Genomic DNA, 144,179 nt, shown 5'->3' with positions numbered 1-144,179 from the left:
ATCAGGAGGGTAGAGCAACTGAAGGGAAGCACTGACAGGTGGAAGTACCAAAGCTGAAGCAATCTCCATAGGATGCTTCCTGGTGACGAGCTGATCTGAGGAGAGGAGAGGGATAGGCATGATAGTCATATAGGAATCAAAACCAAGTAGCATAGCTGGACATGGGACACTGTTTTGCAAACCTTAAAGTGATATGTAAATGTGAGTCACTTACTCATTTAAGCTTAAATATAGCAGGCTCTCTTTGAGAGGGGAAAAAGGGCATCTTTTAATATGTACCTGTTTTCCTTAGATTTCCAAGTAGTTATCCTTTGAGTTTCAAAGTGGCTTGAATGAGTCTGGCAATGAAGACAACTTTGGTCAGATCTCTTTAGGTATGAACTATGTTCAGTAGGCAAAGGAATTAAGTAAATTTCTTTTTCAACAAAATCTCATGAAGTCTCTTCTAGAAGACTCTGGGACCTGATTCTCAGCTTTAAGTGGCAGTCTCTGTCTTTTTCTTAGAAACAAAGATGGATGATTAGAAGAGGAACTTACATGTCACATTTTCTAGGCATTGTGGCTAATAACTTCTGAAAGTCCCCTTTTCCCATTAGGACACCAAAGCACATTTTGGTGTTCTGTTATTCCCCTTCTCTGAGGCAAAAGGAAATGGATCTGTTATTTCCTATTTGTTTTGGGTCACCCAGTAAATTTCTCTCCTTTGCAGGAGAAGCAGAGATAGCTACCTTCATATACTCTGACCAGAGTGGAATGTCATAAGTCAACTTCAGCAGAAAGAGTTTTCATTATAAGTGTTTAAGATTTGGTAGATGGAATGGCATTTTTAATTAAATTTTATTTTTTTCAATCAATAAAAATCTACCTTCTCTCCAACCCCTAACCCACTGCAAAAGAAAGAAAAATAAAACCCCTGTTACAAATGTGTATAATCAAACAAAACAAATTTCCCATATTGGCCATGTGAAAAAAAATCCCAATCTGCACTCTGAGTTCATCACCTATCAGGAGGTGGTTAGCATGGTTCAATATGAGTCCTCTGGACTTATGGTTGGTCATTGTGCTGATATTGTTTGTCTTTATAATATTTTTCTTATTATATAAATAATTCTCCTGGCACTGCATACTTTACTCTGTATCAGTACATAAAAGTCTTCCCAGGTTTCTCTGAAACTGTCCTCTGTATCATTTCCTACAAAATAATGGTATTCCATCACATTCATATACCAAAGTTTATTTAGTTATATCTTTATTGAGGTCCCCCCCTCAATTTCTAATTATTTACCACTAAAAAGAGTGCTATAAACATTTTTATACGCATGGATCCCTTTCCTCTTTCTTTGATCTCTTAGATTTGGTAGTGGTACCACTGGGTCAAAGACTATAACAATGTTTATAGCTTTGGGGGCATAGTTCCAAATTGCTTTCCAGAATGACTATATCACTTCATAACTTCATCAGTCATGCATTAATGTATCTTTTCCCCCACAATATCTCTAATATATAATTTTTTTCATCAGCATTGCCAATCTGATGGGTGTGAGATAGAATATGAGTTAAATTTTCATTTTTCTAATTAATAGTGATTTAAAGCATTTTGGGGGTAATGCTTATTGATCACTTAGATTTTTTCCTCTGAGAACTGCATATTCATATCTTCTGAACATTTATCATGGTGGGGGGAGAAGGACAGGGAATGGTAGAGTTGCATCTTCATTTGAAAGAGTTAGCCAGAAGTTTCTAGTCACAAGCTCCATGATGGTTGTGTGGCTCCTGATATTAGCCAGCCTCAAGATCTTCAGCCACACCTCTAGAAGTCCAATTAGTGGTATAGCCCAGACTTGACCAAAATAGTAAAGTTATCAAAACTTTTCTTGAGTGGTCCCAGTTTTCTTCAATGTTCTTCTCAACCTGACATTTGGTGTTCTGACATCCTCTTCCCACCTCATTCAGGTTCTTGTGCCCTCTTCTTCCCTTCACTTACTTAGTGCTATCATCTTCCCTCTCTTCACTCATCCTTTTTTGAAATATATGAAAAAAATATTTGAAATAATCACTCTAATTATAACAGTTCTTTATCTTCTTTCAAAGGATTTGAGTTTTATTGAATTCAAAGCTTGGAGCTTTAAGAAAAAAAAACAACTCTAATAGTAGTGAGCTGGTACAGGAGGAATTTTAGCCACAGGAAGATTTTCCCTCCAATTACAGTTGATTCCTCCTATGCACAATGCCACCCCTAACATCCTAGCAAAGTAGTGTCTAGCAAAGTAGTCTAAAGAAAACCGTTGATAGATAACATATTTGTTCATTCATTCATTTATTCAGCAAACACATATTGAGCCCCTGTGGTGGGTACTGAAGAAATTACAAGATTGAATTAAGACCTTGCCCTTGTCCTAATGAATTAAGATACTGTGGAATAGCACAAACTAATCCGCAAAGTAAACCAAATAGTACCCCTCCTTCCTTCCTTCTTTCCCTTTTAGAAGATGAATTTAAGTTGACTCTTTGAAGACAATTCAGTTGAATATCTTTTATAACCAAGGTGAATCTTCTAACGTTCATGAAAAATCATGTTGACCAATAAAACCAAATTGAGTTAAATTAATGCCAAGTAAGGACAGTTGGACTGATTTTTCTTTCATTTAAATTCATTTTTGATTGGTTTGGATTCACCCCAGCATTATTTCGTTCATCTGGACTCAGCCTAGAATGGTCACAGAGATAGCACCAAGCCTAAAATTATTTCTACTGTCCCCTCAATGTTTCTAAACAGATGAGTGATGGACTCAAAGGAAAACTCACTCAGTTGATGAAAAAATAGGTTCTGGACTTGACTTAGTAGGAGACATTTCATACCAAAGTAGAAGGTATTTCAAATCCAAAAGGGGTCTCAAAACTGAGGATAGAGATGAGGGTGACAGCAAGAAAACAACAGAGGAATGTACTCACTATGAGAAAATCTGATGTCAGTATAAGTACTGAGTCTAAGAAAGAGCTGTATGTACTGTTTGCTCCTGGAGAGAAGATGAAGTCAAGAAGTCAGCAAGCATTTATTAAGTACCTACTATGCTCCAAAATACTGTTCTAAGTACTGGGTATAAAAGAAATGGAAAAACAAACAGTCCCTTCCCTCAAGGAGCTTATGTTTTAATGGGGGAGATATCATGCACAAGCTATGTAAAAATAAGATATATACAAGATGAATTGGAGATAATACCAAAAAAAGACTTGTTGCAGAAGATCAAATTTTAGCAGAGACTTGAAGGAAGCCAAGAAGCGAAGAGGAGGGAGACAGTTCCAGGTACGGGACACAGTCAGCAAAAATGTAGATGGGAGTTGGAGTGTCTTGCACAAGGTATAGCAAGCAGGCCAGTGTCACTGGATCATAAGAATATATGGGCAGGTCAGGTGCACAGAAAATGGGAAGGTAGGGATAATTATAACAGCTGATGTTTACATAGCTTTTTAAGGTTAGTAAAGAACTTTGTATATGCCATCTCATCTTATTCTTGTAACAACCCTGTGAAGTGGCAGTTATTATTACTAAGAAAACTGAGACTCACGAGATGTAAACTAACTTGTCCAATATCCTATATTTAGTGAGTCTCACTGGGAGGGACATTGAATCCAGGTCTCACCATACTTCAAGTCAGTAATCTCTTGCTCTTGTGCCCATATTGTCATGTCTTTCATGTCCTGCCTAGAGCAAACCTTAGCTAGGATGAACCTCATACTCCTTGTGTGACTGATACTGTCCAGTCCTCAGGCCTGTTCACCACTTCCACCCCCACTACTCCCCCCCATCTCACCTATACAGATATTTCCCAAGGAAAGGCCCCTTGCACTATAGCCAGAAGCTAGGTGGTGTGTGTGTGTGTGTGTGTGTGTGTGTGTGTGTGTGTGTGTGTGTTTCTATCAGTTAGGAATTTCAGAAAGCCTCTTCCCAGGCAGGAAACCCATAGCTGTTTATTGCTGCTTTGATAACACAGACATTACAAGGCTCTTCCCAACCGGAGGTACTGCGGGTGAACCCTCAGTAGGGGGCTTACTGGAAGTAGGTATCTAAGCTGGAGCATCTGGGGTTCTGGATCACCAGGTTTACTAGGCAGGGCATAAATTTTTTAATATCCACAGGTCAATTCAGAGAGGAAAATAGTAGCTACCACTTATATCTGGTGTAAATTCTTCCCGCTTGTGTTCCCGATGACTTTTGACTAGGGGCATACCAGGATGGAAGAACACGTAACGTGACTACACAGTCCTGGCCCAAAGCAAACTTGTGACTTGTAACATCCTCTACCATCACTGTCTGCAGAATACTGGATCATCCCATGACAAACAGGAAAGAATGGCAGTCTCAATGAACAACAACATTCCTATAGTTTTGCTGCAGTTCATTCTCATTAAAATTGGGAAAAGGAAGTTTTTTGCAGATAATTGAGGGGAAGTTCCTTTTTGCTCCCTGAAGTGGGTAGGAAAGAGATCACTGGATCCAGAATTGGAAGGAATTTGAAATATCAGCTAGTCCCAACTCATATTTTAAAGTCACGGAAAGACCCTAAAGCCCCTTAAGACATATAGGGGCTATTGCAATACACAAATACAAAGTATAAGAACCAGGATTCAAATCCTCAGCCTCCAAATCTAGAACTCTTTCTTCTACATCATGGTCTACCCTAATCTACCTATTGCCCTTTTGTCCTCTTTTTCCATTTAGTTTTAGAAGATAGACTGAAATAATAATGCCCTATGTTTACATAGAATCATTCACTAAGATGCTTAGGAAATTCTAATTCTAATTCAGCCTTAATTCTAAATTCTAATTCAGCCTTAAGGAACTAAAAAGGAAAGCCTTTTCCTTATCTACCCACAGAAGCAGACATTGGGTATTAATTGCCTCCTTTGTGCTTTTAGACATATGCTCAGCAATTCAGACTCACTTCTGATCTCACAACATATCAGATAAGCTAAAATGGTAGACTGTCTATGTGGCAGCCATAAGAGCTAAGTGAAGGGGAGGTAGGCCTCACCTGTAGGGTAGCTTTGCCTCCTAACACAGACAAGGAAAATATATTTAAAGCTGGATAGGACCTCAGCAATTATCTAATATAATCCTCTTGTTCTATAGAAGAAACAGATCCAGAGTTATGAGGTGACTTGTTCAAAATAACATAAATACCAAGAAGCAGAGGTAAGATTTAAAATCAGATTCTGTGATTGCAAGATGGAATATGATTTTCGGTTCAATTGTGTTTGGTTCTTCATGGTTCCATGTGGGGGTTTCTTGGAGTGGTTTGTCATTTCCTTTGCCAGTTCATTTTATAGATAAGGAAATAAAGTAAACAAGGTTAAGTGACTTACCCAAGGTCACACAGCTATTAAGTGTCTGAGGCTGCATTTGAAATCAGTAAGATGAGTTTTCCTGACTCCAAACTCCATCTACTGTGTCACCTAGATGCCCCTATGATTCCAAATTAATTGTTATTTCTCTGGTCTAAACCATGCTAGTAAATCTTTTCAGGCACTCTCATCACTAGTGGATGAGTTCTATCCTCTGCATTTCTGACCATCTAATTATACCTAGGCTTCCTAGTATTGAGCATTGAGGCCTGCAAATCCAAGCATAAGCAGCTTTCCAGAGGACTGCTGCTTTGAACAGCTTTCAAGATTCTGATTACATAGTATAGTGAATTCTCTATTTATTCAATAACAAATAAGAGCAAAACATTCATAGAAAATCAAAATACAGCATTCACAATGTTACAACTTATCACAGGAAATCAAAATACAGTATTCACTATGTCACAACTCAACAACTTATCACTAAAATGGCCACATAGTTTTCACCAAAGTGGTCATGTAGTTTTAAACAAAGTACATTTGTGGGGCGGCCAGGTAGCACAGCGAGTAAGAGCACCAGCCCCAGTGTCGGGATGACCTGGGGATCGAATCCGGGCTCAGACACTTAGCACCCATCCAGAAACACCTGGCCATGTAGCCTTGAGCAAGTTACTTAACCCCAATTGCTTTAAAAAAAACACCAAAGTTCATTTGTTTAGTCAATCACAAAATCCTTAATTTGATTACAAAGTACAGAAGTCAAAGTTCTCCTAGGTCACAGTAAATCATAATCTTCTCAGTAAGTACACAGTATCCAAGTAAAGTCTTTTTTCAGCTTGACTCGAGGCTGGCTCTCAGCTTCCATGGTTCCTCTTCCATGGTCCCAGCTCCAACTGTCACTTGTGTTCAAAGGCAAGCAGCCCCCAGTTCCTTGTCCAGTTTTTCATCCAGTTCCCATTCCATATTGTAGTTCACAGTGTCCAGTCTACCTCAAGTCCTTCACAATTCCTGTTTCTGGGAAGACAAAGCTTGACAGAGCCACAATAATATTCATATACATTGCTGGCACCATCATCAATTCACTAGCTGCCTGTGAAATCAACACAGACCCACCAACAAGGTCTGAGAACTCAACACACATCATTAACATAGAAATCAACACAGACCCACAAACATCATCCAAGAGGTCAGCAAAAATCATCAACATAGAAATCAACACAGACCCCAGACAAGACCCAAGAGGTCAGCACAAATCATCAGTAGAATCCCAGGACCTCCAAAACACTCCTCCAGTACTTCTGTAAGCATACAACTAAAAAATCCTCTTTCAGGGCTTCCAAATCAGGTCCCAGGGCTTCTGTCCAAAGTATCACAAACAAACATCAACAAAGACAGAGCAGATAAACAGAATGTCAATATACCACAAGTTTTCTCCTTCTTGTTTCTGCCACCACAAGAGTCCTCTTCTCAGTTCTTCTGTCTCTAGCCTGGGCCTCTCCTTATATATAGTCTTTAGCTCCTCCACTTCCTGTTTCAGGAGTTCATGAGTTCTAGGGTTCACAAGTTGTGAGGTTCACATGTTCTGTTTCTTAACAGACTTGACAGAAAGCTCAAAAGAAACTTGAAGTGAAAAAAGGTGTTAATTCAATAGCTGAAACACGGTGTGAACTACTTCTGTGCTTGCCATTGCAAGGCCATACAGTCCAATCACAAGAGATATTCACTAGCTTCATTTTATTTTATTTGGTCATTGTCAGGCTTTGAATGTTAAGCATTTGACTATGACAATAATGAAACCAACAGAAATTGCTGTTCTCTATAGATGCAGAAAAAGTTTTTGACAAAATACAACACCTTTTCCTATTAAAAAAACACTAGAAAGCATAGGAATAAAGGAGTTTTCTTTAAAATAAGTAATATCTGAGACCATCAGCAAGCATTATTCTGTAATGGGGAAAACTAGAAGCATTCCAAATAAAACCAAGGGTAAAGCAAGCATGCCCATTATCACCACTATTATTCAATATTTTACTAAAATGCTAACTACAGGAATAAGAGAAGAAAATGAAATTGAAAGAATTAGAATGGGCAATCAGGAAACAAAACTATCATTCTTTATGGATGATATGACTGTATACTTAGAAAATTCTATAGCATCCACCAAAAAACTAGCTGAAATAATTAACAACTTCAGCAAACATGCAGGATTTAAAATAAGCCCACATAAAACATCACCATTTCTATATATTACCAACAAAGTCTAACAGTAAGAGATGGAAATAGAAATTCCACTTAAAACAATGGTGTATAATGTAAAATAATTTGGAGCTTACTTGGCAAGACAAACCCAAGAGCAACATAAATACAATAATAAAACACTTTTCACCCAAATAAAATCAGAACTAAACAATTGGGAAAATATTGATAGCTCATGGGTAGGCCGAGCAGATGTAACAAAAATTACAATCCTACCTATTAATTTACTTATTCAGTACCACACTGATTAAACTTCCAGAAAATTACTTTATAGAGCTAAAAAAAATTAAAATTTCATCTTGAAGAACAAAAGGTCCAGAATATCAAGGGAATTAATGAAAAGAAATGCAAGGGAAGGTGGCCTAGCCATATGTAGCACCAACAGAATATTCAGAGTACTGATGGTGACTGTGAACATGTCAACATAGTGCTCAATTGCAAAATGTAGCCTACTCTCCATATATAAGACAGAAGCAAAACATTTATTTAAACACCAGAAAAACAAATACCAACAACAGGAAACCAAATCCATCATAGCCACATAGAAGTTGATACACCACAACATAGCAAAGACTCACACCATGCTTTATCCATCTCACAAACAACATTTACTCACAAGTCTGTCTGCCTGGGTGAATACTATCCTCCCTCTGTCTCTAACTGCTCTGACTCTCAGTTTCCTGTGGGCTCTGCTCCACCCTTCAGCAAACTCCTTTCACCACAAGCTCCATGTGATTACATTCAGCCTATTAGGGGGCAGGGAAGATCTTCAAAGTGGGAAAGTCTTTAAATTCCCTTAAAGTTATTAAGGGGCAGGGAAGATCTTCAAATTCCCATTAATGTTACATCGTACCAGATCTAAAACTGTATTACAAAGCACCAATAATCAAAACTACTTGGTACTAGATAAGAAATAGAGTAGTAGATTAGTGGAATGGATTAGGTATACAATACATAGTAGTAACTGACCATAATAATCTAATATTTAATAAAGTCAAAGACTCAAGCTTTTGTGACAAGAATTCACTATGAACAAAAACTGCTGGGAAAACTAGAAAAAAAGTCTGGCAGAAACTAAGTAAATATCAACATCTCACACTATATACCAAATTGAGGTCAAAATGGATACAAGATTTAAACATGAAGGGTGATACCATGGACAAATAGTTAACCTCCCAGATCTATGAATAAGAGAAGAATTTATGACCAAAAAATGTTGAGAGCATCAAGAGATGTAAAATGGATAATTTTGATTATATAAAATTTGAAAGGTTTTGTACAAACAAAATCAATGCAGCCAAATTAGAAGGAAAGCAGAAAGCTGGAGGAAATTTTTACAGCACGTATCTTTCATAAAGACTCCCTTTCTCAAATATATAGAGAACTGAGTCAAATTTATAAAAATACATGTCATTTCCCAATTGATAAATGGTCACAGGATATGAACAGGCAGTTTTCATACAAAGAAATTAAAAACCGTCTACATTCATATGAAAAAAATACTCTAAATCTCTATTGATTAAAGAAATGCAAATTAAAATTAATCTGAGGCACCACCTCACACCTATCAGATTGGCTCATGTGACAGAAAGGGATAATGATAAATGTTGGAGGGAACTGAGAAAATTGGAATACTTGGTTATTAGCTGTGGCTCTTCATTCTCAAAGAGAATCAAAATGATATCACTATTTTAGAGTCAAGTTACAATGTGTCCAACTATGGTTGATCAGATCAATACAAGCTTGGAATCCTCTACCACAGATTGGGCATGTGAACATTTGAGATGGATTCTCTAAATTTGTGCATCTTGCATTTCTTTCGAGCTATTTCAATTCTGCTTTGCTCATAGACCACAGCACCTTCTCTGATGAGGGAACTCCATTCTGGGTGGTCCTGTGCTTGTGTCTCCCATGTCATGCAATCAACTTCAAAGTTCTTAAAAGAGACATCTTTGATGTCTACCAATCCACCTAACCCTCACCTATGGGATACTAATGCACTGTTGGTGGAGTTGTGAAATGATCCAACTATTCTGCAGAGCAATTTGGAATTATACCCAAATTATACCAAAAAAAAATGCAGACCCTTTGACCTAGAAATATTACTTCTAAGTCTGTATCACAAAGAAATTTTTTAAAAGGGGAGAAAAGGGGAAATGGATCAATTTGTACAAAATATCTTTAACAGCTCTTTTTTTTTGCGAACATAGAATTGAAAATTGAGGAGATTTTCATCAATCACACAATAGCTAAACAAATTGTGGTATATGATTGTGATGGAATACTACTGTGATATTAAAAATGATGAGGAGAATATTTTCATAAAAACCTGGAAAGACTTATATGAGCTGATGCAAAGTGAAGTGCACTCAAGCAGAACATTGTACATAGTAATAGCAATACTGTATGATGATCAACCATGAATGACTTAACTATTCTCAGAAATAAAATTATCCAAGACAATTCCAAATGATTCATGATGAAAAATGCTATCCACTTCCAAAGAAAGAATTGATGGAGTCTCAATGAAGATCAAATCACACTATTTTTTCTTTAATTTTCAGTGGGTTTTTTTGTTCTGTTTTCTTTCACAACATTACTAATATGGAAATATGTTTTGTATGACTGCACATGTATAACCCATATCAAATTACTTACCATCTCAGGGAGGGAGGGGAGATAATTTGGAACTCAAAAGTTTTTAAAATGAGTGTTAAAAATTGTTTTTACTTGCAATTGGGGGGGGATGAAATATTACTAAAAACAAAAGAATTTAAAAATTTTTAGAGGACATATTCTTGCTGAAACCATGCTGCAATCATTTCATTTTCTAGATGTTCACTAACTTTTCCTTTATGTTCTAGAATTTTGCTAGGAATTGAAGACCATGCTATTTTTGTGTAATTTCATTCTCTTCCATAATTTCCCAATTACTATCAAGGTTACCACCATCTTCCCAGTCACCTATAATGTTATCCTGATATGAAGAAGGAAAAATGAATAATTCACCTGAATTAATACATTACATAAAACTACAAACCTCCAGTGAGGCTTTAGTGATTCCATGTGGTTGCTCTTTTCATGACTATAGGCTGATTGTTTTTTTTGTAATTCCACAGGGTGTATTTCATTTGACCCAGTGACAACTGTCACTTGACCAGAATGACCTCTTCATCATGCTGCAATCTAAACCATAGACCACAAAGAACAAAATGTCATTGGAACATATTTTCTAATTAACCTTTATCTTCTTTGCCTTTGCATTAAACAGAAAATAAATCTTTTTCCAGCACCCAGACCCTAAGTGCTGATGCAATGCAGAAAACTGGCAAGGGCCTGCTACACATGACTCTGACAACTATAGTTTCTTGCTATGTGATTCCAAGAGCATAAAAAAATACTCTTTGAAAAAATAACTCAGTTAAGAAATTGAGGTAATCTGTGATAATTTCACATAATGTACCTTTAAGTTGTAAAGAAAGAGGGAGTGATAAAATTTCCTAAATAAATCTTCCAAGTCAGATACTCCAGAGAGTAGCTACAAAAGAACACTAGAGATACCTAGAAATCCACTGAAGACAAAACCCAAGAAAGGACCCAACAATAAAATCCATGGTCTCTAATATAAATACATATGTTGTACCCATCCCCCCACCTTAAGCTTGGGTTCCCAGAAAGCTATCCTAGATTCTAAGTACTTTGTGGATGAAAATATTCTCCAGCCCACAGTTCATAGTCCTCAGCTGATGTATTCTCTTTTATTGATTAGTCAGAGGTGATAAAGTTCAAAGAAAAGCATTTAATTAAATACTTAGTAAGTATTTAGCAAGAAAAGTAGTAACAAAATGCCATATCTACTATAAACCTGGAATTTATTGTCTCACAAGGCAAACATTCTTAGTGTAAAGGAAAACTAGAAGATCACAAGTAGGGTATATCACAACAGGAGCACAGGTGAGCAAGGTATATACATGGACTGCTGTGCACATTTTGGGCAGTTCAATCTAATATAGAGTTGGTTGCCTTACCAATGCCACCATACACCCTTGCTTTCTGCTCCAGTTTTCCCTCAACTATAAAGCTATATTGAAGTTCATCTAATATTCTGTCTACTAGTATTGCTGTAGTTCTCCCCAGAAAAAGGTTTCAGATATGAGCCATTTCTCTTTAGCAAGGCTTTAGCAGAAAGTAACAAATGTGAAGGCTAACATCACATTTGTCTTTTGAGTTTCTCTATCCTTTGACTCATATATAGTCAGAAACCTATTCCAGTTCCCAGTTTTTCTAAACCCTTGAAAGTGGCCAATATTGGCCAGCCGGAGGGACCCCAGATCAGCAGCAGCTATGGCCATTTCCAGATTTATCAATACATAGATGCGAAGGACAAAGAGAGAGGTCAGTGCAGTCTGGACATAGGGACCCAGTAAGTGGGAGTGCTTGGCTTTTACCCCTGGGGTGAGAAGCCGCTGAGACACCAGGCACAGCCAGTGCCCGTGGCAGCTTCATCTCCTGGCCTGCAGAGTGTAGGGGGACCAAGCAACCAGTCTGAGGGGTAATCGCTCTTGCTTTAACCTGCTGGGATCTGGATTGCAGTCTAAGGTGGAGGTTCTGGGGCTTGTGTCCAGCTTGCCTGAGGGTGTGGAGACCTCAGAGAGGGGAGCTATCTAATACCTCCGGCAGCTGAGAAAACCCCAGTGCTCGGGATGAAATCTCCCCTACTGGTGGCAGAGTCCTACTGTGGCAAAAAGCCCAGGGGTCAAGTGACTGAGGGGCAACATGACCAGGCAAAGGAAACAAAGCAGACAGAAGATTCCAACATTAGACTCCTATTTTGGGGACAAAAAGGAGCAAAGCATGGAACAGGAGGAACACAATGAAGTCAGAACTCCTGCACCAAAAGCTTCAAAGGAAAATATAAGCTGGTTACAGGCTGTAGAGGAACTTAAGAAGCAGATAAGAGAAGTGGAGGAAAAATTGGGAAGAAAAATGAGAACAATGCAAGAAAATTATGAAATGAGAGTCAACAGCCTGACTGAGGAAAATAATACCTTAAAAAATAGACTGACTCAAATGGCAAAAGAGGCTCAAAAAGGCAATGAGGAGAAGAATGCCTTAAAAAGCTGAATTTGCCAGATGGAAAAAGGATCTCAAAAGCTCAATTAGGAGAATCATTGCTTCAGAATTAGATTGGAGCAAATGGAAGCTTATGACTTTATGAGAAATCAAGATGCTGTTAAACAGATCCAAACAAATGAAAGAATAGAAGGCAATGTGAGATATCTCATGGGAAAAACCATTGACCTGGAAAATAGATCCAAGAGAGATGATTTAAAAATTATTGGACTACCTGAAAGCCATGATCAAAGTAAGAACCTAGAAATCATCCTCCAGGAAGTTCTCAAGGAAAACTGCCCTGATGTTTTAGAACCAGAGGGCAAAATAGAAGTTGAAAGAATCCACTGATCACCTCCTGAAAAAGATCCCAAAAAGAAAACTCCTAGGAATATTATAGCCAGGTTCCAGAATTCCCAGATTAAGGAGAGAATGTTGCAAGCAGCCAGGAAGAAACAATTTGAATATTGTGGAAACGCAATCAGGATAACCAGGATCTGGAAGCTTCTGTACTGAGGGATCAAAGGACTTGGAATATGATATTCTGGAGGTCAAAGGAGCTGGTATTAAAACCAAGAGTCACCTACCCAGCAAAACTGAGTATCATGTTTCAGGGGAAAATATGGTCATTCAGTGGAATTGAGGACTTTCAAGCATTGTTGCTGAAAAAACCAGAGTTGAATAGAAAATTTGACATTCAGTAACAATAAGCAAGAGAAGCATGAGAAGGTAAACAGGGAAAAGAAATCATAAGGAACTTATCAAAGTTGAACTATTATCATTCCTACATGGAAAAACAATAATTGTAACTTATGAAACTTTTCTCAGTAGTTGAAGGGAATAGAAATATATATGAGAGTATATGGGCATATGAATACATATGTGAATGTGTGTATATATGTTTACAGGTATACATATGTAGAGTGCACAGGACCAATTTAACAGGAAGGGATGATACTTAAAAGGTGAAATTAAGAGGCGAGAGAGGAATATAATGAGAGGAGATGGGGAGAGACAGAATGGGGTAAACTATCTCATACAGAAGAGGCAAGGGAAAATGGTTACGATGGAGGGGAAGAATAGGAAGGCAAAATGGAATGGGTCAACCTTATTCCCATTGAATTTGGCTTGAGGAGGGAATTAAATACACACTAAATAGGATATCTCCCCCTCCAGGAGAGTAGGGGGGGAAGGGGATGAGAGGGGGGATGATGGAAGGGAGGGCAGGCTGGGGAGGAGGGAAGTTGGAAGCACCCACTTTTGAAAAGGGACGGGATCAAAGTAGAGAATAGAACAAGTGGGAGGTAGGATAGGAGGGAGGGAAATATAGTCAGTCTTTTACAATCTATCTACTATGTTATTGTTTTGCATTAGCCACATATGTACAACCTATACTGAATTGCTTATCTTCCCAGTAAGGGTGGATGACAAGGGAGGAAGGGAATGAATCTGGAATTCAAAGTTTTAAATTCAAATACTCAAATATATATACCATTATTAATACTATTTTACATGTAACTAGGAAATAAGATATACAGGCACTGGGGCATGGAGATCCACTGGAAAAGTCTAAAGGGGTATGGGAGAAAATAGGGGGGAGAGCAGATTGGAGGAGGGTATATCCTGTGGGACTGCTATTTTGGGGCAGTGGGTAGGGGAAAAACAGGGAGAAAATTTGTAACTCAAAATCTGGTGGAAATGAATGATGTAAATCAGAAGTTAATAAAGCATTTGAAAAAAAATAGTGGCCAATATTTTCAAGGTTCTATTTTCTCAGCTATAAAATTGAAATTAGTGAAGAAACAGCTTTAACCTCATCATAAACTGAGGTTAGTTAGTAAAAGTAAGGGTACAATAAGGATGCTTTTGTTTGTTTTTTGAAATTCAGGGGAAAGATTATTAAAGAAGTCATCAGATTGTTATTGGGGACAAACAGGATGTTTATAACAGATACTGGAGAGGAGGGTTGCTTACTTCTGATTTTAAGATTGAACTGAAAAGGACAGAACAAAAAGGATTGTTAGGGAGTTGATATGCAAGATTAGCAGGAATACAAGAGACCCTGTCCTTATTGAATTCAGACAGGCCGAGATGAACTATGTTGTTGTTGTTCAGTCATTTTTTCATTCATGTTTGACTATTCATGACCCCATTTGGGGTTTTCTTGGCAAAGATATTGGAATGCTTTACCATTTCTTTTTTTATTTTTTATTTATTTTTTTCATTTTTGAAATGCTTTATTAACTTCTGATTTACATCATTCATTTCTGCCAGATTTTGAGTTACAAAATTTCTCCCCTTTTTTCTCCTATCCACCAACTCAAAATAGCAGTCCCACAGGATATCCCCTCCTCCAATCTGCTCTCTTCCATATTTTCTCCCATACCCCTTTTGACTTTTCCAGTAGGGCATGGTGGATCTCTATGCCCCAGTGCCTGTATACCTTATTTCCCAATTATATGTATGTAATACTAATTGAATTTAAAGATCCCCCTGTATTGGCTTGGTTTTTGGTTTGATTGTGTTAAACCAAGATCTTGTGAATCCCACTTGTGGGATGGACTTGTTGACGTGAAAAGAGAGGGTTGAACTGGGAGGAGCTGGTGATGTAAATTTAGAGAGACACAAGAAAAGAGAGAGGCAGAAGAACTTTTTTGGAAGCAGCACCTTGGAGGCAGAGAGAGACTGAGAGGATTGCTGAGGACCACTTTGAATTGCCCAGGACTTTTGAGAGCTGCCACCCAGAGCTGCCAAGGACTGAGGAGACATGGCTGTTATGCTGGTACTTTGTCTGTCTGTTTTGATGTTGTTTTGCCAGATTTGTCCACTGGTGAAAGACATTCCTATTGTTGCAGGGGTCTTGAAACCTTGCTGTTGGTTCAGAGCTCCAGAGACTGTTCTGCAGACAGAGAGTGAATTCTGTCCACTGGTGAAGGACAGTGCAGAGGTCTTGGAACCTTGCTGTTGGTTCAGAAGCCCTGAAGAAGGATTTTCTTGTTGTATGTTTACAGAAATCCTGGAAGAGGGTTTTGCTAATGTTTTCAGGGGTCCTAGGACTGTTCTGCAGACAGAGAATGAATAAAGAGACTGGCAATGTATCTTGTGGCCTTGCTAAGCTTTGTCTCCCCAAGAACAAAAATTGCTGAGAACTTGCCTCCCTTCAAGGTGAAGAAAAGTCCTCCATTTGGGTATTAAATGCTGTGCTTAAGCTTGTTGTAACTCTGGGGTAGATTCAATTGTGATCCAAGGGTGGGGAACTTATGACCTTTTTGTGCTCTGTGATTGAACAAATGAGTGTACTTTACTTATGATTGGAAACTAATCCATTTGAAAAGAGGGGCTTTGTGATGGACTAAATGAATGTACAGCCTAGTGGTGGAGTAGTATTTAGAAGAGGGACTTTGTGATTGATTAAATGAATGTAATGTCCAAGGGTGGGGTAGTACTTGATTAAATCACACCTGGTAAATGTTGTATTTTGAATTATGCTAAATTTTGATTCTCTCTGTTCTTAATTTGTCACTGAATAAAATGGAGGGCACCTATGCTGGTATTTTGAACCTTGGGAAGTTGCCTTTGCTTGGCATTACAATGTAAAATAGTATTAATAATAATAATATATATATATATATGCAGTTCAGTATAGGTTGTACATGTGTAGCTAATGCAAATCAATGACATAGTAGATATACTGTAAAAGACTGAATATATTTCCCTCCCTCCTACCCCACTTACCACTTGTTATATTCTCTACTTTGATCCCATCCCTTTTCAAAAGTGGATGACTCCAACTTGCCTCCCCCCCAGCCTGACCTCCCTTCCATCATCCCCTCTCTGATCCCCTTCCCCCCTACTCTCCTAGGGTGAGATACCCTATTTAGTGTGTATTTCATTCCCTCCCCAAGCCAAATTCAATGAGAATAAGGTTCATAATTTTCTTGCATCATTCTCATTTCTCTTCCCAATTTTTCCTCCACTTCTCTTATCTGCTTCTTAAGGTCCTCTATGGCCTGTAACCAGCTCATATTTTCCTTTGGAGCTTTTGGTGCAGGAGTTCTGACTTCACTGTCTTCCTCCTCTTCCATGCTTTGCTCCTTTTTGTCCCCAAAATAGGAGTCTAATGTTGGAATCTTCTGTCTGCTTTATTTCCTTTGCCTGGTCATGTTGCCCCTCAGTCACTTCACCCCTGGGCTTTTTGCCACAGTAGGACTCCCACTTACTGGGTCCCAAAGTCCAGACTCTACTGACCTCTCACTTTGTCCTTCGAATCTATGTGTTGATAATTCTGGCAAGGGCCACAGCTGCTGCTGATCTGGAGTCCCTCTGGCCGGTGGGTGGTCAGGCCCGCCCTGGGGCTAAAACCACTGCTCACAGGCCCTGGGCTTGGCTCCCAGAGCTCTGTGCTGGCTGATTCCTGCTGGCCTGCTAGGCTGTCCTCAGTGGGAGGTTAGCTTCTCTGTGTCATTTTGTAGGTTCTGCAGCTCCAAGTTTGTTTGGAGTCCCCTTTTTACATTGATTGGGGAAGGAGGAAGCCAGAGCAGCTCAGAGGTAGTGCTTCTACTCAGCAATCTTGACTCTGCCCCATGGTTTGCCATTTCCTTCTTCAACTCATTTTATGGATGAGGAAACTGAGGTCAAAAGAGTTAAGTGACTTGCTCAGAGTCACACAACTAGAGTCAGAGGTCAAATTTTGTACTCAAGAAGAGGAGCCTTCCTGATTCCAGACCTGGCACTTGATTCCCTGCACCTCTTGAACTATATATACCAGGGAACTCAAAGAACAGACAGATGTCATCTTTGAAAGATTTTCATACACCTAGTATATTACTGAATAGCACTGAAGATAAAAAAGACAATACAGCAGTCCTTAATCTCAAGGACATGACAGTGTAACAAGGAACACAAGATGTATACAATTATGTATGAATGAGGTATATATAAGATAAAAGAAAAGGTATTAGCTTTAAAGGGAATTAGGAAAGGTTAATTGAGACTTGAAGTAAACCAGGAGGAAGATATGAGGATGGAGAGTATTTAAGACATGGTGGGCAGCAAGTAAAACTGCCAGAGTTAGAAAATGGAATATACTATGTAAATAATAGTAAGAAGGCCAATGTTAACAGATCAAAGAGTACACACATGGTCAGATTAGGAAAATCACTTTGGCAACTGATTGGAGAATGGAATTGAGAGACTTAATATGGGGGGGAACAACCATAAGACAATATTCTAGGTATGAAGTGATGAGAGCCTGAACCAGGATGGTGACAATCTCAGAGAAGAGGAAATATGTGAGAGGTGTTACAAAGGTAGAAACTATAGGAATTGACAAGTGATTTCATATATGAATGATAGGGGAAAGAGAGTAAGGAATAGAGGAAGACACCTAGGTTGAAAGCCTGGGTGACTGGGAAGATTTCCTTCCACAGTAATTGGGAAGATAGAATAGGGGAGGGATTTGCAAGAAAGATAATGAGTTCAGAAAGGAACACATAAGCAAGTTAAGTGTTTGGAACTATCATATTAAATTTTACAATATATATGTTATAAATTTTAAATATAATATATATATATATATATAATACACTGTAAGAAACTCAGTCTCACATTCAACTAAAGAACTTGGGGAGGTGGGGCAGAGTCAAGATGGTGGAGTAAAAACAGGAACTCCACTGGGCTCCAGATCCAACCACCTCTAATACCTGTAAAATATGATTCTAAACAAATTTTAGAATTATAGAACCCACAAAGTGACAGAGGCAAAAAAAAATCTTCCACTGAAGGCAGCCTGGCAGGACAACAGGAAGGGTCTATCACACCAATCTGGGAGCCAAACACAGCACTGCAGGAGCTGTGTGATTCTGACCCCGGGGCAGCCATGACCAGCAGCCCAGACTGGCAAAGGCAGACTTCAGGAGAGTGAATCACAAGTAGCTGTGGCAGTTCCCAGACTTCTAAACCCATAAATGTCAAAGAAAAAATAAGAGGTCAGTGAGGAATGCTATTGGAACCAGGAGACAGAAGAGCATGGTCAGGCCCCTGCCCCCAGGGTGAGAAGTGGTGGAGGCAAGGAGGCTGTAGCTGCTGCCACCTGCCTGCCCCCAGAGCTCCTGGACTGAAGATCTTAGGGGGACAAAGTAACCATTCAGAGGGCAATTGCTCTTGCTTTGACATGCTTGGATATGGCTCGATGCCTTGGGCAGTGGTCCTGGGGTGAGAAACGCCAGTGTACCAAAGCTTGTGGTGGCTGTAGAGACAGCGCCCTCCTCAGACCTCTGACAACATTTGTGAAAATCCCAGCAATTTGGGACACAGTTCTTCACTCTGGAAGCAGAGTTCTACCATGGCAAAGACCTGAAAAGTCAAGTAATTGATTGGCAAGATGAGCAAGCAGAGGAAGCATAGTTAGACCATAGAATCCTTTTTTGGGGATAGAAAGGATCAAAACATGGAAACAGAAGTCAATGAAGTCAAAACTCCTGCATCAAAAGCTTCCAAGAAAAATATGAATTGGTCACAGGTCGTGGAAGAGCTCAAGAAGGATTTTGAAAATCAAGTAAGAGAAGTGGAGGAAAAATTGGAAAGAGAAATGAGAATGATGCAAGAAAATCATGAAAAGCAAGTCAACAGCCTGCTAAAGGACACCCAAAAAATAATGAAGAAAATAACACCTTAAAAAATAGACTACTCAAATGGCAAAAGAGATCCAAAAACTCAATGAGGAGAATGCCTTAAAAAGCCAAACTGCCCAGATGGAAAAGGAATTTCAAAAACTCACTGAAGAGAATAATTCCTTCAAAATTAGATTGGAGCAAATGGAAGCTAATGACTTTATTAGAAATCGAGATCTTGTGAAACAGATCCAAACAAATGAAAATAAAAGAAGGCAATGTGAAATATCTCATTGGAAAAACCACTGACCTGGAGAATAGATCCAGGAGAGATCATTTAAAAATTGTTGTACTATCTGAAAGCCATGATAAAAAAAAGAGACTAGAAATCATCCTTCAAGAAATTCTCAAGGAAAATTGCCCCGATATTCTAGAACCAGAAGGCAAAATAGAAATTGAAAGAATTCACCAATTGTCTCTGAAAAAGAACCCAAAAAGAATACTCCTAGGAATGTCATAGCCAAATTCCAGAGTTCCCAGGTCAAGGAGAAAATATTAAAAGCTGCCAGGAAGAAACAATTTGAGTATTGTGGAAACACAATCAGGATAACATAAGATTTAGCAACTTCTACACTAAGGAATCAAAGGGCTTGGAATACGATATTCTGGAGGTCAGAGTAGCTAGGATTGAAACCAAGAATCACCTACCCAGCAAAACTGATTATAATTCTTCAGGGGAAAATATGTTCATTCAATGAAATAGAGGATTTCAAGTATTCTTGATGAAAAAAAACAGAGCTGACCAGAAAATTTGACTTTCAATATATAAGAAGCAAGAGAAGCATGAGAAGGTAAACAGGAAAAAGAAATCATAAGGAACTTGTTAAAGTTGAACTATTTACATTCCTACATGGAAAAACAATAATTGTAACTCATGAGACTTTTCTCACTATGAGGATAGTGGAAGGGAATATATATGTGTGTGTGTATATATATACATATATATATGTAGGTATACATATATATGTTTATATAGGAGGATGTATTGTGTATAGATACATATGTGTGTACATATATACATAGACAGAGGGCACAGAATCAGTTCAATAGTAAGGGATGATATTTAAAAAATAAAATTAACAGGTGAGAGAGCAATTTAATGAGAGGAGATATGGAAAGATAGAATAGGGTAAATTATCTCATATAAAAGAAGCAAGAGAAAACTTACAATGAAGGGGAAGAACATCAAGGTGATAGTGAATGGTTCAACCTTAATCTCATTGAATTTAGCTTAAGGAGAGAATAACATGCACACTCATTTATGTATCTTACCCTTCAGGAAATAGGAAGGAAGAAAATAAGAGAGGGATGATAGAAGGGAGGGCAGATTGGGGGAGAGGGTAGTTAGAAGCATACACTTTTGAAAAGGGTCAGGGTCCAAGTAGAAAACAGAATAAGTGGGGGGTGGGATAGGATGAAGGGAAATATAATCTTTCACAATATATCTAGTATGGAAACTTTTTGGGTACATATGTACAACCTATATTGAGTTGCTTATCTTCCCAGTTGGGTGGGCGAGGAGGGAAGAAGGGAAAGAATCTGGAAATCAAAGTTGTATAAACAAATGTTTTAAAAAATTGTTTTTTCATGCAGCTGGGGAACAAGATAAGGCACTGGGGTATAGAAATCCATCTTGCCCTACTAGGAAGTTAGAGAGGGAATGGGGGAAGATATAAGAGAGAACAGACTGGGGGAAGGGGTATTCAGTAGGCTCACTATATCAGGGTGGGGGTAGGGGAAAGACAGAGAGAAAATTTGTAACTCAAAATCTTGTGGAAATGAATGTTAGAAACTAAAAATAAACCAAAAAAAGATAAAATTAACAGTTGAGTGGTGGATAGACTGGACTCCTCCCTTTCAAAGCCAAAAGAATGAGAGTCATTTCTCTTTTTTATAAGAGAAAAGTTACCTACTGGACACCTGCAAGAGTTTCTTCCACAAACAGTACTAAGCCTGAAAAAGCCCAAGAGTTAGAGTTTCTGGGTAATTAATAATCAAGTTGTTAATTAAGTTAGCAAATTAATTGATGGTCAGTGGTGTCTCTGAGAGACAAGAGAAAAGATCATGTAGATCACCAAATACTTAAATATTTTTGGAAAAGATATCTATCCCTGACAGGAAGAGATAAATCCTGATTGGTAAACAATCAATGCAGGTGTGTGTATGTGTGTGTGTGTGTGAATGTTTACATATTAATGAGGAAGTGAGCCAAAAGTCTTCCTTCCCTCCCTCTGAGGACTTAACTTGATCTGAGACAAAAGAATATATCTTTACCCAAGAGAGGTCTCACCAGGTCAAGGGCATTGAGCCTAATACTTTTTAGGGCTAGAATTTACCTAGATTAGCTCCTCTTTACACTTTAATCAAAATAGTCTCTCCTATTTGGGTGCTACATGTTGCATGAAGAAGATGAAGGCTGCTGCCTCCATGTCCAGCAGAGGTTTGTTTACCTTCTTGGATGGCTTCCTGGATCAAGCTTCCCATCAAATATGCAAGATCCACAGCCACTTGTTCACCAACTGATAAATCTCCTAGAAGACAGCAGGTCTGGGAAACCCCAAACCTGTAAACCTTGAGGCAGTTACCCTCAAAGAAGAGTATTCTTTAGATCTTGATCCCCTTTCCTCGACTGTGAGGGATGATGAACCTAGCTTGCTTTTCATCTAGACCAAGTTGGGGAGTGGGTTAGGGAAGTGGGTGGTGTAATGGTAAGGGAATTTTGAGATACTACATGGCCTTTAATGGGTCTTACTTGCCACCCCACAAGAGAAGTTTACTTAGGAGAGGCTTGTTTTTCAGGAAGGTCCACACCTTGTTACTTTGTAATCAGGCAGTAGGTCACAAAGTTGTGATGTTCTCTAACCTAGGCATGTGATGGTCAGCCAGCTAGAAGCCCTGTCTGTTGGCCTGTTGAATTGTGTTATTTTTCTCTGTCTATATATTTTTTTGTCTTCTTGTAACTTCTGTTTGTATTTTCTCTGAAATTCAGAGTGCTGACTTTTCCCCCTGAACTAGGTAAATGATATATGTTTGATTAAAGTAAGATTGCTAACCCTAAAAAAGATATTTGTATAGTTGGGTTTTTTTTTTTTGCTTTTTTGGAGGGCATTTGGGGTTAAGTGACTTGCCCAAGGTCACATGGCTAGTTTTTGTGTTAAGTGTCTGAGGTCAGATTTGAACTCAGGTCCTCCTGATTCCAAGGTGATCTATTCATTGCACCACCTAGCCATCCCAGATTTTGTATAGTTGAAGGAAAAAAATATAGACACACACACATACACATATGTATGTATAAGTGGGTGTATATATGTATGTATATGTATGTACATTTATACATAGACAGAAGGCACAGGGTGAGTTGATGGTGAAGGGATGATATAAAAAAATAAAATTTAAAAGGTAAGAAAAGAATATTTTGGGAGGAGGGAGGAGAGATAGTATGAGATGGATTATCTCAAATAAAGGAGGCAGGAGAAGGCTGTTACAATGGAGGGGAAGAGCAGGAAGGTGAAAGGGAATGAGTCAACCTTACCCACATTGGATTTGGCTTAAGGAAGGAATAACATACACACTCAATTGGGTATCTTACCCCACAGGAAAGTTGGAGAGAGGGGGTAAGATGGGAAATGATAGAAGGGAGGGAAAATTGGGGGAGAGGATAGTTAGAAGCAAGCACTTTTGAAAAGGAACAGGGTCAAAGGAGAAAATCAAATAAATGGGGGGCAGGATAGGATGGAGGGAAATACGGTTAATCTTTCACAATATGACTACTATGGAAATATTTTTAATTACTACAGACATATAACCTATGTTGAATTGCTTGTCTTCTCAGTGGGGTGGGTGAGGAGGAAAGAAGGGAGAGAATCTGGAACTCAGAGTTTTAAAAACAAATGTTAAAAAAATGTTTTTACATGCAACAAAGAAAAAAGATATACAGGCAATGGGGTATAGGAATCCATCTTACCCTACAATAAAGTAAGGGGGGAGTATTTGTGGGGGATATAAGAAAGGCCAGATTGGGGGTAGTGATATTCAGTATGCTTGCCCTCTTGAGTGGGGGTTAGGGGGCAGATGGGAAGAAAATTTATAACTCAAAATCTTTGGGAAAGGAATGTTGAAAACTAAAAATAAATTAAAAAATAAAGAGAGAGAAAATGGAGCTCATAGTGGTACCTATCTTCCAGAATTGCTATGAGGATACACAAGATAATAAAAAAAGCACTTTGTGAATCTTAACAAAAAAAGAATATAAAAAGCCCATATAAATCACTAACATTTCTATATATTGCCAACAAAGTCTAGCAGCAAGAGATAAATTCCATTTAAAATAATGGTAAGTGAATAACATAAAATACTAGGGAGTCTGTCTGCTAAGACAAATCCAGAAACTAAACAAACACAATAACAAAACACTTTTCACAAAAATAAAGACAAATCTAAACAACTGAGAAATATTCATTGCTCATGGGTAAGTTAAACCAATATAATAAAAATTACAATTCTACCTAAATTAATTTACTTATTCAGTGTCATCCCAGTCAAATTACCAAAGAATTATCTAATAGAGCTAAAAAAAATAACAAAATTCATCTGGAAGAAAAAAAGGTCAAGAATATCAACAGAATCTATCAATGAAAAAAAATTTGATTAAAGGTAGCCTCACAGTACCAGATTTCAAATTGCATTACAAAGTGATAATCCATCAAAATAATCTGGTACTGGTTAAGAAATAGTGTGGTGGGGGTGGCTAGGTGGTGCAGTGAATAGAGCACCGCCCTGGAGTCAGGAGAACCTAAGCTCAAATTCTACCTCAGACACTTAACACTTACTAGCCATGTGACCTTGGGCTAGTCACTTAACCCCAATTGCCCTGTCCTCCCCCCTCCAAAAAGAAAAAAAAAGAAATAGAGTGGTGAATCAGTGAAAAAGATTAAGTACTCAATATATTGTAGTACATGACCATAGTAAATTTAGTATTTGATAAATGCAGATATCCAAGCTTTGGGGACAAGAATTCACTATTTGACAAAAATTGCTGAAGAAACTGGAAAACAGTTTGGCAGAAACTATGTTTCTGCCAAATATATCTACATTCATACTGTCCACCAATATTAGATCAAAATGGGTACACAATTTAGACATAAAAAATGATACCATAAGCAAATTAGGTGAGCATGGAATATTATACCTGTCAGATCTATGGATAAAGGAAGAATTTATGACTAAACAAGAGATAGAGAGCTTTATTAGATATAAAATGGATAATTTTATTATGTTAAATTAAAAGGTTTTGCACAAACAAAACCAAGGCAGCCAAGATTAGAAGGAAAGCAGAAAACTGGAGGAAATCTTTTATAGCAAGTTTTTCTGATACATGTCCCATTTCTCAAGTTCATAGAGAACTGAGTCAAATTTATAAGAATATGAGATTCTCCAACTGATAAATGGTCAAAGGAAATTAAAGAGCAGTTTTCAGAAGAAGAAAGGAAAGCTACCTATAGTCATATGAAAAAAGATGTTTTAAATGACTCATTATAGAAGTGCAAATTAAAACAACTTTGAGGTGCCACTTCACACCTATCAGATTGTTTAATATGACAGAAAAGAAAAATGACAAATGTTAGAGGGATGTGGGAAAAAAATGGGACATTAATGCACCCTAAATGCACATTTGGTACAGGCCCTTCCTAGAGCTTAACTACCAAGCATTCAAAATCTACTTTGGAGAGTGCAACTCTGATGAGCTGGCCTCATTGTTCGAATGGCAAATGTAGAAATTTGCCTAAAAGACCATTTTATGGAGAACTCTGTAGTGTTAATGGAGTAAGATTTTCCCTATCCATTAATAGACCTATGTGACTACATGTGTGCCTTTTTCCCTTGGAATATGGACCGTGTTCCCAGGTCTAAAGGTACATAGGTATTTCAATCATGGCTGTCTTGCTGCTTTGAATTCTGGTCCAGTTCCCAGCTGTAACACATCCTAAGTCACATAGAACCCATCCAGTGAAAACTATATATATTTAGGGAGATTTATATTGCCTTGGGGGGGGGGGGAACTTGCCTAAGGAAAAGTTGCTTAAGGGGAAGTTTGCTTATGGGGAGGCTTGCTTGCAGGAATACTTTCACACCTTTTGGCACTGAGTCAATTAGGCACTGAGTGATGTGGGTTGTGATGCCTTCTGGCTCTGAGCCTATTAGTGGAAAACTAAATGTAGCGGGAGGTTGGTATTTTACTTTGGGGATCACTCACGAGAAGAATATTTCTTTGTGATTTGGTCAAACAAGACTCTGGTTAGTCATTGTTAAGAAACTCCCCACCCCCAGTTTTGTGAACCCAGATGTTGATGCTCTCGGTTCTGGTGATTGTGTATCTATTACTCTTTTTTGGACAGTTGGATCCCTGTCTGTTGGATTCTTTCTTGGATACTCACTTTTCTCTACTTATATATGTTTCTCATTGTTTAATTAAAGTAAGATTGTTAACCCCTTTAAATGTGTCTTTCCTCTAAAAAAGCAGATCAAAGAACCTGTGCTAGCAGCCCACCTTGTGTGCTACTGGGGTTGCTAATACAAACTCATACAAGGGAAGCACACATACAGAAGAAGCAATAATACAAGGACACTCTCAAGGTCTCTCTAAAGAACTTTGAATTGATTGTGAGACATGGGAGACATTGGCACAGGACTGCCCAGCATGGTGTGCTGGCAAAGAAGGCACTGTCCTCTTTGAGCAAAGCAGAATTGCAGTAGCTCAAAGGAAGCATGAAATTCACAAATTCAGAGACATCTACACTCCAAATGTTCACATGGGATATTTGTGCCTGACATGTGGCAGAGCTTTCCAACTCATATTGTTCTGATCAGCTACAATTGGACACACAAGACCTTGACCCCAACAGTCATATTATTTTGGTCCTCTTAGAGGACAACAACCAAAAAAGTACTTAGGTACTTAAGGTACTAGTAATTAGGTACTTAAGTAAATATGCAATTAGGTAATTAAGCACTTCCACACTTACACCCTTAGGTACTTTGCTACTTAGGCAATTAGGTACTTAGTAATCAGGTACATAAGTACTAGGGCACTGAATGATCACTTGTATTGTGTATGGCAGTTGACATTTTTTTCAGTGATGGGTTGGAAGAGATGGCTGCTGAGATCTTTTGCAACACTGAAAATTCTATGAAACTTTCAAAAGCTAGTAATTTTTTTTACTTGCCTTAGTCATAATCTCATCTTTTTTAACTATGGGTCTAACTAAAAGATCTTGCCTGATCCTTCTCTTTTTTCTCTTTATACTCTCATTTGGTGACCCCCCATCAGTCTCTAAGGCTTTAATTATTATCTCTATGCAGATGATTTATGGGTCTAGGTATCTCTCCTGAGTTCCAATCACATATTAGCAACTAGTACTACTGGATACTTCCAACTGGATGTCCCAAGGCATTTCATATACAAAACACAACTTTTTCTTTCAAATCCACCCTCCTCTAAACTTCTCTGTTCCTTTCAATGTTACTCAATTTGTTCACAACAAAAAGTTTCACAACCTTGGTGCTATTAATAATAGAAGCTAATATTTATACTGCACTTACTATATTCCAGGCACTATACTAAGCAGTTTACAATGATTTCATTTGAGCCTCACAACTCTGGGAAGTAGGTGGTATTATATTATCCCCATTTTATAGATGAGAATACTGAGTAGTTAAGTGACTTTTCCAGGGTCACACAGCTAGTATTTGAGGTTAGATTTGAATTTAGGTTTTCCTGACTCCAGGTCCAGCACTCTATCCACTGTGCCACCCTGCTGCCATTGTTGACTCTTCATTCTCACCCCACATCTCACTTGTCAAATTGTGTCATTCATATGTCCATATTTCTCATATATTCCCTTTCCATTGACAAAGCCACTGAATTATTACAAAAATCTTTTATTGAACTCCATGCCTCAAATTCAAATCCATCCTCTGAGATAGTGGCACCAAAGTGATTTTTATCAAGTGCATATCTGACTATATCACCCTTTGTCCTTAATAAACTTTAGGAGTTCCCTAACTGCTATGATGCGGTGTGGCATTTAAAGCTTTTTGTAATCTCACCCTTTCTGCCTTTTCAGTTTCTTTTCACATTACTCTCTTCTAAACACACTGCAGTCCAGAAAACTGGCCTTCTTGCTCTTCCTCTTTGTGCCTTGACATTGGCTGTCCTCCATGTCTAGAATTTTCTCTCCTCACCTCTGCCTCTTGGTGTTCCTGGCTTCTTTCAGAACTCAGCTCAAGTGCCACCTTCTGGAGACCTTTCTTGGTCTCCTCAGGTACTAGTGCCTTTTCCAGCCAAAGTTACCTCTTATGACTACTTTCTATTTAGAACTTATATTTGGTGTTGCTTCCTCCAAAAGTCACTGGAAGAAAGGAAACAACCACTTATTAAGTATCAGAAACTGTCCTAAGTCTTATACAAAAATATTATCTCACTTGATACAACAACCTTGAGAGGTAGGTGCTATTATTTTACAACTGAGGAAATGGAGGCAGAGGTTAAATTACTTCCCCAGGATCAATCAGTATCAGTTTATATATTACTAAATTGATACTTAGTTAAAATCAAGAAAAGGAAGTGATGAGCTCAGAGCTTGAATGGCTCAATAAAGAATATCTGGCCAAAATAACCTGGACTTTTTTTTTTTTAGCAGGGTGATTAAACTAGTGAATTGGAACACAATTTTCCTATGTTTTAGCATAGGATTTGTTCAACTTTATCATGCTATTATTGTCAAAAAATTATAGCGATATGGACTAGATGAGTGAAATTAGGTGGGTTCAGAATGGAAATGATCTGAACCTAATGATAAGCAATTATTAATGGTTGATTATCAATAAAGAAAATTTCTGGTAGTGTCCCAGGGATATGTTCTTGGTTCATTATTTTAACCAATAGCTCTAAAAAAAAAAAATACTCTAAATCACATTGATTAAAGAAATGCAATCAAAACAATTCTGAGGCACCATATCACACTTATCAGATTGGCTAACAAGACAAAACAGGAAAATGATAAATACTGGAGATGTGGGGAAAATTGGAACCCTAATGCATTTTTGGTGGAGTTGTGAACTGATCCAACCATTTGGAGAACAATTTGGAACCATGCCCAAAGGGCTATAAAATTGTGCATACCCTTTAATCCAGTAACACCACTAGTGGGTCTGTAACCCAAAGAGATCATAAAAAAGGGACAAGGACCCACATATACAAAAATATTTACAGAAGCTCTTTTTGTGCTGGCAAAGAACTGAAAATCGAGGGGATAACCCATCACTTAGGGAATGGATAAACAAGTTATGGTATATGAATATAATGGAATACTATTGTGCTATAAGAAATGATGAGCAGATTTCAGAAAAACCTGGGCTTATATGAACTGATGCTGAGTAAAGTGAGCAGAACCAGGAGAACCTTACACACAGTAACAGCAACACTGTGATGACCCACTTTCATAGACTTAGCTCTTCTGAGCAACACAGTGATCTAAGACAATTTCAAAAGGCTCATGATGAAAAATGCTATTCACATCCAGAGAAAGAAATATGGAGTCTGAATGCAGATTGACACATAGTATTTTTTTTTCTCATAGGTTTTCCCTTTTGTTCTGACTCTCCTTTCACAACGAGACTAATGCAGAAGTTTGTTTAATGATTATACATGTATAGCCTATATAAGATTGTATGCTGTCTTAGGAAGGAGAGGAAGAAAAGGGAAAAATTATCAAATTATTATAAAAGTGAATGTTGAAAATGAAAAATAACTATTTTTAAAAGTTCTGGGTTATTGAATAATTTAATATTCAATCTGATGTGACAGCCAGGGAAATATAGTTGAAAGGTAAAAAGAGAAAAATATGGGTTTAAGAAAAAAACTTCCTTATGATTAGAATGCTCTAAAGGAGGAATGAGGTGCCTCTCCTATAAGTAGTATGTTTCTCCCCTACCTTAATTTTAGAATTTTAGAAATTTTATTTTAGAAAATAATTTTTCTATTTTAGAAATCTTCAAAGAAAACTACTTGGTAAAAAATATTGTACAGGGAAAGTCTTTTTTCAGTTGTTATAGTCAATGACCTGAGATCCCTTCCATATCAAAGATTCCATGATACAGTTAAAACTTCATTTGGCAATTCTTTGATACTTCAATAGAAACAAGACTACATGAGTACATACATGCAAATTGCAATCTGTGCATTCCTATATTGTGATTATTCCTCATAACTTCATATACCTTCTACTTAAGAGAACTGATAAAATGAGCAGGAGTCTTTTTGGTTCTCTTAATATGTAAAATGCACAGATGATCTATAGTCCTTCATTTTTATTACATGACTGGTCTACCTCCTTTCTCAGTTACACATGCTGTTGATGTCATCTATTCTAATTCCTTTGTATTGTGTCATAATTGGTGTATGCTAGAGCCTATTTATATCTAATTTGTCCTTTCCATTACCCTTTTGTTTTTAGTCAATTTTCAGTCATGTCTGACTCTTCATGATCCCATTTAGGGTTTTCTTGGCAAAGATAATGTATTGGTTTGCCATTTCCTTCTCCGGCTCATTTTACAGATAAGGAAACTGAAGCAAACAGGATTAAGTGACTTGTACAGGATTACAGAGCTAGTGTCTGAAGCCAAATTTGAACTCAGGAAGATGAGACTTCCTGACTCCAAGTCAGGTACTTTATCCACTATGACGTGGAGCTGCTCTCTACTACTTACCCCCTTGTGTCACCTGAAATATTATAAGAATCAAACAATGATTTGATAACTTCTTGTTGGCTCTATTGTAGAGAGGGACTAAATGTCCCTTCTAACTTTGTGATTCCAAGAGATCATGGAGTTTTATGACTTTTTACCATATTATAACATTGGGAATCAACTTCTGAAAATGTCTGGCAATGATTATATTTCCTCAGTTTTTCTTCACATTGAGCACCAATTCCAGACTGCTCATCTCATAAAAATACATCAACAATTTTACCTTCTGGGTTTTCTTATTTTCCTATTATCTCTCCATGAGCAAATATTTAAATGGAGATCCAAGTAGATAGAATTACTCTTTCCGCAAAGTCCTTACTCTTCTGGCAAAGGAGTGACAGGTGTTTCCTTAACTCCAGTGTATACTCCCTTCTCACCTCTGATGCTACCACTATCCTGAAGCAGGCCCTCATCACCTCACACTGGATTATTGCAGTAACTTTAGTTAATCTCTTTGCCTCAAATCCCTTGCTACTCCAGTCCCTCTGCTCAGCTACCAAATTAATTTGCCTAAAGCAGAGATATGACCATGTGAAAATAATAATAAAAAAAACATTAAACACCTGCTCCCTTCCCACCTTTCCAGTCTCCTTATACCATCATGCCCATACTTTGAAGTCCAGTGACACTGACCTCCTTTGCTGTTCCTTAAACATGATACTCCAGCTCCAGACATTTAGTCTCCTATCCCTGGAAGGCTCTCCCTCGTCATCTCCACCTCCCCTGGATTCCTTCAAGTTCCTGCTAATATCCCATCTTCTACAAGGCTTTCCAGATGTCCTTTACTGTTAGCGGCTTCCTTCTGCTGATCACCTCACATTTATCTTGATTATTCATATAATTGTTTTTGTTTCCTCCACTCTTAGATTGTGAGCTCTAAGAGCAATTTTTTGTTTTGTTTTAAATCCCAAGCACTTGGAAAAGTGCTTGAAATATAGTTTAATAAATGCTTGTTGACTTGATTACTAGCAATAATTCTTCCAATGAAATTCTATCATGACCAAAGACATGTAATTATCTGGAGTTTGTCATACTCAAATTCCTCTGACCCTTTAAATTCAAGTCACAGAACCACAGAATGTCAGTCAAAAGGGATGACTAAAACCATGTTGGTCAGCCCATACCTGAAAAAAAAATGTACAACACAACTGATAAATGGTCAGTCATACAGTATTTGAAGATCTTTAATGAAGGGAAGCTCCTGTTTTCCTGGTGTAGTTCATTCCACTTCTGAAAAGTTTTAATTTGGGGGAAAGTTTTTCTTACTTAGGTCTAAAAAACTTGTCCTTCCCAAATTCTACCCATTACTTCTAGTCCTATCCTCTGGGATTCAAAAAGAATAAGTACTATCCTTCCACTTTATAGCTCTTCACACACCTGGAGACAGCTGGCATCTCCATCCTAAAATTTTCTTCTGGTTAAATATTTCCATTCCTTCATGGCAGAAACTCAAGGCATTTTACAATTCTGGTTTCCCTCCCCTAGAGCCAAGAACTGAACATAGTACTCCAGATGTAATTTGAGCAAGGGAGAAAATTTAAACAAACACTTGAGTGCTTATTAATGTGAAAAGGTAAACGAGACTGATACAAAGAAAAATGAGACATGAACATCATCATTGTCTCCAGAAACTCAATTTCATGCATGATCTAGTCAGTTCTGAAATTTATGCTTACTCAGTACTTCCTGCCAACACCCATGAGATAGGGTGGAGGGTAGACATCGGAGAATTCTTTCCAGATCCTCTATTTAAGGAGAGGACCTAAGACATACACCTAATAATTTTCCATCTGGCTGCAGGACTTCATCATGCCCACTAACCAGATACCAGTTCCCCTTTTATTCTTCCCACAATCTTTTCAGCTTTGTTGTCTTCCATTAGAGGTTATGAGCTCCGTAAAGGCTACGAATCTTAGCACACAGAAGTACATAGAAGGCACTAATATATGTTTGACTGAGATAATCCATAACCTTAAGGAGAACACACACACACACATAGAGGGGAGGGAAGAGGAAGGATGGAGAAAGAGAGAGAGAGAGAGAGAGAGAGAGAGAGAGAGAGAGAGAGAGAGAGAGAGAGAGAATGAACAGGAGAAGAGGGGTCCAAGAATTCCCAAAAGGAAGAAATTACTTCTGATTGGGAGAGGTTGGAAAGGATTTTAGTTGATGTAGACTAGAATCAAGTATCCCAGGTACAGGTAATAGAATGAGCACAAGATTTATGTTTATGTAAGAATTATCATTCCCACCTCTGTAAAACCATATGGCTTACCAAATTTTCTATGAATCATTTTAACACCCTTCCTTTTTCAACCCCTAAAGAGCTGTCCTGTGAAATATCCTACTCTATAGACTACTGGCATAATAAACATTCTAACCCTTTTCATTCAGTACCCTTAGCATCTATATAGTTCTTTTTAAATTGTACCTGTTTGATGGAAATTAAAGACCTAGAGAGAATTACCCTGATCTCCCTTTTCATCAAGTAGACATTTAAATCATTTTCTCAGCACGCTTGAGAATTCAGGTAAATCAGTTTCAATTACCTTTTCATGTAGCACTAACTTTATCTCTAATAAGAAAAGTACCTACTAAGAATACTGCTGTTTCCTTTCCAGCGAACTGTAGCGTCTTACTTAAGACAAATGAACTGTTTTCCAAGATAAAGAATTTTCTCTATCTTTTTTATCTATCCCAGTGATCAAAATTAAAAATCAAATTTTCCACATATTCAAATGAATGTAGAAATTCAAAACAGGATTTCCTTTAGCTCCTGTCCTCAAGACACTTACAACCTAGTTGAATAGGGCATTAAATGTTAAAGTAATAGCAAATAACAGAAGACCGAATGAGACTGTTTGAGAGGATCAGATTCACCAGAGAAGGCAGGACTCTTGAGCAGGGTAGCAAGGGAAAAGAGGGATAGTAACAGCTCACGTTGAGTTAAAATAACTTTCATAAATAAACACATCAAATGTGCGAGTTGATGTTTTGTTCTTGGCAACATTAGAAAAACCAAACCAAGGGAGAAGGATAATTATTGGATTAAAAAAAAAATTGTTAATGCTCCTGTAGTGGAGAACATTAAGAACAAAAAGGATCATTATGTTCCTTTTTGAGAATTCTCCACTATGTTATCCACAATATCTTTTGTGAATACTTTGTTCAAATTTAATTTTCTTTGCTTCTTACCCTTTTCCCCCATAAATTCCTTACTTGAAATTTAAACTTTCTGAAATCTCAGTGTTTTCTAAATAACCCATTTAATTTTTTTCTGCATGCCCATAAGACATCAACAGCTCATATTTTCAAAATGGGGAATTCTTCTAGTTGTGAATTCATTATGTGATTGGATCGATGTTTGAATTTAATCCCTTATTCTTTTAGTTACTATGATAAGAAATATTACCAATCATTCACTTCTAAATGAAGGCCACAATAATTGTTTAAAATATAGTGTATTTGTGACAGACAGAAAAAAAAAAAACACTGAAGAAGCATTTCATTTCCATAAGTATTACAAAAAGCAAAATTAATTTTATAAAACTATTTACATCTCTATTGAATGACAAGGGAAAATATCATAAAATGGAGTAATTTTAGAACTTGACATATTTTACCCATATCTTCTATGACTAAAAGAACACACACAAATTATTTTTAAAACAGTGAAATTCTGTTCAAAAGTTATATTTAAAAATTATCAAGTCATACTAATTTAAGCTTAATAGATCATAGTATCATGAAATTCATAAAATTTAGAATAGGATGGTATATCTAGTATAACTCCATTTTAAAAATGAGAAAAGTGAGGCCCACAGAGGGGAGGTGACTTGTCTTAGAATGATCACATATAGGTAGTGAGAGTCAGGATTTACACTGAATTCTTCTGATGCCAAACGAGGGTTGTTTCTACCACACCAATATTTGAAAACCTCTTACAAAATACAAATACATCTCAGCAAGCAAAAATTAACTCATTACAGTCTGTGTATTTTGCAGAAGATTTAAGAACTGATTATAAAATACAATTTTAAAACTGATCTTACCTTTATTAAAATATAGAGGTAGTAGTAAATCTACATTCAAAATTCTGACAACAGAATAGAAGTAAGAACTTTAAGCACGGGCACTTTTCATCCTGAATGGCAAGGGGATAGCCAGGGTGGCCTGAAACCAACAAATACTGCATAACAGTGTTCTGTGGCTTCTTCACATATGCACAATGTGGGCATGACTATCAGGCAAGTCTTTCCATTTGGGGCCAGAACACAAATAATAATCATATCAGGATGTAGCATTATCTTCAAATATGAAAACCTAAATAAATATATTGATACATCTTTTACACATACACAACTAGAAAGAACATGTAAATTAAGACAGTATTAAAAATTTGGCTACCAAAAATCGAGTAACAAAATGATAATTGTCAACAAATTCTTACATGAGCCTACTATATCACATCAATTACTATTTTAATAGTAACTCAAATATCTATAGCGTTCTAAGTTTTACAAAGCATTTTCCTCACAACAACCTTGTGAGGTAGGTGATATACAACATCGTTCAGATGAGGAAACTTGTCCATTGTCAGACTGCTAATAAAGGCTGGAGCCAGAAATGGGTCTTCTCCCTCAAAACCACATTCATTTTTTTTTTAATGGAATAGGGATAAAGGAGTTTTCTCTTATTGTGTGGCTTCCTAGAAAATAGTTTCAGATTTATTTCTCCTCAGGAAAATAATCAAATCATTTGACTTAAAATTCAAGTCCTATAGGAATTATGTACTTATTGCAAAAATTTAAAACACATTTTGTTCATTCAAACTTAAATTATTTGAAATAGATGGCATTTCAATGTGATCAATATGAAAAAATTAGAGCAAGGAGACGGTCCACAGTACTCCAAATTATGCAGCTGAAAAGTGAAAATTTCAGTTAGCAATCTAGATATTCTGCTTATGTACTATCATATATTTGGAAACTTCCTCAGTCAGGATGATCAAATTCCAAGTTTTTCATTCACATTTTTTTATATCATAAGTCTGTATGTGATGAAAATTGACTTAATTACTATTGATTTAGCTGAATTTACTCATCAGAAATAAATTGACCTAACTAAATGCACCCTGAAATAGAATATATACTAATAGACAAATTTCTATGCAACAGATTGAATTGCGTACTTGGAAACATTTTGCATCACTAGGAATAATAAATGTCAGAGACATCCTTTCCTCCCCATATGCTATATTTCATCACATAGATAATATTTATTTGATGACTTTCAATATTTGATTTGAAATTAAACATATGTAATATTACCTAAAGCTAAATATTTTCAATGAAATATATGGTTAATATACATCAGGAAGTTTCTAAGAGTCTGCATTTAATTAACAAAATAATGAAATAGCTAAACTGGTTACTTTGGCCATTTTTACCAACTAATTAGCAAAAGGGAAATGAGAAGCCTTTTGCATGGAATTAAGCATAAAAAATATGCTTTTTTATATTTAGAGCAGCAAAATCACTCATTAATTAAAATGATGTAAACAGCAAAAGAAAAAGAACGGCTAATAAAATTATTTGGTATGTTTCTTAAATAAGAAACAACGGACAAAGAAATGCAAGAATATCATTGATACAAGGATACGATTTGATTTAATGAAGGGCTGGAACTGACATTCTTACTCACTCGACTTTTTTTAGTCATCAATTAGTTAATTTACTATTGCAAAATAAGTGTCATGAAGTTGCCTCCAAAAATCCTCCTACACTTAATCATAAATAATATCTGTTGACATAGAAATAAGAAAAAAATTATCTTATGCTTTTGGAGTATGTTCATCTATAAAAAATACTTCTTACAACACCTTAGAAAGGAAAGGATTACCATTTTATAAAGCTCTGAAAGCATAGCCAGTCATAACACCTATTTCTCTGCATGTAATTGCTCATGAGTTATTTCAGGCTCACAAAATTTTAAGTAGCACAGACATAAGAGACAAGGAAAGTTTTTATTTTGCTGACTTCCACACAAACCCTTTTGCTGAAAAGCATAAAATGCATGCACAGTGGCTGCATTTTGTAAAGAATAACTAAGCAATAATTCAGCTGTAAACAATAATGATACAAACAAAAGCTTAAAGGATATTTTATGAGAACATTTTACTAAAACTAAAAACAAAAAAACATGGGCCCCTTGACTGTAATAAGGAAAAATTCAAGTTAATATCAGTGCATGTTAAGAGCAACTAATTTTCCAAACATCTTGATACATAAGCAAATGAACTTATAAAATAACAATTATTTTATTAGGCTTTTCCAGTCTGTAAGAAAAATGTGTCCATATAGTAAAAAAGCAGGATGATCGAGATTTTCATTCTATTCACACTGCTACTTTTTATCATTGCAGATGAACATAATTTAAGCAATAACGCATTTTAAAATTTTGCCTATGGTACACCAACTGGATAACCAATTATTAGGTAAAACATAAATATAATTTTTTTTTGGAGGTTGATATGATTCTAACTTAACTAGCTGTGGTGGGGGTGGTAGTATTTGTATGTGTGTGTGTGTCTGTATTTCTGTGTCTTAAAAACATTTCCAAAGACAGTACAAATTTGTTCTACATTTCACAGTAAAGGAAGTTTAAAATAAGTTTGGCATCAGAACACTGGAGATCTGCCTCTATCAGAGTTAAAAGCAAGTTTATGCTCCTTATGTATGCCATACTTGAGTCTTCAAAGCTGTTACTTAAAATAAGTTTACTCACTCTAGTTTCTGAGAAGCTTACTGTACTACACATTATTCACTGTAATTGTTTACATGATTCATCATGATTTAATTAGTGTCTCTTGCCTTAGTCACTGATACTATAAATCCAGTAACAAAAGCCCAGAGTCAACAAATCTAAACCTAGAATTGTGATCCTAAAAGACTATTATAAATGATAAGAAATAAAAGTAAAACACTTATTATTGCAAGCTATATCTTGTTTTATGGTTGATGGGCTAAATTACTAAGTTGCCAAAATGGAATTTCTTAATTTGATTCAGTGAGCCACAGACCCCATTAAAGCTGAAAACTCAGAGAATCCAGGAGAGCAATATTAATCTTTTACTTTGTAGCCAGGTCAAGATTTTCCAATAGAACTGAAAAGAAAAAAAAACAACAACATTTTTTCTAAATGATGATCATTCCCTTAGTCTTGCTTGATGGAATAAATATCCCAATTGCTTCAAGGAACAAGAATTTCTTGACGTGAGACAACTGCAAAGAGCATTGGCAATAGTAGTGAGAACCTCCATACAAAGGATTCAGTTTTAAGCAGGACAAATACTGGCTGGCTATGGATTTCTGTCACCAACAGTCTACTGTGTAAACCATACATATCAACACTACCATCTCGAATCCAAATGAAGATAACTAAAATACGACTGAATTATGTAAAAGTCAAATAAAAATCTTTTTTTTTTCACTAAATATTAAGTTAAAAATCAGACTAGTAGGCAAAAGGCACATGCTTAAAAGTTTAGTAGAAACATTTGAGTGCTTTATGTTACCTCAAATATACTCTTGACCCATTAAGTGTAAAAGAATAAACATACAATTCAAAATGATTGCTCAGATAATTGTGAAGTAACAGAAAACTTAAATGATCTACTATTTATGGCACATAAGTTCTAGTTAGCATAGCTGAAATCTTTATTAAACTGAACATTTTTTTAAAATGCTTTCCTACAATTTGGTTAGGTCACAATTTTAGTTCAGGCTTAATTTTCATTATACTTTATACATTCTTTTGTACAGGGTATGAAAATTGGACTGATTTGATTAAAAATTAGAGACACAGTTAAAATGTTCTGCATATGTAAGTAATTAAATCAGCTAATAATGCAATAATGAAAAGACTAGATAAATAGACCTTCTTCCCTAAAAAGGTTTCTTGTTTTTTTATACATTTCATGATCTAGGTACTACTTTCTTAGACTGCTGTGAAGAAACACAATAAACAACGAGAACAAAAGTCACATAGCTGTAAAAACTAGCTTTGTTAGCTACAATTAGTATACAGTCACTAGTTGGGGAAAAAATGAAATAACAAAAAAGAGTAGAATATTATATACTGCAAATTAATATCCAGGAATATATTCCCTGATCCATTTAAATTACATAAAAAATAAGATGTACACTTCCATTAATCTTTGTAGTTTATCCAAAACAGACATTAAGTTCATGGGGAATGCAAAGTATAACATAACTCAGTATATCTGTTCACTTTACAGTAAATTCAAGAGTAAACGTGTAAAATTACATATGCTTATCCAAGACCAACCACAAATAGGCTGAAGTCACAAACTGTAATTTATCCAATGTTCAATCAATAAGGCTTTATTTACACTTCTTAATAAATTCAGGAAACAGTTTGGTGAAATGTGCAGCTGCCTCTCAAGAGACAGGATAGCACATTCCACTTACTGGAGACAGCATTTGCTTAAACTTTAATACTAACCAACAAGCAGCCAATTACGGTTCCATATATCCAAGTTTTCACATACAATTTCCTTCCAGACTCTGTCATGAGCATACTAGCAGTCAGACCACCTAAGAATAGTAAAGATGGCAAAGTTTTCTTGAGGCTTAGTTTGGAATTAATACATTTCCCTGGAAACTTGTTTCTTCTTTGGGAATCTGGTGAATCATAGAATTCTATCAGCAACCTATGGATACATAAAATAGGAATGGAAAGTTATTTTTTTCTGGGTAATTTCTTTTTTTAGTAATTACATTCAGTATTATAGAATTAAAGTGTAAAGCACATATCTGTTAACATATAATGTTATCTTTTAACATATAATTAGGAAGCTTAATGTCATTTTCAAGGAACATAAATTTTTTGAGGTCTACAAAATTTAGGTTAATTCAATCTATATTTAATTAACATCATTTTGTTTAAAAAATCTTCATTAGAAAAGATGAACCTCTGGGAAGGAGAGGGGCAGGGACATGGGGAAAATCTAGGCAATATAAAAATATTTGAAAAATCTAATTAAAATAGAAAAATGGATAAGGAAGAAGGATATGGGAGAAACTCAACAATCTAGCATTCAATATACCAAGTACATAAGAAGGAATCTCTATTTGGCAAGAACTGCTGGGAAAACATAAAAGCAATTTGGCAGAAATTAGGTTTATATAAAGATCTTATATCATGAAACAAAATATACTCAAAATGGATACCTAACCACAATATAAAAGGTCATACATAAGGTACCCTTCATAGCAAGAGCCAAGGAAAGAATTTTTAAAATAAAAGAGGATCTAGATAATCACAAAAGTTAAAGTAGATTTTTCCATTAGGTGAAATTTAAAAAGCTTTTACCCTAATCAATGCAGCTGTGGGTCACAATTCCATATGGGGTCGCAACCCACAGTTTAATAAGTGTTGAAGAGGGTGCAAGGGGAAAACGTTTAAGAAGCCTTCAGCTGGTATAAAAATAGAAGCTACTGATTGGGAAATAAGTCTTAGCTTTAAGTAAATATCTCGAATAAAGGTCTAATAGCCAAATCATGTAGGAATTAAATTCAAATAAGGACCAAAAACCATTCCTTAATGGCTACAAACTCAAAATATATTAAAAAAGGAAACATTTCTTTAAAAAATTAATAATTGTTAACTAGAGAGGAAGCAAATTAGAAATGTAAAAGAGAAAAGGTACTGACTCTAGAATCAGGGGACCGGTGATCAAATCCTGTCTCTGGTGCCTATGTGATGTCACAACTCCTCTAGGTCTCAGTTTTCTCATTTGTAAAATGAGTGTTAGGATTAGATAGTTTCTGATGTTCTAGCTCTAAATGTATGCTCCACTGCAGCAAATCACTAATAATAAAATGTCCAAAGACGAAAAGTCAATATTGGACATGCTGCTCAAAAACATTTTTGCCTCTTTGCTGAATGGAAATCCACAAAATTGTTTTGATTTGCATTTTTATTATTAGTGATTTGCTGCAGTGGAGCATACATTTAGAGCTAGAACGTCAGAAACTATCTAAATCCACTGTTCAGGCAATATTGATCCAATAATGATGGAAAGAAAATGAGAATTTTGCTAAATAAGTGACTAGAATGTCCATAACCTTTGACCAAGAGACCTCCAAGGAGGTAAAAAAATAAAAAGAAGTTCCTAAATTTATGGTAGAATTTTTGATGATAGTAAAGAACTGTTCCAGGAAAGCAGAAACTGTTTCATTTCTGTCCTTGTATCCCTGGGAACCTCTCCTGTTCCAGGAACACAGGGCTTCATATTGCTTTAAGGATCAAGTATAAATTCTGTTTAGCATTTTAAAAAAATCATCACGATCTAACTCCAACCAAACTTTCTAAGCTTATAACAGTGCCTGCCTCTCTGCCGACCTGTATATTGCAAACTGGTCTACTTGTTATTCATTGTATATAACATCCCATTTCCTACCTCATGCCTGAAATGAAGTTCCTACCTCTAAGAATCTCTAGCTTTGAAACAATAAAAGGAACAGTTTGAGATAAAGCTAGGAAGATTTAAATGAAATGATGCGAAGTAAAATTAACAAAACCATGAAATCAATTTATATAGGAACAACCACAATGTAAAGAAAAGCAACTCTGAAAATATTATGGAATCAGATCAATGAAATGACCAACAAAAACTTCAAATGATCAATGAAGAAAAGCATACTACAAACATTTTGAAAGAGGGGTAATGAAAAGAGGGGTATAAAAAAGGCCATGTGTTTTTGGACATGCCAAATGTGTGGAATTATTTTGTTTAACTGCTTATTTATTACAACGATTAAGCTTTTTCAGTTTGTTTTTAAGATGGAGTAGGACTTTGCAGGGGTAATAGGAATAGTGCTAACAAAAAAAAATCAGAAAAAGGAAAAACATCTTTTAAAATGCACAGAAGAGAATAGAAAAAAAAATTTCAGAAGGAACTACAGACAAGTAGGTCAGCTTCAATAGCAGCATACTGAATGTATGATATACTTTTTTAAAGTACATATACTTTTAAAAAAGTAAGTTATACCTAATAGAAATTCAATTACATATATAATTCACATTTTTTCTTCTGTTTCGTATATGGAAATGGAAAAATGTTCTCAATGATGTGGGAGAGTGTTTGTTAAATTCAGAAGAAAAAAACTTTTAAAGAGAATCTCTAGATTCTTTGAAAGGTCAGCAAGTACCATTTCTTACTATAAGAGCCTTTTCCTGATTCTCTCTTGCTTCCCTTCCCCCACAAAAATCACTTTGTATATATGTAATATCCCTCAATAGGTTGTAAATTCCCCTTATATGGGAATTCTCGTTTTTGTCTCTATATACCAAATACCTGAAATGTATATGACAAGAAATACTTGTTGAATAAATGAGTCCATTATTTCCAGAGACAGTACTAATTTTAGGACTTTACCTCAAATCAAAATAAATTCTGACTATTTACAGCTTTTATGTTAAGATAGTGGTTTCAAAATATAAATTACCTGAGTAGCAGCCTAGCAAAAATTATATTTAGACTAATATTTTATTTCATATCCTACAGTAAACTTGAAATAAATACATAAACTGAATTAAAGGAAATACCATATTTTTAAAATTATGAGAAAAAAAAACAAAAAAATTGTAAGAGAAGCAGAATCAGATACTTTACACAGCTAAGGTAAGGAGATGAATTCTTAACCAAACTAGGGATAGAGAAAATAATAAAAGATAAAATAGATCATTTTAACTTTATGAAAATGACTACTTTTACATGAATAAGACTAACAACTAGGATAAGGAAACTGTCAATTATTTAGATAACTAAGAAACATAAGCATGAAAGCCTTTACCCACTAGATGATTGATAAAAATTGAACAAGTAGTTCTCAAAACTATTAACAAATATACGCAATCACTAATAAACTCCAAATCACCAATAAGAGAAATTAAAATCAACGAACTAAATTTTCACTTCACATCTAGAAAAGTGGCAAAAATGACAAAAGATAATTAATATTGAAAGGGAAAGACAAGCACAATGATAAACGGTAAGTTGATCCATTCTAGGCGGTTGTTGTTTGTTCAGTAATTTTCAGTCATATCCAACTCTTTGTGACCCCATTTGGGGTTTTCTTCACAAAGATACTAGAGTAGTTTGCCATTTCCTTCTCTAGCTCATTTTATAGATGAGGAAAACTAAGGAAAATGGTTAAGTGACTTGTCCAGGGTTACACAGGGTCACATTTGAACTCAGATCTTCCTGACTCCAGGCCCAGCACTCTATCCACTGTTCCACCTAGCTGCCCCAACAGGCTAAATGGCAATTTGCAATTATGCTAGGAAAGGTATTATTTTTCAATAAGTATTCATTTTCATAGCAAGGCATTCGACTTGTAGACCCCTTTTCAACCTATTGGTCCTTCAAAGTTTTAAACACAATTATCACAAACAAATATGGACTCAAAAGGCCATCTAGATGAATATTCACTCTTCAGACAATGGGTATTCTTCATTTTTTCCCCATGTGTATAATTAGAGTAACCTTTTTTAAAAAAAGTCAACTTTTCAGTAATTATGATTGCATGTAGGAGTCTTTGCAGTACTCTGGGGATTGATATAATCACCACAATGTCATCCACAATCAGGATCACCAAGGAGGACTTCATCATTAATAAGAAATAACTCTCCTCTTGAAATTGGGTTTTTTATGAGACTTCTATGAGAATATGAGGATCACTGGGAGGCATATAGCTCCCTATTTTATGACATGCCTGATATTAATGGTCTCAAAACAAGGTTCTCTCTGCTGTTATATCATTAGCAGAATTAATTTTTTCTAATGGTAGATACTTTATTGAAAGAGATCTATAAGGCTGCATTTTACTCTTTTAAAATAAATGTTTTTTTTTTAATAGTCAGCAATAGGCACAGTGGTATCTTGTGTTTTCTGTATCTTTAAATCAATTGTGTAATTGAAAAGAAAAGTGTCTTACCACTGTCTTAGCATTTTTATTCCTTTAAAGGAGCCTTCCTATTCCCTTCCAATTTCATCAGAGTTGATCTCAATGCATGTGCATGCTGTTTTTTTTTTTTTTTACAAATTATGTATAGATGGAAAAATACAAACATGGCCCACAGTTATTGAGGTTTTCTTGGTAACATGGACCATCATTTTTTTTTAACTTTGGCATCCTACTCTTCTTCAGTTACCTTAAGAACTAATTCCTGTATTAACTCCAAAAGGACCTGTATATTCTGCAAATTAACTCTAATCTAGATTTCTGCCCCCCCCCCCATATTTGATCTTAACAGTGCCATTTCTACCTCCTCTTATAAACATATCCCAGTGGGCTCCACTGACATCAGTGATGAAGAGTTTGTTACATAAATTATTTGTAGGTGGAATCCTAGGAATGTGGTGAAATAAGGGATAACCTAGTACTGAATTCCTCCTTTACCAGAACAAGGACAAGAGAATGACAAGAGAATTCCTTCAGAAATAATGTGACATCATCTCCCTGGACACTTGCTCCTGGTACTTCTCCCCATCACATAGATACACTGTGTATATGAAAGTCCAAAGTAAACCTCTGATTTATCAGGGGCCCAGTTTTAGGCTCTGACTTTTGGAGTTAATCCATTAACAACATTTGTATGTACCTTCATACCAAGAGGTAGGAAAGCCAGAAAATCGTAACATCCCTGAGAATTTAGAGGGAGGAATGGTTGGAGCTAGACAGGAATGTGTAGCTAAGGAGAGAGGGCCAGGGAGGGGCGGGGGAGACAGTTACATTGTTTTCTTGTTAGTATTATGAAAGGATTTTCTCCCTGCCCCCCTGTAGGCTCCATGAAATCAATTAAGATCTGAAGTATGAAAGTGCTCTCTAAAATTGTTGGATCAGTTCACAATTCTACCTAGAATAGAATGAATTAGCATTCCAATTTTCCCACATCTTCTCCAACATTTATCTTTTTCCTTTTTTGTCATATTAGCTAATGTAATAGGTGTGAGATGGTACCTCAAAGTTCTTTAATTTGCATTTCTTGAATCAGTAGTGATTTAGAGCATTTTTTCATATGATTATAGACAGCTTTAATTTTTTCAACTGAAAACTGCCTGTTCATATCCTTTGACCATTTATTAATTGGGAAATGACTTGCATTCTTATAAATTTGACTCAATTCTCGATATGTTTTAGAAATGAGGCCTTTATCAGAGACACTGGCTATAAAATTGTTTCCCAGCTTTCTGCTGCCCTTCTAATAATCTTGGTTGCACTGGCTTTGTTTATATAAAAACTTTTTAATTTAATGTAATCAAAATTATCCATTTTGCATTTCCTAATGTTCTCTATCTCATGTTTGGTCATAAATTCTTCCCTTCTCCATGTATCTCACAGGTAGGTATGACCCTTTATGTCTAAATTGGGTACCCATTTTGACCTTATCTAGGTATAAGGTGGAAGATGCTGATCTATGCCTAGTTTCTGCCATACTATTTTCCAGTCTTCCTAGCAGGTTTTGTCAATAAGTAAGTTCTTATCTCAGAAGCTAGAATCTTTAGATTTATCAAAGAGTAAATTACTATAGTCATTGATTACTATGTCTCATGTATCTGACTTATTCCACTGATCCATTACTTTATTTTTTAGCCAGTACCAAGCAGTTTTGATGATTGTTTCTTTATAATACAGTTTTAGATCTGGTATGGCTAGGTCACCTCCCTATGCACTTTTTCATTAATTCCCTTGATATCGTGGACCTTTTATTCTTCCAGATGAATTTCATTATTTTTTCTCATCCTATAAAGGAATTTTTTTGGTAGTTTGATTGGTATGGCATTGGATAAGCAAATTAACTTAGGCAAAATTGTCGTTTTTCTTATATTAGCTTGGCCTACACATGAGCAATTGATATTTTTCCAATTATTTAGATCTGACTTTATTTGTATGAAAAGTGTTTTGTAACTGTCTTTATATAGTTCCTCAGTTTGTCTTGACAGCTAGACTCTCAAATATTTTATATTGTCAACAGTTACTTTAAATGGGATTCCTCTATCTGTTGCAAGTTTGTTAGTGATATATAGAAAAGCTAATGCTTTGTGTGGGCTTATTTTATATCTTTGCTAAAGTTGTTTATTATTTCAAGTAGTTTTACTTGATTCTACAGGATATTCTAAATATATCATTTGCAAAGAGTGATAGCTTTGTTTCTTCACTGCTTATTCTAATTCCTTCAATTTCATTTTCTTCTCTTATTGCTAAAGCTAATGTTTCTAGTACAATATTGAATAACAGTGATGATAACTGACATCCATATGATTTCTGCTAATTTTGTTATTGATGTGGTCAATTATGCTGATAGTTTACCTAACCAGCCCTATATTCCTGGTATAAATTCTACCTGACCATAGTATATTATCCTCATGGTAAGTTGGTGTAATCTCTTTGCTAGTATTTTATTTAAAAGTTTTACATCAATAGTCATTATGGGAATTGGTCTATAAATTTTTTCTCTGCTTTAGCTCTTCCCAGTTTAGGTATCAGCTCCGTATCTGGATCATAAAAAGAATTTGGTAGGTCTCCTTTGTCTATTTTTTCAAATAGTTTATATGGTATTGGAATTAAGTGTTCTTTAAATGTTTGGTAGAATTCACTTGTAAGTCCATCTGGCCCTGGAAATTTTTTCTTAGGAAATTTATTGATGGCTTGTTCAATTTCTTTTTCTGAAAAGGGGTTAAGTATTTTGTTTCTTCTTTTGTTAATCTGGGCAATTTATATTTCTATAAATAGTCATCCATTTCACTTAGATTATCAGATTTATTGGCATACAGGTAAGCAAAATAGCTCCTAATTATTGTTTTAATTTACTCTTCATTGGTGATGAATTCACCCTTTTCATTTTTGACATTGGTAATTTGGTTTTCTTCTTTAAAACTAAATTAACCAAACCTTTATCTACTATATTGGGTGTTTTTTTTCCCCATAAAACAAGTACTTAGTTTACTAGTTCAATAATTTTCTTAATTTCACCTTCTCTGATAAAGGCATGCCATGCTGGACTGTCCTGTACCAGTGTCTTCCACGTCACACAATCAATTTCAAAGTTCCTAAGAGAAATACTTTGATGATCACCTGATTTACCTAACTCTCACCTGTGGGATACTAATGCACTGTTGCTGGAGTTGTGAATTGATCCAACAATTCTTCAGAAAAAATTTAGTATTATGCCCAAAGGGTTATAAAACTGTGCATACCCTTTGATCCAGCAATACAACTTCTAGGTCTGTATTCTAAAGTGACCATAAAAATGGGAAAAGGTGTACAGAAATATTTATCACAGCTCTTTTTGTGCTGGCAAAGAATTGGAAATTGAGGGAATGCTTATCAATCAGAGAACGGTTGAACAAGTTGTGGCATATGAATGTAATGGAATATTATTATTCCATAAGAAAGGATGAGCAGGCAGATTTCAGAAAAACCTGGATTTACATGAACTGATGCTGAGTGAAGTGAGCAGAACCAGAAGAACAAAGTACATAGTACCAACAACATTGTGCAGTGACCAACTTTGATAGACTTGGCTCTTCTCAGCAATGCAACAATCTAAGACAATTCCAAAAGACTCATGATGGAAAATGCTATCCACATCCAAAGAAAGAATTGTGGAATCTGAATGCAGATAGAAGTATACTATTTTCTGTTTTATTTTTTGTTATTTTTTGGGGGGGAGGTTTGTTGGGTTTTTTTCTCATGGTTTTTCCCTTTTCTGATTCTTCTTTTACAACATGACTAAAGTGGAAATATGTTAATATGATTGCACATGTACAAAATAGATCAAATTGCATGCCATCTTGGGAAGGATGGAGGGAAAGAAGGGGGAAAATTTGGAACTCAAATTCTTATAAAAGTGAATATTCTAAACTAAAAGTAAATAAATGAATTTAAGAAATTTTTTTTTTTTAAAAGAGAGAAACAGAATCAGTATCAGTATCGCTGAAGGAATACCATGGACCATAGGTGTCAAACACTTCTTAGAGAACAAGGTTAAAATGTCATTGGGAAATGTCATAAAAAATAAATAAAAACACAATACCACATTTTAAAAAAAGGCCTGGGGTACAAGGCCAGGGACTGAAGATAGCTAGTGGCTATGGCATGGAGAAGGAATGGACCCAGAAATGAGGAACTGGTTACACCTTTCTAATGTAGTATAGCAATAAACCAGCAGTAGGAAGGATTTAGCGAAAGAGTGTAAAAGATGTGCAACCTTAAAGTTCTTGTTTCTCCTTAGGAGTGTTTCCAAGGATCCCTCTTTCCCCAACCCCATTGTGGGCTGGGACCTGTGAATCCAACCTGCCTCCACTAGGGTCTGTCCAGACACAAGGAAGTTTGTTGTTGAGAAAGAAATATAAAATAACAAGGTTGTTGAAGTGGACAATGGTCCCAGCTACAGTAACCTTTTAGTCTCCCTTTGAGAAAGATCCACTTTGTCACCCTTGCCCTTTGAGGTCTACAAATCTCATCCAATCCTAAAAGAAGAAAGCAGGTAGCAAAGTCAAAATAGCACTGGGCACAGAATAAGGGAGGGAAGTGACTGCAAATCTATCACAAGGGGGAAAAAAGAGTGACTAGATAAAGACAAGATTAAAAACTAACAAGGTGGGGCAGGCGGCTAGGTGGCGCAATGAATAGACCACTGACCCTGGAGTCAGGAGGACCTGAGTTCAAATCCAGCCTCAGACCGACTTACTAGCTGTGTGACCTTGGGCAAGTCACTTAACCCCAATTGCCCTGCCCCACCCCCATAAAAACAACAAAACACTAACAAAGGAAGGAAAACAAGTCATTACAATGATCACTTTTCAGCAAAGGAAATCATCAAAACCCTTAAGGAGGAAAATATTACAATAAATTATGCCAGGCTAAAAGAAATGAAAATGAAAAAAAATCTCTATGAACCTCCAGAATAGTTCAGAAAAAAAATGAATGAGATAGCAAAGAAATTCCACCTCTCAAAGAAGAAATCTCCAAGTCGTAGTCAACAAGCTTTCTTAAGCACCTACTACATACAAAAAAAAAGAATTTAGAACAAAAGACAGATTCAGTCTCTCTAAGAGTAGATTGTTGCAGGGGGAAAAAGACAGAATGGGAAGTGCAGATTGCTGATTGTAGAAAGAAAATTAAGAGAACAAAAAGCAAAAAAATTGAGTAAGATTGAGCACTCAGCCAAACGGAGCTTTAAATGCTGAACCCAGGTCTTACTGACTTCCAGTCGCTAAGTCAGTTGCTTTGCTGTAGGAATGATTTTAAATAGATGCTCAATACATGTAAATAATTAGAAAATTACTGAAGGATTCTAGGATTTCTAGAAAACATGGGGGAGAGGGAGGAAACATCTGCATATCATATTTGAAAATATTAGACAGAAAACTATGCAGAAAGACTGGAAATAGAAAGCAAAACTGATAACTAACTTAAATGACAACTTAATGGTAACTTAAAAGATACCAAATAGAGATACAAAAATCATAAACATTTTTAAACAGTTTTAAGGAATAAGTTAAAATAAGAGAAATTTAATTGAAAATAAAATGTAAAAAAGTAGTAATATATCAATATATTCACAGATTTATAAAAATATTAATAAAACACTTTACTGACAAAAAGAAAACAATTAGCTGGAGAAATATTAAGTGTTCATAATTTGGTCATATGAATATAATAAATATAACAATATTATCTAGTTTACAGATTTAAGGTTGAACCAATCAAATATCTAAAAGGACAGAGCTTTACAGAACTAGACAGGATAATATCACAATTCATCTGAATGATGCTTCTATTACTTTCCTACCACAATAAAGTGAAGCTAAGAATATTTTCCTATATGTTGACTATTTGTTTCTGCCTTCAACTTCATCGAGGAATATGCCCATAGTTGAAATCAATGGGTCAAAATGATGTGGTCTAGTCAAATTTTTGCTATCAGTTCAAAACAAACATATACACCAGTACCAATAACAGTAGATTAGTATTCCTGTATTCCCATCACCTCTCAAAAATTTTCCTTTGTTTTTTTAACAACACATTCAAAAGAACATTAAAGCTGCTTGATAGGAACTATTATTTTTGTCACTGTACTCCAAAGCTTTTTCAGTGTGCTTGGCAACAGGTAAGTGTGCAGAATAAATGTGCTCTTGACAAAAATCTTTAATAATTTGTAGGGTGGGAGATAAAAGCTTAAGGTTTCTTATGTTTTGCATTTATCTTCTAATCATAAATTTGAAACATGGTAATTTATGTTATGTGATTCTTCTTCTGAAAACTATTTGTTCATATCTTGACCACCAGTCTGTTAGTAGATTAGCCTCAATATCATTTATTCATGTCAATCAAAATGAGATGAACATGAGGAATTCAGCAAAACACAGTTTTGCATGAAATGATGCAGAATGGAATAAAAAAGGCAAAATATACACTTATGACAATAATTTAAATGGAAAAAAATAATTAAAAGGATGTAGTAATTAAGTGGGAAAAAATACTTGTAGCAGGGAACGAATACTGAAATATACCACTCTCATCACACAGGAGAGTACTTATTAGAACATAATGTTGTTAGTCATGATTCACTATTAAACATGTTTTTGCTTAATTGTTTCTTTGTCATGAAAGTAGGTTTATGGATTTTTTTGGAAGTCAGAGATTATTCACCAAAATGACTAGTATGTAATGAAAAGGTAGCCATAAAATTATTTTTTTTAACCTTTCTAAGTCTTTCCCACCTTTTGACTGCTGCTCCCCTTACAATTTTCTCCTTAAAAGCCCTTGGAATGACTTTGCTTAGTTGGATTTCTCATCAACCTTTCTTTAAATTTTTTTTTCCCCCTCTCTACTGCTTCATGCTGTTTTATAAAGGCAATATTTATTGTTTCATAATCTTCCACCATCCTTCTTCATAAGATTTCACAAAGAAATTTTTATTCTAAACTAATGTTGCCCTTAGCAAACTCTCTTTTTAAATTAAATATTTGTGGAATACAGATCATTTTGCTTTATCTGTAATGGTAAATTATTTACATGAATTAAGCATCTATTTAAAATCATTCCTACAGCAAAGCAACTGACATAGCGACTGGAAGTCAGTAAGACCTGGGTTCAAGTCTTTCCTCAACATATCTTGACTATATGAACAAGTCACTTAAAGTTAGGAGTATAAAATGTAGATGGATCTCCACGGTTAACAGGACTTTATTCACTGGAAAGTTTTCTATACTTAATGACATCATAGATTCAGGAAAAAAAATTGTTTGTGATCTGTGTCAATAACTGTTTAAAACAGGCTAGAATGCAGTAGTTTTAAATGCATGCCTTTTTTCATTTTTGCTTTCTCTTCTAGTTTTGTATTCATTTTGACCTTTGTTCTATTTATGCCAGTAGGCTGAATATATAAAAATAGCTGATTAAAGATTTACACATATTAATAATAACTCATTTTTTTCTCAGATAAAATGTACTTTCTTTTTAATGTTATTTTGTTATCACCATATATCTAGCACCTTCCAATTATTTTCTAAAAGAAAATAATCAAAATGTATAAGCATGAGACTTTAGGGCAGTCTACAATGCATTAAGGCTCTTCCATTGATTTTTGCTGACCTGTATTTTCCAACATTTTTCACCTTCTTCATCTATCTTCAATTTACTTTGAAGTTACTGAATAACAAAATATAAAACCATTTAATCTGATGGGTTTCATGGAGTTCTTTGCAGAATGTCTCTACTTCATATACTGAAATATAAATTAGCATTTAATTATCTCTTGCAGGTCCTACTTACAAATACATATGAGAATTGTAAGATGATCTGACCAAGTGTTCCATTAAATTGTTTCTTGTTTCTCTGGAAACAAGATAACACTAACTCCACCAATTATTTTGTTTCCCACTCTCCAAGAAGAGCTTTTAGGCCATCCTCAAATTTAGCTGTAGCTTTCTTCTCCTTTCTGAATTCATTTACATGAGAATATTAAGATTAGAAGAATTTAATTCTATAATATTCAATTGTTGAAACTGAACAAAAACCTCACTTTTAGAATAAAAACAATTATGTTAATATTAATAGATGGTCTAAAAGTTAATTAATTCATGATACACTCTCTGCTTTTCTAATCTTCTGTCATCATCCATGGAAACAAAAGGGGCCACATAGGACTGAAGGCATTTTTGTATTTTCTCTGTTTTTTCTGTTGTCATGGTAAAAGAAATTTTTTCAATGTATGTGCATAGAATAAAAATAAAACAAAATGAAAAAAATCTACCAGGTCAATTTTTATAATTCTTTTGGTGACATAAAAATGAAGACATTTAACTAACTCAAAGAATGAAATCTAATAGAAATCATTTGCACAAAAATTTTCTTCAGATGTCAAAGATGAAGACATTCAGTCACATGCAGAACAGTGTTAAGCATACATGTTACTTACTTATCTTTTATTTCAAAGCGTTCGTGAAGCCATCTTCTCATAGACAACTGTTCTTCTGGGACATCTTTTTTGTCTATACGATCAATGTGAATGTGAACTTTTGGACATTCTTTGCAGAGAAATTCTAAAAAAGAAAAAAAGAAATGATATCTATTTCCATTTTAATAAAATGAATGGAAAATTCATGCTTTTTGTTTCATACTGATACAGAATAGTGGAAATCTGGTTATCCTACTTCTGCCATAACTTCAGAAGACATTATAACTAAACTGATGATAGATTATATTTTTCACTTAAAAACAGGAAAATATAAAATTCCTAAAATGATAGTAAGATACTGAGAGAGTCAGTTTTCACAATGGTGCAGCAAGAAAGACCTTGAAAAATGCAGACAGTTGAAAAAACTTGGAATCTAGGCTCTAAGGGAAAAGGAAGTTAGAATTCAGTAGGACCAATCCTTCTCTTCAGATACATTCTCTACCTATTACTTTATAATACCACTCAAACAAAACTGAGATACCCGTTTTGAAATCTCTTCAACAGTTTAGCTGTTTTTCTAGAAACTATTTAATCTACTACTCTAAAATTTCCAAGGAAGATGAAGTATTGCAATCTAATATACCTCATAATTATTATTTAATAACTACAATACCTAACCTAGCACTTCTTAAGACAGCAGGTAATTAGATAGGCATATTTCCCAGGATAGTAGAGAAATTTGAAGTTATAGAACCATCATCTGGCTGTGTTGCTAAAGAAAGAGGACAGAAGAGTTGTATATGGGAATACCAGAATAGAAAGGGAAGCTGAGAAATGGGAAAATTCTCAAGAAAAAAAAAGTGACTTCTGAATTTTATTTAATTATTGTAATTTGTTAAGGGTGGTTTATTTCAAAGAGAACATAATGATGGAGTCCCTTGATGGATGTGTGTTTGAAGAGAAGGTACATCATAGGGATTATAGGACAGTCCATTAACAAGTGTTTATTAAGCATTTACAAAATACTAAGCACTGTACTAAATGCTACAAATTGAAAGGCAAAAATATGAAGTATGTCATCAAGAAGCTTACAGTATAAATGAGAGATAAACTTGGAGGGAAAGGACTTGTGGGGGAAGGGAGAGAAAAAGTAGAAAAAGCCTCTTCCAGAAAGTAGGGTTTGAGCGCATTCTTAAAGAATCAGTGGGCAAAGATGAGGAGGCAGGGCATTTCAGGAATGGGGAGGGCAGGCAGTAAAAAGGGCATGGAGTTGGGAACTAGAATTGGAGAGAGTAACATATTTTAGGAAAATCACTTTGGCAAACTGAGTGTGGAGACTGGTGTGGGTTAAGACTTGAGCAAGAGAGATTAACCAGACAAAACAGAAGCTTGCACCTGGGGGGCAGCTTAGAACAGAGATAGGGACATATGCAAGCTTTGTTGTAAAGATAAAAATGGTAAGACTTGGCAACAGATTGGATATCTATGGTTCGAGTATGAGTAAAGTCAAGGATGACAACAGGATGAGAATAGTTATACTAATGTTAGGAAGAGGGGGTGGAGCCAAGATGATTAAGTAAAAGCAGGAAATTGTCTAAGCTCCCACTCCAACCATCTCCAATATCTATAAATATGACTAAACAAATTTTAGAGCTACACAGCCCACAAAGTGACAGAGAAACAAATCTCCTGCTGAAGGCACCCTAGAAGGCTGATAAGAAGGGTCTATCACACCAAGCTGGGAGCTGCTCACAATCTCACGTGAGCCACACCAGGCCAGAGCAGCCCCTACCAGCAGCACAGACCAGCCAAAGCAGACTTCAGGAGAGTGAATCACCAGCAGCTGTGGTGGTTTCCAGACTTCTCAATCCATAAATGCCAAAGAGAAAGTAAAAGGTCAGTGGGGAAATCTGTTGGAACTGGGTGACAGAAGAGCAGGGTCAGGGCCCTGCCCCCAGGGCAAGAACTGGTGGAGGAAAAGAGGCTGCAGCTGCTGCCACCTGGCTGTTTCCAGAGCTCCTGGCCTGCAGATCTTAGGGAGACCATGCAACCATTCAGAGGGTAATTGCTCTTGCTTTGACCTACTTGGATATGGATCACAATCTTGGGTGGTGGTCCTGGAGTAAGAAATGCCAGTGTGCTAGAGTTTGTGGTGGCTGTAGAGAGGGCACCTTCTCAGACCTCTGACAACATTTGCGAAAACCCCAGCAATCTGGGACAGAACTTTCCACTCTGGAAGCAGAGTTCTACCATGGCAAAGAGCTCAAAAGTCAAGTAATTACCTGGCAAGATGAGCAAGGAGAAGGACAATCAGATCATAGAATCCTTTTTGGGGCACAAAAAGGATAAAATATGGAAACAGAAGTCAACGAAGTCAAACTCCTGCATCAAAAGCTTCCAAGAAAAATATGAACTGGTCATAGGCTATGAAGGAGCTCAAGAAGGATTTTGAAAATCAAGTAAGAGAAGTGGAGGAAAAATTGGAAAGAGAAACAAGAATTAAAGTTAACAGCCTGTTAAAGACACCCAAAAAATACTGAAGAATATAACACATTAAAAAACAGACTAACTTAAATGGCAAAAGAGGCCCAAAAATCCAATGATCATTTAAGAATTATTGGACTACCTGAAAGCCATGATCAAAAAAAGAGTCTAGAAATCATTCTTCAAGAAATTCTCAAGGAAAACTGCCCTGATATTCTAGAACCAGAAGGAAAAATAGAAATTGAAGGAATTCTCCAATCGCCTCTTGAAAAAGATCCCAAAAAGAAAACTCCTAGGAATATCATAGCTAAATTCCAGAGCTCCCAGGTCAAGGAGAAAATATTAAAAGCCGCCAGGAAGAAACAATGTGAGTATTGTGGAAACACAATCAGGATAACACAAGATTTAGCAGCTTCTACACTAAGGGATCAAAGGGCTTGGAATATGATATTCCAAAGGTCAAAGCAGCCAGGATTAAAACCAAGAATCATCTACCCAGCAAAACTGAGTATAATGCTTCAGGGGAAAATATGTTCATTCAATGAAATAGAGGACTTTCAAGCTTTCTTGATGAAAAAACCAGAGCTGAACAGAAAATTTGAATTTCAAATATAAGAAGCAAGAGAAGCAAGAGAAGGTAAACAAGGAAAATAAATCATAAGGAACTTATTAAAGTTGAACTATTTACATTCCTACATGGAAAAACAATAACTGTAACTCATGAGACTTTTCTCACTATGAGGATAATGGGAGGGAATATATATGCATATATATGTACACATACATATATATGTTTATATAGGAGGGTATATGTGTGTATAGAAACATGTGTGTATATGTATACATAGACAGAGGGCACAGGATCAGCTGAATAGGAAGGGATGGTATCTAAAAAATAAAATGAAGAGGTGAGAGAGGAATATAATGAGAGAAGGAAAAAGGGAAAGATAGAATAGGGTAAATTATCTCATATAAAAGAGGCAAGAGCAAACTGTTACAATAGAGAGGAAGAGCAGGAAGATGAAAGAGAATTGGTCAACCTTACTCTCATTGAATATGGCTTAAGGAGGGAATAACATACACACTCTCTTGGGTATCTTACCCTACAGGGAAATAGGGGGGAAGGGGATAAGAGAGGGGATGATAGGAGGGAGGGCAGATTGGGGGAGAGGGTAGTTAGAAGCTCATACTTTTGAAACGCTTTGCATAACTACACATGTACAACCTATATTGAATTGCTTATCTTCCCTGTGGGGGTGGGTGAGAAGGGAAGGGAAAGAATCTGGAAATCAAAGTTTTAAAAACAAATGTTGAAAATAATTGTTTTTTTCATGCAACTTGGAAATACTATAAATAGGCACTGAGGTATAGAAACTCATCTTGCCCTACTAGAAAGTTAGAGGGTCCATGGGGGAGGATATAAGAGAGAGAGCTGACTGGGGGGAGGGGTATTCAGTAGTCTCACTATCTTGGGGTAGAGGGTAGGGGAAAGATGGGGAGAAAATTTATAACTCAAAATCTTGTGGAAATAAATGTTGAAAACTAAAAATAAATTTTAAAAAGTAAAAAAAAAACAATGTTAGGAAGACAGGAATTGGGGGAAAATATAAGTTCTGTTTTGTGCATATTAAATTTAAGATATCTATGGGACATGCAGTTTGAGATGTTCACTGATAGCTGATGATGTGAAATAAGTGCACAGAAGAGCTGTAAGGGGATGGATGAATAAATCTGGCAATCACCTGCACAGAGATAATAACTGAATCCATAGGAATTTATGAGAAATCACCAAATGAGATAATGTAGAAAGAGAAGACGTTGTTTGTTCCTTGTTTTATTATTCCCTATACTTGGTATCTAATACCCACGACTTTTAATTACCTAGATATACTGCAATTAACACCTTAAGTAGTATCCTGCCCATATAACTGACAACTACAGCCTTAACACTTTTTAAGCAGTGTGATATAAACACACATACTAAAAATGATGTACCTTTTTAAATAAGCCTATGGATGACATCCCTGGAAAACAAGCTTAATTTCTAAGATATGTAACATCAATTCATATATATAGAAATAAGAACCATTCTGTAATTGACAAATGACAAAAGGAGAGGAATTGGCAGGCTTTTAAAAGCATTTTTAATCTTTTTTCTCCCAATTTAAAAGCATTTGTTTCCCTTCCAAAACTCAATCCCTCCAACAAAAGAGGTGTGTGAGGGTAAACAGAAAAGCAAAAAACCTTTAACGAATAAGTGTGAAATAAGCAAAACACATTCCCACATTGGTCATGTCCAAAAATATCTTATTCTACATCTGGAAACCATTACTTTTCTGACAGAAGGCAAGTAGCATGCTTCATTTTTGTTACTCTGTAATCATGGCTTGTCAATCACAGTTATTAATTCTTTCAAAGTTGTTCATTTTTACACAATCATTATTGTACAAATTGTTCTCTTGCTTCTGCTAACTTCACTCTGCATTAGTTCATGATGATCAAAATCATCCCAGGTTTCTCAGACACCAACCTTTTTTTTTTATTAAGTATTTTTTAATTAATTTGTTTGTTTACTTTTAGTTTACAAGATTCAATTCTACAATTTCTTGAGTTTCACATTCTGTCCCCCTCCTTCCCCTCCCCTTCCCATGGCAGCATACAGTCAAGTATAGGATGTGTAAATACTTTCACATTATACATTAGTCAGGTTATAAAGAAGGATTGTATCAGATGGAATGAAAAATGGTAAAGAGGAAAAAAAAACAAACAAATAAGAAAAGGCAAAAGATCAGGTAGTTTGCTTCAATCTGGATACAAACTCCATTCTTTCTAGTTCTTTCTCTGGATGTAGACATATCTCTCCATCATGAGTCTTTTGGGATTGACTTATATCACTGCATTGCTGAGAAGAGTCCAGTCTATCAAAGTTGGTCATCACACATACGTTGTGTCTGTAATTGTGTACTAATTTCTCCTGGTTCTACTCTTCTCACTCAGCATCAGTTTGTATAAGCCTCTCCAAATAAATATGAAGTCTATCTGCTCCTCATTTCTTATAGCACAATAGTATTCCATAACATGCATATACCACAACTTGTTCAGCCATTCCCCAATCGATGAGCACCCCCTTAATTTCCAATTTTTTGCTACCACTATAAATAATTTTGTACATATGGGTCTATCTTCCACTTCTATGATCTCTTTGGGATATAACCCTAGAAGTGGTATTGCTGAGTCAAAGGGTAAGAAATTGTTTATAGCCCTTTGGGCATAATTCCAGATTGCTCTCCAGAAAGGTTCACACTCCACCAGCAATGCATTAGTGTTCCAATTTGCCCACATCCTCTCCAGCATTTGACACCAACCTTTTATAATTCCTTACAATACAATATTATTCCATTACATTAATTTACCATAATTCATTTTATTGTTCTATTTGTTGGTCAACCCCTTAGTTTCTCCTTCTTTGTCATTAGAAAAAGAGGTACTGATGTCTTTGAGGTATAGGTCAAAGAGTGGGGAACCTATGTCCTCGAGGCTACATATAGCCCCCTACGTCCTCAAGTTGGCCCTTAGATTGAATCGAAACTGCCAGAATCCCTTTAATAAAAGGATTTGGCTGTAAAACTTGAACTCAGTGAAAAGGTCGCATCCAAGGACTTACAAGGCCTACATGTGACTTCAAGACTACAGGTTCTCCACCCCTGGTCTACATAGTTTATAGCAACATTTCAGGCACAGTTCCAAGTTTCTTAATGGGATGACAGGACAAATTCATAGCTCCTGAAGCAATCCATCAATGTGCCAAACAGGCAATTTTAAAAGAAATACTAGTTATCTTCAGTCAAATGAAATAAATACTCTATATCACTAATTAGATAAAGGAAGGTTAAAATAACTCTGAGGTTCCACCACCCATTACACTGGCAAAATTAACACAAAAGGAAAATAATAATGTTAAAGTGACGAGGCGGAATAGGCAGCTGTAGTTATAGCGAATAGTTATAGATTGCTTTCAGTCATTCTGAAAACAATTTGAAAACTAGAATTGCCAAAAATGGCATTAAATTGTGCATACCTTTGACCCAGTGATACCACTACTAGGTATATAACCCAAAGAGATTTTTTTAAAAAAGGGAAAAAGACCCATATGTACAAAAATATTTTTATCAACTATTTTTTGTAGCAGTAAAGAAGTGAAAATTAAGGAATAACAGAATAAAGTATAGTAAATGAATGTGATAGAGTATTATTGTGTTGTAAGAAATCTCCAAATGAATAGTTTCAGAGAAAACCCAGGAAGACTTATATGAACTAATGAAGAGTGAAGTGAGCCTCATCAATTGGAAAAATGTTTAAACCAGTTATGGTATATGAATGTGACAGAATACTATTTTATTTTAAGAAATGTTGCAGGGCTTTGTTAACTAAGTTCAGGGATGTTCATCACCAAGTTGGTCAGAAGGAGATGAAAGTTTTAGTAAAAGAAACTCTCAAAGACTATATAACTATATCTATTCAACTAAATATAGACAGATGTAGATATACACACATGTATACATGTCTATATGTACATACGTATACATATATGAACCCATGTGTGTTGTGAATGCATGTGTGCACATAGATGTCTGTATGTGTTTAGTATATATTATAAGCAATGTGGCATGTTTCTGTTGTCTTTATAATGGCCAGATATTGAGTCCTCAAAATCTTACAGTGTTAATTATAAATTCACATTTGTTTTTAATTCTTCAAGCATGAAAAGTTTTGTTAAATGATTTTCTCCTCACAACCCTGTTATGTTTAAAAAAAAGATTGTTGTTGCTATCATTTTCCACAATGATTCAAATATCCAGATACTGAATTTGTATTTGGGGCCATTGTTCACCCAACCTAAGAAAACCCCGCTACTAAAATGTATTCTTCTAGAGATCAAGGACTGTCTTCATTTTCTACTTTTATCCTAGTGCTTAGAAAAATTCTTCACACAGATCTGATGTTTAATATATATTTTCCAACAGATTGCAAGTAAAAAAAAAAAAAAGGAAAGTTGCTGAGTCATCAACAAATTCAATTGGGGGAAAAAAATATCATCTGGTGGTAAGGCAAGAGTATTAGAAAATCAATGGTCTCCACTGGCAATTTTCTCAATAATGACCCAACCAATGTCACTTGATGCCTTTTTGACTGTTTAACATACCCTTTTTGCTACTCAGTCAATATATTATTTTCTTGTAATTCATTGTTTTTATTAATACAAGGTATAAAATTTTGTATGAATCTGTAATTATTAAATTTTATATTTGAAAAAAAAAAGAAATGATGCAGGGGACAATTTCAGAGAAACCTAGAAAGACTTGAATAAAATGATGCAGAGTGAAGCAGAAACAGGAAAACATTTTATGCAATAAAACATTATTGTGAAGACAACTATTAAAGACTTTAGAACTCTGATCATCCTAATGACTGACAATTACAGAAGACTTATGCTGAACATACTTTCTTGACAGAGAAGAGATGGACTCAGGGGTGGGAATGGAAAGTACATGGTCAACTGAGGAATCTGTTTAGTTGACTATAAATGTTTGTAACAAAAGTTTTGCTTTTTCTTTCTCAACTAGGTAAGGGTAGAAAGGGAAAGGAAGAGTATTTAAGGTAATTTTAAAGTTTAAATTTTGATTGAAAAATACTAGGTTGTTTTTTTTTAATTATAAAGATATACAAAAGTCTTAAAATCTTATGACCTCTGATTAAGTAAGGCAAGAAGCAACCATAATTCCAAGGAATCTGTGATGAAGTTTTCTACCCACTTCTTAACAAAGATGTAATGGGCTCAAGATACAGAATAAGACATATATTTTTGGATATGTGTAATGTGAAGATTTGTTTCATTTGACTATGTTTATTTGTTAAAAGGATCTTGCTTTTCCTTCGTTTTTCAATGGAGGAGAGTTATGTATGGGGGTCTAAGGGTGGGAAGGGGGGAAGGAAACTCATTTAACACATCATACCATATTGTAATAAAGGGTAACTTAACTGATGAATTCTAAATATGCCTGATTAATGCAAGTTGTATAGAGGTCATATAATAATTTTAATTTTACTTACTATTTAATAGTTTACTAATTCTTGTGTTTTCAATGTTTTTCATTCTTGTACTAGCAAAATGTATACAACAAATTCTAAAAGAAAAAGTATTGTATCTATGATGCTTATTTGTATTATATATTTTTTTAAATCACAACTTCCCTTTCCTTTTCCATCAATCTAAAGGCATTGAGGAGACAATGGGGAAAATTTGGAAAATATTCCCAATGATAAAAAATTAAGATGGAAATTGGAGAAATAAATAGGATCACAATTTTAGAGGATCATATAAACACTCTCATTTTACAGATGAGCCTCAGAAAATTTATGTGATCGACTGATCACATAGCCAAGTAACTGTCACAGCAAGGATCTCCTGAAACAATATATCTAAGGATACTAATATGGTTCTCCTGAAATTAAGTAGTAGCATTGGTTGTTTGGTAGTTAACTTTCACTGCCACATGCTAGATTAACAATAAAAAATAAGAGAAATACATTTGTTTTATTTCAGTTCAATACATATTTATTAAATACCTGTCTTTGAAAGGGGCTTGTATTCAAGATGGAATGATTATTGATTACAAAGGCTAGAAATGGAAGACAGGGAAAGAACTCAAGTCCCAAGCACAAGGTGATTATGTTAATTGGCTTAAATTTAGTATCATAATCCTACACATATGTCCAGGCTGTCATGCAAGTAGGGAGAATGGTGTGGCATCTCCTCTATCATCACTAAGTACTCAGGTAAGGAGGAAAATCCATCACTGATGAGAGAACACTGATTTCACATATGATATTAGTGCATATGAAAGAGGAGCAAGTGCCACCTCTGTAAACCACTATTGTTTCAAAGAGGCTTCCAAATCCCAGAAGGGAGACAAGAATGGGATCTCACCCACCTAAGTTTTCTAGTAATGAAAATAGTCCAAAAGTCAAGAAGAAACTGGAGTAGGAGCAATAACGAGTCCCAGCAAGATATCTGGACCACCAAGTAACTGTTTACTAGATACCCTAGGCAATAGATTGATGCTATCCACCATAGTTATCTCTTCTCTTTAAAGCAATACTTACATAAAATATACCTATTTTGACCTAGAGATCTCGTTGTTATATTTATGTCAACACTTTGTAGTAGCAAAGAGCTGGAAAACAAAAGTACCCATTATTTGGATAATAGCAAAAACAAGCTGTGATATGAATGGAATGATTTCTCTTTAGCTCCCTACAATGGTAATGAGGATTTGAAGATCTTCCCTGGTCCTTTTAATGGCAAGCAAATAAGTACTTAGTTCCTTGTTTCAAGTTGAGCCTCCTGCTTGATTCTATCAGGCCTTTGCTGGTAAGTAGAACTTGTGAATCCCACAGTGGGAGGAATTTGCTGTTGTAACAGAAAGGGGTGGAACAAGGAGGAGCTAATAACTATATATAAGGAGAAACCCAAGCTGAGAGCCAGAACTGCTGGAAGCAAGCAGTGTGGAGGCTGAGGAGCTACTGTGAGTAAGAGAGGGAGATTCTTGCTTGAGAGCATCTGTTTTGTTTTGAAGGCCTGGCAGAGGGAAGGTTTGGGAAGGCTTGGGAATGTGGGTGTTGGCTTCATGGGCTATGTGTACCAACTTTGTAGTTACTGTAATGAATTTGACTTTCTGGTTTGGGGACTCAGTTTTCTGATATTTGGATAAATGCTTTGGTTCTGTCCTCCATGTGGAGAGCATGTTACATTTTGTAATTCACAACTATACCAGTATATTCATAGGCACCATGGGCACCTATGAATATCGCATTGGTGTTAATGCTCCCATTTGTTCACAATCATCATTATGCAGAATAAACTATATACTATGTATATGTATATGTGTGTATACATGCACACATACATACATACATCACCCTAATCTCTCTGCTAATGTTCCAGTCTAACAACCATCTTTTGGATATTTCAAACTGAATATTCTACAGCCATCTTAAGATTAATAGACATGGTCACTGTAGAAAATGTTTTTGCTTAATTTGCTTAATTACTTTATCACAAGGAAGGATTCCCAAAAAATGTATTAACAAAATCTGGGGCTTTTAATTTTTAATGGGCATACAAAATTAACCATTCTGATGTTTTAGTTCACCAGGCATCTTCACCAACTGGAGTATAAATGAAAGCTAAAAAAGGCAATGGGTAAACAAAATACTTGTCAATTTTTTCTCTACTAGTCTACTCAGCCTGGAAATCTAGCACTGTACTTATTGGTATAGATTTCACTATTCCCAAGGCAATTATTTTCCTACATAAAGATTACAAAGCACTTCACAATGAAGAGTGTTTTAAAGCAAGAAAATATAAAGGTTGATAATGAATAGCTTCAGGCTATTATTTCTTTAATCAACTGCAGGAAATAAAGTTAGGAAAATTTACTAGTTAGGTTTAATACTAAAAATATACCTTACGATTTTACCATTTGAAAATAGATTACAAATATTACAAATATTTTATTTCACTGAATAAACAGGCTTAGGATTTCTGGTATCTTTTTTTTAAGTTATCTACTCAACAAACTCAAAAAGTCTCTTTCTAGATTGAAATTTTGCTGACTAGAATTCTATCTAGCTTTTCTTTATATAATTATATTACATTATATATAATTGTATATAACATATCATATATGTTATATACAATTATATATACATTATATAATGCACAATTAATCATTATAGAAACAAGATAATGGAAATATCAAATTTAGGCTGCTCTAATTGAGAAATTTCTCAACTTAGTCTCCTACTTAACACTTGAATCTAACTCATATGAAAGACAAATGGAATAGTTATTTATTCTAAATCATTCTCATTACATTAAAATTATATGGTCAGTCAAACACTTAATTCTTTGGTTTGCCCCCACAAACAGCTGTTCAAAGATAAAGGGAAATACTTTCCCAAAAGATGCCCAAATCACTGACATTAAAACTGTGTTTTGAGGTAGCTAGATGGCACAGTGAATAGAGCAGAGGCCCTGGGTTCAGGAGGACCTGAGTTCAAATTTAGCCTCAGACACGTGACACTTATTAGCTGTGTAACCTTGGGTAAGTCATTTAACCCCAACTGCCTTGCCTTCCCCCCTCCAAAAAACAAACAAACAAGCAAAAACCCATGTGCAAATATCAAGGAATACAATAGGTTTACTCTCCCTTTATTATTATTATTTTATTAATAATTATTATAACATATTATTATATTATCTCTATATTTAAGAAACACCACCTTCTCCTGAGATTGAGAGCAAGAAGCAACTATAAGCAGCAAATATGGCAAGGTATGCTTTTTCATTACTTTAATCATTCCTTTCCCTGACAAACAGATACCATAATCCACTAACAAATTATTTCTCCTCACATGCTTCCTTTTGTCCTGTCCACAGCTGCCTTTGTTGCCTAGGGAATAACGCCTATTCTTCATGGTTGAGCATTCAAGGTTTTCCACAATCTGGGGGATTCACAGAGGTTCATAGATGAATCTCACTTTTGCTCCCTAACCTTAACTCGCATTATTTCCCTATATGAAACCTACACCCTAGCCAGAGGGCTTTTGTTTGTGTCAAGAACTAATGCCCATTCTTAACTCCAAACATTAATGCCATTTCCCAACTAGAATGCCTTCCCCTCTCCTCTAATTAATTCCTTTACTTTAAGTCTTACCTCCTTCTATGAAAACATTACAGATTACCAGAGCTCCCAGCAATAAGTACTTTCAGTGGCACTCCTTTATTACCTATGTATTGTATCAACCACTCTCATTTCCTTAATGAGACTTCAACAGAAGATGGCAGAATAAAAGCAAGGACTTACTTGAGCTCTCCCCCAAGCCCCTCCAAATACCTGTAAAAAATTACTCTAAACAAGTTCTAGAGCTACAGAACCCACAAAATGACAGACTGAAGCACATCTCCAGCCCAAGTTAGCCTGGAAGGTAGACAGGAAGGGTCTATCTCACCAGGCTAGGAGCTAAGCACAGTGCAACATGGGCCCTGCCAGGGCAGACAAGGCCTAAGAAGGCCTCAGGGGACTGATACTGGCATCTTTGGCAGTTTCCAGACTTCTCAACCCACAAACAACATGGAAGGTCAGTGGAGTAACTTTGCAGAACCTGGGTGAAAAAGGAACACAGTCCAGCCCCAGGCCAGAGGGGAAAAAGGAGGTGGCAGTGGCGGCAGCAGCAGCAGCAGCAATAGCTGGGGATCAAGCAGGTGATACAAAACCCTGAAGACTGGGAAAGAATAGCATGCCCACCCTCAACTTCCAGCCCCCCCAGGAAGCAGAGTCCTACCTTAACAAAGAGTTATAAAGTCAAGAATATGTTTGGGAAGATGAGCAAATGGAAAAAACTCAGACTATAGAATCTTACTTTGGTGACAAAGGAGATCAAAACATACACTCAGAAGACATCAAAGTCAAAAGCCTCCATAAAAAATATGAATTGGTCACAGGCCACAGATGAGCTCAAAAAGGACTTTGAAAAGCAAGTAAGAGTAGAGGGAAAATTGGGTGGAGAAATGAGAGTAATGCAAGAACATCATGAAAAACAAGTTAACAGCTTGCTAAAAGAGACCCTAAAAATTACTGAAGAAAATAACATGTTGAAAAATAGACTAATCCAAATGGCAAAAGAGGTCCAAAAAGTCAATGAGGAAAGAATGCCTTAAAAAGCAAAATTGACCAAATGGAAAAGGAAGTCCAAACACTGAAGAATATAATTCCTTCAAAATTAGAATGGGGCAAATGGAAGCTAATGACTTTATGAGAAATTAAGAAATTATAAAACAGAACCAAAAGAATGAAAAAATATATCTCACTGGAAAAAACCACTGACCTGGAAAATAGACCCGGGAGAGATAATTTTAAAATTATTAGGCTACCTAAAAGCCATGATCAAAAAAGGAACTTAGACATCATCTTTCAAAAAATTATCAAGGAGAGGCAGCTAGGTAGCGCAGTGAATAGAGCACTGGCCCAAGAGTCAGGAGGATCTAAGTTCAAATCCAGCCTTAGACACTTAATACTTCCTAGTCGTGTGACCTTGGGCAAGTCATTTAACCCCCTTTTCCCCTCCAAAAAGCAAAAAAAAAAAAGGAAGGAAGGAAGGAAGGAAGGAAGGAAGACTATCCTGATATTCTAGAACCAGAAGAAAAAAGAAAAATTGAAAGAATCCACTGATCACCTCTTGAAAGAAATGCCAAAAAGAAAACTCCTAGGAATGTTGTAGCCAAATTCCAGAGTTTCCAGGTCAGGAAGAAAATATTGCAAACAGCCAGAAAGAAGCAATTCAGGTATTGTGGAAATACAATCAGGTTAACACAAGACCTAGTAGCTTCTACATTAAGAGAACAAAGGGCTTAGAATATGATAATATGATATTCTGGAGATCAGAGGAGCTAGGATTAAAACCAAGAATCACCTACCTAGCAAAACTGAATATAATACTTCAGGGGAAAAAATGGAAATTCAATGAAATAGTTAACTTTCAAGTATTCTTGATGAAAAGAACAGAGCTGAATAGAAAATCTGACTTTCAAATACAAGAATCACAAAAAGCATGGAAAGGTAAATAGAAATCATAAGGGACTTATTAAAATTAAACTAGTTATATTCCTACATGGAAAGATGATATTTGTAACTCATGAGACCTTTTTCAGTGTTAAGGCAGTTGGAGAAGATAGATTAGATAGATAGATAGATGATAGATAGATAGATAGATAGATAGATAGATAGATAGATAGATAGATAGATAGATAGATAGATAGATAGATAGAGATAGATAGTTTGATAGATAGACAGACAGACAGCAAGCATAGGGTGAGTTGAATATGAAGGGATGATAGCTAAAAAATAAAATGAAGGGATGATATCTTAAAAAATAAAAAATAAAATGAGATAAGAATATATTGAAAGAAAAAGATAGAATGGGGTAAATTATCTCACATAAAAGAGATAAGAAAATGGTTTCACAACAGAGAAGATGGGAGAGGTGAGAGGGAAAGAGTGAGCCTTACTCTCATTGGATTTGGTTTAATGAGGGAATAATATACTCTCTCAACTGGGTACTTTACCCTACAGGAAAGTAAAGTGGAAGGGAATGGGGGGGTGGGGATGATAGAAGGGAGGGTAGATTGGGGGAGGCGGTAGTCAGAAGTAAACGCTTTTGAAAAGGAACAGGATCAAAGGAGAAAACAGAATAAGTGGGGTGGGGGATATGGAATAGGATGGAGGGAAATATAACTGGTCTTTTACAATATGACCATTATGGAAGTGTTTTGCATAACTACACATGTAAAACCTATATTGAATTGCTTGTTGTCTCAATGAGGGTGGGTAGAGAGGGATGAAGGAAGAGAATTTGGAACTCAAAGTTTTAAAAACAAATGTTTAAAAAAATGGATTTTTACATGCACTGGGAAAAAAATATAGGCAATAGAATATAAAAATCTATCTTGTCCTACAAGAAAGTAAGGGGGAGGGGATAAGGAGAACAGGGGGGAATGATAGAAGGAAGGGCAGACGGAGTAAGGGGTAAACAGAATGCATGCCATCTTGGGTTGGTGGAAGGGGAATGATGGAGAGAAAATTTGGAACTCAAAATCTTGTGGAAATGAATGTTGAAAACTAAAAATTAATTAACTAATTTTTTAAAACTTGGGGAAAAAAGTAACAGTTAGACTTCCACCCCATGACTGCATGGGTCACTTAACCTCTTTCTATCACTGGAATCTAGCAGAGTGTTCTACATAGAGATGACTTGAGATAGTGATTATTGCTACTGTTTTTACTTTAAGTATCTCTTTATATGATAGGATTATTAAAATTAAAATCTAAAACTAGTTCTACTAGCCAATTGCTAGTTGAAATTAGTAGAGAAAAATGATTAAAATAAAAAGAACAGAGTTTAGGAATGAAACTTTTATATTTAAAGAACAAAGTCAAGAGGCAGAATCAAATAAAAACAAATAACAGAAAAATAGCTCTTTGCTATGCCTGATGGTAGTCCATGGTAAATATCAGTAAAAATATAATTCAAGGATTCCATATTAATAATAATTGTTTAAAATCATATTGCACACTAAGTTTTCCAAAAATGCTTTCACTTTATCATGGGAACATTTAAAGGGTATTCTAAAATTTAATCTCTGCCCCATAAATGACTAATTTACTCTAAGATATGTATTAACATAGTAAAAATACTGCTATCAATTTCGGTTTGATATTTAAAATGAATTTTTGAATTATTTGGCAAAACTTATACATCCATCCAAGTTTCCATTAAAAAATAAAATAAAATTGGAAAAGTGAGAATATCAGACTCACCAGCCATAGAAGGTGCTTCTTTTCTCTTTCCCATTTGATCCACAGTACCTTCATATGCTACTGTAACATCATAAATTGCATCTAAGTAATTCTTCATACAGTCAAAAGCAACATATGTTGCCTTTATTCTTGGTGTCAAGACATGTTTTAACACTGCAAGGCCTAAGGAAGGAAAAACAGAATTCCACAGAAGTGAAAGGACAAAGAATTAACAAAACTATTCTATTTGCTCCCTATTATGAAACAAGTTGATCTGGTATCTATAATAATTTACAAATGAAACTAGTAAGAGCTTTATGTAGATGGTTCTTTTTAATTGCCAGAAATAGCCTATGATATATACTGTCTTAAATTTCTACCAACTTTGGACCAATTTCCTCATTTGCAAAATGGTAACACCCTACCAACCCCTCAAGCTTTTTTTCTTTTTAAAATCCCTATCTTGATCTTAAATACTTTCTTCCCAAATTTTTGTCCACAGTGTAATTTTATATCCTGAGTATAATTTTGGGGGAGTTAATTGCCAGAGCCTACAAAAAGAGCTTAACTTGAGTTCTCCAAAAAAGTGATGGGCTTTAAGACCAAAGCTTTGGTGGTGGTAGGAGGATAGGGGGAGATGAAGTAGGTAGGTAGAAAGAAGGGAGGTGGGGGCGGCCAGGTAGCACAGCGAGTAAGAGCACCGGCTCCAGTGTCAGAACGATCTGGAGATCGAATCCCGGGCTTAGACACTTAGCACCCACCCAGAAACACCTGGCCGTGTAACCTTGAGCAAGTTACTTAACCCCAATTGCTTAGGGGCGGCCAGGTGGCTCAGCGAGTAAGAGCACCGGCTCCAGTGTTGGGACGACCTGGAGATAGAATCCCGGGCTCAGGTACACTCAGCACCACACCTAGAAATAACTGGTGTAACCTTGAGCAAGTTACTTAACCCTGATTGCTTAATAAAAAAAAAAAAAAGAAAGAAGGGAGCTGAAGTATCAATACTTGTTGTGATAACATGTGGAAAGAATACTAGATTCTAATCTTGATTCCACTACTTACTACCTATAGAACCTTCAGCAAGTTCTACAAATAAGGAACTGACTAGTCCACCTTTAAGATTCCTTCCAGTTATAAATAATATCTTCATATGAACCAACTCTTTGGTAGTAATCTATCTTCAGCAATTGTGCTTCCAGGAAGGTTCTCTAATCTGAGCTGAGAAGGCTAGCAAAATTTTTCTGCATTCTCGGTTTCCAATACTTGGAGCCACTAATCTCTTAATGGGTTGGATTAGAGAACTTCTCAGTGCCTTTCCAGGTCTAACAATGTGATTATGACTCTTTCAAATGGTTCCTCTGATAATTTCATGTTTAAGTGGTACAAAAGACTTTATCTATTCTATTTGTCCCTAAATCAGAATAGACCATAGTTTACATCCCAATTCACTGTCCAATTCATCCATCTTCTTACCATTTGTACTACAGTCTGAGGCTGAAGAATTTCATATACTAAGCTCGGAACTCCTGCCCTAGGGCTGAGTTGTCTTGATTGATAAGTAAGTCTATAATTCAAATTACTCACTATATATTTAGACAACTACCGGCCATGTTTCAAGGAATATAAAATGCAAAAGTATATATAAATACATATACAAGTATATGTGTGTGTATACTCACAATTTAAAATGAATCTTAAATATGAAAAAAGTTTGAAAACCTAATTCTTTATAAATGAACTTTACATTTCCCTTGTATTATAAATATGGTTAGATCACTTACCTGCTTCTCCACCTACTAACTCTACAAATGTACTGGGGTAGAATGTATTTTAAGTTAACTTACATAGAAACTTCCTTAATATACAATTAAAATGGAATGAGTGTCCTTGACAAGTCAAGAAGTACTTTTTAAAGTTCTTCCCACGTACCAAGCACTATAAAGAAATACAAAGAAAGGCAAAGAGTCTCTGCCACATTTTAATGGGAAACAAAACATATAAACAATAGTGTGTGTGGGTGTGGGTGCACAAGCTCACACCCAATAAATTGGAAGTAGGCTCCAAGGAACCCAGGCACTAGTATTGAGGGGAACTGGAAAGAGCTTCTTGAAGAAAGTGAGATTTTAACTGAAGGAAACCAGTAGGCGAAGATAAGGAGAGCACTACAGTAAGAAGAGTGAGTTGTGTTAGGAGACCAGTGTGACTAGATTACAAAGTACATAGAAGGAAATAAGGTGTTAAGAAGACTATGAAGATAATGGGGGGCCACTAGAGTTTACTGAACAGGAAGAATCATGGGATAAAATGGGAATATTAACTAGTAAATAGTCTCTAGACTACTCAAGGTAGGAAGATAAACAAGTCCAGGAGATGAAGACCTGACACAGAGTGGCAGCAGTATGAGAAAAGAAGGGGCATGTAAGAGAGACATTGCAAAAGTGGGGATTTGGCAAAAGATTGGACATGAGGGGTGAGAGAAGATCAAAGATAACTAGGTTGTGAGCATAGGTGACTGGATAGTGGTACTTTCAACAGTAATAAGGAAGTTAGGAAGAGGAAAAGGTTTTGGGGAAAACAGAGTAAGTTCAGTTTTGGACATGTTGAAGTTTAAGATGTCAAAATAGGTAGTTGGAAGTGAGCAATAAGAGTAAGGTTGGACAAGTAATTCTGCATAGAGATGATATCTGAAACCATGGCTACTAATGAGATCTCTACATACAATAGAACAGAGAAGGACAGAGCTTTGGGGAACCTCATGGTTAACAACCATTATGGATGTGGATATGAAAATACAGCAAAGGAGGTTGAGAAGAAATAGTCAGATAGGTAAAAAGGGAAACATGAGAACAGTGCCAGAAAAACCTGGAAGAAGGTATAGTATCAAGGAGAAGAGGCCATGTCAACCACATCAAAGGCTAGAGAGGTCAACAAGGAAGACTGAGAAAATTTTGGTCATCAGATCTGGCACTTAGGGCCTCTTCCTCATGATCAGTCATGGGGAAGACTCCCCTCTTCACCTGGGGAAGAGAATAAATTCCTTTTCCTATCCTAAGAGATCTCCATGTTCTTGATTAAATTTTGGATGAGATTTTTCATCATAGAGATGGGGGCTTGTCCTGGATTTTCCCACTTGGAAGCAGCTTCCTCCCCATTTTGAGAGACAGGAGCCCAGTGGAGATTTCTTCAGTGGTCTCCAGACTAGGTGGGGATTGACTGCTCTATATGGAGCAGAATCCTGAAGGGAGATGTATTCTTTAGATGGGAACAGGAATGGAAAGCAGAAGAAGGGGAGGTTTGGCAATGGACCCCCAGGCCAAGAAGAAAGCAGTGCAGTCCTAAAATCATACCGCATGACTCGAGAGGGGTGGAGTCAAGATGGCAGAGCAGAAACAAGACTTCCAAGGGGCTCCCACTTCCACCTTCTCCAATTCATGTAAAAAGTGACTCTGAACAAACTTTGGAGCTACAGAACCCACAAAATGATACGGAGAAGCTAACCTCCTGCTAAAGACAGCCTGGCAGGCCAGCAGGAAGGGGCCAGCACAGCGTTTTGGGAGCCAATCCCAGCCCTGTGCAAGCCTAGATTTTAGCCTCAGGGCAACCACAACCAGGCACCACCTGGAGGGACTTCAGATCACCAGCAGCTGTGGCTGTTTCTAGAATTATCAATCCAGAGATGCTAAAGACAAAGTGAGAGGTCAGGGCAGTATGGACTTTGTGAACTGGGAATTCAGGAATGTGGTCAGGCCTTTACACCCTGGAGAGAGAAGTGGCTGCTACGTGGCTGCTTCAGAGCTCCTGGTCTGCAGATTGTAGGAGGACCAAGCATCCAGTCTGAGAGGTAATTGCTCTTGCTTTAACCTGCTTGGATCTGTATTGCAGTCTAGGTTGGAGATCCTGGGGTGCATGACCAGTTTTCCAGAGAGTGTGGAGGCTTCAGAGAAAGCACCCAACTAATAGTTCCAGAAGTTGAGAAAATCCTAGCAATTTGGGACAAAACACCCCGCTCTGGTAGCAGAGTTCTACTGTGGCAAAAAGCTCAAAAGTCAAGTAATTGAGTGGGAACATGAGCAAATGAGGGGAGCAAGGCAAGCACAGTGGTCCAACCCTGGATTCCTTTTTTTGGGGACAAAAAAGATCAGGGCATAAAACAGGAGGAAGACAGCAAAGTCAGAACTCCTGCACCAGAAGCTTCCAAGAAAAGAATAACCTGCTTACAAAGGCCATAGAGGAGCTTAAGAAGGATTTTGAAAACCAAATAAAAGAAGTAGAGTAAAAATTGGGAAGAGAAATGAGAATGATGCAAGAAAATTATGAAATGAGAGTCAACAACCTGACTGAAGAAAATAAGACCTTAAAAAATAGAGAAAATATTACAAGCAGCCAGGAAGAAACAATTTTAATATTGTGGAAACACAATGAGGATAACATAGGATCTGGCAGCTTCTACACTGAGGGATTGGAGAACTTGATCAAATATGATATTCTGGAGGTCAAAGGAGCTGAGATTAAAACCAAGAATCACCTACCCAGAAAAACTGAGTAAATGAAAGTGAGGGTAGTAGAAGGCACAATCTACTAAAGAAGGGATGGAATAGGATACTATATTCATGTATAAGCATTTGCCTTGAAAAAGAGAGCCATGCTTTACATGAAACAGGGGTAAAGTAGGAGTCAGTGTGAAAAGGCAACTGAGTGAAGTGAGATGAAAAGAAGGGAAAAAGAGGAACCTCTTAGAAAATGGCTTCTCTTACATTTTTTCCCAGTGGAATATGAAGCAATATTCTCAGATGTGAGGGCAAGAGAAAGAAAGCCATAAGATGTCTAGGGAGGGATATAAAGGTGCTATAAAAGGAGTCTGATAGCTAATTGATTAGGGAAGTATAAAAGCATTACCTTGATGCAGTGAGGGCACAGCTGAGAGTATATAACAAATTTTTAGTGGACCTAATCAGCAAAGTTTTGTGATTTTCTCTAGCACTCAATGCCAATAGAAGTAAAGGTAAAGAAGGATGGAAGTAATCCAAAGTTGCAGTTTGGTAAGATAAGATCAAGGATAATAGAACAACGGAATACATAGTGGGGAGTTGAACATATGGCAGGATGGAACCAAAATGTGAAGGGCTCTAAACATCAAGCTAAGGACTTTAAAGATTCTTCAAAATTATGACATAATTAGAGCTATGGTTTAAGATTATTTTAGCAGCTATGGAAAACATGGGTTAGGAAAAGAAGACATTGGAAGAATGTTGAAAAACTAGGAAGTTACTGTCACAAAACTGATCTTTAGCTAATCTTATTTAAAAGAAGGTAAATAAGATTATTAAAATACAAAATGAACACGGTAAAATCTTAACAGAAGATAAAAAGAACTAATAGAATTTACTATAGATAATCATGTCAAGAAAAAAATGAAATTTAAAATGAAGGTCTATATGAACATAGAATTGCTAAATAAATGTTTTTTTCATTTACCTTTTAAAAAAATAACCAAATTAAAATAGCACAAAAGAGACCCCATAAACCATTTTCAAAAAGAACTTAAAAATTAGCTATAAAGAAATTAGCTATAAAGGGACTACCAAAGAAAAAACCTGCTGCAAATGGAGTTAAAGATGACCTCTATCACAAACTTTTAAAGAACAATTAATAAGTATACTACACAAATTATTTTTAAAATTGATATAGAAAAATTTATACCAAACTCCTTTTTACAATACATAGTCCTGATATATAAACTAAGGAAAGGTAAAAGAAAGAAAGAAAACTACAAATCAATAATAATATTGACTCAAAAATATTAAATAAGAGCAAAAATTAGCAATGTTTTTAAAATTCACCACAATCAAATTGGACTTATATAAGAAATTTAAGTATGAAAAAGCAATAACATAGTCATAAGGTTTAGGAATAGAAACAGTAACTGATTTTATTAATATAGGGAACTTCCTGGGGGGAAAAACCTCTACCAGTGCAGACCAGTACTTTTTTCTGTAACTAATAGTCATAAAGATCACTGAGATCAAGTGACTTGCCCAAGGCCATGAAGAGAAAGGACCTAAACCCAAGTTTTCCTGATTTCTGAGGTCAGTTCTCTACCCATTATACCCCACTGCATCTCAATATGATAACATAAATCATTAAAAACAAAACAAAATCTCAGATCACATTATCAAATGACACAGGAGCTATCAGAATAGTCTATATGAGTTGAGAAGGACTGTATAAGCACTTATCATCTAAGGATGACATACTACACTGTTCTATGTGAATGAAGGACCTCATGCTTCTATGATTAAAGCTTTTTGAATTGAAATTCTTCCAGAAGCATATAGGGGGAGTTTTTAATTAATAAAAGACAGCTATCACATCTTAAGCTTTAAGGGATGATAAAGCTAAAGGGACCTTATGGCTATCTAGTCCAAACCTCCCATTTTATACAAATGGGGAAACTAGGGTCCCAAGAATAATTCTCCAACTGGCATCAAGAACACTTTCTTTACTATGTCATTAAAAATTCTACTCTAAGCATTAAAGACAATTTTTAGGTATTAAGTATTATTGTCTTTATTTTGCAGAAGAGGACACCTAGACTCAAAGAGATTAGGTGACTAGACAAAGGAGATATATACATATTCATGTATGCATATGTACATATACACACATGTAAATACATATACATTCATGCATACATATGTGTATGTATGTGTATATAAAGGACCTAAACTGAAAATCTCATTTTTCCACCTCGACAAACTGTCCTTAACATCTAATTATCGTACTGATAACAAAAGCTGATTATAAAACTTTGAGGTTTACTAAACATGTTATGTGATTATCTCACTCAAACCTCATAGCAATACTTTTATTTTATTTGCTTTTTGGAGGGCAATTGGGGTTAAGTGACTTTGCCCAAGGTCACATGGATAGTTTTTGTGTTAAGTGTCTGAGGCTGGATTTGAACTCAGGTCCTCCTGACTCCAGGGCCAGTGCTCTATTCACTGCACCACCTAGCTGCCCCATAACAATACTTTTAAACAGGCATGGTACAAATACTATCTCCATTTTACAAATGAGGTAGCTAAGGCTCCAAGAAAAAAAATGATCAGCCAGTGGTCACATAGCAAATAATTTTCAGAAAGGAATCAAGCCCAGGTCTTTTCTGACTCATAATTCAACATTCTATACATCACATTATATTCCTTACTAGGAGAAAAGACAAGAAACATACTTAGAAAATGTTAACTTTATTTTTTTTTAGCTACTACCTCCCTCTAGGAAAATTAGTTGCATAGAGATCAGCAATAGGATAGTGGGATTTCCCTATAAAAGCATTTTTACAATGGAAAGGGACTGGTGTGCAAAAGAAAATATTTCCCCCAACCAGCATATCTGATTTAAATCCTGGGGAGGAAGTAGTTTAATTTATTTTCAGTCAAACCTAAAAGTATCAAAATAGTTATGAACTTATTAATTAATTAGGTAAAAAATTTTCCTTCTTGGGCTACTGAATCTTATCCAATTTGGAAATTCAAAGGTTGAAAGCAACATTATTCTATAAAGCAGAAGAAAAGTGACTTCTTGCTGAGATCTACAAAAGCAGGAATATTTTTTTAAATCCTGTAATAAAGCTCTGCAAATGAAAGTTTTAGCTGAACATTTTGCAGAGGAACAAGAACAAAATCTAGCAGGATGGCACAACAGATATAAAGGACTCAGTTGATAAATCTAACACACTAAAACAATATTTACCTTCACTAGGGAATATACTTTTAAATTCCTATGGTGACTTTTACTACCCTCAGTACAGACAACTATAATTCAAACCTGCAAACAAGTATGTGTCACCTATGAAGTAATCCTACACATCAGGGACACATATAAAAAAAATCTGTGTATGTTTCTGAGCTTACATTCTATTTATCTTCCTAATTCTGTAAATTATGTACTATTCCCTACATTGCCCCTTTAGATACCTTTTACACCTTAGCAGCTATAATCTGTTGTTCACTCATTTCAATCATGCCCAACTCTTCATAACCCCCATTTGGGGTTTTCTTGGCAGAGATACTGGAGTGGTTTGCCCTTTTTGTTTCCAATTCACTTTATAGATGAGGAAACTGAAGCAAATAGGGTTAAGGGATTTTCCCAGGATCACATAGTAAGTCTGGATTTGAACTCAGGTCTTCCTGATCCCAAACTTGGTACTCTTTCCACTATACCACCTAGCTTCCAGCTATAATCTAGCTGACAGTATTCTCTATTCATATGTCACAGCCCTCTACAATGAACTTCCTTCTGTGTTATTTTTTTTAATTTTTATATCCCCGGCAAGTGTTTTGGACACAGAGGGTGCTTAGAAAACATTTGCTGATTTTAAAATGAAACTTATTAACTCATTTTTAAACATTGTTTTGAAGGTCAGAAAGAAGCATAAGCAGGACAGATTTGAAAGGATAGGTTGAATTTATTATGTACTTAAAAAGGAAAGCAAACTACTTTATAGAAATCTGTAGTTTTATGTGTAATTCTCTTTTTTCTGTTCTATCATATAAATGAAAATGCCCATATTATTGAGTAAGCTCAGAATAAAAAATAGATTTGGAAAAAGAAGATACCAGAAGGCAGAGAAAAACCAAATAATTTCCTTTTAACACTGAAAATAATTCCTTGCTTCCCTGGCTCAGTAAATGTGATAAAAGCACAGTATTTTAGATGGTCCAAAGAGTACATTTCCAATTAACAGCTAAATATATTAGTTCATATCCAGTAGTATAAGTGCCTAGTGGGGAGAAGCATTTCTTACCCTTTGTTACATGTAATTCTGTTTTGAGGGACATGACTTTAGACAAGTTTACATATACTACTGCGTTTTTATCCTGTTTCAGACATTGAATTACACAAATCTCTCACCCTTTCCTCATCTATAAAATGGACATAGTAATACAAAATAATAGCATCTACTTCACAAGGTGGTTATGAGGATCAGTTAAGATAATATATTTAAAGCACACTGCAAATTTCAAATTTAAATTTTAGCTATTTTTATTTACAGTTGCATTATTATTAACTCCAACCCTGCTATGGAATCTTCTCATATAATTTAGCAACTTGAATTTTTAAAAGACTAGAATACAAGCAAATATCCTTAACATAAAAAAAAATTCTTTAGTGTTCTAGTTAATATTTTAATAGCTTTTAAGTGATTCGGGGTCATGATTAAAAAAATCAACATGTTACTATAGCTAAATAACATTTATTCCCTCTGGCTGAAAGTGTTCCCTCCCTCCTCCAATTTTACTATGAATGAATGAAAAAGCATTCCTCACCTAGTGATCCAACCTATCAGAGTTGAACCTCTCCATATCTGGCTAGGCTGGGCCTCAGACAGAAGATAAGAGTTTGTCAATGAGACCATACTTTAAAACTTTCCAGCTTGATAGAAGCTGCCAGAGCTTGCATTCCACTGGCAAAGCCTTTGAGAACCCAGGGTCACCTCCATGCCACAATGGGGCATCAGAGTAGGACTTCTGTGGAAGCAGAAAACAGTAGAGAACATCTACTCTCCTCAATAGTGGATATAAGAAATACTACCTAAGGCTTCTTTTTTCTCCTCTTCATCAGACAGGATGCAAAATGCTTATTTTCTAGACTAGGAAATGCAGTTGGATAAACAATCTGAAAAACTGATCTGTGAGAGCATGTGTGTGTGTGTGTGTGTCTGCCTGTCTGTCTGCCTCTCTGTCTTATATAAATACTGCAAATATATAAGTAGGGCTCAAAATTGAAAAGGTGGAGAGCTGGTCCTAGATTGCCTTTGGAAAACTGCAATGATCTTTTAATAGTCTCAGACTTCTCCTTGAAATAAATGTCCACCTTTTTTATCCTTCTAGTGATAATGTATGGCTGCTCGTTGTGGAATATCATAGTTTCCAAAGAACTAGAGATGACTGCCACCCAGAGGCCAATGGAGTGGTGCTTGGTGACTGCGAGTTGGGTAAAACATATTACAAAGAATAATTTATGAAGAAGCAGGCTAATGAACCCAATCAAAGAAATGTATAAGCATAAAAAAAGATGGAATACAATGTGGTAAAAAGTGATGGATTGCTAGTTTTGCTCTACTGGCATCTTTGCAATGCCAAGAGAAAGCAAGAAGAGTCTCCAACATGTTCAGTGGACCACTTGTGTCACACAATAGACAAGCATAAATGGGTTGCACAAAAAAAAAATGATTCTCTTTTAAAGCTGGCACTGAGAATGAAAAAGAATCACTGTTTAGATGAAGTCAGATGTAACAGTATGCTAATCAGAGAACTAAGATAATATTTAATAGAAAATTAGAATTTTATATAAAAATAATCAAGCGACATCTATACAACAATGACAAATAACAGGAAGAAAGAAAAGTTAGCATTTATTTTGAAAAATATCACTAGTTGATTCCCAAGATCCATTTTCTTTATTTATAAAAAAATTTTTAAATAACCATAATAAGGCTATTAGTAACTTTTTTTAATCCATGAAATGCAAAATTAGCCTTTATAGTATCTGACCCATCATTAAAGACATTAAAGTCTTCACAACGTGTGTGTCAAACAGAACAAATTAAAGTAATAACTAAGATTAGGAACAATGTTGGGTACTTATGGTACAATGAACAAAGAAAATTTCCTCATTTCAAAATGGAAATTTCACACTGAATCAAGATCTAAACTTGTGTTTAATGATTATACAAAATATAAACTAGTCAGTGGCATTCAAAAAAAGAAATTGAAGAGAACGACTTTCTTAAAGTTTAAGTGTGTACCGAGCATATATATAAAGAATGTGTATATATACACATATATATACACATTCTTTGTGTACAGAGCATATATAAAGAATGTATATATACATTCTTTATGTACAGAGCACATATATAAAGAATGTATATATACATTCACAGAAATTAATACGAATAAGAAGGAAAAGATGAGCCAGTTTACGACTAAGTTTTATAGTCTAAATATCACATGTGCTTCTGGTTTCAATTCTATTCAAGAAAAATTAACTTAACAGATGGACTAGAGTGTTTCTTTGTTTTTATTTTCAATTAACAGTTTACTTGTGATTTCAGAGGGGAAAAAAAAACAAAAAACAGGATATGGTTTTTTTTTTTTAGATTACACTGTCCAGAAAGCTTAACTTCCTTTGTACACAGTGGGGGGAAAAATTCAACTCTATATTCATACTGAAAATAGGTCACCCAATAAATAAGTTGGAAAAGTTAAGAATTTCAACAACCTAGTATTTAAAGCTTAACCCTGATAGGCAAATTGCTTATGTAATTTCCTTTGAAGGTTTCTTACAGAATTCTGTTTTTTACAGAAAAAAAGTAGATGATCAAAAAAAAAATAACCAGGAGTATAGAATTCAAAAATAAAATTGTGTCCTGGATTCTGACAATAACTGACTTTGTGACTCTTAGCAAGTTCTAACCTACTTGGTTCCACATCTCTTAAAAGACATAGTTCCTAAATGTTTCACATGTGTATTATAAAAATCTGAGTAAGGTTTTTAAAATTAGCATTATAAGCTACATTAGCAAATAGTATTATTAAAATAATATAAAAAGGTAAACCATGCCCATTCATCTTTTTACACTTAGTAACAAAAACCCATCTCTCCTCCAAACTTCTCTATTTCTTTTAAAGGCACCATAATCCTTTCAGTCACTCAAGTTCAAAACTTGAGTCTTCCCTTCTCAATGTCTCCTCTCCCTCCCAAACCTTCATATCCAATCAGTCAGCCAAATCTCATCAATTCTTCCTCCACATAATTTCACCTATCTCTCTACTCACAGAGACTCCACATCCTAGAGTTCAGACAAGAGATGATAAGGGCTAACTAGGAAAGAGTCTGTGTGAGTTAACCTAAAGGAATAGATGGTATGGAAATGGAATAATCTCATAATTGGACGGTTTCTCTACCTTCTCTAATTTATTCTCCATTCAGCTGCCAAATCACTATTCCTATAAAACACATCTATTTTATCTACTCAAAAATTTGTAGTGGTTCCCTATTACCTCTAGGATAAAATATACAATCCTCAGTCTGGTATTTAAAATCCACCATAAACTATCCCTCACTTACTTTGTAGACTTATTTTATACTACTACTTCAAATGCATTTTTCATTCTAGCCAAACTTTCCTACTAGCTGTGTCATGAACTTGACATGGCATCAATCACTGATCATTATAAATATTAGAAACTTAGAAAGTCCTAAACAGAATTCATTAACTTTTCCTCTAAATTCACTCCTCCTACTACTTCTCTATGTCTATCAAAGTTACTCCTATTCTTCCAGTCATCTAGTTTAGTAACCAAAGAAACATCCTTACCTCTTTTTTCTTTATCACTACATCAAAGCCAAATTAATTGCCAAGTCATATCTATTCTGCTCCCATAACATCTCTTGCATCCATTTCCTTTTCTCCTTATACCATTCCACAACCACCCTATTTCAGGCCTTCATTACATTTTACATGGACTACTAAAATAACTGTTTAATTTATTTCTTCCTCTAGTTATTTTCCTCTTAAATTCATTGTCCAAAACAACTACCAAATTGATATTCTTATAACACAGGCCTAATCATGCCTCAAGAATAAAATATATTATTTCTAGAATAAAATATAAGGGCGGCCAGGTGGCGCAGTAAGTAAGAGTGCCGGCCCCAGAATTGGGAGACCTGGGATCAGTTCCGGGCTCAAATACTTAACACCCACACAAAATAACTGGCCGTGTAACCTTGAGCAAGTTACTTAACCCCAATTGCTTAGGGGTGGCCAGGTGGTGCAGTGAGTAAGAGCGCCGGCCCCAGAGTCGGGAGACCTGGGATCGGTTCCAGCCTCAGATACTTGGTACCCACTCAAAAATAACTGGCCGTGTAACCTTGAGAAAGTTACTTAACCCTGATTGCTTTAAAAAAAAAAAGACTAAAATACAAAATCACTACTTTGGCATATAAAGCTTACCATAACTAGTTTATATCCTTCTAGTCCAATTTTATCTCTCTCACACACCATTTAGTCAAATTTGCCTATTTTTCTGATTTGCAAATTTTCCTATGTACAATATTTCACCTTCTACATCCATCTAATTGAGGCAACAGATATAAAACTAGACTTGGATTGAAGAAGTCCTGAGTTGAAATCTATCCTCAGACACTTCTTAGTTGTTTGAATGTGGGCAAGTCATTTAAGCTCTGCCTCATGTTCCTCATCTGTAATATATAGATTATAAAAGCACCCAATTTCATTGGATGCTGTGAGGATAAAATGAAATATATGTAAGGCATTTGGCAAACCCTAAAAGCACTAACTATAAATGCTAACTGATGATAATGATTGATGATGATGATGATGATGATGATGATGATGTTGTCTTTACATAAGCTTTCCCCCATACATGTTCTCCCTTCCTCACATCCATTTCTTGTAATCACTAGCATCCATAACAGTAGCAGTCAAGTGATACCTCTGCTTTGCCAGAGATGATCACTACTTTTCACTTTACACACCCAAAGTTATTTATGTATATTTTGTTTTCCACAACAGAACATAAGCTCATTCCTTTAAATCAGTAGCTGTTTCCCTTTTTTTTTTCCCTAACAAAGCCTGGTAAACAGTTAGTACTTAAGAAATGCATGTTGAATTGAACACATATAGAAGAGGTAGTATAATAAAAACCTTGGCATCAAGAGTTACTATAACAAGATCTTATTCCACTTACATCCAATTTCTTGGCTATATATTAGAGACACCAGAGAATGCATAAGAGAAATATAGTTTATATATATATATAGTTTATATTTATATAAAATATAGTTTATAGAGAGAGGATATGTGTGTTCATGTACATGTGCATGTGTGGTCAAGTATTTTAATTCATGAGGGAATATAATGTAAGAACTATAAGAACAACTTGTTAAAAATCAACTCTGAAATTAAACATTGAAATTTTAAATTTCAGCTTACCTTGTTCAGCAGCATATATTTGACTAGCTGAAATAACTTTTGTTAGCTCTGGATTGTACCTTGTTCCCTCTGGAAAAATCACAAGATACATCTGTGAAAGAAATATATATTATATGTACATATCTGTTATTTTAAACAAATAAAATTTATCAATCCATTCAGACCTAACAGAATTTTTTAAATAAAAAAAGACCATTTCCTTCTACATATAATCTGAATTTTAGGAACAGTTGTAAGAATGAAAATAGACCTAATAAAGATGAAAAATAATATAAAATACATTACATATAATGAATTACATTACATATAATAAATTAGTCAGATTACTTGAGGGCTTAACATTTTCAATTTCATTATTGACTCAAAATTTAACTATGAAATACTGTCACACACTATCATTTTTAGACTGAATTTGTTTAAATAGTTAACATTTTTTTTAAAAATCAGTAACAACACATTACATAGATACACAAGGTGTATTTGAATGCAATTTAGAGTGACTATTCACTTTACAAAGAGGGTCAACATAGGACACCACTAAATAAAAAGCTCTCCTAGAGCACTTAGAATGATTCACTTTGGGGTGGCTAGGTGGCACAGTGAGTAAAGCGCCGGCCCTGGAGTCGGGAGGACCCGAGTTCGGTTCTGGCCTAGACACTTAACATCCACACAAAAATACTAGTCATGTAACCTTGGGCAAGTTACTTAACCCCAATTGCCCTCCAAAAAGGCAAAAAAAAAAAAAAAGAATGATTCAATTTACAGATAAGTTTTCAGAAAGAAATCTAGTAGACAGAAGTAGGTATACATTTAAGTGGAGAAGCTAGACTTGAGAAATCATTACTGTATGTTAGTGAAATAGTCAATTTTCCTAATCACTCTTTTCCTTTTAAACAGAGATCAAGAAACAAAGAAGGCTAGAAAGCAGAAACTCAGATTTCTTTTAACCCCTATTCTAATTTGAGACCTGGAAAAGCTACAAAAACTATACTGGCTTAGAGATGTGGCTTAAGACTCAAAATAGGTAAAAAAAATACAGAATCCATGCCAGTTCTTTTCAATTTACTAGCATTCACAGAACAAACAGATCATAGGAACAAAGAAATGGAAGACAGCTCATGTGACACATTTTGTTCCTTTCATCCTCTGGGACATTTCAAAAAGGACACTGGATAGTTACTCATTTGCCAAAGGAATATTTTTTTCCTTATTGGATTCTCTTTAAAATCAAAATCCATGCATTATCAAAAAGAGGCAAAGATGAAAACAAATTGAAATATAGCAGGGACCTAGGAAATACCATGGAATTCCTGTTTAAAGGAGATAGGGAGAATTGAAGAGGATATGAACTCCTATACAGATAGGTCTCATTATCCCTATCTTTCCCAAAGCCAAATCTCTATATATTTCTTTAGATGAGTTATGCTCTCTGTTACTGATTTTTCCACCCAAAAGATTTTTGACTCCAGTTCAATTAGGTCAAATTGCAGCCCATATAATACATCTTCCAGATAGTACACAGAAAAAAGCCACACAATCTGGTGTAGTAGTCCAAAACATTGAAATATCACCAAACAGAAAAGACAAGATCTCTTAGTTGTGAGATAGGTGTGTAGGAAGGCAACCAGTTAAATGCTTGCACGGAACAAAGGAAGAGAGGACACTGCTGGTTGTACTTTGTCTGCCCTCCACTGTTAGTAAAACACGTAGGATATCAAAGAAGTATGTATAGAATCACAAAAATCACAAAATATCAGAGTACCTAATCAAGCCTACCCAAACAAAAATACTTTAAACTTTGGTGGATAATTAATAACTGAGGAAACACAATCTGAGTCATATGATTTATTAACAAAACAGGCATAATAAATGGGTTGTACTCCCCAGTAAGTCCAAAAACCTCAAATACAGAACTAAGACAGATTTTTTTATGCATTAGAAACAATTAATCAAGTAAGATCAATTATTTAAAAGAAGACAATTAAGCAGGATACAAAATTGGGCAATCATTTCTAACTGGAGGAAAGAGTAGGGATTTTCCAAGTTGGGAGATAGAGAGAGAACAGGTACAATTCCCTGAAATCAGAAAAAGAGGTGTACACGACCACCCCCAAGTATATGTATTCAGTCAAAAGAACATGGAAACAATAACTGATAGACCAGAACAGAGCCAGTTTTGAGATAAGATATATGGGTTACTTGAGATATGTTGCTGTGAGAAAACTCTCTGCATGAACCTTTGGATCTGACTGTTTCTTGTCTGTATAACCCAGGTTCATAGTAAAGGATCTCTAAGCAACCTCTAAGTGAGGTGGTCCAGTTTCCCAGTCCCTCAGGGTTAAGTTCAAACAATGCAATAAAGTATTTTTACAATTCTCCCAATTGAATGAGGTTTTCTCACAATATAAAAATTAAGACTAGGCCTATAATTGAATTAGAAAGGGAACTGAAGTCTGCCTAGGCAATGCAGTGAATAGAGCACCAGCCCTGGAGTCAGGAGGACCAGAGTTCTAGTCACTTCAGGCACTTAACACATACTAGCTGTGTGACCTTGGGCAAGTCACTTAATCCTAATTGTCCTGCCTTCCCCCCTCCAAAAAATAAAAAAAAAAAAAGGCAAAAAAAAAAGAAAGGGAACTGAGATTGCTCCAAAATTGAATCACAAAATGGAGTCAGTGTGGTTCACTCAATTCTCATACTACCACGTTTAGTGGTCATCTAACCTTTGCTTAGAAGTAACCCATGTAACTTAACTTTGCTTAGAAGTAACCTCATGAAGTGCATTGTATTTTTAATCGTTCTACTTCTTAAGAAACTTTTTTGTTTAAATATCAAGCCTAAATTTGCCTCTTTCTAACTTCCACATTTTGATTCTAGTTCTTCCCTCTGAGATCAAAAACAAGAAGTCTTACCAGTCTTCCACTGAACTTTCAAATATTTGAAGACTATCATGGTCCTCACCTCATATTCCTATCTTCACTTTTCTAGATTAAACATTCTGAATGCCTTAAACTGATGCTCATATGGCATGAATTTAAAAGCCTTTCACCATATTGCTGTTCTCCTTTAGATACTCTTTAGTTTATCAATATCCTTCCTAAAAGGTTGTATCCAGGTGAATATGAAAGTCTACATATAATCTGAGCAGGGCAGAATACAGAGTCACCTCTTGAGTCCCATATACTATATTTCTCTTAATATAGCCTATGATTATATTAGCTTTCTTAGTCGCAATAGCTTATAAGTGACTCTTAATGAATCTGTAGTTTATTAAGATCCCCAGACCTTAAAAAGTTTGTCTAGTCAACCCACATGATCTTATAATTGAAGTGATTTTTTAAAAGTCAAGTTGTAAGACTTTGTAATTATCCCTATTGTAGGTCTTTTTGTTTTTGAGATCCTAATTTGAAATCCAATGTGTTATTCTTCTTAATTTTTTGTCATCTACAAATTTAATAAGCATATCATCTACTCCTTTGTATAAGTCATTGATGAACTGAAACTGAATAAATAGAATATATTTGGGGCAAAACTCACTAACATCAACTGTGCATAAGAGTATATGTGATGTTCTATACCTATACTCCTCTACCTTTCCAATGCAAAAGGGAGATACATTTTCTCAGACTTGAGACAGTATATTTACACAGAATTTAGTTCCAGTGGGGCACTCTCCCAGTAATCCCCTTTCTAAGTTAACCTTAGACTACAAGTCAAGGGTTCTTAGTTGAGGGTTTGTGAACCTTTAAAAATGTACATTTTGCTATTTCAAAATAATTCTTCTTCTTTGTAATCCTATGTATTTTATTTTATGAAACTTAACCATTATTCTAAGAATGGGTCCATAAGTTTCATCAGATTGACAAAGGGGTCCATGATACTTGCATTGCTTAGCCCATCTCTTCATTTTTTATAAGAATAGTCTGAGAAACACTTAAAATAATTCATTACACTAGCAGAAACAGAACTATTTATACAATGATAGCAATGTAAAGTAAATATAAACAACTTGTCTACAAACTTTTGAACTTTGATCAAAGCAGTGACCAACTGCTTTCAGAGCACCCATGAAAAAACATTCTGACAGAGAGATAATACAGACTTAGGGTATAGCTTGGGATATATATTTTTGGAAATGGCCATTACAAGAATCAGTTTAGATTAACTATGCATATTTGTCACAAGGATTTTTTTTTTATTTTTTTCAGTATGGAAATCAGGTACAGAAAGAATATTTTTGTTCAAAGAAAAAATTAAAAATGTTTTATTAAAATGTGATCAACTATACAGCATTCCCTTGATCTAATCTAGTAACCTTGTCAAAAAAAAAGGAAAAGGATCAAATAGGCATGACCTGACCTTTACAAAGCTATACTATCTCTCTGTGATCATGACTTCCTTTTTTAGATGTTTACCAAGCATCCCTTTTAAGAATATGTACTACAATATTGCCAGGATTCAATTCTACTATCTCCAGAGAACTAAAAGCAAAGATCACCCACTCAAAAGGCAATGAATGGAGATGCATATGGTAGTCATAAACAAACTGTAATCCAATATAAATAGTTACACAGAATTGATGTAAAGGAGAACATTTTTTAAAACCCATTACTAAAAAGATTAATTACATAACAGGGACAAGGAAAAAAAAAACCATGGACAGTCGACTTTCTCCACAGAAATCTTTGGATAGTATGTGAAAGACCTCTGACAATGTGCGCATGACCCCTAGAAGATCCCATGAGGTTCTGAGAGGATACAGACAATGGCTTAAATTAAAGTCAGATAGGCATTAATGGGTTATCACCATGGGCAGTTTGGTAGCACAATGTATAGTATGCTCCACCTGAAATCAGAAAGACCTGAGTTCAAATCTAGCCTCAAACACTTACTACCTCTGTGACCTTGGGCAAATCACTTAATGTCTATTTGTCTCAGTCTCCTCATCTGTAAAATAGGAATAATAATACTACCTACCTCCTAGGGATGAAGATCAAATGAGATAATAACTGTAAAGCACTAAGCACAGTGTTTGGCAGATAGTAAGCACTATGATAACTATTATTGTTGCTGTTATTTTTGAGGAAATATGAGTAGGAAGGAGGTTATAGAGATAAATCTGCCTTTCATATATAAAACACTAGCCAGATTATACATATTTCTCAAGCTTCCTAAAAATTCTTTTTCTTAGGGCATGGATTTCTATCTTGAAAAATGTTACATGAATTCTTATATCCAACCATTCAAAAAAGTATCTTTTCTTTAATAGTTATATCAATTTTTTATATTTTAATTACCTTTATTTCATAATATTTCTCCCCTATTAATCATCCCTTGCAACAAAGAATGGAGAAAACATATGCAAAATTAACCAATGTCAACCTAGTTTAATAGTATATGTGATATCTGACAGCATTCAGTTTCCATGGTTTTGGGGGGGTTGTTCTTTCCATTTATATCGCTTTAGTTGTTTTGCTATTGTTTTGTTGGTTCCAGTTACGTGATTCTACATTATTTCTTATGTTTTCTATCACAATACTGTACCATGATTTACTCAGGCATTAAACAATTCATAGAGCTCTACTTTGTTTCCAGGTCTTTGCTGCCATAAAAAATTTATGCTATAAATATTTATGACCATATTCTATCTTTGACTTCCTTAAGAGATATGCGTAAGAAAAGGTGATATCTCTGGGTCAAAGGATATGAATATTTTTCATCACTTCTTTAGTATCCCAAATTATTTTCCAAAATGGTTGAGAAAATTCATGGAATATATCATGGAATATATCACTTTTTGATAAATCTTAAATGTTTCTCATATTCTTGGCTCTGTTGATGTACTTGTCATGATGAAAAAGACAATTTCCCAATGCTGAAGTTGGGAGATTTGAGACTATTTACAAGTAGTCTAATAAAGCTTGTAATCTTATTATAAGAAAATTTTATGGTTAATTCAAATGTTTTATCTTCTATTCTTATTATCAAAGTTAATAGAATTAGTGCACATGCACAATACATTCTATATCTATGTTTCCTTTATCACTAAGAAGCAGGGATAATTTTTTTAATATAAAACTATGCTCACAGACAAAAAGATAATGGTCAAATAAGAACAAATGGTTTTCAAATAAAATATAATCAACAGACAACTGAAAAACCATAAAAATCACTAAGAAAGAAAATTTTGCTGCGATTATCATTTCCAATACATAGGCTAGCAAAATTACTAAAAATGGGAAAGTTCTTTGTTCAGAGGGGCTTATGGGGAAACAAGAAAGCTAATTTACAGTTGATGGAGTTGTGAATTTGTTCAAACTACTCTAGAAGATAATGTTGAATTCAGCAAGAAATAAGTTACTCCATACCATATGACACAGGTTTCAGTATTACATCATTAACATTACTAATGGTAAGAAAAGGCATATATTAAAAAATCTTTATCGCAACATTTTGTAAAACCTTAAAAATAAAATAAATGCTCTAATACTACAGACACTGAACAAATTGTAGTTTATGAACATAATGTGCCCTAGGGTATGGCAAATATCAAGGATTTAGAGAAACATGTGAAGATGCAAAATAATGCAAAATGAAAAGAGATAAAATGACTACACCAAGGTAAATAGTCTATATGGAAGTACTACAAAACCACAATCAATATTAAAATACAATGTTATCAAGTTTCAAGGGTAATGTTAATTTATTTGAACACCCTCTGGTTACCTTTATAAGAGTGTCTAAAGATGAAATTAAAGATAACTCATATCATGAATATAGATTCAAAATTTTTAAAGAAAATATTAGCAAAAAGACTACAGCAATTTATCACAAGAATAATACTCTTTGTTCATGCAGGATTTATTCCAGAAATGCAAGGATGGTTTAATATTAGGAAAACTATCAGTATAATTGATCATATCAACAACAAAACAAGCAGAAACCACATAATTATCTCAATAGATGCAGAAAAGGCTTTTAAAAAAATACAACATCAATTCCTATTAAAAACACTAGAAAGGATAGGAATAAATGGAGTCTTCCTTAAAATAATAGGTAGCATCTATTTAAAGCTATCAGCAAGTATTATATGTAATGGCGATTAGCTAGAAGCATTTCCAATAAGATCAGGGGTGAAACAAGGGTGTCCACTATCACCCCTCTTATTCAATCTGGTACAAGAAATGTTAGCAGTAGCAATTAGAAAAAAAAAAAAGAAATCAAAGGAATCAAATTAGGCAAAGAAGCAAACAAGCTATAACTCTTGGCAGATGATATGATGAGATACTTAGAGAATCGTAGAGAATCAAGTAAAAAACTACTTGAGACAACAAATTTGGCAAAGTTGCAGAATATAAAATAAACCCACATAAATCCTCGACATGCCTGTACATTTCTAATGAAATTCAACAGCAAGAGATAGAAAGAGAAATCCCATTTGAAGCTGCTGTAGACATAAAATATTTGGGAATCTACCTGCCAAAACAAACCCAGGACCTATATGATCACAACTACAAAACATTTTTCATATAAATAAAGTCAGATCTAACTAATTGGAAAAACAGCAATTGCTTGTGGTTGGGTCGAGCTAATATAATAAAAATGACAATTTTACCTAAATTAAATTATATGTTTAGTTTCATACCAATCATTTACCAAAAAAAATTACTTTATAGAGGTAGAAAAAAATAGTAACAATTCATTTGGAAGAACAAAAGGTCCAGAATATCAAGGGAATTAATGAAAAGAAATCCTAGGGAAAGTGAACTAGATATACCAGATTTTAATCTGTATTATAAAGCAGCAGTAATCAAAACTACTTGGTACTGGCTGAGTAATAGAGTAGTGGATCAATGGAATAGATTGGGCACATGAGACTCAAGCAGTTAATGACTACAGTAATCTATTGTTTGATAAACCCAAAGACCCCAGTTATTGGGATAAGAACTCACTATTTGACAAAAACTGCTGGGAAAACTGGAATATAGTATGGCAGAAACTGGGCATAGACCGCTATCTAAAAGCATATACCAAAATCAAGTCTAAATGGGTCCATGATCTAGGTATAACGGATGACACTGTAAGCAATCTGGGAAAGCAAGGAATAGTTTATCTGTCAGATGTGTGGAGAGGGGAATACTTTATGACCAAACAAGAATTAGACAGCATTATAAAATGCAAAATGGATAATTTTGATTACATTAAATTGAAAAGCTTCTGTACAAACAAGGCCAATGTAACCAAGATTAAGAGGGAAGTGGGAAATTGGGAAATTATAAGAAATGACATTCAGGATGATTTTAGAAAAACTTGGACTTACATGAACTGATACAAAGTGAAGTGAGCAGAAATGTTTAACATGATTGCACATGTATAACATAGACTGGATTGCTTACCATCTTAGTGAGGAGGGAAGGGAGAGAGGAGGAGGGATAAAATTCGGAACACAAAACTTAAAAAAAAATGTTAAAAATTGTTTTTAACATATAATTGGGAGAAAATAAAATCTTACTTTTAAAAACCTCCTCTTTAGTAAAACTGAAAATATTAAGATATATTTCTCTAACCTAAAGAAAAAAAAAGTCCACACTTAAAAGTTTAAGTTGGGATAGGTTGACTACAAAAGGTCTTTCCTGGGGAAATGGATTAAGGTTAACAACAAAACTTAACTAGGATGTAGATGTTATCATCATCTCCTTGGCGTTGTTTCCTTTCAATAGAAATTGAAAGAATTCACCAATCACCTCTTGAAAAAGATCCCAAATGGGGTGGCTAGGTGGCATAGTGAACACAAGCACCAGCCCTGGAGTCAGGAGGACCTGAGTTCAAATCTGAACTCAGACACTTAACACTTATTAGCCGTGTGACCTTGGGCAAGTCACTTAACTCCCAATGGCCCTCCAAAAAAAAAAAAAAGATCCCAAAAAGAAAACTCCTAGGAATATTATAGCCAAATTCCAGAGTTCCCAGGTCAAGGAGAAAATACTACAAGCAGTCAGGAAGAAACAATTTGAGTAATGTGGAAACAATCAAGGTAATACATGATCTATCAGTTTCTACATTGAGGGATCGAAGGGCTTAAAATATGGTACTCCAGAGGTCAAAGAAACTAGGATTAAAACCAAGAATCACTCACCCAGCAAAACTGAGTATAAGACTTCAGGGGAAAATATGGATATTCAATGAAAAAGAGGACTTTCAAGCATTCTTGATGAAAAGATCAGAGCTAAACAGAAAATCTAACTTTCAAATACAAGAAGCATGAGAAGGCAAACAGGAAAGAGAAATCATAAGGAACTTATTAAATTTGAACTGTTTATATTCCTACATGGAAAGACGATGTGTAACTCATGAGACTTTTTTCTAGTATTAAGATAGTTGAAGAGATTATGTGTGTGTATGTGTATATACACACATATAAATATATATGTATGTATAGGTGGTAGGTGGGTGTATTTGTGTGCATATGTATACAGAGACAGAGGGCAGTGGGTGAACTGAATATGAAGGGATGATATCTAAAAATTAAAATTAAGGGGTGAGAGAGGAATACATTGGGAGCAGCATAAAGGGAAAGATAGAATAGGGTAAATTATCTCACATAAAAGAGACGAGAGAAAGCTATTACAATGGAGGGGAAGAGCAGGAAGGTGAAAAGGAATGAGTCAACCTTACTCTCATTGGATTTGGCTTAAGGAGGGAATTACATACACACTCAATTGGGTATCTTATCCTACGGAAAGTAGGGGAGAAGGGGATAAGAGGTGGGGATGATAGAAGGGATGGCAGATTGGGGGAGAGGAGAGCCAGAAGAGCAAACACTTTTGAAAAGGGACAGGGTCAAAGGAAAAAATAGAATAAATGGGGGATGGGATAGGGATGGAAGGAAATAATAGTCTTTCACAATATGACTACTATGGAAACGTTTTGCATAACTACACATGTATAAACTATATTGAATAGCTTGTCTTCCCAATGGATGTGAGTGAGGAGGGAAGAAGGGAAAGAATCTGGAACTCAAAGTTTTAAAAACAAATGTTCAAAAATTGTTGCTACATACAACTGGGAAATAAGATATACAGGCAATGGGGTAGAGAAATCCATCTTACCCTACATGAAAAGGGAAAGGGGGGAAAGAGAGAGATAAGCGGAGATATAAGAGAGGGTAGACTAGGGAAAGGGGTAATCAGTAATCAGTATGCTTGCCATCTTTGGGTGGGGGGTAAGGGAGATATGGGGAGAAAATTTGGAACTCAAAATTCTGTGGAAATGAATGTTAAACACTAAAAATAAATAAATTCTGGAAAAAAAACTGAGTCTGAAAAGTCATTTTCACTTGCGGGAGGAGGAAGAAGGGAGAGTTCAGAAATTTTCATCTAATTTAGCAATTAAGTCTAGATTAACCCCTATTATTTTTCTAGTATTCCTGAACTATTTTCCAAAATAATCAGGGGCATAGGAATTGCTCCAATATTTTCCTTTGACAAATGTAAAAGAATTAACTATATACAGTGGGTACCATATATTGTCCCTCAAGTCCACATCTAGGCATTGGCCAAGGCTATCCATTCTACCTTCATAAAGTTGCTCAGACATCTTCTCTAGTCACACAATCACCAAAATCTAGACTCTCTTATTGGTACTTACCTTTACCACAATAAGCCCTCTAATTGGTCCCCCTGTTTTCATATTTCCCCTTCATCAATCCATTTATCCTCCACACAACTAAAATAATCTTCCTAAGGGCAGAGATTTGAGTACATTACCACTCTCATCATAAAAGCTTCATGTGTTCCCTCTTGCTTCTAGGATAAAATACAAATGTTTCAGCTGAAAACACTTCATAATATGGCTCCAACCTACCTTTTCAGCATAATTTTAGATAATTTTCTTTATAAATTTTTCCATTCCAATCAAATTAGACTACTTTCTGTTCCATGATATGCCATTCTTTGCTTAGGCATTAGCATGAGTCATACCAGAAAGCCTGGAATTAAATGCTTAGTCAGGAAATACCCTCCTCCACAAAGCTTTCCCAAATTCTTCTGGCCCTTACACACAATTGCTAATGCTCCTTCCAACCTCAAATTCTATTCCAATGCTTTGTCTGGCATTCTTTATCTTACATTTAATTATCTAGCTGCATGTTATATCCACTCAACTTTCCTCAAGCATAAAGTTCCTTTTAGGAAAGAGACTTTCATTTTTGTCCTTGAATCCCCAGCACTGAACACAGTTCCTTACATTTAGGGGTTTAGTGTTTGCTGAATTCACTCTTGCTGGCAGGCATAGACTTAGTGAGTAAGGTATGCTTCTTAAAGTAATCTAAAATCCAAGTTTTGCTAGTGAACCAATAAAGACTTAGAGACCTCTTATAAAATTAAAATAGCTTTATTATTTATAAAAGAAGCAAAGTAACCTAAAGAGATTAATTTTATTAATGTTATAAATATTTCTCATTTCTGTTTGCAAGTTATCTGTCAAAACTATCAAGTTACCAAAATTTACAGGAAACTGACAAGAATCTTAAGACTATATACAAAAGGACATGAATCAGCACCTAGATAAGGAATATAAACTGAAGACATAAAAGAGGGATTATTAATCTAGATTCAAAGGGGGAGAAACAGTCTTGAGAAGTGCCTAATGGTGTTCCTTTTTAAATAAAAGACCTAGTGAAACTGGATTCATTGGGGGAAAATAATTTTAATCACATATACAAGATATATGTGTGTATACACAAACAAAAATCTTTCCTTTCTCCATGACATGAGTAGTGTTTGTTTACCTCCTATATATCTCATAACAAGATAGATTATGTACTTATAATGAATGTACAAGTGTAAATATATCTGCACATGATAGTATAAAATAAGATTTTAAGGGGGAAGTAGGGAGAAAGACTATTTATTAAACACATATGTGGCAGGCAGTGTGCAAAGTGCTTTACAAATATTATCTCATGTGATACTCATAACAACCCTGGGAGGCAACTATTAGAATTATCCCTACTTGAAAGTTGAGAAAACTGAGGCAACAATTAAGTTAAGTCACTTGTCTTGGGCTGACTATCTTCCTGACTTCAGGTTCAGCACTCTTATCAACCATGCCATTTAGCTGCTTATAAGGTCCTATTTATAATACTTATTTAAGGTATTAGACTCCTCCCTTAAAAATAAATCTTTGAAAAATCAGAATTCCCTGTTCTAATTACTACCTTCTTCATTCATTAGGCATGGCCTAATCTGAGGCTATGTTATTTTGACACATAGCGCTGGCATGTCCTCACAGGACTAGTGCACTGCCTTACTAAACTATACTTACAGTGTAACATAATAAGCAAGTAGTGCTTAATATTAAAGAATACATTAAAGTGAAACCTAGACTAGGCTGTGTGACACCTCTAAACAAAATTTTTACAAGTTCATGCTTAAGGAATGACTTAAATATACTATTATTTTAACTATATTAAATACATACACATAATATATAAACTATTTAAATATATTAAATTTCAAATATGCATATAGAAGACTTTTTTGCTAGCTTTATTAAATTATTAGAAAAAAATTTTGATTTTGCTTACTTATGAACAGCCTATGTGATATAATGGATAGAGAACTAGCCTCCAAGTCAGGAGAACTTGGGTTCAAGTCCTACCACCAACACTTACTGGCTAGGTGACCCTGGGTAAGTCTCATAGAATTATGGACAACTGTCTAATACTATATTGTGGAATCAATGTTGATCTGCATTGGTAAAGGAAGTCCTACCACAGAAAGTTCCCAAGTTTCCAACACCAAGTACATTAATATTCATAAAGTTTTAATGTTGATAAATTCAAAAACATTTAGTAATAACAGGATTTTTCATGGTAAGAAAAAAATACAAACTTATTAATATTACAAATTTACTCATGATTCACTAAACTACATTAAAATTATCTTCTTTAAAATGACCTGCAATCTATCACTTGAGTTTGAGTCAATTGAATAGAAAGTTATACCATACTATAACATCAAGAACAAATCTTATGACAATTACAATCTTTGGTTCTAAAGAGGAGTCACGGGAAAAAGTCATTTAATAACAAACAATATACTTTTAATAGAAAATTACAGAAATTTTTTTTGGTAGCAAAGTTATGCCATTACAAAATATCACTAAAAATGAATTATTATGGTTTTATGTTTGTAAATTTGTGAATACTAAAACACCTTTCAGATAACTCAATGAATGCAATTTAAAAAAAAACTATTCCCAATACTAAAAGGTTTACTGTTGAAAGGCAGAGTCATTTAGTTTGTGCTAAGTCTATACTATTTTTGCACACTGAATAAAAGAGAGAAAGTTTAAAATGTTAATTTTAGCCATATTTTTAGTTAATACCAATGGCTGAATTGACTGATTCTAGTTAATCTTAGTAATCAAGATGAATAAAACCTTTTGTTCATTCATTTTTTGTTCATCATTTTATCTATACCCATCCCCAACAAAAATGTCCTAAATAGATTATAGAATTTGAAGCTAAAAGGGACTTTGCATGTTATCTAATGAATAAGAACTATCAAAAAATGAAACCTCTTTAACTAAAATCAATGTGAAATTTATACTACAAGAAAAAAAGGTTTCTTCAATTAAAATACAGTGGATGATAGGCAAACAACAATTACATTAACAAAGGGAAAACATAGCATAATCTTACTGGAGTGCCTGTATCCATCTGTCTCTGTAGCTTGTTTCTCATTTCCAATTCATTAAATTTGGCACTTCGTTTTACATAGATTCCTCCATGCTTAAAAACAGAAAATTAAAAAAGTAATTATTTCATCTTAAAATTCAAATGATCAGTACTCAAAAGATAGAGTGTTAAAAAGACAAATTTTATATACCAAAACAGCAAGGAAATTTTCTTAAGATACTAGAACTATGAAATTCTTTGTATCCCTTACACATTATTCTTAAATCAACAATTCCACATATAGCCAAATAGATTGTCTATAACACTACATTAAGTAATGGTTATTATACAGAATGGGCTGATACAAAAGACAATTTTATGCTTAGATAAGAAAAAAGCTTTCAGTTCTGGTTAATAGCAGTATTTTTTTTTTCTATTTATACTTAGGGATTAAGCTCTCTTTAAAGTAACTAGCATTTTCAGTCAACTTTGTTCTTTTCAAAATATATTAGTAGTAATTCTAATTCACATTTATATAGTGCTTTAAGGTTTACAAAATGTTTTACACAAATTATTTCATCTCAGTCTTACAACAATCCTATGAGGTAGGCATTATTTTACAAATCAGAATACAGTAGAGAAATTAACCATCACACGGCTAATGAGTGACAGAGGTGGGATGCAAAACCAGGACACACCTATTAATAAAAATTTTAACATAAATCTCTAATCTGTATATGATTATTTATGTCAATAGTTCAGATTATGAGTGTTAGGAGCCTGAACCAGAGTTTTGGCTCTGTAAGTAGAGCATATGGCAACAGACCAGATATGTGGAATGAAGGAAAATGAGAAGTCAAAGATGATAGTAAGGCTATAAAATTAGATGACCGGAACAAAGGGTGGTGTTCTTTATTAGAAATAGATAAATTTGAGGGGCGGCCAGGTAGCACAGCGAGTAAGAGCACTGGCTCCAGTGTTGAGAAGACTGGAGATCGAATCCCGGGCTCAGACACTTAGCACCCACCCAAAAACACCTGGCCGTGTAACCTTGAGCAAGTTACTTAACCCCAATTGCTTAGGGGCGGCCAGGTGGCTCAGCGAGTAAGAGCACCGGCTCCAATGTCGGGATGACCTGGATCAAATCCGGGCTCAGATACTCAGCACCACACCCAGAAATAACTGGCTGTGTAACCTTGATCAAGTTACTTAACCCCAATTGTTAAAAAAAAAAAAAAAAGAAATAGATAAATTTGGAAAAAGAATGGATTTGTGGAGGAAAGATATTATAAGACCTATAATGGGTCACATTCCATCCATGCCTGATTATTGTAAAATATATATCTGTCTATACCTCAATCTATCTCATCTAAAAACAAAAAAAGGGGAAGGGGACTTAGGGTGGGCATGGGAACAAGTTCAGGGTTCTTAATCTAAAATCACTAACTCAGAACAGAGTCTGATCTCTGAGGGATCTCTGGTAAGGCAAAAGGTGACCCTGGAGCTTGAGGGTTGTTGGCAATTTCCCCCAAACCATCTGATTTCTGGCTGTCCTCAGTATCATACAGGAGTTATAACTGTTCTGAAGACTATGACACCCAGCTGGGAGAAGTTGGGCAGTGAAGATGTTGGTACCTTGCAGAGTTAAGGAAGGAGTCAGATTTAGGTCCTGTTTAAGAATAAGAATAAGTGCTATTATGTTGGAGATTAAGTCCCAATACTGGCTATTGAATGATTTTTTAAAAATATAAAATAGCAAAAATTAATGGATAGTGTTAAAGATGTACATATAAACCCTATATAGTAATTGTTGATTTAAACAAGAAAAATTTCGGTTTTTCAAAAGACAACCCTCCTACATACATAAACCCTAAATAACATATAATTCTTAATCTTTTTTATCATCTGTTTATATAGTTCATAAATAAGGGCTTTTGTAGAATTTGGGGTGTTTTGGCAATATGGTAATATTGCTATTTATAGGAACTAACATAAGCACAGAAATAGAGACTGGAAAGCTGCTTTAGGCAATACTCTAAGAGGGTTCATGGTACAAAAGGTACTAGCCTGCATTGCTCAAGGGAGTAAGATAACTGAATTAAAAAAAAAACTGACCAGGAAAACAGAGCAAGAAGAGATCATTAAGAATCACTGGATTCCCTGAAAACCATGTTTTCAAAAAAAAACAACAAACTTTGACACTATATCACAAGAAATCACAAATTAAAAATGCCCAGGTATACTAGAATCAGAGATCAAAGTAAAAGTCGAAGGAATCCACTAATCATTTCCTGAAAGGATTCTCAAAAGGAGAAATCTCAGGAATGCTACAGCCAAATCCAGAGCTCACTCCCAGCAAGCATTCAAAAGGTTCAAACAAGATTGGATAGTTTCTATTATATTCAGAAGGGGATCTTATAATATTCCAAAAGAAAAAACTGGAATGACTCACCCTGTAAAGTTGAATACAACCTATGGGGGAGTAGGGGGTAGGGGGATGGACCTTTAAAAGAGGAGGGAACTTTCAAGAATTTCTGGGGGGAAAAAAAAGACTATAGCTAAAAAGTAACTTTGAAATACAAACACAAAAACCCAGAGAGACCTGGAAAGGTAAATTTATGTAAGAAACTGGAAAGAGTTGTAGGATTTTGGAGTACTAAAATGCTAATAGGAAAAAAAGGAAGAAGTGTCATTTCAGGATGGTAATGACCTCAAAAGTTATTCAAGGAGTTAAAAAAAAAGGGGTCCTGGGGTGGCTAGGTGGCACAGTGAGTAAAGCGCCAGGCCCTGGAGTCAGGAGGACCCAAGTTTGGTTCTGGCCTCAGACACAACACCCACACACAAAAAACTAGCCATGTAACCTTGGGCAAGTTACTTAACCCCAATTGCCCTCCAAAAAGGAAAGAAAAAGGGAGGGAGGTCCTGAGAAATAGACAGTTTCTGTTAAGAGATTCAAGAGAAGAATAAGAATGTAGAACAAGTGGGGAAAACAGTACAGAGAGAAGGAAAAAGAGGGTACAACTTGCTGTTCCTCATAAATGGAATGCACGAGACCATACAGATATGGAGGAAGGAATGAAGAAAGTGTGCATTAGATAAACATTGTTCTTATCCACAATCAGCAAAGGGAGGCTGAATACATATGCACTATCATATAAAGTTTGGTATAGAAGTAAAACAAACTCAATAGGGAAACAAAGGGGAAAGGGACAAGGCAGAGAGATTTAGGGGGAGGATAATACTTGGGAGGGAATATTCAAGCAACACATAATTCTTATTCTTGAAGGGGGATTGAAAAAGGTGTGGAAAGGAGAAAAATACTTGAACCTAGTGGTAGACAACTGAGTAACAGAAGAGTAAAGTGTGATATATGAATGTGATAGAATATTATTGCACTGTAATAATCAATCAAATAAATAATTTCAGAAAGTCCTGGGTAGTGTGAAGTGGTACAGAATGAAAATGAGCAGTATAAGAATAACAATTTAAAGAAGGATAGCAAAATTAGAAAGAAAAACAACTTTTAAAATATTTAAGAACTCTTATCACCGCAATGAAAAACCAAGTCTCCAGAGGACCTGTGATGAAACATGTTACCCACCTCCTGACAAGAGAGGTAATAGAAACAAGATAAAGAGACACAGATTTTTGGATATGGCTACTATTTGGATTCATTTTGCACAATTTATCTATCTGTTTGTTATGAGGATTTACTCCCATAGCTTCTGGTTGTTAATGAACAGTGGGAGGTCAGCAATAGCTATCTTTTCCTGCAAACCATCCCCTTTTCCTAACTTTCCTATTTCTTTCTTGGGTACCACCATCCTCCCAGTCACACAAATTCAAAATTTTGGCATTATCTTTAACTACTCACTCTCTTCTCCCCATAATCCGATTCAGTTGTCAAATCTGGGTTATTTCTACCTTTATTATTACTTTTGTATATGTCCCATTCTTTCTTTTGACAGTGCCATCATACTAGTAACAGGCTCTTATTACCTCATGACTGGACTATTGCAGGAACCTGTTGATCTACCTGTCTCAAATCTCTCCCCACTCCAATCCAAACAGCATTCAACTGTCGAACTGAACTTTCTAAAGGACAAGTATGAAGATGTTACTGCTCAGTCATTTTTCCGCTGTCACCAACTCTTCGTGATCCCCTTTGTGCTTTTCTTGGCAATAATATTGGGATGGTTTGCAATTTCCTTCTCCAGACTATTTTACAGATGAGGAAACTAAGCCAAACAGGGTTAAGTGACTTGCCCAGGGTCACACAGCTAGTATGTGTCAAAGCTGGACTGGAACTCAGATCTTCCTGACCCTTGTTCTGGAGCTCTATCCACTGTGCTACCCAGGTGCCCAATGTCACTCCTCTATTCAATCAACTCCAGGAGCTCCCTGTTATATACAGAATTAAATAAGGAATCCTTTATTTGGTTTTTAGAGACCTTCATAACCTGGCCCCTTCTTACCTTTCCAGTCTTCTTAGGCTTTACTCCCCTTAGCATACTCTATCACCCATTGATGCTGGTCTTGCTGTTCCTCAAACAAAACATTCCAATTCTAGGCAGAATTTTTGTCCCCTATGCCCAGAATATTCTCCTTCCTCATCTCTACCTTCTAGCTTCCCGGGCTTCCTCTAAGTCTCTGAGACTATCGCCAATTTATCATGTATGTATGTATGCATAGATAAATATCCACATATCTTGTATGTTATGTAGTTGTATGCATGCTGTCTCTCCCATTATACTGACAGCACCTCTTCTGAGGGCAGGGGCTCTTTCTTGCTTTTCTCTATAACCTCACTACTTAGCATAATGTCTGGTACATAGTGATGAATAAATGCTAGTTGACTAATAAACAATACCTATACTATACCTACTTCACAGGATTGTTTTGGGAATTAAATGAGATTCCTAAAAAGGATTCTGTAGAAGACAATTTAAATATTAAGTAGCTATTGTTATCATCACAGCTAACTATGATACTATCTACCTCACAGCATTGTCTTAAGTGTGTCTGTATATGTATATGTGAGTGTGTGTGTGTGTGTGTGTGTATATATATATATATATATATATATATACATATACTCACACACTTTTTAACCACAAAGCACTATATAAAACAAGATATTGCCATTAATAAGTGTAAGGAAAAGAGGAAAACTCCACAGTGATGAAAGTTTGGATCAAAAATAATAAAGAATTTAAAAATATATCAGCATCTATTAATTAACCCTAGTCATCTTTTTAAAAAATTAATATACCTACAAGCAATAGGCTGCTAAAAATTACATTAACTTTAAATTTCATTGAAAAACCTATGTAGGTTAAACTCTATTATTTGGAGACTCGAGTTTCCATAAGTGAAATTGGGGCAATGGCTGGGTAATCATTAATACCCCTTTAATTTTGACACTGATTCCACATCATAATCTCTGTACTCACTGATGATATAATAGTATAAGAGGTAAATAGAAAGAATGGGAGGTTTGTACTTAGGGGCTAAAAACCAGCGAGTAAGGAGATACAAAATAACTTGTAATACGAAAGAAGTGAGTAAAAACTGGTGTAATAGCAGGCATTATTTGCAAAGCAGTGTAATGGTAATGTAATTTGAATTTGAAGACCCCTTTTTGTATTGGCAAGTAAGCAGGTACTTAGCATTTAGTAATTAATCAAACCTCTGTGAAAGAAACAGAAAGTATGATCCCCTGTTCCTGACTTAACAGGAAGGGGTTGGCTGAAACAGGAAGTAGCTAATGCTGTGTGTGTATATAAGGAAAAGCCACAGGAAGGTACAGTCAGAATTCCATGGAGCACCAGGGAAGCAGAAGCAACTGTCAGGAGGAGGCTGAAGAGGAGCCCAGGAGCCCCCTCCCCCCAGGCTGGATAAGGTGATTCTGATTTTTTGAACAAGCTGCAGAAGACTGAGGAAGCATGACCAGAATGCTGACTTATTTGTCTATTTGTGGCTTGGTTGAGCCTTGAATTCCTGGGAACAGAAATTGTGAAGGATTTGAGATGGACTGGACCCTCTGAACTTCAAAGTGGAGCAGGACTTACATGGAGAGCTGGACAAGGAACTGGGAGCTGTCTGCCTTTGAATCAAGGTGACTGGTGGATTCAGGTAGGAGTTGTCTGCCTTAAGTTAAGATGAAAAGACCTCTCAGTGGGTACTGAATAGTGATGAAATTATAGTTTACTAGTGACCTAGGTAGGGGTGGAGGGTCTATGTATTTTCTAATGATTGTAATTAGTGATTGATTGCTGAATAAGCGACTGATTGAGTTAACTTAGTGTGCCCCATAAGTGGAAGAATTTGACTATTGTACTTTGAGATTATTGTTCTTTGTTCAAAACTTTGTGGCCAATATGGTGGAAACTATGTGGCCATTTTAATGATAAGTTGTTGTGAATAGTGTATTGTGATTTTCTGTGATAAGTTGTAATATTGTGAATGCTGTACCTTGATTTTCTGTGAATGTTTTGCTTTGATTTGTTACTGAATAAATAGTGCTCACTATACTGTGTAATCAGAACCTTAAAAGCTGTTCACAGTAGCATTCTTCTGGAAAGCTGCTCATGCATGGCATTACAAGCAGATATAAAATAAATTTAGTGATTATTGAGGCTTCTTGTTGACCTTCGACAATTTCGTCCTAAAACCTTAAGATAAATCTTTAGATAAAACTGTCTAGGACAATTTGATTTGTCTCAAAAGACCCCACTACTGGTCTCTGTTATTTCCTTTATTTGATTCCTACTTCTGATAAGAAAAATTTTTTAGTCAAACTCTATATAAATAAAGCAGGTCACAAAGAACTTAGCAATTATAAACCTCAGGGCAAAATTCTATTTACATATCCATTATATTGAGAACTTTTCATAAAATGAGTTTTGGTTTTATCACCAAGTGTGACTGAAAATAATAGGTCTTTATTATCAAACAAAAATAGGAACAACATCTGTTGTTAAATAAAATGTAACAATATGAACCTGTCATACAGTCACAAAGTCAGTAATTATTTTTCTTAAAATACATACACACACAGTAAAGGGACATATTTATACTTTTTTGTTTTTTGGTGCAGACCTTTGACGGTACAGACCTTTGACTATTCATTCACTGGTATGGGGGTATCTCAAGAGGAAAGTTTCTCTATCAGTACATATTTGGTATCTGGTTTATAACCTAGGAATATTAAAGCAGGGGTTCTGAATCTTTTTTGTCATGGACCCCCTTTTGCCAGTCTGATAAAGTCAACATCCCACACATAACACATAATTGCTTTTATTTGCCATTAAGATAATATGGGTTTTAATTTTGAGAAATTTGGGGAGGTGTAAATAAAGTAGTAAAGTTATATAGCATAGTGCAATGAATGAAAAATATGTATAAAATATAAATTCAAAACAGGTATAACAGATAATTAAATTTACAGATGACACAAACCAATAAGGATATTTATTCATGGCAATAATGCAAAACCTTTCTAATCTGTCATCTTTAAGACTAAACCATAGAATTTTTATCTAATATCTATATCCTTTAACTATTTTTAAAATATCCCTCTATTACATACCTTATAATAATTTTTATATATATGATCACTTTCATACTTGAGAAAATTTTAAATGTCAAATAATTTTAACAGGATAAATAAAAATACTGACAGCTACACTTTATAAAATTAGGTGAAAGATCATAAAGAATTAATGACTAATTACTAAGCGATATATAATCCTGGAGAACATTATTTTCCTTTACTATTTTATTCCTTATTGTAATATTACATGAAATATCAGACATTCACAATTACTTTTACCTTTTATATAATTTAAAGCTTCAAGCTTACTACATTTTAAATTCTATCAAATCATCTACATACACCATTAAAAAGAAGCTTACCATAAAAAATGTAGTTCAGTTTAGAATAAGATACTGAGGCTTACAATATTATAGAACTTAAGAAAATACATGAAAAAAAAATTACCTGAGAAAAATACCACCCATACAATGGAAGCCACTTTAAGCCATTTTTCAGAACATAGCGTACATGTCCAAGAGCATTCTGCCTGACTGCCAAAATGTCAGCAACAATCCAGTCAACTGCCAAAACAAACCCAAACTCATTAGTGCAAAAGTGCTTCAAAAGTTGCCTATAAGGTCCATTTACTCCATAATTTAAAACAAAATTATAATAGACATAATTAAATATCAACTTTAGATGTAATAAACTTATAAAATTAGCCCCTAAAGGAAGCAAAATTCTATTACATTTTTTAAAATGTCATAGGAATTAAATGCTCATTAAAAAAAACCCAGTCATAAATAAAACTTATGTAAGGGACAAAAAATATATAAAAACATGGTAAAAAAAATTTTTCTCTTCCAAAATGGTAATGGGGAATAACACAAAAAGGTAAAATTTTGTGAGATTTTTTTGTTTTTAACTAACACCTATTGATTGAAAAATGCAAATAGGATACATAACAGAAAAGACAGCCTAGATCAGGGGTGGGGAACCTAAGGCCTTCTTCACAGAAAAAATCCCCTTAATAAAAGAATTTGTTCTGTAAAACTTGGGACTCAGTCAAAAGGCCACAAGTTCCCTACTCCTGGCCTACATTTATAAAAAATTTGTTGTGCACAGACACATCGTAGGTGGTACAGAAGCACAAAGGAAAACATGATCCCTCCCCTCTAGAGGCTTCTACTCAGTTGAACGTATAATATATATTTATGTGTGTATGTATGTCTGTCTATGTATGTATGTATATTATATACAAACTAACTGAAAATAATTTACAGAGCAAAATATAAACCAAATACAACACAATTTAGTGCAAAAAAGACATAATTGATTTTTTTCAAGTGTTAAATAGAAGCATAGGGTCTGGTGAAATCCATAATAGAAAACTTTTGAGAAGTTATTTTTAATAATTTTTAAAGAGAGGATAGTATTCTAAGCAAAGAGAATGCCAAATATGTAAGTACAGAAATGGAAACACTGAAGTTACATACAGATAATGAAAAGTGAATTAACTTCATTTAAAGAGAAGGCCTAGGAAAGGTAATAATAAGAAATTGGATAAAAGAAAGGTGCATACTGATATAAGGCCTTGAAGAACAAGGAAAAAAAACTGGATTTGTTGAAACAAGCAACAGATTCTTAAAAAGAAGAGAGGAAACATGATTTGTGCTTGAAAAGGGTCCTTCTATTAGGTGGGCATACAATTGAATAAAAAAATATACTGAAAAAGAGAAGACTATGAAACTGTTGCAACCATGTTGGCACAAGATGACAAGGTCCTAGATTATGGAAATGGGAAGCATAGAGTCAAAACTAGTATATGAAAAAGTAGGTCCTGGTGACAAATAAGATGAAAGAGATAAAAGACAGGAAGGAATCAAAAATATTCTGAGACTGTGTGCTTTGGGCAGAAAACTAATACTGAGAGCAATCTGGAATTTATAAAAGGGTAAAATATATTTGGATGGTGAAGTTGGCAATGTTAAGATTAACTTGTGAATAGGAAATCCATGTGAAAATTTCCCATTACAAATTTAAAATAGGGGATTACAGAGAAGGCTATGAATGCCAATTTAGAAATTTTCTTTATAAATGTGGTAGTCACCAACTATAAGAAAGATTAGTATCTTACTGGAATGAATGAAGGTTTGAAGGTACTAGGCATAATTAGCCTGAAGAAGAAAAGACTCAGGAGGATACAAAACCTGTCTTCAAGTATTTGAAGATCTGTAATGTGGAAGAGGAGCTAGATTTTTTCCACTTGGATTTTTAAGTGGCAGAACCAAGAGTATAGGGTAAATGGTACAAAAAGGGCAAATTGAGGTTTGATGTCAAGAAAAAAAACAATCAGAACTGTTTAAAAAGGTCTACAAGGCAAAGGTTCTATTTACCACTTTTGGGGCACATTTTAGTAGGGATTTCTTTCCCATAAGTTGGACCAAATGGTCATTAAGGTACCTTCCAACACTCAAATTATTTAATTTTTCTCTGGGAAAATCCACAGGCTGCTCTTAAAGGGTAAGTAATAATCTTACAACATAGTACTTAGAACATGGTACAATCTTGATAGACATACCTACCTGCCTAATAGCCAAAGTTGACTGTCCCACCCTATCACTCTCCCCTCAACAATCCTGAGAATGAACAGGTATTCCCAGGGCCCAGTTAGAACCTCTTTGATTCATATCCCATCTATATGATGGAAGAAATCTTGTTTTGAGGTTGTTGGTGGTAGTGTATCCTAGATCCCTCAAAAAATGGAAAACAACATGATGTGGAGATCATTTGTTTAGTTTTCATGTTAGCTAAAGGTTAATCTTCCTCTCTACAAATGTTGCCACCTACTACCTTTTTTTTACTTCAATTAATTCATTTATTTTCAGATTTCAACATCATTTCCACAAGATTTTGAGTTCCAAATTTTCTCCCCATCTCTCCCCTCCCTACCACCTCAACATGGCATGCATTCTGATTTACCCCTTCCCTCAGTTTCCCTCCCTTCTATCACCACCACCACCCCCCATCAGTTTCCCCCTTACTTTCTTGTAGAGCAAGACAGATTTCTATACCCCACTGCCTGTATATCTTATTTCCCAGTGGCAAAGTCAATTTTATTTAAGATTTGTTTTTAAAACTCTGAGTTACAAATTCTCTCCCTTCTTCCCTCCCCTCCCACCTTCATTGAGAAGGCAAGCAATTCAATATAGGTTATACATGTGTAGTTATGCAAAACACTTCCATAATAGTCAAGCTGTAAAAGATTAACTATATTTTCCTCCATCCTGTCCTGCCCCCCACTTATTCTATTTTCTCCCTTGAATCTGTCCTTTTTCAAAAATATTTGCTTCTGACTACCCCCACCCCTTCATCCAATCTGCCCTCCCTTCTACACACCTTATCCCCTTTCCCCTTACTTTCCTGTGGGGTAAGATACTCAACTGAGTGTGTATGTTATTCCCTCCTTAAGTCAAATCTGATGAGAGTAAGGTTCACTCATTCCCTCTCACCTCGCCCCTCTTCCCCTCTACTGTGAAACCTTTTTCTTGCTTCTTTTATGTGAGATAATTTACCCCATTCTATCTCTCCCTTTCTCCTTCCAATATAGCCACCTCCCATCTTGAAGCACCAAAAATTCATTCAATATCAACAAAAAAATAAACACTTCCCTGCCTATACATACAGAATACACAAAACATAATTTAAGGGGGAGGCTAGGTGGCACAGTGAATAGAGTACCAGACCTAGAGTGAGGAGGACCTTAGTTCAAATCTGGCCTCAGGGGGTGGGTAACAGTGCCCACCCCAGAGTCTCGGGATCAGTTCTGGCCTCAGATACTTAACACCCACACAAAAAAAAAACTGGCCTTGTAACCTTGGGCAAATTACTTAACCCCAAGTGCTTAAAAAAAAAAAAATCCGGCCTTAGATACTTAACATAAAAACTAGCTCTGTGACCTTGGGTAAGTCACTTAACCCCAATTGCCCTCCAAAAAGCAAAAACAAACAAATAAACATCATTTATCCTTTTCTGGATGACTTAGGGTCACAACTCTAAAGTAAACAACTTGATAAAATTAAAACAGAACACTGGGCTAGGAGTTAAAATATCCCAATCTATCTTGTCTGGCTCTAACACTGATTGGCTGTAACCCTGGACAAGTTCTCTTAGTCTTTCCTCTAACCTGAAAAATTAAGGCATTGGGTTCAATGATTTCTCAGGTACCTTGAAGCCCTAACTAACCTGTTCTTTTATAAGGGCTGACAAATTAACGTCCTCAGCAATGATGGAAGTGTATGGAGATGTGGGCCCCTTAAGACTGGTCAAGACTGCAGGATTTATTTCGTGTCTGCTTTTTGGACTTTTCCTCCCTTCTTTCATGATACCAGGAAAATAGCTGTCACTTTTCAATGACATCAGTATGCCTCCCTAACAGTGTTTCTTCCCCAAGTCACTGCAAGAACAGTGCAGAACAGAATACCTAAGAAACCAGGTAACAAAACCTTTATCATACACAAATTCTAATGAGCAAATAGACTTTGAATAGGGAGGGGAAGGGGTGGCATGGGTAGAATAAATTCTACTATAAAGTACAGCTTGTGACATATACTTTTGCTGCTTAGAATTTTTGGCTATGCTCTGGATAAAGTTGCCAGATATAAAGATGCACCAACTAGTCTTTCTATATTAATATTCATTACAAGTATAGTTTATACTTAGGGTATCAATAAATGTTTTGAGTAATATTTCCCAACATTAACTCAAAAAACACACTTCCCTCCTGAATAATTTTGTCAATTCTTTCTTATAGTAGCAACATAGGAAAGTGATGATATAAGAACTACTCATATTTACACAGTGATTTACATTTAGAAAATGTTTCTCCCAAAGCAACCCTAAGTTAATTAATCAGTATAATAATTATCATCCCTATTTTGCAAATGAGAAAATGAAAACACAGAGTGATGATTAAGGGACTTGCCATACAAGATAACAACTGGGTTAGGTTTAGCACTTATAAAAGTTCTGTCACTTCATTTTTAACCCCATTTTGCATATCCTATATTCTAGCCAAACTGGCATACTTATTTTATACAAAACTATGTTCTCCCACCTCTGTACCTTTTTGGACTGTCTTCCATAGGTGGAATTTTCCTCTCTTCAACATACCCACATCATCCTTTTAAGATTCTGGTCAAGTAGCATGTCCCCAGGCCTTTCCTGATTCCCCCAGTCATTAGTGTTTTTCCCATGCCCAAATTATGGTGGATATACTCTACTTTGAATTTACTCATCTTTGTACATGCTTTTCCCCACCAAAATTAGAGAAACAAGGACTAACTAAATAGGGGAAAGTAAGCATAAATGATCAAAGACAATAAGAACCAAAGAGTAGTTCAGTTGGGGAAATTTCACAGAAGACAAGGTAAAAAAATATCAAAAGCTAAATAATTGATAACAGTAAAAGTGAAAAATGAACAAAAGATTCTGGACATGAGAAGTAATTTAGTTGGAAAGATTAATAAGAAGAGAATACACACATGTAACAGAAAATAAAAACTGCTCTTACATGTCAAATCAGAATTAACATGCATGTGACTAAAATTATAATTTGCACAAACACTTAGCTATTATTTTTGAGAAGTAAAGATGGAGTAACATGTCCAAGATTAGCAAAGAAACAAGATATAATAGTTAAGAGATTCAATGAGTTATGTTATGGGCCCCACATTCTGACATAACTAGAAATTCTAATGCTCCCCCTCTTAGACTACTTCAAAATTGGGAATGCTACAAGCACCTTAGGATTCTTTTCCAGAAATGAAGACAGATGCACCCCTACCTCAACCCCAAGATGCCAGTAAGAATTTTCATCCTCCTTCAGTAACTCCTGTTCACTTAGATTGTCAGAGTACCACCTCTCTTGGGCCTATCAGTAGTCACATAGAAGAGGCAATTCAATTTAACTAGCATTTTATTCAAGCAGTCAACAAGCTTTAATTAAGCACTTACTATTTGCTTTTATAGTTTTATGCTTGCCAAGCACTGTAATAAGCAGTGGGGATGAAAATAAAGACAAAACACAGTCCCAGAACTCAATGAGCTCGCATTTTACCAGCAAGGATAACATGTACAATATAAGGCAAAATACAAAGATGGCAAAGGACAAGTTAGATGAGGTGCTCCAAGAAGATTTGAGGAACAAAAAACTTATAGCTAGGGAACCAAGGATAGTTTCAGAAAAAGGTGGTGGAAATGAGGAAGAAATGCATTACAGGAATGAAGGCAAGCACAATATGGAAATAGTCAGCAGTCCTGTAATTCCAATTTGGCTAGAACACTGATTGCATGAAGAATGGAATTAAACTATGGAGATTATTAGTCTTCCAATCTAAAGACTTCAAATTTGGTCTCAAAGGCAATGGGAGGCCAGAAAAAGTTTTTGAATTTGGAAATGACTTTAGGAAGATGATTTTGGAAGTTTTAGAAGGAATAAAAGTACAGGGAAAGATTGGAGGAAGAAAGAACAGTTAGGAGGTTATTACAATAGATGATAAATGTCTGAACTAGGATAGAGAAAGAGGCTGAGGTCTGAAATGAGAAGTGTAATAAGAGCTGAAAATGGACAGAATTTGTTAACTGACTGGGTATAGCATAGGGACAGGAACAAGTCAAAGATAACTCTGAGGTAAAAGATAAGGGTATCAAGATCTACTGTTTTTCCTCAGATATCCACTGAATTTTGGGGAAGCTGGCCAAGCTTTCTTCCTTCTTACCTAAAACCCAGGCACTAAAAAGTCTGTGATTAACTGGCAAAATATCATAATGAGGTGTCTGGAACTCTAGGGGACCTAGGGAAAACCTTAATAAAGGGCTTTAAATCCTATAAGGTTTTAGAGTTTATACCTGCTTAGAGTTAGATGGATTTCTGTCTTATAGATGAAATGACTTTGAATAACTTAAGGAAATAAATCCACCTGGTATTTGCTTGAGGCAGTTAAGTACCTTCTATTTATATATCTGTACTCTTAACAAAAATATCAACCATCACCTGAATGCTAATTAGTAATTATGTGTTTCTAATAATAATAACTGTGCTAACAGAAGGAAAAGTAAAGTATAGGAAGAAACTTAACAAAATACAGAACATGTTTTTTAAGAAGTTATTAAACATGTTACATAGGTATTTTCAGTTATAGTCATGCTAGAAAAATCATATAGATCCTGCTGGTCCCACTAATCAGGGTCAGGGAGAATATGGATATATTAAGTTTAAAATAAACCCCAAATCTTCATTGTAGCCTAGGACTTCAAATTATTAGCCTATAAAAATGGTCAAAAACAGAGCAAAAACCAAGAAACTTCAGTTTCATCTTTTATTTCCCTTGCCTTCATTCTGGTCCAGGTGCCAAAGGTATCTATACAAAGTGCACCAATATTAGTGAGCATCAGGGAAGGGGTACATCAGACTGCCTAAGAAGAGGTAAACTAGCCCAGGTTGGAAATGGAACAGGTCAGAGCTTCCTTATCAATCATTAGAATCAGGCCCATCAGTGGCTACAAGAAGTACTTTTTGGAGCCCCAAGTCTCCAAAGAAAAACTTTTAACTAAAAAAATTAGGAATAAAATGGAAATTGGAGCTATGTCACCAAAGGTGTACAAAAGGGATAAGGGGAGATATTTAAAAACTGAATTCATCTTAAAATATACTAAGTTATAATAGCAAAAACAATGCATAAACAAAATTACATTAAACTGTAACAAAAATGAAGCAGGTTTTAAATAGTGTAAAATTCTTTATCAGCAGACATTAAAAACCCTTCTAAACAATTCTTTAATAAAAGAATTTTCATAGCAACCTAGTCTATCTCTTTCCTCATGTTCATCAGCAATGATTAGAATATTACTATCCCTGAAAAATGAAAAATGGATCGAGCATCAAAGCCCTCTTCCATTTCTAGTCATTGAACTCAACCTGCAAATACTCCATACGAATTTAGATTGTGCTAAAAATACCTTATTTTTGCAAAGGTTATACAGTATCTTAAACAAGATTGTTTATATATTAACTACAAAAATCCTATATCTCTAAAACAAACCATCCTTTCCCAAATATTTTTGGTAAAATACAAAACTGAAGTATTTAATAGAAAAAATTAAATACAATCACAAAAAAACCCTGAATACTGTATAATTATAATAACCAAATTTATCCCTGAAAAGATGAAAAAATACATCTCCCTCTCTTCATTAAAGATGTGTGGTAACTCAAAGTGAAATAATACATATCCTATTTCATAAGACTCAATTGATGTGTTGGTGACTTCTGCTACACTGATTTCCTTCTTTAATTTTTCTTTATTTTTATTTTGTTGTTAGTGGTTCACTCACTAGGAGATGATAAATGATATAGTCTGAGTTGAAGGTGATGTAAAAACAAAGTACCATCAATAAAAATTTTAAGATTTTTTAAAAAAGATTTACCAGATACAGATTTTCTACAAATATCACTCTTCTGCAATGCCAGCTTCACCACTTATGTGTAACCAGGCTAGAAACGGAAATACCATCTGGACCTGTGATTTCATTGGGACAGGGAAATCCCAAATGAGGAAATTCTCTCCACCAAAGTAGTTCAGTAACTTCACTACCATTTATAATCTTAAACAGTTTCCTAGCACACTGAAAGGTTAAGTGACTTGCCCAGGGTCATATCACCAGTACAAATCAGAGGCAGGACTTAACAAGTCCTGTCTCTCTATCTGCCTCTCCTTATGTAATACACTGTACTTATAAATGATATCACTATAAAAGTGTAAGATTATTTTTATACATTAATATATATATATACATATTTCTCCCAGAAACAGTAAACTTGGTATTCTTCCCACTCATTAAGAGGGGGAAAAATAGAACTCCGGGGAAATACCCTCATCATGAGCAAAGCGGACATAATATAGTGGAAAGATTTTCATCCAAATCCAACATGAAATTTATTAATTATCACACTGTTTCCAAGGAATGTTTAGGCAAACAAGTTTTTATAGCTTCCTGAAAAGGGCTTTTGATGACCCATTTTAACTGGTAGAGATTTAATATGCCACAACTATACTCCATACGCAGGGGGAAGAGGTTAAAAAAATGTTTTAAAATCTCTGACTTCAAAAACATGTGCAATAAGAAAAATAAGCTCAGGTACTATAAGCTCAGATAATAATACTCAAGGGATATATTTTATATAGTTCACTAAAAGGTTAAGGTTGGTAGACCTATTTTTACCACTTATGTACCTTAAAAAGAAAAAGACCTAGGTTTCAGACAAACAAAATACAAACCTGTGCACTGATGATTTGATAAATATATTATATTTTCTTTATGTTTTGGCAAATCCCCATATAGTATTATCTAAAAGATAAAACAACAACAAAAAAGAAAACATTACTTTCTGGTGGTGTAGTTTTAAAAATTAACATTCAACACTTTTACCTACAAAATAAGATATAACAAAAATAATGAAGTATTAACAAAGGCACGTATATACAAGATGTCATGAATAGAAATGTACACATCCAACAACAATCAGTGATTTAAACTTAGGGGTCCCTCAGAGCCCATAAGACCAAGCAGCACTAAGAAATAGGAGGAGGTCAGGAGTGAAAAGGTGAAATAATGATCAAAACTATCATTTCTACTGTCCTCTCCTCACACAGATGTTGTTAAGAATAAGTAAATTTAGGGTGCCAGACCTGGGATTCATAAGTAATCTTGGCCTAATTCTGCATCTGACACTAAGTACTTGGGTCAATGTATGTGGTCACTTAACCTCTTAGGGACTAACTTGGTTTCCTCATCAATAAAATTGAAATAATACCATCAGTATCTACCCTCACAGGGTTATTTTGAGGATCAAATGTGAATGCACATAGCATTTTGCAAATCTTTTAAATATTACTTAAATGCAAATTATTATTATTTCCACTATACTTCTTATGGGGAAGGAAACAGAAAGTAAAAGAATTTGCAAGAATATCCAATGTAAGTTTGCTAAACATTAAATAAACCAAGGTGATATATTAATACAAATGAAAAGACATTATTGAAATGAGATGGCATCTTTTTTAAATGTTCACATTTTTTGGAAATCAAATTTAAGACTTTTCACTCTGAAATTTGAAATCCTTTTTTCAAAAACATGTAATGCTATAATTATTTTGTCCTTTCTCTAACTTTTCAAATCTAATCTTCCATTTACATCAAATTACTACTTCTAACTCCACTTGGGATTCAAGAATATTTTCATTATAAAACATATATACATACATGTGCATGTATGTATTCCTGTTGTTACAGTAATTCAACATAAAGGAAACATTAAAACTTTTCTTGTATACCATTATATGAAAAATCTTTGTCACTTAAACATATTTATGACCTACAGCCAGTTATCCACTGCTCTATAATTAGTTATGTAAACTATGAATTATACAGAACAATAATGGCTTTCTCCTCCACTAGGTTTGCCCTTTAGTCATTTTATAAGTCTTTTCACCAAAGAAAAGAGTGAAAAGAAGTCCATCCATTAACATTATTAATGATTGTTGTAATTTTTTTATAAGCATTGTTTCTTAAAGTTATAAACAAGCAAGGAGTGATCAAGTCTTATGATTTTTAATCTTCCTGTGCCTAGCACTAAATATGGAACAAGAAAAAAAAACAAATGTTCAAACTATTCTTTTACTTTTAACACATTCTAAGGAAAAATATTATAAATGTAGGTTTTTAATCTACAAAATGAGGCATTAATTAAAAATAAAAGTCAAAGAGACCTGTTTCTCTACCATTAGAGACAAAAATTGAGTTTCCTGCACAAAATGCAAAGTTTTAGGTCTAAAATTAAGCATACTTGGAGAAAAAGTGTATGGGGGGGGGGGGTGAAACAAGGTACAGAAACAGTAAACCAAGACATACTTTAGTATTTATGGCTTAATTTTCTGGATAGGGTATCCACATTTAAACCTTTGGGGCTAATTAATTCAATCCAAATTTCTCCCTTGAGAGACATACCTAGACACCATGGAACATTTTGCCACATAAAAGCAATGCTTAAACACTTTAAGAAAATTTCATTTCATTTTCCTGCTTAGTGATTAGAATAAGAAGCCACGGCCTTTGGAGACTCAGTAAGTTTAAGAAATTCTTCACAAATTATACTACATCACAAAAACAGAAACAATATCATTCTAATTACTGCTTTAAAATATATATATATATATATATTCATCTTCTTAAAAAGACCATCATATCCCCAAATAAGCAAACACAAAGTTTCATTAAAAACATTTGACCATAACCTAGGCAGAATAAATTCAGCTGGATATTAAAAATACATAAAGACATAAAAATCTACCCACTCTTCAGTCCAGAAAAAAAGATCATAAGGTTTTAGGGGGCAAAGTAATGTGAAGTCCAGTGGAACAATGTTGTTGTTTGGTTGTATCCAACTCTTCATGACCCCATCTGGGGTTTTCATGGTAGTGATACTGGAGTGATTTGCCATTTCCTTTACCAGCTAATTTTACCAATGAAGAAACTGAGGTAAACAGGGTTAAGTGACTTGCCCAGGGATACAAAGCTAGGAAGTATCTTTAAGTCTTCCTGATTCCAGGCCCAGCACTCTATCCACTATACCACCTAAATATACAAATGGAAGCCAATGGAATAGTTATAGTTCCCTAGGATTTCAAATTTTAAAATAGAAAACAACCTATGAGAAGTATAGCTGGATCATAAAATTAAAGCTAAAGAAGTAAGAAATCATCTAGTCCTACCAACCTCTTCATTTTACAAGAGAAGAAACTGAGGGACAAAGGGGTTAAGTGACATGGTCAAAACTGTGCAAGTAATGGTAAATTATGAGTTTGGATTTAAACCCTAGTCCCTAATGCAGAATCTATTACTCATTTCTCTATGTACGCTTAAAGTTGTGTGACTCCAACAATACTCACTAGTATTTTTCTTACAAATTAAATCCTTTCTCTTATATGAACACAACTCAAAACTGTCCAACAAAATCCTTTGATCAGATCAAGCTGCAAAATTCAGCACATAAAACATTGCTAAACAAGTGTGTGAGCAACATCTTGTGAAAATCCTGCATTTCATAGTGATAAAAAAAAATTAGAGAATAGATTTCAGTTATTTAAGAAAAGCTCATGAATTAAATCAAGTCAGCTACTGTTCTTAATAAAGCCCCCTTTAATAAGGACTGCTCTTTCTCTCCAGATTCCTCAACATGCAAATATATCTGGCCTTTGCAGAAGTACTTTGCAACAGAGGATGATATAGCCAAACCCAACATATTCACACATGATTGAAAATACTCATGAATACTTTTATCAGAGATTTTCTCAAAAGACATTTGTGACTGATTACACTTTTTCTCCCTTGAAATGATTATTTGTTCATTACTTTCAAAATAATTCTTAAGAGAAATAAGGCATATGGAAAACTTTTGTGCAATAATGGTAGAAATATCTGAAAATATCACACTAGAGATTATTAATTACAAACTATTATTACTCCTAAAAATACTATTCCCATTAAGTAGAATCATTAAATCTCACAGGATAAATGAGACTGACCAAAAAGAAAGCAACACACAGGTAATAAAGTTTATAAAAATGAAGAATATATACAATATTGGAGTTTTTCATAATTTGGTTAATATTTCCAAGATTATAAAACTATGTATATGTAAAAAAATTCACATGCCTAAGCATAAATATTAACATAAAACATACATTAATATTTTACCCTATATTTTAAATTCATAATATTCCTATTTTATATTTCATATATTTAACAGAAACACCAAGGTTTTTCAGTGTTGATGGCAATTTTTAAGTCAACTCATGAGAGAAGCTACTTAGACATTTTAATACTCAATGGACAACTATTACCTACTAGTTAAAAGTATTAGTGAATCATTTGTGATTACAATTGTACAACCTTTTGCAATTCTTTTTCACAGTCCAATAAACACTATAGTCGCATCTATTGATAATGCAAACAAATTAAACATGTATGTCATAACTAAATTTTATTTCAGAAAACCCATGAGATATTCTGTGGATCCCTGGGGTTACAAGAAGTCATAAGAGAACCACCATTCTTTGTGTTAAAATGTGAAGGTCTTCTAAAAACATTACTGTTCATTTAGTAAAAGTTAATTTCCCACCTAATTCATGTAAAATAAGGTCCTTAAAAAGAAACCTATGAAGAATATTTAGTCATTTTATTAGTACTATGAAGAATAATTGTCAAAATTTTACATTTCCTATCAAACAAAAAAGTATAATTCTACCTCATTTCTCTTTGTGAGCTCACTCACAGTTTATATAAAGTGACTATGCTCTAGTGGATCTGTTATGTCCTGTTTAAGAAAGTCATTTTGCTAAATAAGAAGTAAATAAAAACTTTTAACTTGCTATTATCAAGTTCTATCATTCTCTTCCAAATTAAATAATTCTACCACCTTTTAAGACCTTTACAGGAGAGCAAAGAATGAAATTCATTGTTTTCAAATCAGTACAATAAGAAATGCAACAGGCAAAAAAAGGAACAAAATCATCAGTCTCTCAACATAAGGAATACCACATGTAAATAATGCCCTTTTCATCAATGCAATTTAGATAAAGGTATCAAATACAAATTCATAAAGTGTATGTTATTTATGAAGCCTCAGGACATATGCAAAGGAAAGGTTACTCTAGACATGAAAGCCTTGAATATTTCCCTTAAGAATCTGAAACTATGTTTCAGGTTTAAATCACTGTATCAACTTCCCTAAAGATTTTTAGAAACATCAAACAGTAGATTTTTCTGTCAATGTTTAAAGACTATTTGGTAATTAAAGCATATACTTGGGTAATTCAATTTGTTTTTATATGAATTTTAGTTTTAAAGTAAAATATAAAATTGTCATATGAGGACAGAGGAAATATAAAAGAAAATTATTCTAGGGACCCACTGATTCCCTACATATTCAAAACCACAGCATAGAAAAATCATTAACATTTGATACACTTTAAGTGAGATACAAATTATGAAATGGGCATAAAAAAGTTCTACACAGTTTTAATCTCAGTTCTGTTATTTACTATCTTGTACCCTTGCCAAGTTAGTTAAACCCTCTAAGGCTCAATTCCTTTATCTGTAAAATGGGGGGAGGTGGTAAAGAGAAGAAAAACTATATAATTTCTAAAGATTCCTTCTGCCTCTAGATTCTATGATCTGAATGAAGCCATAATATAGTTCCTGAAATAATTATTTTACTTTAAATAATAATTTTATCATAAAAATATGGTAAAATAGGGTCTTAGATAAATTTAAGTTTTTATGTTCCCTTTTAAAGTTGTTGATGTTAAAAAAAAAAGTCAGATGTGAAGCTGCAGTGTAATAAGCTGTGACTGAAAATTAAAGGAAAGCTAAAACTATAATGTGACTTTTCCTTCATTTCTCTAGTTTATAAGAGTTTAAACTGGTTGAATTGGGAAGAAACTAGAATTCAATGAAATAATCAAGAATATATCTGTTAAAAGCAGGTTTACCTGCCAAGCACAGAAGATCATGAACTTCATGGACCTACTTCCCTTCATCTTAAATATTTTATGTAAAGAGGAAAAAAATCAATCACTATATAACAAATAATTTTCTTTGAAAATTGAGAGAAATATTCCACTTCAAAAAGAAACTAACTCTAAATCCTTCAATGGTTTGAAGTTTATGGTAAAAATATTTTGGGGGTCATTTCAATTAAGGAACATGGCACAGTGAATACAGAATCTAACTGAGTCAAGAAGACTAAATCCTGCCTCTTATAATTTAGTAGTCCTGTGACCCTGGAACAAGTCACTCAACATCTTGGTGCCCCTTATGAGAAGAGGAAAGGAATAAGAATGTATTAAGCACCTACTTTACTATAAGACAGGAACTGTGCTAAGTGATTTACAAATATTCTCTCATCTGATACTCACAACTGTGAAGTAGGTGATACTATCATCTCCATTTTACAATTGAGGAAACTGAAGCAGTCAGATGTTAAGTGACTTGCCCAAGGTTACACAGCTAGATCTGAACTTAGAACTTGAAGACTAATTTGCTCATATGTATAGTGAAGGAAGCCTCCAATCAAGAGTTCTTCTCACCCATGAAACTTAAAATATGATGCATTCCATAATAGGGATACAGAAACAAAATGGAAATACTCCTTTGCCTTCAAAGGCATTTGCCTTTCTTTTTTTTCTTTGTTTTTTCATTTGTAGGGAAGGAACGCAACATTTAAATACAAAGAATATAAAAAGTAATTTTTCTTAGGGAGAGATCAGGAAAGATCTCCTGGTAAGAAATAGAGCCTTGGAGGAAGTTCAAAAATAGGTCAAGAATATTTAACTTGGTGAAAAGGAAAGGAGTCACTACTGCTCTAAAAAGGAATAAAATGGAATTTTTAAAAAAGTTTAAAAAATAGCTTACAGAAAGAACAAGGAATTAATTTCTAAAGTTTCATAACAAGATCATTTAAAAACTACCCATGGAAGGGAAAAATAAGTTATTTAGTAATACATCCCTTTTCCCCTCCTCCCTTTAAATTATTTGAAGAAAAAAATTTGATTCAAGTTGAGACCAAGAATCAAGGACAAGAATGAACAGCTGTTCAAATATTGTCAGAGAGGGGCACCTCTTTGATGGAGATCCTATACTTAGCAAGTGCCTTCTTGGTAACTGAATTTTCCTTCCACACTCCCTTTCTTTCAAAGAACAGAATTAAGAAATGGCTTTTCACCAAAATAATGCAAGTATATTTGGATTCATGACCCTATTTTGCCATTTTAAAAATATATAGTAGTTAGTGGCAATCACTTCTATAAATGTGAACTAATGCTATCTGCATCAAAAGAAATAAAAGTATGTATAGAATGTTTTTTTTATTTTTACACACACACACACACACACACACACACAAATTTGCTTCTAATGGTAGCCATCTCTAATGGAGGAGGGGAGAAATAAAGTTATATATTGTCAACATTAACATTCCTCAACAATGATAACTTTATTATATACTTAAAAAGAATAGCTAGTTGGGGCAGCTAGGTGGCAGTGAGTAAAGAACCAGCCTGGAGTCAGGAGGACCCCAGTTCAGTTCCAGCCTCATGCCCTTAGCACCCACACAAAAAAAAAACTAGTCATGTAACCTTGGGCAAGTTACTTAACCCCAAATGCCCTCCAAAAGGCAAAAAAAAAAAAAAAGAATAGCAAGTTGTATATAATAGATTTGCAGTTTCACATGCAACCATCTCTTTTTTTCTATTTCACTATGTTTTGGAAATGCTTGTTTTATTTCTTAAGTTCAGAATAAAATAAAATATATTAAAAAGATTTAAATTGGAAAAAAGAAAAATAATTTTAAAAAACAGATGACTAAAATTCACTATTTTAGTATGTGCAATTATGTACCAACTGATATCCTTTATATTTCTAAATAAGGATTAACCCTGGAATAGTAAGGAAAGAGCTAAATACAAGGTCTTTTTATTCCCACATTTCTTTCAACTGTCATAAAGACACCTGTTTTTTTAACTCAACATATCCAAAAAAGTTTTGTTTGTTTTTTAATTCTAACTCCATCTCTTGTTAGCTCATTGAACTTGGAAAGAGCTGTCAATCTCTTAAGGGCAACAAGGTGGCACAACAATGTATAGAGCACTGGACCTGGAATCAGGAAGACTGAAGTTTTAATAAGGCCTCAAACACTTGCTAGCTGTATGACTCTAGGCAAGTCACTAAAACCTCTGTCTGCCTCATTTTCCTTGTCTGTAAAATGGGGACTAAAATAGTACCTACTTCACAGGTTTAAGGTCAGATGAGATACTTTGCAAAGTGCCAGGCACACACATAGCAGGTTTTATATAAATGTTTATCATCATCATCTTTATTAATCTACTCCAAGGTTCCATTCACCATTTCAAATTAAAATTACTCTAATGCCATTATTCCCCTAATATGTATTAAATTCTCCCACTACTACAGTAAAAGCTCCTGGTGAAAAAGGGACAGTGCTTTTATCATTTCTATCTCCTTAGCACTGTTCGTGACACATCATAAGAGTTACGTTAGTGCTTTTTTATTCATTTATTCACCAACATACTACCTATGAGACCAGGGATGTCACTTATCATCCCAACAATATGATAAGGCTTAGAATGTTCTTGAAGTACCTAAACTCAAAAAGTTTGCATGAAAACATTTTGTATACATTTATATTTACAAAGTAAGGTATTTATATTATTAATTTTAAAACACCATGCCAGTACAAAACAGTATATAAAATAAGATAGGCAATTTCACAAATTGTTCTTTTAGAATCATAGAAACTGCATAATGGTGGCTTATGTATTTTACTAGTAGGCATAGAGTAAATCTTATCTTAAAATGGTAACTGTAAAGTACTATACAAATATAACTATAGCATTATAATTGCTAAGCTTTTCATCATCCAATTCTTCATGACTTCATGACACCCAGGTGCAGTTGATATGCTAATCACTTACCTATCAGTAAGGTTTGTACTTTTGAGTTGTTTTTCCAAAGGAAGTTTTGTACCCAACAAAATCACATTCCCAACCCTTTTCAGCAATCTGGACATTGAAAAGTCCAAATACTTAAACTACACATTAGATTTCAATATTTCAAATAAGTGATAGGAAGGAAGTTAAAAAGATGAAAGCAAGCTCATATTAGTGGGGGAAAGTGTAAATTATAAGTTTTTAATACAATTAAGACTTGCAATTATGCATAGTACCCGCAATGAAGTTAAATGTATTGCTTAGTGGAGGTTCAAAACCTAAATGTCTTTCACATTTTTTCATCTGGACCCATGATTTTGTCAGTACAGGAGCTCCTCATGAAAAAACTCCCTTTACCAACGAAGATCTGAAACTATTCTAGAATTTATCAAAGTTAAGTGACTTGCCTAGGGTCAAAAAACCAGTATGTCAGTCAGGACTTGAATCCAGGTCCCCCTGACTCTTCTTTCACAAAGTAGGCACTTTGTTGAAACCAATAACATCACCTTTTACAATACAGACTATAAATTATCACTTACCCAAATTTTAAAAAGCTAATTACTATTTAAATTGAGAATATTGTTTCATTAGTATTTTTAAAATGTTTATTTTAAATCATCAAGTTATTTCTCTCACAATATTGAATTTTGGGGGAGGAGGGCAGATGATTTACTATGCAAAGTAAATACACTTGCAAATATAGTTGCAAATTCAACTCAACCCCTATCTAAAATAATCACAAATTCTGAATTAGTTAGAAGTAATTAGATGATGTTTTGTTTTACTATTTCTAGGCATACTATCAATTTAGCCATTAAAAAGTTGTGCTGAAGAATATCCAAAATGGAATTCATCAAAATAGTGGATATAAGGATACATGACATTTTTATATTTTTTAAAACTTCCTTAAATAGAAATGTTTAAGAGATAGAACAAAAATACATGGTATACTACTCATTTTCAAAATCTATTTTTACTAGACAAGAAACAAAACTGTCTATTTTGCAGTGAAGTTATATTAGTCTAGAAAGTCCTAAACTTATTATAAGTGGTATATAGAGAAACTGAAATATATTTATAAGGGCATGCAAAAAAGCTTCCAATAAGACCTATTTTTAAAGTAATTTAACAGAATAGTCTGAAACAATGCTTCTCCCTTCTATCCTGTGAACCACTTAAACAGCTATTGGGTTAGATGGAGGTTAGCTTCCACTAGATTCTATTTCTTTCTTTTTAACCCTCTTTTCAACTCTCCTCTCTCTCCTCAAACCCAGCTTTAGCAAAACTTAATGAAAATTAGCAATTTCCTTGCAGAGTCATCAGCAGCTGAATGCCAACTGTAGAAATAGACATATCTATTCTCAAAGTAAAAACGAACAAAAAACTAGGCCTAGGGGTCACAAAATGAAAATTCTTATCCATATTTCACCACTCACTCTTAGGCATAAACTACCTCAGTGAATAAAATGAGTTAAAATAAGTTTTCCAACTACATGTTGAAGAGTAAACAATGCATACAGTATCTAAAAATCAAAGTCTAAATTATCTACACTATAAAGCTCAACAAAGTAGTATTAAATATAGGCTATCTATTTTTCAAATTATAAAAATCGGGGAAAAAAATCAGAACATCTATTTTTGTTGTATAAAAACAATGAAGCTGAAATCAAAGTTAGGGTTTATAGTTCCTGATATATCTTATTGTTTTTCTGTGTATAAATTTGTATTTTAACTATAAACATGAAGGAGAAAGGATGACCATTATGCGATTAGTAAATTTTTAAAAATCACAAAGCTATCAAATTTAGACTGGCCAAATAAGAGACTAATTCCTTCACCCAAAGATTACTAATACTGAAGAAAAATCTAAGTCTTTGTTTATAAAAGTTGCGTTTCATTTCCAAAAGGTTAATCTGCTCTCCTTTACAGACCATTTTTAGGAAGAAACAGTTAGAAATATACTCCTCAATTCGGCGATAAGCGTATCATAACACGGCAATTCCAAGCTAACTCTAGCAAAAAGCCAGAAGTAATCAATTTACACGACCCACTTATATTTACAAGGACTTGAGTACTACTAATAAGCTATACTCAATATTTTGTGAGGGGGAAAATGAACACTTTTTACGTTTTCCATTATTTATACTTAAGGCAAGCAAAGAAGCACTTCCTCTCTCCAAACCAGTGGGGGTACTTTCCCCTAGGTGGTAAAACAGTGGGACTACTTAACGTAGCCCAAGAATCTCTGGACAGGTTAGACAAAACTGGTGCATATGTTGAGAATCTTCCCCAGCCTTGGCGCACAAGCTAAGTCTGCTAAATTTTTGGTTCCAAAACTGGGCCAGCCGTGCAAAAAGCATCTAAGAGGATCAACGAGTGTGAGATTGGAAGGGGCCCTTTTCAACGTCTTCCCAGAGAAACTGGGGCCTAGAGATTACAATCGACCCCTTGTCCTCTGCTATGGATCCAGTCTCTGTCCCCACCACGTGTAGGGTCAGTGGACGTCAACCCCTTGCTCCTCTGAGTCCTGGTGCAGCCGGAGGCCCAGAGAAGGTGGGGAATTGAGGTAACAGGGAGTCGAAAAGGGGACTCTCCGGAACAGGGAGAGGTAAGCCGGAAGGACTAGGGAGAGGCGGGTGCTCACCTGGACGCCTGTGTAGTTTTCGAAGAAAAAGAGTACCATGCTCTGGTAGATGTTGTAGAAGCGATCGTCCACCTCCTGATAGATGCGTGCTCCCGGCACGAAGAAGGAGAAGAGGCGCCAGCCCAGCCAGGCCAGGATGTAGGTGGGGGCCGTACCCAGCATCACGGCAGCCGGGAGGACATAGCGCATGGAGTACGTGTGGAGCACCAGGGACAGCAGCATCTTCCTGCTCCCGCGCTCACTAGCTCGCGACGTCGCGGCCCGGCTTCCTCCTGCTGCTGCTCCGTCTCCTTCCTTTCCTCCGCGCGGGCAAGGGATCACCGTGCCCAAAGGAGAATCCCTAGCCACAGGCTGCCCGGCCCCCACCCCCTGCCCGCTCCCGAGCCACGGAGCCCGCCGCCTCCTCCTCCTCCACCACCACCACCACCGCCGCCGGCGCCGCAGCCCCTCAGCGGCATGGGCTGCCCTACTGGCCGGCGGGCGGACTTCTCCCTGACAAGGAGGCCGGCTCCCCCGGCTTCCTGCTCCCCAGTAGACAGGGACACAGAAGCTAGGCCCAGTGAGGGCACGGCGACCTGTCCCAGGCTGCAAGGGAGCCTGGCTCGGGTTACCTCAGAAGGAGTTATGGCTCATGACCCTCCTCTGACACCATACTGCCAAACCTGGTGAGGGGAGCGGCCCTCCAGGCAACAAACTGGCCCCTGATTGGCGGAGCCTGAGCCGCCGGTTGGAGGGCAACCGACAGTGCTCTGTGTGTCTCGCGCTACAGACTGTCAGACTAATTGCGCATGCGTGTGGCTGACCAGCAAGCCCTACTGCTTCTCCCCTGAAGTTTTCTGCTCCGGCTTTGAGCAGTGGAGTTAAAAATGGTGATGACTCGGTCTGGGTAGGAGCCCTAACTAAAATGGAGAAAAAGTCTAGAGAGCTAGAAAAAGAAAAAAAAAAAAAAGGGCTGTAGGGAAAGGAGGAGTATCGGATAAATTATTTCTTCTGGATAACGAGCTTTCCTGTCATTTTCAGTGTCTCCACGTTTTGTCACCAGACAGAAGAAACCTTGACTGACAGGAATTCATTCCAGTCATTGCGCTTCTCTTTGTTGCAGAGTTTTGTACTGAGTGCTGGGGGGTAGTACAACGTATAGATAAACTTGTACACCTGCCCATTAGAGAGATGCAAAAATGTGCTTTGTGAGGTCTAAGGGGGCGGGTTATTACAGAGGGAGGTGGTCAGTGAAGGCATCTTGAAGTGGTTGGCATTTGAATAGGGTTTTTTAATATAGAGGACTTGAACAGGCAAAGAATGACATTCCAGGCCTAGGGAACAGAAAGGTCAAAAGCACAGAGATCAAGTGTGGAGTGTATTTAATAAGCTTTGATAAATGTTTGGATTCTTCTCCAGTATTAGTAATATGTGGATGAGGAATACTATATTTGCAATATGTGATTGTTTATAAATTTTCCAGTTTAGCTGGAGCATAAATGATAGAGAGTAATTATGAGAGAATGCTAGAACTATAGGGTGGCACCAGGCAAAAAAGGTATGACCTTTAGTCAGGAAATTATGGGAGCCAATGAAACATTGAAGTTGAGTATTAATGTGACCATCAAAGATTATTCTGGAAGCTATATGAAGGGTGGATTGGAGAGGAGAGTAGAAGGAGCAGAAAGACTAGTATGGAGACTTTTGCAATAGTCCAGGCAGAAAGTAATGAGGATCTGAACTAAAATGGTGTCCATGTGAATGGAGAGCAGGGAACAGATTCCAGAAATGTGGAGTTAAAATGAGCAAGACATTTAAATGTTAAATTGAATTTATTGGATTTGATACATTAGAGAAAATGAAAAATCAAAGTTCACACCTAGGTTTTGAGTATAAGAGAACTGATAAATAGTTGTTATCTCCAGTAGATATAGGGAAAGCAGAAGAGGAAGCAGATTTGAGGGAACAAGATTGGTTTGGTGCTATCAACTTTGAGTTGCCAGTGTGACATCTAAGTAATATCTTGTAAGCAATCAGAGATGTAGGTCTGGAGCCCAGGAGAGAGATCAAAACTGGAGTTGGGCCACTAGAAGTGGTAGTTGAACTTTTGAAATAAATGGCATGGCCAAAGGGAGTATAATGGAGAAGAGAGTAGAAGATCCAAGGACTGAACCTTAGGGCACTCTCACCTTAAGAAACGAAGAGGCAGAAAAGGAGAAGTTAGAGAGGTAAGAGGAAAAAACAAGCAAATGTGCTATATAGGAAGACAAAGGAAGAAAGGTTGTTCAATAGGATAATACAGTGTTTGACACTGCCAGATACTATAGGAGAGACAAAGAGGAGACTAGAGAAAAGGTTGCTGTTTTGGTAAGTAACAATGACCTTTGAAAGAGTACTTTCAGTAAAGAGTTTATGATATGGAAGAGGGTCCAGATTGCAAGGTGATAAGACAAGGAGAAGTGAGGAACTGAGTCAATTAGTGTAAATTTTTCAAGGTTAGCAGTGAAAGGGAGGAGAGAGGTAGAAACGTAGAGGAATGAAGTAAAACATTTTCAAGGAAAGGCTTTTTTAAGATTAGAAAGCCCTCAAAATTTTCATAAATATATGTAAGTAGGTTATTGAAGATTCAAAAAAAGTACAGGATAACTGCTGGAAGGAATGGTAGGAAGGAATGGAATCAAAAGCACAGGTAGAATAATGAGGAACAAGACTCCTGCCTACCAGAGGAAAAGAGGAGAGTGAATAATGATGAAGAGTCTCAACTTTCGGCAGGGAAAGACACCACGAAGCAAATGTTACATTCAGTGTCTTCGCACTTCTCATAGAAAACAAAATCATTATCTGGCATGTGTTGGAGATAGATGTAGTCAGTGTGAGAAAAGAGGAAAAGGTTTCAAACAGTTCCTGCACAGAACAATAGGAAATTCAGTAAGAGTAAAATTAAAGTATTTGCAGTTCTATGTAACAAATTTATAGTGAGTGAAAACTCAATTTCATTATTTTCTTAAGTAACATTTGACATTCTTGGAGAAGGAAGGGATAAAATGGATGGTAGTCATATAGGTTAAAGAATTAGTAGGTAAAGAAGGTAAAGAAATTCTACCTCAGTGGCTAGTGAAATATTAAAAATGGGGGTATCAAGCCTAGGTGTCAAGGAAGGTGAAGGCAGATTGAGGAATTAAACTGGAGGAATTAGAATGGATTTAGAGGCTAGAAAAGGGTAGAGTTGGGGGTGGCTAGGTGGCACAGTGAATAGAGCACCGGCCTTGGAGTCAGGAGGACCTGAGTTCAAATGTGGCCTCAGACACTTAACATACTTACTAGCCGTGAGACTTTGGGCAAGTGGCTTAACCCCAATTGCCCTCCAAAAAGAAAAAAAAATAGATTTAGTGTAAATAAGAGAAGGGAAAAGTTAAGATAAAAGATATAGTTGGAATGGGGAACTTCAAAATTAAAGGTATTTGAAAAAAGTGTTACTCTGAAACATGGTAAGATCTAAAGTGTAATAAAGCTGCTATAGTGTGAATAGTGAGGAATTCTGTAGCCACATTCTTGGGGACAGGTGTCCATATTAATACTCAATACTCAAAGATGATAAGGTATGGGTATAATATTCTTTGGTATATGTGATTACTTTTGGGTAAGGGCAAAGAAGGAAAATGAGGGAAATTTTGTCAATGTAAAAACCACATATATATGTGTGTGTATATATATATATATATATATATATATATATATACACATACATATTGAAAGACAGGGTTGAATACAGAACCAAGTCACTAAGAAGTTAGAAGAATGACCTGTAAGTCTGTATATAACATCAACAAGGATGGGGAAAGAGTGGAATGAAATGGATGATCTTCAAAATAAGAAAGATTTCTAAGGAAATTTTCCTGAGCAAAAGAGAACTGGAGTGAAAGAGGTATTAGGGGGAGCAAAAAGTATACCCTCACCTTCTTTCTAACCATGGAAATCAGGGGAGTGAGAGAAGAAATAGCCTCCAGTCAAGAGTATTGCAGTAGGGGTGGCCAGGTAGCACAGTGAGTAAGAGCAATGGCCCCAGTGTTGGGATGACCTGGGGATGGAATCCGGGCTCAGACACTTAGCACCCACCCAGAAACACCTGGCCGTGTAACCTTGAGCAAATTACTTAACCCCAATTGCTTTAAAAAAAAAAAAAGAGTATTGCAGTAAATGTAGTCTACTAAAGAGAGATTTCTGGTAAAGACAAGAGATTGAAGAAATATTTTTGAAAAGATAAATGATATACAGAAGGTTGTTTAGAATTAAGCAAAGGTTGTAGGAAGCATAGTATGACACCCCAGCACGTATATACACAAAGAGAGCTGGAGCTTTAAACCCAGGAATAGGTAGTTAGAGCCTAGGCATTCAGGATGCCATTGATGGGTTTATTTAGAGAATCAACCCTTTGGGTCAAGGAAGGGGTCTCATAACATGGTTTACCATTTCTCAGAGCCATAACTAGCCCCACAAATCTTCCTCTGATGGAGTGCCTTCCATTTTCTTCTGGATACAGCAGGTATCCTGAAGGAAGGAGGCAAGAGGCTAGGACATGCATCTTCTATCTGCCCCAATTAACAACTCTCATCTCTGCCAACTCAAGGCAACTTCTACCTTCGGCTGCCAGTCCTATCTCCCTCCTGGAATATGGACAATCTCTAGTGCAAAAATGAGCATCCTTACATTTGACCTCAGGCCTTTTCATTGGCTGTGTTTGTCCCTTAAGGGAAGATTAAAAGGAAAATAGGTGGGAAATGGGACTTCTTTCTCCAGCTAAGCAAGTTTAACTTTGGTCTCCTGCTTAGCCCTTTTTTTTTTTGCTTTAATTTCCACTCTTCAAATGCAATAGGAGTAGTGAAGCATCTGACTCTGTCTCTTCCATCTCATATTGTACTTGCTTCCAATCCAATCTCCAACCTCCTTTGGCAAGAGTAGAGCCCTCCACTCATGAACATTCTCACACCTGGTCAAATCCTTCATATCCCAAACTCTGTTCCCCACTCCCACCATCTGTTTCTTTATTGCTGTCCCCTTCAACCCTATCACCCCAAAGTTTCAACAAATTTCTCTTTATTGTTGATCTTTTCCTTTCCCACTCCTTCCATCTAATAGCTATTACTGAAACCTGGCCCTGCGTTGATTACACAGCCTCACTGGACACCCTTTTCAGTACTGACTGAACCTTCACTTATTCTCCTATACTCACTGGTCAAAGCAGGGGACTTGGTAGAATCCCACAGTGTTCTGTCCTGGACCCTCTTCTCTTCCAACTCTGTACTATTTCACTTGGTGATTTCATCAGTTCCCATAAATGCAATTATCATCTCTATGTTGAAGATTCTCACATCTAATATCCTACCCAGACTCTTCTGATTTCCATTCTTATATCTTCAACTGCCTTTCAGACATCTTGAACTAGATGTCCAGTAGACATCTTAAACTAATCATGTCCAAAACAGAACTTATTCTCTTTCCCCCTAAATCCTCCTGTACTCCTATCTTCCTTGTTACTGTAGAGTGCCATACCATTCTAGTCCCAATGGCTTGCAATGTATGAGTCATCGCTTCCTCACTATCCCTCACCAACCACATCCAATCTGTTGCCAGGGTCCATTTCACTTTTACAAAATCTCTCTAAAATGCCCCCTTCTCTTCTCTGACACAGCCACTATTCTGATACAGGCCCTCATCACCTCATTCTTGGACAGTTGCACTAGCCTGTGCCTCAAGTCTCTCTGCCCTCCAGCCCATCTTACATTCAGCCACTAAAGTAATTTTCTTACATTGTAGGTCCAATCATATCACCCTCAGTAAACTCCAATGCCTCCCCATTGCCTCTAAGATCAAGAAGCTGCTGTTTGAACTTCTCAAAAAGGACCACAACATCAGGAAGGTGATGCCAAGACTTGCAAGTGAATTGGATTTAAGTAAGGGAGGGTCTGTGCAAGGTCACCAGCCTCACTTTCTCCTCCAGAGCCATCTGGGGCCAGTGGCAAAATGTAGATCAGAACTTCTGGAGATGGTCCCCACAAAACCTTGTCATTTTTAAGTTAAGGTCTTTCTGAGTTCATACTTTGACTAAAGTAAAGCCCATTCAGTGATTAAGGCTAGCTAAAGAAATGAGTCAAGGAATGGCCTCTTTTACCTAATCAAAAAAAAAAAAATCCGTAGGTGAGAGGAGGACCCCTAGGGTTTCTGACCAAAACAGAAAAAATTGCTATTTACATTAACTCTGAGCCATCAGGGCCCAAACAATGACCACTAAGTGGGACTTGGACTGGGACCTATTGTTGGCCAATCAATGAGGGCCAAAGTGAATTGGGATTAAGACTTGGTCATTAAGAAAGGAATCTAGCCCATAAACCCCAAGTTAGCTTTCTGGGTTTCAGGTATCAAAATTTACATTCCTTTGGACTGAGCAGAGGAAAGAAGGAAGGGAAGGAAGGATGGCAGGAAAGAAGGGAAGGAGGGAGAGAGAAAGAAAGGAAGAGAGGAAGGAAGGAAGGAGCTGCTCAGACTATTTACAGGTTGTTGTTTGTCCTTTGTTCTTAAGGAGGACCATGACATCAGGAAGGTGATGCCATGACTTGCAAGTGAATTGGATTTAACTGAGGCATGTACTAAGTCACCAGCCTCACTTTCTCCTCTGGAGCCATCTGGGTTCAGTGGCAAGATATAGATCAGGATGACTGGAGATAACCTAGATGCAGAAGGGAGCAGGATTAAAAAAAAAAAAAAAAACTTATTTGGCATTCAAAGCCCTTCATAACCTAGCCTCCTCCTATCATTCTTATCTTCTTATACTTTATTCCCCACCGTGTACTCTTTGGTCTGGTGACACTAGTCTCTTTGCTACCGTGTTTCCCCGATAATAAGACCTATCCCGAAAATAAGCCCTCCCCTTACTGTGTAAGATTCCTCTAAAATAAGCCTTCCCCCGAAAATAAGCCTTATTGAGATCGCTACTGTAGTGAAGGTGATCCCCTGCGCTACATGCTATATTACGGTACCCTCTGTATGCACCGTCCCGCCCCCCCAGTGAAATGCACACCGTGCTACAAGCTGCATCCAATCAGAGCTGCAGCAGTGAGCGCGTCATCCTGTTCTTCCCCAGTGATTTGCTTGCTGGCGCCATTGGGAGCAGTGCCGCGGAGCGGAGGAGAGCTGAGGCAGGACAACATAAGCCCTCCCCTGAAAATAAGCCCTCTGGTGTTTTTCTTTCCAAAAAAATAATAAGATAGTGTCTTATTATCAGGGAAACACGGTATTACACAAATGACGTCCTATCTCTTAGTTCCCAGCATTTTCTCTGGTTGTCCCCTATACCTGGAATGTCCTCCTTCCTCTATCTGCCTGGTTTCTATATTCTATATTCCCTGGTTTCCTTTAAATTCCAGCTAAAATCCCATCTTCTACAGGAAGCCTTTTTCAACTCTTAATTCTAGTGCATTTTCTCCATTATTTCCTATTTATCCTGTATATAGCTTGTTTGTATCCCCCATTAGACTGTGAGCTCCTTGAGGACAAGGACTTCCTTTTTCCTCTTTTTGTATTCCTAAGGCTTAGCACAGTGTCTGACACATAGTAGAAGCTTAATAAATGTTGACTGATTAAAGTAAATTGACATGCTTCACGCCACAAAAACATAGCAAACTTGTACATGGTGTATGATCATCCTTAAGCAGTCCTTAGCAAAATTATAAAATGGTTGAGGTTTCTTTTCAGTAACTTTTCTTCTTTTTTGATACCCCTACCAAGGTACATAATTAATGTCAAATAATGTACAAGTCACTAGGAATACAAAAATGTAAAATAATAAAGTCCTCACTCCCAATGTCATTACATTTTCCTGGGGGTTAAGGGAAAAGGACTAGGTAAAACCCATTTGTAGATAATTTTGAGTCATTTATTAAGTAAGCATTAAATGCTACTGTGTGTGCCAGTCATTCAGCAAGCATTAAGTGAATACAATGTGTCAGGCATCAGGACTACAAATAAAAACAACAACAAAAAACATTCCCTGTCTTTAAGAAGCTTACCTTTTTATTGGGAGAAACCATCATTGTCACAAACACACACGGACACACACAGTAATTTTGGAGGAGAAAGCACCAATAAATGGGATCAAGACAGGCTTCTGTAGGAAGCAGTACTAAGCAGAAACTTGAAGAAAGCTAGGGATGGCATGAGGTAAAGGTGAGGGAGGAATGAATTCTAGGATTCAACACATGAAGATGGAATTTCATGTACAGGGAACAAAATAAATTAATTTGTCTTAGTGAAAGAGAATGATGTCAATATAAAGATAATTTCTCAATACCCATTCTTATTGAACTTTCTAAAGCCTTTATTACTGTTGATCCCTTCTCTTGTCATGAAAACTTTGTCCTCTTTGGGTTCTTGTGTGACGTTTTATCTTAGTTCTCTTCTTGCCTATCTGATTTTCCTCAGTCACCCTTACTAACTCTTAGATATATTGCTGATGTGATATATCAAACCCTCTAATTTCCCAAGTCACTGTTCTGAACCTTCTTCTTTTCTCCTACTCTCTCACTTGGTGACCTTATCAGTTCCCACAATTTTAATCATAGTCTCTTTGCAGATGATTCCCTTATCTATAATGCAACCATGTATCTCTCCACAGCTCTAGTCCTATATCACAAACTACTTATTAGGTGTATGGAACTGAATGTCCTTTAAGTATTTCAAGCTGAACCTATCTAAGACAGCCCAGACCAACATCTTACAACATATACCAAAAGTCCAAATGGGTAAACATGATTTAGATATAAAGGCTGATACTGTAAGCAAACTGGGCAAGCAAAGAGTTTGCCTGTCAGATTTATGGAGAATGGAAGAATTTATGACCAAACAAGAGATAGAAGACATTATGAAATGCAAAATGGATAATTATGATTACATTAAATTGAAATGTTTTTACACAAACAAGATTAAGAGGAAAGCAGAAAACTGGGAAAGAATTTTTACAACCAGTGTCTCTGATAAAGGCCTCATTTCGAAAGTATATAGAGAGCTGAATCAGATTTATAAGAATACAAGTCATTACCCAATTGATAAATGATCAAAGGATATGAACAGATAGTTTTCAGAGGAAGAAATTAAAGCTATCTATAGCTTTAAAATGCTCTAAATCAGGATTGATTAGAGAAATGCCAATCAAAACAACTCTTAGGTACCAGGTACCACATCATGCCTGTCAGATTGGCTAACATGACAAAGCAGGAAAATGATAAATGCTGGAGAAGATATAGGAAAATTGAAAAACTATTGCATTGTTGGTGGAATTGTGAACTGATCCAACCATTCTTGAGAGCAATTTGGAACTATGCCCAAAGGACTGTAAAAATGTGCATACCCTTTGACCCAGCAATACCACTTCTAGGGCTGTATCACAAAGAGATCATAAAAATAGGAAAAGGACCCACATGTATAAAAATATTTATAGCAGCTGTTTTTATGGTGGCAAAGAACTGAAAATTGAGGGGATGCTCATCAATTGGGCAATGGCTGAACAAGTTGTGGTATATGATTGTGATAGAATGCTATTGTGCTATAAGAAATGATGAGCAGGTGGACTTCAGAAAAACCTGGAAAACTTATATGAACTGATACCGAATGAAGTGAATAGAACCAGTAGAACATTGTACACAGTAACAGCCACATTGTGCAATAACTAACTTTGATAGACTTATCTCTTAGCAATGCAAGGAGCTAAGACAACTCTGAAAGACTCATGATGGAAAATGCTTTCCACATCCACAAAAAGAATTAAGGAATCTGAATATAGACCAAAACATATTATTTTCTCTTTCTGTTTCTTCTTTCTCGTGGTTTCTCCCATTGGTTCTAATTCTTCTTTACAACATGACTAATGTGGAAATAGGTTTAATATGAATGTATATGTAGAGCCTATATCAAATTACACTGTCTTAGGTTAGGGGGAGGGAAGAAATGGGGAGAAAATTTGGAACTCAAAATGTTATGGAAGTGAATGTTGAAAACTAAAAATGAATTTTAAAAATAATAAAACAAACCCATTTTCCTTTCAAACCCACCCCTCTACCAAACTTTTGTATTTTTTCTACTCACCAAGGCTTGCAAATTTGGTGTCATCCTCAACTCCTTATACTTCCTTATCACGACAAAGTCTTGTCATCTCTGCCACCACAAAATCCCCTATATCCTTTTTTTTCTCTTCATTCACATAGCCACCACCTTCCTTAAGCCTCATCACTTTTCACCAGGATTATTGCAATCACTTCCTAATTTACCTCCCTCAATTCTTTCCCCTCTCCAGTCAATCTTCCACACTTCTGCCAAAGTGATATTCCTAAAGCATAGGTCTGATTTATGTCACTCTTAAAGTCCAGTGGTTCCCCATTTCCTCTATAATCAAATGCAACCTCCCCTAGTATTTAAGGCACTTGACAATTTTGCTCTAACTACCTTTCCAGACTTATTAAATATTACTACCCTACACATTAACTATAGTTCAGCTAAACTGTCCTTCTTACTGTTCTATCAGCATTTATAGCTTACTTCAAATCTTAGCTGAAATGCTTTTTGCTCTCTGAGACCTTTCCTGATCTTCACTTCTGCACTACCTTCAAATTACCCTCTGTTTATGTTTTATGTATGTGTGTATTTATTGTCTCCTCCCAATAGAATATGAACTTCAGGGTAGACACTATTTCATTTCTCTTTGTGTCCCTGATGCTTACTTAGTAGCATGTTATTGATTATGGTTGGACCTTCCAGTCTCAGATAGGTTAGACTTAAATTGACAGAGAGTAATGTATTGTTGAATCTGTACCATTCATAGCCTTCAAGAACCTAGGGTTCCTTCTATGCCAAGATGAGGCATCTGAGGAGGTTTTAATGGAAGAATTATTGATGATGGCAACATCTGAATGAACCTGTGATGATGGTTCATATTTATAGTCTTTTCAGTAATAACAGATTTTGTCCATTTCCTCTCATAACTTTTCCACTGGAGTCTACCAAAAAAATATATATGACAAGACACAACCCCATTCTTTGCAAAGAAGGGAGGCAGAAGAAAAGTATCTTCTCATATTTGGGGGGTAAAACTTTGTCATATTTTGCAACATTCAGTTTTAATTATTTTGTGTTTATTCTTTACATTCACACTTTTGTGGTCATTGTGCATTGTTATCTATTCATCTTTCTTGAAGAGGACCAATGACAACAGGAGGAGGATGTCTTGACTTGCAAGTGAGCTGGATTTAAGTGAGTCAGAGTTATGAAGTCACCAGCCTCATTCTCTTCTCCAGGTTCATTTGAGTTCAGCGGCAAAACATAGATCAGGACAACTGGAGATGACTACAGGTACAGTGGGAGAATGCTAGGTAAGAAACAACCTCTTCACTATGTGTAGCAGCAAGCACCCCAAGCGTCCTCAGGGTTTGCTGCCAATACAGGTTCTTAGATCTGCTTTGTTAAAGGAAAGCAACTCAAAATGGGTTAACAGGCTTACTTTAATCAGTCAGATATGTATCATTTACCTAGTTCAGGGAAAAAAGGTCAGCACCCCGAACTTCAAAGTATACAGACAGAATTATCAAGACAAAAACAGATCAAGTAGACAGATTTCCAAACTGTCCAACCATTACATCCATACCAAACAACATCTGTGTTTCAAAGCCGGGGGGGGGGGGGGCCTCGTCTCTGGACAACGGCTTCCCAGAATCCATATCAAATCACAGAACACTTCTCAAAGTGAGCCCCAAAACAAAGCTACACATCAGGGCTTATATAACCTTCTCCTGGCTCAGAGAATGTAACAACCTTATTGACCCACTGGCCAATCAAGAAGTATCTACTGAGGGGCAGCCAGGTGGCTCAGCGAGTAAGAGTACCGGCTCCAGTGTTGGGACGACCTGGAGATCCGAATCCCGGGCTCAGACACTCAGCACCACACCCAGAAATAACTGGCCGTGTAACCTTGAGCAAGTTACTTAACCCCGATTGCTTTAAAAAAAAAAAAAAAAAGTATCTACTGAAAAACAAGCCTCCCACCCCAGGCTCCAGGTGCACTTTAGCCTAGGGGCAGGGAAGATCTTTAAAATTTACATTCCCATTACACTATGACACTACCACTCATCCTGAAGATTTCAAGGTAACCTTTGAAGGTGTAAAAATAGAGGTTGGGTAAACTTTTCAGAATTGTACAGTAACTAAATTGATATCTAATTACCTCCTAGACCACTCACTCATGACTAGAGTTAAACAAAGAAGCCTCCTCCCTTCCAAAGATATCTTAATCCTTGCTCCATTGGTCCTAAAACCAATCACTTCCAGATAGGTTCCAAGGCCAGGGTTTAAAAGAGTTAAGTTTGGTTATCACCTTCAATCCATTTTTTCCCCTACCTTTCATTCACATTCATTCCAAGAGACTTTTCCAGGTTTCTGGAAAGGACTTTAGAAGAAAATATTATTAATATGTTTAGTTTAACTAAAAAAGTAGTTTTTATATGCTTCTACAATCATACATGCCCTCTACATGTTCCTCTGCTATTTGTGAATAATTCATGGTAATTTATGGCCCCTTACTTATACCTACCATGTATGGTTACCTGGTCATTATCCATCATCAGAAAGAATGGTGTTCTATCATTTATAGCTATATATCCCTAGAATATTTGTGCTAAAGAGATGAGATTGTAAGAAATTTTCTTTTTTGGGGTGAACTTCCTTATTAAACTCAAACATTTCAATATACAAAAAAAAGAGAATTATACTAGAAACTATGAACTTGTGTTAAATACAGTATTTTTAAGTATTAAATTTAACAATAAGCAACTAGGGAGTATAGCAGATAGAGTGTTGGACTTGAAATCAGGCAGAACTCATTTCAAGTTCAGCCTCAGAAACTTTCTAGCTCTGTGACTCAGGGAAAGTCGCTTAATCTCTACCTCTTATCTGTAAAATTGGGATAATAGCCTATCTAACAGGGTTTGTGGAAAATAAAATGAGATAACATATATAAAGCATTTTGTAAACCTTAAAGCTTTTATTTAATGAGGTAATGAGTCCTCTATCTGTGTCCCCTTCTTTACTCTTTTTTTTATATGTGCATTTTTCCAATTTATTTATTTTTAGTTTTCAGCATTCATTTCCACAAAATTTTGAGTTACAAATTTTTCTCCATCTTTCCCCTACCCCCAACCCCAAAATAGCAAGTCTACTGAATGCCCCTTCCCCCAATCTGTTCTCTCATATCCTTCCCCATCCCCTCCCCTCTAACTTTCTAGTAGGACAAGATGGATTTCTGTATCCTAGTGTCTGTATATCTTATTTCCCAGTTGCACGTAAAAAAAAAAACACAATTTTTTTAAACATTTGTTTTTGAAAACTTTGAGTTCCAGAGTCTTTCCCTTCTTCCCTCCTCACCCACCTCCACTGGGAAGACAAGCAATTCAACATAGGTTGTACATGTATAATTACGCAAAACATTTCCATAGCAGTTATATTGGGAAAGACTAACTATATTTCCCTCCATCCTATCCAGCCCCCCACTTTTTCTAATTTCTACTTTGACCCTGTCCCTTTTCAAAAGTGTTTGCTTCTAACTACCCTCTCCCCCAATCTGCCCTCCCTTCTATCCTATTCCCCTCTTATCCCCTTCCCCCCTGCTTTCCTGTAGGGTAAGACACTCAATTGAATGTGTATGTTATTCCCTCCTTAAGTCAAATTCAATGAGAGTAAGGTGGACCCATTTGCTTTTACCTTCCTGCTCTTCCCCTCCATTGTAAGAGTGTTCTCTTCCCTATTTTATATGAGATAATTTACCCTAATCTATCTGTCCCTTTCTCCTTCTCACAATATATCCCTCTCACCTCTTAATTTAATTTTTTAGATATCATCCCTTCATATTCATGTCATGCTGTGCCCTCTATCCATGTATACATGTACACACATATGCACATACTCACATATATATTTATATACACATACACCCTCCTATACATACATATATATATTCCCTTCAACTATCCTCATACTGAGAAAAGTCTCATGAGTTACAGTTATCATTTTTCCACATAGGAATGTAAATAGTTCAACTTTAATAGGTTCATTAGGATTTCTTTTTCCTGTTTACCTTCTCATGCTTCTCTAGTTTCTTGCATTTGAAAGTCAAATTTTCTGTTCAGCTCTGGTTTTTTCCATCAAGAATGCTTGAAAATCCTCTATTTCATTGAATGACCATATTTTCCCCTGAAGCATTATACTCTGTTTTGCTGGGTAGGTGATTCTTGGTTTTAATCCTAGCTCCTTTGACCTCTAGATTATTATATTCCAAGGCTTTGATCCCTTAATGTAGAAACTGCTAGGTCTTGTGTTATCCTGATTGTGTTTCCACAATACTCGAAATTGTTTCTTCCTGAATGCTTGCAGTATTTTCTCCTTGATCTGAGAATTCTAGAATTTGGCTATAATATTCCTAGGAGTTTTCTTTTTGGGATCTTTTTTAAGAGGCAATCAGTGAATTCTTTCATTTTCTCTTTTGCCCTCTGGTTTTGGAATATCAGGGCAATTTTGCTTGATAATTTCTTGAAAGATGGTGTCTAGGCTTTTCTTTTAATTATGGCTTTGAAGTAGTCCAATAATTTTTAAATTATCTCTCCTGGATCTATTTTCCAAGTCAGTGGTTCTTCCAATGAGATATTTCACATTGTCTTCTATTTTTTCATTTGTTTGGATCTGTTTTATAGTATCTTGATTCCTCATAAAAGTAATTAGCTTCCATTTGCTCCAATCTAATTTTGAAGGAATTATTCTCTTAGTGAGTTTTTGAAATTCCTTTTCCATCTGGTAAATTCGACTTTTTAAGGGATTTTTCTCCTCATAGACTTTTTGACCCTCTTTTGCCATTTGAGTTAGTCTACTCATTAAGATTTTATTTTATTCAGTATTTTTGGGGTCTCTTTTAACAGGTTGTTGACTCACTTTTCATGATTTTCTTCCATCATTCTCATTTCTCTTCCCAGTTTTTCCTCCATTTCTCTTACTTGATTTTTACAGTACTTCTTGAGCTCCTCCATGGTGTGTGATCAATTCATATTTTTCTTGGAAGCTTTTGATGCAGGAGTTCTGACTTCATTGTCCTTCTCCAGTTCCATGCTTTGATCCTTTTTGTCCCCAAAAAAGGATTGTATGGTCTTATTGCTCTTCCTCTACTTGCTCATCTTGCCAATTCTTTGACTTTTGAGCTCTTTGCCACCATGGAACTCTGCTGGGGTTTCACAGCTTCCAGTGCTATTAGTTGGATGCCCTCTCTACAATCCCCACAATCTCTCACATTATGGCCACACACCCCAGGACCACCACCCAAGACCACAATCCAGATCCAAGCAAGTCAAAGCAAGAGTTATTACCCTCTGAATGATTGCTTGGTCCCCCTATAACTTCAGTCCAGGAGCTCTGGAAGCAGCCATGTTGCATCAGCTGCATCCACTGTGCCTCCTCCACTTATCACCCCAGGGGCAGGGGCTGGACCATGTTCTTCCTTCACCCTTCCAACAGAGTTCCCCAATGACCTTTTATTTTCTCTTTGGCATTTATGGGTTCTGGTGGATCAGTCTCCTAAAGTCTGCTCTGGCTGGTCTTGGCCACCCTAAGGCCAGAACCGTGTGGCTTCCAGTGCACTGTGATAGACCTTTCCTGTTGGCCTTCCAGGCTATCTTCAGCAGGAGATTTGTTTTTCTCTGTCTCTTTGTGGGTTCTATACCTTTAAATTTTGTTTAGAGTCATTTTTTTACACATATTGGAAGTGGTTGGAGCTGGAGCCCATGCCAGATTTGTGTTTTACTCCACCATCTTGGCTCTGCCCCCTCTTTTCTTCATCTTAAAAAATGTTTGATTTTCCATATATAATATATACATGTGTGTGTGTGTGTGTGTGTGTGTCTGTGTGTGTGTGTGTGTGTGTGTGTCTGTATGATTGCTACCCTAATCTCCTGGTAGAATCACTCCTTTGGAGTAAATAAAATAGGGGGACAGGATAGGATGGAGGAAAATGTAGTTAGTCTTTCAAAACATGACCATTATGGAATTGTTTTCATAACCATACATGTATAAACTATATTGAATTTCAGGGGGGAGCGTGGGGGAGAAGGGAGAGAACTTGAAACTCAAAGTTTTAAAAATAAATGTTAAAAAAATGGTTTTCGGGTGGCCAGGTGGTACAGTGAGTAAGAGAGCCAGCCCCAGCATCCAGAGACCTGGGATCGGTTCTGGCCTCAGATACTTGGCACCCACACAAAAATAACTGGCCATGTAACCTTGAGCAAGTTACTTAACCCTGATTGCTTTAAAAAAAATGGTTTTCACATGCAACTGAAAATAAGATATATAGGCAGTGGGGTATAGAAATCTATCTTGCCCTACAAGAAAGCAAGGGGGGTGGGAATAAGGGAGGGGGGATGATAGAAGGGAGAGCAGACTGGGGGAATGGGTAATCAGAATGCATGCCACCTTTGGGTGGTGGGGAGGGGAGAGATGGGAGAAAATTTGGAACTCAAAATCTTGTGGAAATGAATGTTGAAAACTAAAAATAATAAAAAAGAAAAGAAAAAAAAATCACTCCTTTGCAGCAAAAATTTTTTCAGCAGAGGCAGCTAGGTGGCACAGTGAGTAAAGCCGGCCCTGGAGTCAGGAGGACCTGAGTTTGGTTCTGGCCTCAGACACTTAACACCCACCCACACAAAAAAACTAGCCCTGTAACCTTGGGCAAGTTACTTAACCCCAATTGCCCTCCAAAAGGCAAAAAAAAATTTTTTTCAGCAAAACAAATCAACAAATTGGCCATCCCTGAAAATGTGTATTGCATTCTGGGGAGATATGTTTCATTGTAAACATCACTAGAGGGAAAATTCTTATGTAAATAACTTCTAGAGGAGATCATAAAAGAGAAAATGGGAAATTTTAATTATGTGAAACAAAAGCTTTTTCACAAGCAAAATAAAGGTGGTTAGAATTAGAAGGAAAACTTGAGAAAACCTTCACAGGAAATTTCTCTGATAAAGGTCAAATATTTAAAATGTTTAAAAAAAAACAAAACTAAAACATAAACCATTCCCCAAAAGATAAAAGACCAAATATATAAATAAATATATAGTTCTTGGATGAAGAAATGCAAACTATTAATAATCATATGAAAAATGCTCCAAAATCACTAATAATTTGAGAAATGAAAATTTAACTCTAAGAGTTATTTAAATGCAAACCAAAGAGTTATTTAAATGTACTATGTTTAAGACGGTGACATGAAAAGTTGAAGAGCCCAGCTCTCCCACATACAATTTAGCAGTCTTCTAAAAAGAATGCTAGGTTGAATACCAGGAAATCCTAAGATTTCTATCAGTAAGCAAATCCATCCAGCACTGCACATAAAGACAGACAGAAACTATGGGTACTGGAAGAGGGAAACAAGCATCAGGTCAGATGAACAGCACCCCCAAGGGAAGGGCCCTGAATCAGAAGTGGTATACTAATGGGGAAGAAAGCATAGAGTAGCACCACAGCTGGAGCAAGTTAAGTGGTACAGTGAATAGAGCACCACCAGTCCTAGAGTGAATTCAACTCCAGCTTCAGACACTTACAAGCTGTGTGACCCTGGGCAAATCACCTAACCCTATTTGCCTAAATCCTCATCTGTAAAATGGGGACACACTGGAGAAGGAAATGGCAAACCACTTCAGTATCTTTGCCAAGAAAACCCCAAATGGGGTCATGAAGAATAGGACACAAATGAACAATAATGCCACCTTAAACCTTTCCATAAACAACAGTCACTCTGCCCAGGTTTACCTTTTATCTACTCTGTTTACATAATATTTTATGTACTTATATATTTAAATATTTTGTTGTGCCTGGTTTTCCCCCATAACTCCCCTCCCCCAAGGAAGTGAGCAGACTTCCAGGTCAGCTCCGCCCTCCCCCACTGGGTCTCCGCCCTTTCCCTAGTCAGCTCACCTGCATAGAAGTGGGCGGGCTTTGGGGGGAGTTTCAAGGTGTATAGTGACCAATCACTGCTTACGTAAGGCCCCCTTTATAAGCTAAGGTTCTGCCCCAGATCAGGGCTGTTGCTGGCTGCTACTGCTATTGCTGTACCTGAGACATGGGTGGGTGGTGCCGGCTCAGCCTGCCACATGACCTGATCAGCCACATGGCCTTTTTAATAAAGGATCCATTCTAAAATTATTACTTGGGTCTTGTTCTCATTAATCAAGGTACAGTACTACAATTTCTCCCATTAGAATGTAAGTTTCATGAGTGCAGGGACTCCTTTTGCCTTTGATTCTTAAGGAATCCAAGCTACCTATAATTATACAGGGGAAAAAATTCTCGAAATGAGTAACAAGAGAATGCAAATTAAAACTACTCTGAAGTTCATTCCCACCACCTCATACCCATCAGATAGCAATCCAAACCCTAAATTCCTCTCCACCCCTTCCCCACCCCCACCCCCCATGTTGTATCACTGCCCCTGGTTCCTGGTTGATTCATCATAGCTGATGAGGTCAGGAACTATTGCATGGGATGGTTCAGGTAACTCTCAGAGTCTGGCAAATTATGGTAGGACTTGGGTTCCTCTTGTCCCTGGACATCCTCTCCAGTGCAAGGAATTGCTACTGTTGCAAATCTGTGCCACAAAGAAAGACCCAAAATCTCCTATCTCCAATTTTCAAGGCTGCCACCAAGAGTAGGCATGTGCAGTTTAATATTGCCAGTTATTTTCAAGGAAATGAGATATAAAGCAAAAATAAAAAGACAAAGCCAGAGATTCTTTGAAGCTAGTGTTTATGCTCCTCTGTGACTTATAAGCCATAGCCATTTCTATCAAAGAAGGAGGGTGTGCCTAGATTTGGGTATAGATATTTTGATAGGATAAAGCTTGGGAAGTAGCTGGACAATGGAAGGCTAGGCTAGGTTAAGAGTAACAGAGATTTAGGCCTAGAAAAAGGCTTATGACCTCAGGCAAATGCCTCATCTAGTGGAAAGATTCAATCAGAGTTCAAGGGGTTTCCCAGAGCCTGTACTGCATCATTAGGAGAGGCAACATGCCAACATCTGTATATTAACAAAACATATAGGATAAGTTCAACAAATTTCTAAAATGTCAGGATTGGAAAGGTTTCTTGTAGGAAGTGGAGTTTTAGCTAAGAATTAAAGTCAGGGAAAATAGTACTGTGGCCAGTGCAATTGGTGGGCTAGTGAGTGGTGTGAAAAACAAGCCAGGAGTATAATCAATAGTCTGTTTATTATGGGACCATTACATACAGAGCCAAAGATGCAAAGAGCTTACAGAGTTTTTATGCCCTCCCAAGAGAATATAGACACCCCAAAAGAATGCAGACAATGTAGAAAGATCCTCCCTCAAAGGAATGCAGACAATGTAGAAGGAGCCTCCCTTAATCCTGTTCACTATTTACCCTTGCTTAAGGTCAGTTATTTATTAGGGTATTATTCTAGGACCAAAAGATTACACTCCCTCTTGCTTATCTGCCCTGTAACCTTTGCAGGTAACTGTATAGGGCAGGGAAATATACCTAAAGGGACCCCAAAACGTCCTCCATAATACATCCTCCTGCTTGTCTGCCCTGTAACCTTTAAGATAATAATATAGGGGAGGGGAACATTTCATTAGCAAAGCCTAGAGACTTCTGAAAGTTCTCTACAAAATTGGAAGTGGCGGGGGGGGGGGGGGGAGCCAGGTGGCTCATCGAGTAAGAGCACCGGCTCCAGTGTTGGGATGACCTGGAGATCGAATCCCGGGCTCAGATACTCAGCACCACACCCAAAAATAACTGGCCATGTAACCTTGAGCAAGTTACTTAACCCTGATTGCTTAAAAAAAAAAATAGGAAGTAGGGGAAAGAGAGAATTCTATGCCTTGGAGAAAGTCAGTAAAAATGCATGGAATATGTTGTTTGTCCTTCATTCTTTCTTTTTTTGCTTTTTTTTGGAGGGGGAAGGGCAGGGCAATTGGGGTTAAGTGACTTGCCCAAGGTCACACTGCTAGTAAGAGCTATGTGTCAGAGGCTGTATTTGAACTCAGGTCCTTCTGACTCCAGGGCCAGTGCTCTATTCATTGTGTCACCTAGCCGCCCCTGTCCTTCATTCTTGAAGGGACCATGACATCAGGGAGGCAATGCCAAGACATGCAAGTGAATTGGATTTAAGTAAAGGAGAGCTGTGCAAAGTTACCAGCCTCACTTTTCTTCTCTGGATCCACATGAGTCCAGCAGATCAACATAGATCAAGATGACTAGAACTGGCCCTGGATGCAGTGGGAGATCTTGGCCTTTTTAAACTAAGGTCTTGGGGTGGCTAGGTGGCAGAGTGAATAGAGCACTGGCCCTGGAGTCAGGAGGCCCTGAATTCAAATCTGGCCTCAGATACTTAAAACAAAACTAGCCATGTTACCTTGGGCAAGTCACTTGACCCCAATTGCCCTACCTTCCCTTCTCCAAAAGGTAAAAATATATAAATAAATGAAATAAACTACCATCTTTAACAGGTCTCAGTTTGACTAAAGCAACACCTATTTATTGATTAAGGCTGGGCAAGAAATGAGGCAGAGAATGGCTTCTTTTCCTAGTTAAAAAAAAATCAATCTGGTGAAGAGGTTACCTATAAAGAGGTTTAGGGTTGCTTTGGAGACCCCAAAATATGAACATGCCGGGTCCTGCCGAATGAATGTGACTCAAGTCTTCTCTCAGCCAAAGAAAAGTAAAATTTATTAAAAGTTTGCTTGTATTAGACACAGAATAAGTCTGTGCTAGGTCGTTCTAAGGGGCTCTCACAAACATGAAGAAAGGATGGGGTCTTATATACAGAAGGTTGTGGGAGGAATCAAAGGGTGGTCTGGGGAGGAGTTTGGGGAGGGTCTTCAGGAAGAGTCAATGTCAGCTAGTGATTAAGGGTGGGAAGTCACTGGAGGCCACCTGGAGACCACAAACAATGGTGGGTTAGGACAGTTCAAGGGAGGATCAACATTTTTATAGGCTCAAGGGTGGGAAGTCTAGTAACA

At 35.8% G+C, this 144,179-nt stretch overlaps 1 protein-coding gene across 3 annotated transcripts; it reads right to left on the bottom strand.

The window, feature by feature from the left end:
* Positions 1-33,629: 33,629 nt before the first annotated feature.
* Positions 33,630-123,874, bottom strand: AGPAT5 (1-acylglycerol-3-phosphate O-acyltransferase 5). 3 transcript variants are annotated; one of them, XM_069065414.1, is made up of 8 exons: positions 123,098-123,861; positions 112,165-112,234; positions 103,292-103,407; positions 95,314-95,403; positions 81,609-81,699; positions 67,607-67,768; positions 51,705-51,828; positions 33,630-38,919 (listed from the first exon to the last, which is right to left on the bottom strand). In XM_069065414.1, exons 1-8 carry the CDS (start codon positions 123,317-123,319, stop codon positions 38,694-38,696), a joined length of 1,101 nt encoding a protein of 366 aa, XP_068921515.1. In that variant the 5' UTR covers positions 123,320-123,861; the 3' UTR covers positions 33,630-38,693. The 3 variants fall into 3 exon arrangements, with proteins under 3 accessions (XP_068921515.1, XP_068921517.1, XP_068921516.1); XM_069065416.1 differs by lacking the exon at positions 67,607-67,768 and having other exon boundaries at positions 123,098-123,874; XM_069065415.1 differs by lacking the exon at positions 95,314-95,403 and having other exon boundaries at positions 123,098-123,867.
* Between the last annotated feature and the right edge of the window lie 20,305 nt (positions 123,875-144,179).

This window comes from Petaurus breviceps, unplaced genomic scaffold (assembly GCF_028583685.1).
Source record: "Petaurus breviceps papuanus isolate PSGF00001 unplaced genomic scaffold, PetGlider_PUasm1.0 90686, whole genome shotgun sequence".
In the NCBI taxonomy this organism is placed as follows: Eukaryota; Metazoa; Chordata; class Mammalia; order Diprotodontia; family Petauridae; genus Petaurus; species Petaurus breviceps.
Note: the sequence above shows the minus strand (reverse complement) of the source record. Positions and strands in the feature narration are given on the sequence as shown.

Bases quoted from the DNA above. Each gene is read 5' to 3' on its own strand.
- AGPAT5 (XM_069065414.1), bottom strand. From the start codon at position 123,319: ATGCTGCTGTCCCTGGTGCTCCACACGTACTCCATGCGCTATGTCCTC. The intron at 51,829-67,606 runs GTGAGTCTGATA...TTTCTTTTTTAG, and splicing joins AGAAGCACCTTCTATGGCTG to AATTTCTCTGCAAAGAATGT. The intron at 38,920-51,704 runs GTAAGTAACATG...ATGTATCCATAG, and splicing joins CGCTTTGAAATAAAAGATAA to GTTGCTGATAGAATTCTATG.